This window comes from Stenella coeruleoalba, assembly GCF_951394435.1.
Source record: "Stenella coeruleoalba genome assembly, chromosome: 6".
In the NCBI taxonomy this organism is placed as follows: domain Eukaryota; kingdom Metazoa; phylum Chordata; class Mammalia; order Artiodactyla; family Delphinidae; genus Stenella; species Stenella coeruleoalba.
Window position 1 is genome coordinate 21,576,137 of NC_137151.1, and position 144,179 is coordinate 21,720,315.

Genomic DNA, 144,179 nt, shown 5'->3' on the forward strand with positions numbered 1-144,179 from the left:
AATGACAGCTATCGTCCAAAAATAGACTGAAGTAAGGCTGCCAAGAGGACTTGAAAGCGGGGCAGAATTGCAGGAAACCGATTTCAGGAGGTAGACTGGAATTGCATTGAAAGCATAGGAAAAGAGGCAGAACGTCCACAATGATGCACATGGCCAAAAAGGGCGTATGCGTTTTTTCCTGAATATATTCAGGAAAAAACGCATACGCCCTTTTTGGCCAACCAAGCAAGCTTGCAAAGGAAATCTGCACTACAATGAAGTCTCACTTCCCCCCGGTCAAAAGGGCCATCTGAAAAAAGTGTAAAATCCAGAAAGGCAGGACAGGCCATGGAGAACTGGGAGCCCTGTTATGCTGATGGGCGGGATGTAAATTGCCAACAACCACTCAGGAGAAGTGTATGGTGTTTCCTGAAACATCTAAAAAACAAAGCAACAGAACCTAGGGCACTTCCACTTATGGTCCTATAGCTTAGGGAAATTAAAATCAAAAAGACACAGCCACCCCAAAGTTTGGAACGGCTCTGTTTACAAGAACCTCGTTTACAGTACAAGTTCAACATCGCAGAAAGTGAAAAATGGATAAAGAACTTGTGGTACTTACGTACAATGTAGTATCACTCAGCAATGAAATCTATGTCATCAGGCACGTAGCAGCATAATGAGTAGATTCAGGTACGATGATTCTAACTGAAATAAGTCACACAGAAAAAGAAACATCATAAGATATCACTAATACATGGAATGTAAACTTGGCTACACAGGAACTGAATTCCAAAACAGAACAGGTTCTCAAATTTAGAAAACCAACTTATGCTTGCTTAAGGGGAAAGGTGAGTTGGGTTGCTGCATAAAACCAGAGATTGAAATGAGCACAGATAAAGTTCCTTAAGCCAAATATGGAATAGACAAGAGCCACTCCTTGCTCAACGAAATGGACTCAACACCGCATATTAAACGCCTAAGAATGTACCTGACTAGTAAGTATCTTAAAACCTATGGATTGCTATGTCTCCGAAAGAGAATCAAGCATGTGTACAGGGGCATAAACGCAGCAGTGATAGGATTGGAGAGGTTCGGTGAGCAAATGAAGACCCTTTGAAGTCATATTGCATGGTACCCATTCCACGGGTTTCAATTACCCAGGTTTTAGGTATTCTTCCTTCAGCTAAAACATGCATGTGGAACCCAGAGTATGATCAACCATGTGATCGGGAGACGTGTTCAAATATGTCTCAGTTTTCCTCCCCTGGTACTCGGGTGCAACATTCCAGACGCTTTACTAACACTCTCCCCACTTGGAGAGTCAGCGCCTTTAACCTCCTGTTTGGCCCAGTTTGCAATTTCTGCGGAAGATGAACAGGAATAGCGAGAACCAATGAGAGGGTAGCTGGAGGTGTCTGGACGGGCAAATTTAACTCTCATTTCCCAACAGGAAGAGGAAATAACCAAAGGCTCAGCGTGCCGTACCGGAACCAGATTAGGGCCTGAAGCCACCCTGCGGTGTTGCGGCCAGCTCAAAAGAAAGCGAGTTGAAGAAAGGAGCTCAGGGGCACTGTAATTCACAAACCTGCAGAGTTATAAATGACAGCTATCGTCCAAAAATAGACTGAAGTAAGGCTGCCAAGAGGACTTGAAAGCGGGGCAGAATTGCAGGAAACCGATTTCAGGAGGTAGAGTGAAATTGCATTGAAAGCATAGGAAAAGAGGCAGAACGTCCACAATGATGCACTTGGCCAAAAAGGGCATATGCGTTTTTTCCTGAATATATTCAGGAAAAAACGCATACGCCCTTTTTGGCCAACCAAGCAAGCTTGCAAAGGAAATCTGCACTACAATGAAGTCTCACTTCCCCCCGGTCAAAAGGGCCATCTGAAAAAAGTGTAAAATCCAGAAAGGCAGGACAGGCCATGGAGAACTGGGAGCCTTGTTATGCTGATGGGCGGGATGTAAATTGCCAACAACCACTCGGGAGAAGTGTATGGTGTTTCCTGAAACATCTAAAAAACAAAGCAACAGAGCCTAGGGCACTGCCACTTATGGTCCTATAGCTTAGGGAAATTAAAATCAAAAAGACACAGCCACCCCAAAGTTTGGGACGCCTCTGTTTACAAGAACCTCGTTTACAGTACAAGTTCAACATCGCAGAAAGTGAAAAATGGATAAAGAAGTTGTGGTATTTACTTACAAAGCAATATCACTCAGCAATGAAATCTATGTCATCAGGCCCTTAGCATCACAATGAGTGGATTCAGGTATGATGATTCTAACTGAAATAAGTCACACAGAAAAAGAAACATCATAAGATATCAGTAATACACGGAATGTAAACTTGGCTACACAGGAACTGAATTACAGAACAGAACAGGGTCTCAAATTTAGAAAACCAACTTATGCTTGCTTAAGGGGAAAGGTGAGTTGGGGTGCTGCATAAAACCAGAGATTGAAATGAGCACAGATAAAGTTCCTTAAGTCAAATATGGAATAGACAAGAGCTACTCCTTGCTCAACGAAATGGACTCAACACCGCATATTAAACGTCTAAGAATGTACCTGACTAGTAAGTATCTTAAAACCTATGGATTGCTATGTCTCCGAAAGAGAATCAAGCATGTGTACAGGGGCATAAACGCAGCAGTGATAGGATTGGAGAGGTTCGGTGAGCAAATGAAGACCCTTTGAAGTCATATTGCATGGTACCCATTACACGGGTCTCAACTCTCCAGGTTTAAGGTATTCTTCCTTCAGCTAAAACATGCATGTGGAACCCAAGTATGATCAACCATGTGAACGGGAGACGTGTTCAAATATGTCTCAGTTTTCCTCCCCTGGTACTCGGGTGCAACATTCCAGACGCTTTACTAACACTCTCCCCACTTGGAGAGTCAGCGCCTTTAACCTCCTGTTTGGCCCAGTTTGCAATTTCTGCGGAAGATGAACAGAAATAGCGAGAACCAATGAGAGACTAGCTGGAGGTGTCTGGACGGGCAAATTTAACTCTCATTTCCCACCAGGAAGAGGAAATAACCAAAGGCTCAGCGTGCCGTACCGGAACCAGATTAGGGCCTGATGCCATCCTGCGGTGTTGCGGCCAGGTCACAAGAAAGCGAGTTGAAGAAAGGAGCTCAGGGGCACTGTAATTCACAAACCTGCAGAGTTATAAATGACAGCTATCGTCCAAAAATAGACTGAAGTAAGGCTGCCAAGAGGACTTGAATGCGGGGCAGAATTGCAGGAAACCGATTTCAGGAGGTAGACTGGAATTGCATTGAAAGCATAGGAAAAGAGGCAGAACGTCCACAATGATGCACTTGGCCAAAAAGGGCGTATGCGTTTTTTCCTGAATATATTCAGGAAAAAACGCATACGCCCTTTTTGGCCAACCAAGCAAGCAAGCAAAGGAAATCTGCACTACAATGAAGTCTCACTTCCCCCTGGTCAAAAGGGCCATCTGAAAAAAGTGTAAAATCCAGAAAGGCAGGACAGGCCATTGAGAACTGGGAGCCTTGTTATGCTGATGGGCGGGATGTAAATTGCCAACAGACACTTGGGAGAAGTGTATGGTGTTTCCTGAAACATCTAAAAAACAAAGCAACAGAGCCTAGGGCACTTCCACTTATGGTCCTATAGCTTAGGGAAATTAAAATCAAAAAGACACAGCCACCCCAAAGTTTGGAACGGCTCTGTTTACAAGAACCTCGTTTACAGTACAAGTTCAACATCGCAGAAAGTGAAAAATGGATAAAGAACTTGTGGTACTTACGTACAATGTAGTATCACTCAGCAATGAAATCTATGTCATCAGGCACGTAGCAGCATAATGAGTAGATTCAGGTACGATGATTCTAACTGAAATAAGTCACACAGAAAAAGAAACATCATAAGATATCAGTAATACACGGAATGTAAACTTGGCTACACAGGAACTGAATTACAGAACAGAACAGGGTCTCAAATTTAGAAAACCAACTTATGCTTGCTTAAGGGTAAAGGTGAGTTGGGGTGCTGCATAAACCAGAGATTGAAATGAGCACAGATAAAGTTCCTTAAGTCAAATATGGAATAGACAAGAGCTACTCCTTGCTCAACGAAATGGACTCAACACCGCATATTAAACGCCTAAGAATGTACCTGACTAGTAAGTATCTTAAAACCTATGGATTGCTATGTCTCCGAAAGAGAATCAAGCATGTGTACAGGGGCATAAACGCAGCAGTGATAGGATTGGAGAGGTTCAGTGAGCAAATGAAGACCCTTTGAAGTCATATTGCATGGTACCCATTCCACGGGTCTCAACTCTCCAAGTTTAAGGTATTCTTCCTTCAGCTAAAACATGCATGTGGAACCCAAGTATGATCAACCATGTGAACGGGAGACGTGTTCAAATATGTCTCAGTTTTCCTCCCCTGGTACTCGGGTGCAACATTCCAGACGCTTTACTAACACTCTCCCCACTTGGAGAGTCAGCGCCTTTAACCTCCTGTTTGGCCCAGTATGCAATTTCTGCGGAAGATGAACAGGAATAGCGAGAACCAATGAGAGGCTAGCTGGAGGTGTCTGGACGGGCAAATTTAACTCTCATTTCCCACCAGGAAGAGGAAATAACCAAAGGCTCAGCGTGCCGTGCCGGAACCAGATTAGGGCCTGAAGCCATCCTGCGGTGTTGCGGCCAGGTCACAAGAAAGCGAGTTGAAGAAAGGAGCTCAGGGGCACTGTAATTCTCAAACCTGCAGAGTTATAAATGACAGCTATCGTCCAAAAATAGACTGAAGTAAGGCTGCCAAGAGGACTTGAAAGCGGGGCAGAATTGCAGGAAACCGATTTCAAGAGGTAGACTGGAATTGCATTGAAAGCATAGGAAAAGAGGCAGAACGTCCACAATGATGCACATGGCCAAAAAGGGCGTATGCGTTTTTTCCTGAATATATTCAGGAAAAAACGCATACGCACTTTTTGGCCAACCAAGCAAGCTTGCAAAGGAAATCTGCACTACAATGAAGTCTCACTTCCCCCCGGTCAAAAGGGCCATCTGAAAAAAGTGTAAAATCCAGAAAGGCAGGACAGGCCATGGAGAACTGGGAGCACTGTTATGCTGATGGGCGGGATGTAAATTGCCAACAACCACTCAGGAGAAGTGTATGGTGTTTCCTGAAACATCTAAAAAACAAAGCAACAGAACCTAGGGCACTTCCACTTATGGTCCTATAGCTTAGGGAAATTAAAATCAAAAAGACACAGCCACCCCATAGTTTGGAACGGCTCTGTTTACAAGAACCTCGTTTACAGTACAAGTTAAACATCGCAGAAAGTGAAAAATGGATAAAGAAGTTGTGGTATTCACTTACAAAGCAATATCACTCAGCAATGAAATCTATGTCATCAGGCCCTTAGCAGCACAATGAGTTGATTCAGGTATGATGATTCTAACTGAAATAAGTCACACAGAAAAAGAAACATCATAAGATATCAGTAACACACGGAATGTAAACTTGGCTACACAGGAACTGAATTACAGAACAGAACAGGGTCTCAAATTTAGAAAACCAACTTATGCTTGCTTAAGGGTAAAGGTGAGTTGGGGTGCTGCATAAACCAGAGATTGAAATGAGCACAGATAAAGTTCCTTAAGTCAAATATGGAATAGACAAGAGCTACTCCTTGCTCAACGAAATGGACTCAACACCGCATATTAAACGCCTAAGAATGTACCTGACTAGTAAGTATCTTAAAACCTATGGATTGCTATGTCTCCGAAAGAGAATAAAGCATGTGTACAGGGGCATAAACGCAGCAGTGATAGGATTGGAGAGGTTCGGTGAGCAAATGAAGACCCTTTGAAGTCATATTGCATGGTACCCATTCCACGGGTCTCAACTCTCCAGGTTTAAGGTATTTTTCATTCAGCTAAAACATGCATGTGCAACCCAAGTATGATCAACCATGTGAACGGGAGACGTGTTCAAATATGTCTCAGTTTTCGTACCCTGGGACTCGGGTGCAACATTCCAGACACTTTACTAACACTCTCCCCACTTGGAGAGTCAGCGCCTTTAACCTCCTGTTTGGCCCAGTTTGCAATTTCTGCGGAAGATGAACAGGAATAGCGAGAACCAATGAGAGACTAGCTGGAGGTGTCTGGACGGGCAAATTTAACTCTCATTTCCCACCAGGAAGAGGAAATAACCAAAGGCTCAGCGTGCCGGGCCGGAACCAGATTAGGGCCTGAAGCCATCCTGCGGTGTTGCGGCCAGGTCACAAGAAAGCGAGTTGAAGAAAGGAGCTCAGGGGCACTGTAATTCTCAAACCTGCAGAGTTATAAATGACAGCTATCGTCCAAAAATAGACTTAAGTAAGGCTGCCAAGAGGACTTGAAAGCGGGGCAGAATTGCAGGAAACCGATTTCAGGAGGTAGACTGGAATTGCATTGAAAGCATAGGAAAAGAGGCAGAACGTCCACAATGATGCACTTGGCCAAAAAGGGCGTATGCGTTTTTTCCTGAATATATTCAGGAAAAAACGCATACGCCCTTTTTGGCCAACCAAGCAAGCTTGCAAAGGAAATCTGCACTACAATGAAGTCTCACTTCCCCCCGGTCAAAAGGGCCATCTGAAAAAAGTGTAAAATCCAGAAAGGCAGGACAGGCCATGGAGAACTGGGAGCCTTGTTATGCTGATGGGCGGGATGTAAATTGCCAACAGACACTCGGGAGAAGTGTATGGTGTTTCCTGAAACATCTAAAAAACAAAGCAACAGAGCCTAGGGCACTGCCACTTATGGTCCTATAGCTTAGGGAAATTAAAATCAAAAAGACACAGCCACCCCAAAGTTTGGGACGCCTCTGTTTACAAGAACCTCGTTTACAGTACAAGTTCAACATCGCAGAAAGTGAAAAATGGATAAAGAAGTTGTGGTATTTACTTACAAAGCAATATCACTCAGCAATGAAATCTGTGTCATCAGGCCCTTAGCAGCACAATGAGTGGATTCAGGTATGATGATTCTAACTGAAGTAAGTCACACAGAAAAAGAAACATCATAAGATATCAGTAATACACGGAATGTAAACTTGGCTACACAGGAACTGAATTACAGAACAGAACAGGGTCTCAAATTTAGAAAACCAACTATGCTTGCTTAAGGGTAAAGGTGAGTTGGGGTGCTGCATAAAACCAGAGATTGAAATGAGCACAGATAAAGTTCCTTAAGTCAAATATGGAATAGACAAGAGCTACTCCTTGCTCAACGAAATGGACTCAACACCGCATATTAAACGCCTAAGAATGTGCCTGACTAGTAAGTATCTTAAAACCTATGGATTGCTTTGTCTCCGAAAGAGAATCAAGCATGTGTACAGGGGCATAAACGCAGCAGTGATAGGATTGGAGAGGTTCGGTGAGCAAATGAAGACCCTTTGAAGTCATATTGCATGGTACCCATTACACGGGTCTTAACTCTCCAGGTTTAAGGTATTCTTCTTTCAGCTAAAACATGCATGTGGAACCCAAGTATGATCAACCATGTGAACGGGAGACGTGTTCAAATATGTCTCAGTTTTCCTCCCCTGGTACTCGGGTGCAACATTCCAGACGCTTTACTAACACTCTCCCCACTTGGAGAGTCAGCGCCTTTAACCTCCTGTTTGGCCCAGTTTGCAATTTCTGCGGAAGATGAACAGGAATAGCGAGAACCAATGAGAGACTAGCTGGAGGTGTCTGGACGGGCAAATTTAACTCTCATTTCCCACCAGGAAGAGGAAATAACCAAAGGCTCAGCGTGCCGTGCCGGAACCAGATTAGGGCCTGAAGCCATCCTGCGGTGTTGCGGCCAGGTCACAAGAAAGCAAGTTGAAGAAAGGAGCTCAGGGGCACTGTAATTCTCAAACCTGCAGAGTTATAAATGACAGCTATCGTCCAAAAATAGACTGAAGTAAGGCTGCCAAGAGGACTTGAAAGCGGGGCACAATTGCAGGAAATCGATTTCAAGAGGTAGACTGGAATTGCATTGAAAGCATAGGAAAAGAGGCAGAACGTCCACAATGATGCACTTGGCCAAAAAGGGCATATGCGTTTTTTCCTGAATATATTCAGGAAAAAACGCATACGCCCTTTTTGGCCAACCAAGCAAGCTTGCAAAGGAAATCTGCACTACAATGAAGTCTCACTTCCCCCCGGTCAAAAGGGCCATCTGAAAAAAGTGTAAAATCCAGAAAGGCAGGACAGGCCATGGAGAACTGGGAGCCTTGTTATGCTGATGGGCGGGATGTAAATTGCCAACAACCACTCGGGAGAAGTGTATGGTGTTTCCTGAAACATCTAAAAAACAAAGCAACAGAACCTAGGGCACTTCCACTTATGGTCCTATAGCTTAGGGAAATTAAAATCAAAAAGACACAGCCACCCCAAAGTTTGGAACGGCTCTGTTTACAAGAACCTCGTTTACAGTACAAGTTCAACATCGCAGAAAGTGAAAAATGGATAAAGAAGTTGTGGTATTCACTTACAAAGCAATATCACTCAGCAATGAAATCTATGTCATCAGGCCCTTAGCAGCACAATGAGTGGATTCAGGTATGATGATTCTAACTGAAATAAGTCACACAGAAAAAGAAACATCATAAGATATCAGTAATACACGGAATGTAAACTTGGCTACACAGGAACTGAATTACAGAACAGAACAGGGTCTCAAATTTAGAAAACCAACTTATGCTTGCTTAAGGGTAAAGGTGAGTTGGGGTGCTGCATAAACCAGAGATTGAAATGAGCACAGATAAAGTTCCTTAAGTCAAATATGGAATAGACAAGAGCTACTCCTTGCTCAACGAAATGGACTCAACACCGCATATTAAACGCCTAAGAATGTACCTGATTAGTAAGTATCTTAAAACCTATGGATTGCTATGTCTCCGAAAGAGAATCAAGCATGTGTACAGGGGCATAAACGCAGCAGTGATAGGATTGGAGAGGTTCGGTGAGCAAATGAAGACCCTTTGAAGTCATATTGCATGGTACCCATTCCACGGGTCTCAACTCTCCAAGTTTAAGGTATTCTTCCTTCAGCTAAAACATGCATGTGGAACCCAAGTATGATCAACCATGTGAACGGGAGACGTGTTCAAATATGTCTCAGTTTTCCTCCCCTGGTACTCGGGTGCAACATTCCAGACGCTTTACTAACACTCTCCCCACTTGGAGAGTCAGCGCCTTTAACCTCCTGTTTGGCCCAGTATGCAATTTCTGCGGAAGATGAACAGGAATAGCGAGAACCAATGAGAGACTAGCTGCAGGTGTCTGGACGGGCAAATTTAACTCTCATTTCCCACCAGGAAGAGGAAATAACCAAAGGCTCAGCGTGCCGTGCCGGAACCAGATTAGGGCCTGAAGCCATCCTGCGGTGTTGCGGCCAGGTCACAAGAAAGCAAGTTGAAGAAAGGAGCTCAGGGGCACTGTAATTCTCAAACCTGCAGAGTTATAAATGACAGCTATCGTCCAAAAATAGACTGAAGTAAGGCTGCCAAGAGGACTTGAAAGCGGGGCAGAATTGCAGGAAACCGATTTCAGGAGGTAGACTGGAATTGCATTGAAAGCATAGGAAAAGAGGCAGAACGTCCACAATGATGCACATGGCCAAAAAGGGCGTATGCGTTTTTTCCTGAATATATTCAGGAAAAAACGCATACGCCCTTTTTGGCCAACCAAGCAAGCTTGCAAAGGAAATCTGCACTACACTGAAGTCTCACTTCCCCCCGGTCAAAAGGGCCATCTGAAAAAAGTGTAAAATCCAGAAAGGCAGGACAGGCCATGGAGAACTGGGAGCCCTGTTATGCTGATGGGCGGGATGTAAATTGCCAACAACCACTCAGGAGAAGTGTATGGTGTTTCCTGAAACATCTAAAAAACAAAGCAACAGAACCTAGGGCACTTCCACTTATGGTCCTATAGCTTAGGGAAATTAAAATCAAAAAGACACAGCCACCCCAAAGTTTGGAATGGCTCTGTTTACAAGAACCTCGTTTACAGTACAAGTTCAACATCGCAGAAAGTGAAAAATGGATAAAGAAGTTGTGGTATTCACTTACAAAGCAATATCACTCAGCAATGAAATCTATGTCATCAGGCCCTTAGCAGCACAATGAGTGGATTCAGGTATGATGATTCTAACTGAAATAAGTCACACAGAAAAAGAAACATCATAAGATATCAGTAACACACGGAATGTAAACTTGGCTACACAGGAACTGAATTACAGAACAGAACAGGGTCTCAAATTTAGAAAACCAACTTATGCTTGCTTAAGGGTAAAGGTGAGTTGGGGTGCTGCATAAACCAGAGATTGAAATGAGCACAGATAAAGTTCCTTAAGTCAAATATGGAATAGACAAGAGCTACTCCTTGCTCAACGAAATGGACTCAACACCGCATATTAAACGCCTAAGAATGTACCTGACTAGTAAGTATCTTAAAACCTATGGATTGCTATGTCTCCGAAAGAGAATCAAGCATGTATACAGGGGCATAAACGCAGCAGTGATAGGATTGGAGAGGTTCGGTGAGCAAATGAAGACCCTTTGAAGTCATATTGCATGGTACCCATTCCACGGGTCTCAACTCTCCAGGTTTAAGGTATTTTTCCTTCAGCTAAAAAATGCATGTGCAACCCAAGTATGATCAACCATGTGAACGGGAGACGTGTTCAAATATGTCTCAGTTTTCCTCCCCTGGTACTCGGGTGCAACATTCCAGACGCTTTACTAACACTCTCCCCACTTGGAGAGTCAGCGCCTTTAACCTCCTGTTTGGCCCAGTTTGCAATTTCTGCGGAAGATGAACAGGAATAGCGAGAACCAATGAGAGACTAGCTGGAGGTGTCTGGACGGGCAAATTTAACTCTCATTTCCCACCAGGAAGAGGAAATAACCAAAGGCTCAGCGTGCCGTGCCGGAACCAGATTAGGGCCTGAAGCCATCCTGCGGTGTTGCAGCCAGGTCACAAGAAAGCGAGTTGAAGAAAGGAGCTCAGGGGCACTGTAATTCACAAACCTGCAGAGTTATAAATGACAGCTATCATCCAAAAATAGACTGAAGTAAGGCTGCCAAGAGGACTTGAAAGCGGGGCAGAATTGCAGGAAACCGATTTCAGGAGGTAGACTGGAATTGCATTGAAAGCATAGGAAAAGAGGCAGAACGTCCACAATGATGCACTTGGCCAAAAAGGGCGTATGCGTTTTTTCCTGAATATATTCAGGAAAAAACGCATACGCCCTTTTTGGCCAACCAAGCAAGCTTGCAAAGGAAATCTGCACTACAATGAAGTCTCACTTACCACCGGTCAAAAGGGCCATCTGAAAAAAGTGTAAAATCCAGAAAGGCAGGACAGGCCATGGAGAACTGGGAGCCTTGTTATGCTGATGGGCGGGATGTAAATTGCCAACAACCACTTGGGAGAAGTGTATGGTGTTTCCTGAAACATCTAAAAAACAAAGCAACAGAACCTAGGGCACTTGCACTTATGGTCCTATAGCTTAGGGAAATTAAAATCAAAAAGACACAGCCACCCCAAAGTTTGGAACGGCTCTGTTTACAAGAACCTCGTTTACAGTACAAGTTCAACATCGCAGAAAGTGAAAAATGGATAAAGAAGTTGTGGTATTTACTTACAAAGCAATATCACTCAGCAATGAAATCTGTGTCATCAGGCCCTTAGCAGCACAATGAGTGGATTCAGGTATGATGATTCTAAATGAAATAAGTCACACAGAAAAAGAAACATCATAAGATATCAGTAATACACGGAATGTAAACTTGGCTACACAGGAACTGAATTACAGAACAGAACAGGGTCTCAAATTTAGAAAACCAACTTATTCTTGATTAAGGGTAAAGGTGAGTTAGGGTGCAGCATAAAACCAGAGACTGAAATGAGCACAGATAAAGTTCCTTAAGCCAAATATGGAATAGACAAGAGCTACTCCTTGCTCAACGAAATGGACTCAACACCGCATATTAAACGCCTAAGAATGTACCTGACTAGTAAGTATCTTAAAACCTATGGATTGCTATGTCTCCGAAAGAGAATCAAGCATGTGTACAGGGGCATAAACGCAGCAGTGATAGGATTGGAGAGGTTCGGTGAGCAAATGAAGACCCTTTGAAGTCATATTGCATGGTACCCATTCCACGGGTTTCAACTACCCAGGTTTAAGGTATTCTTCCTTCAGCTAAAACATGCATGTGGAACCTAGAGTATGATCAACCATGTGATCGGGAGACGTGTTCAAATATGTCTCAGTTTTCCTCCCCTGGTACTCGGGTGCAACATTCCAGACGCTTTACTAACACTCTCCCCACTTGGAGAGTCAGTCCCTTTAACCTCCTGTTTGGCCCAGTTTGCAATTTCTGCGGAAGATGAACAGGAATAGTGAGAACCAATGAGAGGCTAGCTGGAGGTGTCTGGACGGGCAAATTTAACTCTCATTTCCCACCAGGAAGAGGAAATAACCAAAGGCTCAGCATGCCGGGCCGGAACCAGATTAGGGCCTGAAGCCATCCTGCGGTGTTGCGGCCAGGTCACAAGAAAGCGAGTTGAAGAAAGGAGCTCAGGGGCACTGTAATTCACAAACCTGCAGAGTTATAAATGACAGCTATCGTCCAAAAATAGACTGAAGTAAGGCTGCCAAGAGGACTTGAAAGCGGGGCAGAATTGCAGGAAACCGATTTCAGGAGGTAGACTGGAATTGCATTGAAAGCATAGGAAAAGAGGCAGAACGTCCACAATGATGCACTTGGCCAAAAAGGGCGTATGCGTTTTTTCCTGAATATATTCAGGAAAAAAGGCATACGCCCTTTTTGGCCAACCAAGCAAGCTTGCAAAGGAAATCTGCACTACAATGAAGTCTCACTTCCCCCCGGTCAAAAGGGCCATCTGAAAAAAGTGTAAAATCCAGAAAGGCAGGACAGGCCATGGAGAACTGGGAGCCTTGTTATGCTGATGGGCGGGATGTAAATTGCCAACAACCACACGGGAGAAGTGTATGGTGTTTCCTGAAACATCTAAAAAACAAAGCAACAGAGCCTAGGGCACTGTCACTTATGGTCTTATAGCTTAGAGAAATTAAAATCAAAAAGACACAGCCACCCCAAAGTTTGGGACGCCTCTGTTTACAAGAACCTCGTTTACAGTACAAGTTCAACATCGCAGAAAGTGAAAAATGGATAAAGAAGTTGTGGTATTTACTTACAAAGCAATATCACTCAGCAATGAAATCTATGTCATCAGGCCCTTAGCATCACAATGAGTGGATTCAGGTATGATGATTCTAACTGAAATAAGTCACACAGAAAAAGAAACATCATAAGATATCAGTAATACACGGAATGTAAACTTGGCTACACAGGAACTGAATTACAGAACAGAACAGGGTCTCAAATTTAGAAAACCAACTTATGCTTGCTTAAGGGTAAAGGTGAGTTGGGGTGCTGTATAAAACCAGAGATTGCAATGAGCACAGATAAAGTTCCTTAAGTCAAATATGGAATAGACAAGAGCTACTCCTTGCTCAACGAAATGGACTCAACATCGCATATTAAACGCCTAAGAATGTACCTGACTAGTAAGTATCGTAAAACCGATGGATTGCTATGTCTCCAAAAGAGAATCAAGCATGTGTACAGGGGCATAAACGCAGCAGTGATAGGATTGGAGAGGTTCGGTGAGCAAATGAAGACCCTTTGAAGTCATATTGCATGGTACCCATTCCACGGGTCTCAACTCTCCAGGTTTAAGGTATTCTTCCTTCAACTAAAACATGCATGTGGAACCCAAGTATGATCAACCATGTGAACGGGAGACGTGTTCAAATATGTCTCAGTTTTCCTCCCCTGGTACTCGGGTGCAACATTCCAGACGCTTTACTAACACTCTCCCCACTTGGAGAGTCAGCGCCTTTAACCTCCTGTTTGGCCCAGTTTGCAATTTCTGCGGAAGATGAACAGGAATAGCGAGAACCAATGAGAGACTAGCTGGAGGTGTCTGGACGGGCAAATTTAACTCTCATTTCCCACCAGGAAGAGAAAATAACCGAAGGCTCAGCGTGCCGTGCCGGAACCAGATTAGGGCCTGAAGCCATCCTGCGGTGTTGCGGCCAGGTCACAAGAAAGCGAGTTGAAGAAAGGAGCTCAGGAGCAGTGTAATTCTCAAACCTGCAGAGTTATAAATGACAGCTATCGTCCAAAAATAGACTGAAGTAAGGCTGCCAAGAGGACTTGAAAGCGGGGCAGAATTGCAGGAAACCGATTTCAGGAGGTAGACTGGAATTGCATTGAAAGCATAGGAAAAGAGGCAGAACGTCCACAATGATGCACTTGGCCAAAAAGGGCGTATGCGTTTTTTCCTGAATATATTCAGGAAAAAACGCATACGCCCTTTTTGGCCAACCAAGCAAGCTTGCAAAGGAAATCTGCACTACAATGAAGTCTCACTTCCCCCCGGTCAAAAGGGCCATCTGAAAAAAGTGTAAAATCCAGAAAGGCAGGACAGGCCATGGAGAACTGGGAGCCTTGTTATGCTGATGGGCGGGATGTAATTTGCCAACAGACACTCGGGAGAAGTGTATGGTGTTTCCTGAAACATCTAAAAAACAAAGCAACAGAGCCTAGGGCACTGCCACTTATGGTCTTATAGCTTAGGGAAATTAAAATCAAAAAGACACAGCCACCCCAAAGTTTGGGACGCCTCTGTTTACAAGAACCTCGTTTACAGTACAAGTTCAACATTGCAGAAAGTGAAAAATGGATAAAGAAGTTGTGGTATTTACTTACAAAGCAATATCACTCAGCAATGAAATCTATGTCATCAGGCCCTTAGCATCACAATGAGTGGATTCAGGTATGATGATTCTAACTGAAATAAGTCACACAGAAAAAGAAACATCATAAGATATCAGTAATACACGGAATGTAAACTTGGCTACACAGGAACTGAATTACAGAACAGAACAGGGTCTCATATTTAGAAAACCAACTTATGCTTGCTTAAGGGGAAAGGTGAGTTGGGGTGCTGCATAAAACCAGAGATTGAAATGAGCACAGATAAAGTTCCTTAAGTAAAATATGGAATAGACAAGAGCCACTCCTTGCTCAACGAAATGGACTCAACACCGCATATTAAACGCCTAAGAATGTACCTGACTAGTAAGTATCGTAAAACCTATGGATTGCTATGTCTCCGAAAGAGAATCAAGCATGTGTACAGGGGCATAAACGCAGCAGTGATAGGATTGGAGAGGTTCGGTGAGCAAATGAAGACCCTTTGAAGTCATATTGCATGGTACCCATTCCACGGGTTTCAACTACCCAGGTTTAAGGTATTCTTCCTTCAGCTAAAACATGCATGTGGAACCCAAGTATGATCAACCATGTGAACGGGAGACGTGTTCAAATATGTCTCAGTTTTCCTCCTCTGGTACTCGGGTGCAACATTCCAGACGCTTTACTAACACTCTCCTCACTTGGAGAGTCAGCGCCTTTAACCTACTGTTTGGCCCAGTTTGCAATTTCTGCGGAAGATGAACAGGAATAAAAATCGCATACACCTTTTTTGGCCAACCAAGCAAGCTTGCAAAGGAAATCTGCACTACAATGAAGTCTCACTTCCCCCCGGTCAAAAGGGCCATCTGAAAAAAGTGTAAAATCCAGAAAGGCAGGACAGGCCATGGAGAACTGGGAGCCTTGTTATGCTGATGGGTGGGATGTAAATTGCCAATAGACACTCGGGAGAAGTGTATGGTGTTTCCTGAAACATCTAGAAAACAAAGCAACAGAACCTAGTGCACTTCCACTTATGGTCCTATAGCTTAGGGAAATTAAAATCAAAAAGACACAGCCACCCCAAAGTTTGGAACGGCTCTGTTTACAAGAACCTCGTTTACAGTACAAGTTCAACATCGCAGAAAGTGAAAAATGGATAAAGAAGTTGTGGTATTTACTTACAAAGCAATATCACTCAGCAATGAAATCTGTGTCATCAGGCCCTTAGCAGCACAATGAGTGGATTCAGGTATGATGATTCTAACTGAAGTAAGTCACACAGAAAAAGAAACATCATAAGATATCAGTAATACACGGAATGTAAACTTGGCTACACAGGAACTGAATTACAGAACAGAACAGGGTCTCAAATTTAGAAAACCAACTTATTCTCGCTTAAGGGTAAAGGTGAGTTAGGGTGCAGCATAAAACCAGAGACTGAAATGAGCACAGATAAAGTTCCTTAAGCCAAATATGGAATAGACAAGAGCTACTCCTTGCTCAACGAAATGGACTCAACACCGCATATTAAACGCCTAAGAATGTACCTGACTAGTAAGTATCTTAAAACCTATGGATTGCTATGTCTCCGAAAGTGAATCAAGCATGTGTACAGGGGCATAAACGCAGCAGTGATAGGATTGGAGAGGTTCGGTGAGCAAATGAAGACCCTTTGAAGTCATATTGCATGGTACCCATTCCACGGGTTTCAACTACCCAGGTTTAAGGTATTCTTCCTTCAGCTAAAACATGCATGTGGAACCTAGAGTATGATCAACCATGTGATCGGGAGACGTGTTCAAATATGTCTCAGTTTTCCTCCCCTGGTACTCGGGTGCAACATTCCAGACGCTTTACTAACACTCTCCCCACTTGGAGAGTCAGTCCCTTTAACCTCCTGTTTGGCCCAGTTTGCAATTTCTGCGGAAGATGAACAGGAATAGCGAGAACCAATGAGAGGCTAGCTGGAGGTGTCTGGACGGGCAAATTTAACTCTCATTTCCCACCAGGAAGAGGAATTAACCAAAGGCTCAGCATGCCGGGCCGGAACCAGATTAGGGCCTGAAGCCATCCTGCGGTGTTGCGGCCAGGTCACAAGAAAGCGAGTTGAAGAAAGGAGCTCATGGGCACTGTAATTCACAAACCTGCAGAGTTATAAATGACAGCTATCGTCCAAAAATAGACTGAAGTAAGGCTGCCAAGAGGACTTGAAAGCGGGGCAGAATTGCAGGAAACCGATTTCAGGAGGTAGACTGGAATTGCATTGAAAGCATAGGAAAAGAGGCAGAACGTCCACAATGATGCACTTGGCCAAAAAGGGCGTATGCGTTTTTTCCTGAATATATTCAGGAAAAAACGCATACGCCCTTTTTGGCCAACCAAGCAAGCTTGCAAAGGAAATCTGCACTACAATGAAGTCTCACTTCCCCCCGGTCAAAAGGGCCATCTGAAAAAAGTGTAAAATCCAGAAAGGCAGGACAGGCCATGGAGAACTGGGAGCCTTGTTATGCTGATGGGCGGGATGTAAATTGCCAACAACCACACGGGAGAAGTGTATGGTGTTTCCTGAAACATCTAAAAAACAAAGCAACAGAGCCTAGGGCACTGCCACTTACGGTCTTATAGCTTAGGGAAATTAAAATCAAAAAGACACAGCCACCCCAAAGTTTGGGACGCCTCTGTTTACAAGAACCTCGTTTACAGTACAAGTTCAACATCGCAGAAGTGAAAAATGGATAAAGAAGTTGTGGTATTTACTTACAAAGCAATATCACTCAGCAATGAAATCTATGTCATCAGGCCCTTAGCATCACAATGAGTGGATTCAGGTATGATGATTCTAACTGAAATAAGTCACACAGAAAAAGAAACATCATAAGTTATCAGTAATACACGGAATGTAAACTTGGCTACACAGGAACTGAATTACAGAACAGAACAGGGTCTCAAATTTAGAAAACCAACTTATGCTTGCTTAAGGGTAAAGGTGAGTTGGGGTGCTGCATAAAACCAGAGATTGAAATGAGCACAGATAAAGTTCCTTAAGTCAAATATGGAATAGACAAGAGCTACTCCTTGCTCAACGAAATGGACTCAACATCGCATATTAAACGCCTAAGAATGTACTGACTAGTAAGTATCGTAAAACCGATGGATTGCTATGTCTCCAAAAGAGAATCAAGCATGTGTACAGGGGCATAAACGCAGCAGTGATAGGATTGGAGAGGTTCGGTGAGCAAATGAAGACCCTTTGAAGTCATATTGCATGGTACCCATTCCACGGGTCTCAACTCTCCAGGTTTAAGGTATTCTTCCTTCAGCTAAAACATGCATGTGGAACCCAAGTATGATCAACCATGTGAACGGGAGACGTGTTCAAATATGTCTCAGTTTTCCTCCCCTGGTACTCGGGTGCAACATTCCAGACGCTTTACTAACACTCTCCCCACTTGGAGAGTCAGCGCCTTTAACCTCCTGTTTGGCCCAGTTTGCAATTTCTGCGGAAGATGAACAGGAATAGCGAGAACCAATGAGAGACTAGCTGGAGGTGTCTGGACGGGCAAATTTAACTCTCATTTCCCACCAGGAAGAGGAAATAACCGAAGGCTCAGCGTGCCGTGCCGGAACCAGATTAGGGCCTGAAGCCATCCTGCGGTGTTGCGGCCAGGTCACAAGAAAGCGAGTTGAAGAAAGGAGCTCAGGAGCAGTGTAATTCTCAAACCTGCAGAGTTATAAATGACAGCTATCGTCCAAAAATAGACTGAAGTAAGGCTGCCAAGAGGACTTGAAAGCGGGGCAGAATTGCAGGAAACCGATTTCAGGAGGTAGACTGGAATTGCATTGAAAGCATAGGAAAAGAGGCAGAACGTCCACAATGATGCACTTGGCCAAAAAGGGCGTATGCGTTTTATCCTGAATATATTCAGGAAAAAACGCATACGCCCTTTTTGGCCAACCAAGCAAGCTTGCAAAGGAAATCTGCACTACAATGAAGTCTCACTTCCCCCCGGTCAAAAGGGCCATCTGAAAAAAGTGTAAAATCCAGAAAGGCAGGACAGGCCATGGAGAACTGGGAGCCTTGTTATGCTGATGGGCGGGATGTAATTTGCCAACAGACACTCGGGAGAAGTGTATGGTGTTTCCTGAAACATCTAAAAAACAAAGCAACAGAGCCTAGGGCACTGCCACTTATGGTCTTATAGCTTAGGGAAATTAAAATCAAAAAGACACAGCCACCCCAAAGTTTGGGATGCCTCTGTTTACAAGAACCTCGTTTACAGTACAAGTTCAACATTGCAGAAAGTGAAAAATGGATAAAGAAGTTGTGGTATTTACTTACAAAGCAATATCACTCAGCAATGAAATCTATGTCATCAGGCCCTTAGCATCACAATGAGTGGATTCAGGTATGATGATTCTAACTGAAATAAGTCACACAGAAAAAGAAACATCATAAGATATCAGTAATACACGGAATGTAAACTTGGCTACACAGGAACTGAATTACAGAACAGAACAGGGTCTCATATTTAGAAAACCAACTTATGCTTGCTTAAGGGGAAAGGTGAGTTGGGGTGCTGCATAAAACCAGAGATTGAAATGAGCACAGATAAATTTCCTTAAGTAAAATATGGAATAGACAAGAGCCACTCCTTGCTCAACGAAATGGACTCAACACCGCATATTAAACGCCTAAGAATGTACCTGACTAGTAAGTATCGTAAAACCTATGGATTGCTCTGTCTCCGAAAGAGAATCAAGCATGTGTACAGGGGCATAAACGCAGCAGTGATAGGATTGGAGAGGTTCGGTGAGCAAATGAAGACCCTTTGAAGTCATATTGCATGGTACCCATTCCACGGGTCTCAACTCTCCAGGTTTAAGGTATTCTTCCTTCAGCTAAAACATGCATGTGGAACCCAAGTATGATCAACCATGTGAACGGGAGACGTGTTCAAATATGTCTCAGTTTTCCTCCCCTGGTACTCGGGTGCAACATTCCAGACGCTTTACTAACACTCTCCCGACTTGGAGAGTCAGTCCCTTTAACCTCCTGTTTGGCCCAGTTTGCAATTTCTGCGGAAGATGAAGAGGAATAAAAATCGCATACGCCTTTTTTGGCCAACCAAGCAAGCTTGCAAAGGAAATCTGCACTACAATGAAGTCTCACTTCCCCCCGGTCAAAAGGGCCATCTTAAAAAAGTGTAAAATCCAGAAAGGCAGGACAGGCCATGGGGAACTGGGAGCCTTGTTATGCTGATGGGTGGGATGTAAATTGCCAACAGACACTCGGGAGAAGTGTATGGTGTTTCCTGAAACATCTAGAAAACAAAGCAACAGAACCTAGTGCACTTCCACTTATGGTCCTATAGCTTAGGGAAATTAAAATCAAAAAGACACAGCCACCCCAAAGTTTGGAACGGCTCTGTTTACAAGAACCTCGTTTACAGTACAAGTTCAACATCGCAGAAAGTGAAAAATGGATAAAGAAGTTGTGGTATTTACTTACAAAGCAATATCACTCAGCAATGAAATCTGTGTCATCAGGCCCTTAGCAGCACAATGAGTGGATTCAGGTATGATGATTCTAACTGAAGTAAGTCACACAGAAAAAGAAACATCATAAGATATCAGTAATACACGGAATGTAAACTTGGCTACACAGGAACTGAATTACAGAACAGAACAGGGTCTCAAATTTAGAAAACCAACTATGCTTGCTTAAGGATAAAGGTGAGTTGGGGTGCTGCATAAAACCAGAGATTGAAATGAGCACAGATAAAGTTCCTTAAGTCAAATATGGAATAGACAAGAGGTACTCCTTGCTCAACGAAATGGACTCAACACCACATATTAAACGCCTAAGAATGTGCCTGACTAGTAAGTATCTTAAAACCTATGGATTGCTATGTCTCCGAAAGAGAATCAAGCATGTGTACAGGGGCATAAACGCAGCAGTGATAGGATTGGAGAGGTTCGGTGAGCAAATGAAGACCCTTTGAAGTCATATTGCATGGTACCCATTCCACGGGTCTCAACTCTCCAGGTTTAAGGTATTCTTCCTTCAGCTAAAACATGCATGTGGAACCCAAGTATGATCAACCATGTGAACGGGAGACGTGTTCAAATATGTCTCAGTTTTCCTCCCCTGGTACTCGGGTGCAACATTCCAGACGCTTTACTAACACTCTCCCCACTTGGAGAGTCAGCGCCTTTAACCTCCTGTTCGGCCCAGTTTGCAATTTCTGCGGAAGATGAACAGGAATAGCGAGAACCAATGAGAGACTAGCTGGAGGTGTCTGGACGGGCAAATTTAACTCTCATTTCCCACCAGGAAGAGGAAATAACCAAAGGCTCAGCGTGCCATACCGGAACCAGATTAGGGCCTGAAGCCATCCTGCGGTGTTGCGGCCAGGTCACAAGAAAGCAAGTTGAAGAAAGGAGCTCAGGGGCACTGTAATTCTCAAACCTGCAGAGTTATAAATAACAGCTATCATCCAAAAATAGACTGAAGTAAGGCTGCCAAGAGGACTTGAAAGCTGGGCAGAATTGCAGGAAATCGATTTCAGGAGGTAGACTGGAATTGCATTGAAAGCATAGGAAAAGAGGCAGAACGTCCACAATGATGCACTTGGACAAAAAGGGCGTATGCGTTTTTTCCTGAATATATTCAGGAAAAAACGCATACGCCCTTTTTGGCCAACCAAGCAAGCTTGCAAAGGAAATCTGCACTACAATGAAGTCTCACTTCCCCCCGGTCAAAAGAGCCATCTGAAAACAGTGTAAAATCCAGAAAGGCAGGACAGGCCATGGAGAACTGGGAGCCTTGTTATGCTGATGGGCGGGATGTAAATTGCCAACAACCACTCAGGAGAAGTGTATGGTGTTTCCTGAAACATCTAAAAAACAAAGCAACAGAACCTAGGGCACTTCCACTTATGGTCCTATAGCTTAGGGAAATTAAAATCAAAAAGACACAGCCACCCCAAAGTTTGGAACGGCTCTGTTTACAAGAACCTCGTTTACATTACAAGTTCAACATCGCAGAAAGTGAAAAATGGATAAAGAAGTTGTGGTATTCACTTACAAAGCAATATCACTCAGCAATGAAATCTATGTCATCAGGCCCTTAGCAGCACAATGAGTGGATTCAGGTATGATGATTCTAACTGAAATAAGTCACACAGAAAAAGAAACATCATAAGATATCAGTAATACACGGAATGTAAACTTGGCTACACAGGAACTGAATTACAGAACAGAACAGGGTCTCAAATTTAGAAAACCAACTTATGCTTGCTTAAGGGTAAAGGTGAGTTGGGGTGCTGCATAAACCAGAGATTGAAATGAGCACAGATAAAGTTCCTTAAGTCAAATATGGAATAGACAAGAGCTACTCCTTGCTCAACGAAATGGACTCAACACCGCATATTAAACGCCTAAGAATGTACCTGACTAGTAAGTATCTTAAAACCTATGGATTGCTATGTCTCCGAAAGAGAATCAAGCATGTGTACAGGGGCATAAATGCAGCAGTGATAGGATTGGAGAGGTTCGGTGAGCAAATGAAGACCCTTTGAAGTCATATTGCATGGTACCCATTCCACGGGTCTCCACTCTCCAGGTTTAAGGTATTCTTCCTTCAGCTAAAACATGCATGTGGAACCCAAGTATGATCAACCATGTGAACGGGAGACGTGTTCAAATATTTCTCAGTTTTCCTCCCCTGGTACTCGGGTGCAACATTCCAGACGCTTTACTAACACTCGCCCCACTTGGAGAGTCAGTGCCTTTAACCTCCTGTTTGGCCCAGTTTGCAATTTCTGCGGAAGATGAACAGGAATAGCGAGAACCAATGAGAGACTAGCTGGAGGTGTCTGGACGGGCAAATTTAACTCTCATTTCCCACCAGGAAGAGGAAATAACCAAAGGCTCAGCGTGCCGTGCCGGAACCAGATTAGGGCCTGAAGCCATCCTGCGGTGTTGCGGCCAGGTCACAAGAAAGCGAGTTGAAGAAAGGAGCTCAGGGGCACTGTAATTCACAAACCTGCAGAGTTATAAATGACAGCTATCATCCAAAAATAGACTGAAGTAAGGCTGCCAAGAGGACTTGAAAGCGGGGCAGAATTGCAGGAAACCGATTTCAGGAGGTAGACTGGAATTGCATTGAAAGCATAGGAAAAGAGGCAGAACGTCCACAATGATGCACTTGGCCAAAAAGGGCGTATGCGTTTTTTCCTGAAATATTCCGGAAAAAACGCATACGCCCTTTTTGGCCAACCAAGCAAGCTTGCAAAGGAAATCTGCACTACAATGAAGTCTCACTTCCCACCGGTCAAAAGGGCCATCTGAAAAAAGTGTAAAATCCAGAAAGGCAGGACAGGCCATGGAGAACTGGGAGCCTTGTTATGCTGATGGGCGGGATGTAAATTGCCAACAACCACTCGGGAGAAGTGTATGGTGTTTCCTGAAACATCTAAAAAACAAAGCAACAGAACCTAGGGCACTTCCACTTATGGTCCTATAGCTTAGGGAAATTAAAATCAAAAAGACACAGCCACCCCAAAGTTTGGAACGGCTCTGTTTACAAGAACCTCGTTTACAGTACAAGTTCAACATCGCAGAAAGTGAAAAATGGATAAAGAAGTTGTGGTATTTACTTACAAAGCAATATCACTCAGCAATGAAATCTGTGTCATCAGGCCCTTAGCAGCACAATGAGTGGATTCAGGTATGATGATTCTAACTGAAATAAGTCACACAGAAAAAGAAACATCATAAGATATCAGTAATACACGGAATGTAAACTTGGTTACACAGGAACTGAATTACAGAACAGAACAGGGTCTCAAATTTAGAAAACCAACTTATTCTTGCTTAAGGGTAAAGGTGAGTTAGGGTGCAGCATAAAACCAGAGACTGAAATGAGCACAGATAAAGTTCCTTAAGCCAAATATGGAATAGACAAGAGCTACTCCTTGCTCAACGAAATGGACTCAACACCGCATATTAAACGCCTAAGAATGTACCTGACTAGTAAGTATCGTAAAACCTATGGATTGCTATGTCTCCAAAAGAGAATCAAGCATGTGTACAGGGGCATAAACGCAGCAGTGATAGGATTGGAGAGGTTCGGTGAGCAAATGAAGACCCTTTGAAGTCATATTGCATGGTACCCATTACACGGGTCTCAACTCTCCAGGTTTAAGGTATTCTTCCTTCAGCTAAAACATGCATGTGGAACCCAAGTATGATCAACCATGTGAACGGGAGACGTGTTCAAATATGTCTCAGTTTTCCTCCCCTGGTACTCGGGTGCAACATTCCAGACGCTTTACTAACACTCTCCTCACTTGGAGAGTCAGCGCCTTTAACCTCCTGTTTGGTCCAGTTTGCAATTTCTGCGGAAGATGAACAGGAATAAAAAACGCATACGCCCTTTTTGGCCAACAAAGCAAGCTTGCAAAGGAAATCTGCACTACAATGAAGTCTCACTTCCCCCGGTCAAAAGGGCCATCTGAAAAAAGTGTAAAATCCAGAAAGGCAGGACAGGCCATGGAGAACTGGGAGCCTTGTTATGCTGATGGGCGGGATGTAAATTGCCAACAGACACTTGAGAGAAGTGTATGGTGTTTCCTGAAACATCTAAAAAACAAAGCAACAGAACCTAGGGCACTTCCACTTATGGTCCTATAGCTTAGGGAAATTAAAATCAAAAAGACACAGCCACCCCAAAGGTTGGAACGGCTCTGTTTACAAGAACCTCGTTTACAGTACAAGTTCAACATCGCAGAAAGTGAAAAATGGATAAAGAAGTTGTGGTATTTACTTACAAAGCAATATCACTCAGCAATGAAATCTGTGTCATCAGGCCCTTAGCAGCACAATGAGTGGATTCAGGTATGATGATTCTAACTGAAGTAAGTCACACAGAAAAAGAAACATCATAAGATATCAGTAATACACGGAACGTAAACTTGGCTACACAGGAACTGAATTACAGAACAGAACAGGGTCTCAAATTTAGAAAACCAACTATGCTTGCTTAAGGGTAAAGGTGAGTTGGGGTGCTGCATAAAACCAGAGATTGAAATGAGCACAGATAAAGTTCCTTAAGTCAAATATGGAATAGACAAGAGCTACTCCTTGCTCAACGAAATGGACTCAACACCGCATATTAAACGCCTAAGAATGTGCCTGACTAGTAAGTATCTTAAAACCTATGGATTGCTATGTCTCCGAAAGAGAATCAAGCATGTGTACAGGGGCATATACGCAGCAGTGATAGGATTGGAGAGGTTCGGTGAGCAAATGAAGACCCTTTGAAGTCATATTGCATGGTACCCTTTACACGGGTCTTAACTCTCCAGGTTTAAGGTATTCTTCCTTCAGCTAAAACATGCATGTGGAACCCAAGTATGATCAACCATGTGAACGGGAGACGTGTTCAAATATGTCTCAGTTTTCCTCCCCTGGTACTCGGATGCAACATTCCAGACGCTTTACTAACACTCTCCCCACTTGGAGAGTCAGCGCCTTTAACCTCCTGTTTGGCCCACTTTGCAATTTCTGCGGAAGATGAACAGGAATAGCGAGAACCAATGAGAGACTAGCTGGAGATGTCTGGACGGGCAAATTTAACTCTCATTTCCCACCAGGAAGAGGAAATAACCGAAGGCTCAGCGTGCCGTGCCGGAACCAGATTAGGGCCTGAAGCCATCCTGCGGTGTTGCGGCCAGGTCACAAGAAAGCGAGTTGAAGAAAGGAGCTCAGGAACACTGTAATTCTCAAACCTGCAGAGTTATAAATGACAGCTATCGTCCAAAAATAGACTGAAGTAAGGCTGCCAAGAGGACTTGAAAGCGGGGCAGAATTGCAGGAAACCGATTTCAGGAGGTAGACTGGAATTGCATTGAAAGCATAGGAAAAGAGGCAGAACGTCCACAATGATGCACTTGGCCAAAAAGGGCGTATGCGTTTTTTCCTGAATATATTCAGGAAAAAACGCATACGCCCTTTTTGGCCAACCAAGCAAGCTTGCAAAGGAAATCTGCACTACAATGAAGTCTCACATCCCCCCGGTCAAAAGGGCCATCTGAAAACAGTGTAAAATCCAGAAAGGCAGGACAGGCCATGGAGAACTGGGAGCCTTGTTATGCTGATGGGTGGGATGTAAATTGCCAACAACCACTCGGGAGAAGTGTATGGTGTTTCCTGAAACATCTAAAAAACAAAGCAACAGAACCTAGGGCACTTCCACTTATGGTCCTATAGCTTAGGGAAATTAAAATCAAAAAGACACAGCCACCCCAAAGTTTGGAACGGCTCTGTTTACAAGAACCTCGTTTACAGTACAAGTTCAACATCGCAGAAAGTGAAAAATGGATAAAGAAGTTGTGGTATTTACTTACAAAGCAATATCACTCAGCAATGAAATCTATGTCATCAGGCCCTTAGCATCACAATGAGTGGATTCAGGTATGATGATTCTAACTGAAATAAGTCACACAGAAAAAGAAACATCATAAGATATCAGTAATACACGGAATGTAAACTTGGCTACACAGGAACTGAATTACAGAACAGAACAGGGTCTCAAATTTAGAATACCAACTTATGCTTGCTTAAGGGTAAAGGTGAGTTGGGGTGCTGCATAAAACCAGAGATTGCAATGAGCACAGATAAAGTTCCTTAAGTCAAATATGGAATAGACAAGAGCTACTCCTTGCTCAACGAAATGGACTCAACACCGCATATTAAACGCCTAAGAATGTACCTGACTAGTAAGTATCGTAAAACCTATGGATTGCTATGTCTCCAAAAGAGAATCAAGCATGTGTACAGGGGCATAAACGCAGCAGTGATAGGATTGGAGAGGTTCGGTGAGCAAATGAAGACCCTTTGAAGTCATATTGCATGGTACCCATTCCACGGGTCTCAACTCTCCAGGTTTAAGGTATTTTTCCTTCAGCTAAAACATGCATGTGGAACCCAAGCATGATCAACCATGTGAACGGGAGACGTGTTCAAATATGTCTCAGTTTTCCTCCCCTGGTACTCGGGTGCAACATTCCAGACGCTTTACTAACACTCTCCCCACTTGGAGAGTCAGCGCCTTTAACCTCCTGTTTGGCCCACTTTGCAATTTCTGCGGAAGATGAACAGGAATAGCGAGAACCAATGAGAGGCTAGCTGGAGGTGTCTGGACGGGCAAATTTAACTCTCATTTCCCACCAGGAAGAGGAAATAACCAAAGGCTCAGCGTGCCGTACCGGAACCAGATTAGGGCCTGAAGCCATCCTGCGGTGTTGCGGCCAGCTCAAAAGAAAGCGAGTTGAAGAAAGGAGCTCAGGGGCACTGTAATTCACAAACCTGCAGAGTTATAAATGACAGCTATCGTCCAAAAATAGACTGAAGTAAGGCTGCCAAGAGGACTTGAAAGCGGGGCAGAATTGCAGGAAACCGATTTCAGGAGGTAGACTGGAATTGCATTGAAAGCATAGGAAAAGAGGCAGAACGTCCACAATGATGCACTTGGCCAAAAAGGGCGTATGCGTTTTTTCCTGAATATATTCAGGAAAAAACGCATACGCACTTTTTGGCCAACCAAGCAAGCTTGCAAAGGAAATCTGCACTACAATGAAGTCTCACTTCCCCCCGGTCAAAAGGGCCATCTGAAAAAAGTGTAAAATCCAGAAAGGCAGGACAGGCCATGGAGAACTGGGAGCCTTGTTATGCTGATGGGCGGGATGTAAATGGCCAACAGACACTCGGGAGAAGTGTATGGTGTTTCCTGAAACATCTAAAAAACAAAGCAACAGAGCCTAGGGCACTTCCACTTATGGTCCTATAGCTTAGGGAAATTAAAATCAAAAAGACACAGCCACCCCAAAGTTTGGGACGCCTCTGTTTACAAGAACCTCGTTTACAGTACAAGTTCAACATCGCAGAAAGTGAAAAATGGATAAAGAAGTTGTGGTATTCACTTACAAAGCAATATCACTCAGCAATGAAATCTATGTCATCAGGCCCTTAGCAGCACAATGAGTGGATTCAGGTATGATGATTCTAACTGAAATAAGTCACACAGAAAAAGAAACATCATAAGATATCAGTAATACACGGAATGGAAACTTGGCTACACAGGAACAGAATTACAGAACAGAACAGGGTCTCAAATTTAGAAAAACAACTTATGCTTGCTTAAGGGTAAAGGTGAGTTGGGGTGCTGCATAAAACCAGAGATTGAAATGAGCACAGATAAAGTTCCTTAAGCCAAATATGGAATAGACTAGAGCTACTCCTTGCTCAACGAAATGGACTCAACACCGCATATTAAACGCCTAAGAATGTACCTGACTTGTAAGTATCTTAAAACCTATGGATAGCTATGTCTCCAAAAGAGAATCAAGCATGTGTACAGGGGCATAAACGCAGCAGTGATAAGATTGGAGAGGTTCGGTGAGCAAATGAAGACCCTTTGAAGTCATATTGCATGGTACCCATTCCACGGGTTTCAACTACCCAGGTTTAAGGTATTCTTCCTTCAGCTAAAACATGCATGTGGAACCTAGAGTATGATCAACCATGTGATCGGGAGACGTGTTCAAATATGTCTCAGTTTTCCTCCCCTGGTACTCGGGTGCAACATTCCAGACGCTTTACTAACACTCTCCCCACTTGGAGAGTCAGTCCCTTTAACCTCCTGTTTGGCCCAGTTTGCAATTTCTGCGGAAGATGAACAGGAATAGCGAGAACCAATGAGAGACTAGCTGCAGGTGTCTGGACGGGCAAATTTAACTCTCATTTCCCACCAGGAAGAGGAATTAACCAAAGGCTCAGCATACCGGGCCGGAACCAGATTAGGGCCTGAAGCCATCCTGCGGTGTTGCGGCCAGGTCACAAGAAAGCGAGTTGAAGAAAGGAGCTCAGGGGCACTGTAATTCACAAACCTTCAGAGTTATAAATGACAGCTATCATCCAAAAATAGACTGAAGTAAGGCTGCCAAGAGGACTTGAAAGCGGGGCAGAATTGCAGGAAACCGATTTCAGGAGGTAGACTGGAATTGCATTGAAAGCATAGGAAAAGAGGCAGAACGTCCACAATGATACTCTTGGCCAAAAAGGGTGTATGCGTTTTTTCCTGAATATATTCAGGAAAAAACGCATACGCCCTTTTTGGCCAACCAAGCAAGCTTGCAAAGGAAATCTGCACTACAATGAAGTCTCACTTCCCCCCGGTCAAAAGGGCCATCTGAAAACAGTGTAAAATCCAGAAAGGCAGGACAGGCCATGGAGAACTGGGAGCCTTGTTATGCTGATGGGTGGGATGTAAATTGCCAACAACCACTCGGGAGAAGTGTATGGTGTTTCCTGAAACATCTAAAAAACAAAGCAACAGAACCTAGGGCACTTCCACTTATGGTCCTATAGCTTAGGGAAATTAAAATCAAAAAGACACAGCCACCCCAAAGTTTGGAACGGCTCTGTTTACAAGAACCTCGTTTACAGTACAAGTTCAACATCGCAGAAAGTGAAAAATGGATAAAGAAGTTGTGGTATTTACTTACAAAGCAATATCACTCAGCAATGAAATCTATGTCATCAGGCCCTTAGCAGCACAATGAGTGGATTCAGGTATGATGATTCTAACTGAAATAAGTCACACAGAAAAAGAAACATCATAAGATATCACTAATACACGGAATGTAAACTTGGCTACACAGGAACTGAATTACAGAACAGAACAGGGTCTCAAATTTAGAATACCAACTTATGCTTGCTTAAGGGTAAAGGTGAGTTGGGGTGCTGCATAAAACCAGAGATTGAAATGAGCACAGATAAAGTTCCTTAAGTCAAATATGGAATAGACAAGAGCTACTCCTTGCTCAACGAAATGGACTCAACACCCCATATTAAACGCCTAAGAATGTACCTGACTAGTAAGTATCTTAAAACCTATGGATTGCTATGTCTCCAAAAGAGAATCAAGCATGTGTACAGGGGCATAAACGCAGCAGTGATAGGATTGGAGAGGTTCGGTGAGCAAATGAAGACCCTTTGAAGTCATATTGCATGGTACCCATTCCACGGGTTTCAACTACCCAGGTTTAAGGTATTCTTCCTTCAGCTAAAACATGCATGTGGAACCCAAGTACGATCAACCATGTGAACGGGAGACGTGTTCAAATATGTCTCAGTTTTCCTCCCCTGGTACTCGGGTGCAACATTCCAGACGCTTTACTAACACTCTCCGCACTTGGAGAGTCAGTCCCTTTAACCTCCTGTTTGGCCCAGTTTGCAATTTCTGCGGAAGATGAACAGGAATAGCGAGAACCAATGAGAGGCTAGCTGGAGGTGTCTGGTCGGGCAAATTTAACTCTCATTTCCCACCAGGAAGAGGAATTAACCAAAGGCTCAACATGCCGGGCCGGAACCAGATTAGGGCCTGAAGCCATCCTGCGGTGTTGCGGCCAGGTCACAAGAAAGCGAGTTGAAGAAAGGAGCTCAGGGGCACTGTAATTCACAAACCTGCAGAGTTATAAATGACAGCTATCGTCCAAAAATAGACTGAAGTAAGGCTGCCAAGAGGACTTGAAAGCGGGGCAGAATTGCAGGAAACCGATTTCAGGAGGTAGACTGGAATTGCATTGAAAGCATAGGAAAAGAGGCAGAACGTCCACAATGATGCACTTGGCCAAAAAGGGCGTATGCGTTTTTTCCTGAATATATTCAGGAAAAAACGCATACGCCCTTTTTGGCCAACCAAGCAAGCTTGCAAAGGAAATCTGCACTACAATGAAGTCTCACTTCCACCCGGTCAAAAGGGCCATCTGAAAAAAGTGTAAAATCCAGAAAGGCAACAGGCCATTGAGAACTGGGAGCCTTGTTATGCTGATGGGCGGGATGTAAATTGCCAACAGACACTTGGGAGAAGTGTATGGTGTTTCCTGAAACATCTAAAAAACAAAGCAACAGAGCCTAGGGCACTTCCACTTATGGTCCTATAGCTTAGGGAAATTAAAATCAAAAAGACACAGCCACCCCAAAGTTTGGAACGGCTCTGTTTACAAGAACCTCGTTTACAGTACAAGTTCAACATCGCAGAAAGTGAAAAATGGATAAAGAAGTTGTGGTATTCACTTACAAAGCAATATCACTCAGCAATGAAATCTATGTCATCAGGCCCTTAGAAGCACAATGAGTGGATTCAGGTATGATGATTCTAACTGAAATAAGTCACACAGAAAAAGAAACATCATAAGATATCAGTAATACACGGAATGGAAACTTGGCTACACAGGAACTGAATTACAGAACAGAACAGGGTCTCAAATTTAGAAAACCAACTTATGCTTGCTTAAGGGGAAAGGTGAGTTGGGGTGCTGCATAAAACCAGAGATTGAAATGAGCACAGATAAAGTTCCTTAAGCCAAATATGGAATAGACAAGAGCTACTCCTTGCTCAACGAAATGGACTCAACACCGCATATTAAACGCCTAAGAATGTACCTGACTTGTAAGTATCTTAAAACCTATGGATTGCTATGTCTCCGAAAGAGAATCAAGCATGTGTACAGGGGCATAAACGCAGCAGTGATAGGATTGGAGAGGTTCGGTGAGCAAATGAAGACCCTTTGAAGTCATATTGCATGGTACCCATTCCACGGGTTTCAACTACCCAGGTTTAAGGTATTCTTCCTTCAGCTAAAACATGCATGTGGAACCTAGAGTATGATCAACCATGTGATCGGGAGACGTGTTCAAATATGTCTCAGTTTTCCTCCCCTGGTACTCGGGTGCAACATTCCAGACGCTTTACTAACACTCTCCCCACTTGGAGAGTCAGTCCCTTTAACCTCCTGTTTGGCCCACTTTGCAATTTCTGCGGAAGATGAACAGGAATAGTGAGAACCAATGAGAGGCTAGCTGGAGGTGTCTGGACGGGCAAATTTAACTCTCACTTCCCACCAGGAAGAGGAATTAACCAAAGGCTCAGCATGCCGGGCCGGAACCAGATTAGGGCCTGAAGCCATCCTGCGGTGTTGCGGCCAGGTCACAAGAAAGCGAGTTGAAGAAAGGAGCTCAGGGGCACTGTAATTCACAAACCTGCAGAGTTATAAATGACAGCTATCGTCCAAAAATAGACTGAAGTAAGGCTGCCAAGAGGACTTGAAATCGGGGCAGAATTGCAGGAAACCGATTTCAGGAGGTAGACTGGAATTGCATTGAAAGCATAGGAAAAGAGGCAGAACGTCCACAATGATGCACTTGGCCAAAAAGGGCGTATGCGTTTTTTCCTGAATATATTCAGGAAAACACGCATACGCACTTTTTGGCCAACCAAGCAAGCTTGCAAAGGAAATCTGCACTACAATGAAGTCTCACTTCCCCCCGGTCAAAAGGGCCATCTGAAAAAAGTGTAAAATCCAGAAAGGCAGGACAGGCCATGGAGAACAGGGAGCCTTGTTATGCTGATGGGCGGGATGTAAATTGCCAACAACCACTCAGGAGAAGTGTATGGTGTTTCCTGAAACATCTAAAAAACAAAGCAACAGAACCTAGGGCACTTCCACTTATGGTCCTATAGCTTAGGGAAATTAAAATCAAAAAGACACAGCCACCCCAAAGTTTGGAACGGCTCTGTTTACAAGAACCTCGTTTACAGTACAAGTTCAACATCGCAGAAAGTGAAAAATGGATAAAGAAGTTGTGGTATTTACTTACAAAGCAATATCACTCAGCAATGAAATCTGTGTCATCAGGCCCTTAGCAGCACTATGAGTGGATTCAGGTATGATGATTCTAACTGAAATAAGTCACACAGAAAAAGAAACATCATAAGATATCAGTAATACACGGAATGTAAACTTGGCTACACAGGAACTGAATTACAGAACAGAACAGTGTCTCAAATAAAGAAAACCAACTTATGCTTGCCTAAGGGTAAAGGTGAGTTGGGGTGCTGCATAAAACCAGAGATTGAAATGAGCACAGATAAAGTTCCTTAAGTCAAATATGGAATAGACAAGAGCTACTCCTTGCTCAACGAAATGGACTCAACACCGCATATTAAACGCCTAAGAACGTACCTGACTAGTAAGTATCTTAAAACCTATGGATTGCTATGTCTCCGAAAGAGAATCAAGCATGTGTACAGGGGCATAAACGCAGCAGTGATAGGATTGGAGAGGTTCGGTGAGCAAATGAAGACCCTTTGAAGTCATATTGCATGGTACCCATTCCACGGGTCTTAACTCTCCAGGTTTAAGGTATTCTTCCTTCAGCTAAAACATGCATGTGGAACCCAAGTATGATCAACCATGTGAACGGGAGACGTGTTCAAATATGTCTCAGTTTTCCTCCCCTGGTACTCGGGTGCAACATTCCAGACGCTTTACTAACACTCTCCCCACTTGGAGAGTCAGCGCCTTTAACCTCCTGTTTGGCCCAGTTTGCAATTTCTGCGGAAGATGAACAGGAATAGCGAGAACCAATGAGAGACTAGCTGGAGGTGTCTGGACGGGCAAATTTAACTCTCATTTCCCACCAGGAAGAGGAAATAACCAAAGGCTCAGCGTGCCGTGCCGGAACCAGATTAGGGCCTGAAGCCATCCTGCGGTGTTGCGGCCAGGTCACAAGAAAGCGAGTTGAAGAAAGGAGCTCAGGGGCACTGTAATTCACAAACCTGCAGAGTTATAAATGACAGCTATCGTCCAAAAATAGACTGAAGTAAGGCTGCCAAGAGGACTTGAAAGCGGGGCAGAATTGCAGGAAACCGATTTCAGGAGGTAGACTGGAATTGCATTGAAAGCATAGGAAAAGAGGCAGAACGTCCACAATGATGCACTTGGCCAAAAAGGGCGTATGCGTTTTTTCCTGAATATATTCAGGAAAACACGCATACGCCCTTTTTGGCCAACCAAGCAAGCTTGCAAAGGAAATCTGCACTACAATGAAGTCTCACTTCCCCCCGGTCAAAAGGGCCATCTGAAAAAAGTGTAAAATCCAGAAAGGCAGGACAGGCCATGGAGAACAGGGAGCCTTGTTATGCTGATGGGCGGGATGTAAATTGCCAACAACCACTCGGGAGAAGTGTATGGTGTTTCCTGAAACATCTAAAAAACAAAGCAACAGAACCTAGGGCACTTCCACTTATGGTCCTATAGCTTAGGGAAATTAAAATCAAAAAGACACAGCCACCCCAAAGTTTGGAACGGCTCTGTTTACAAGAACCTCGTTTACAGTACAAGTTCAACATCGCGGAAAGTGAAAAATGGATAAAGAAGTTGTGGTATTTACTTACAAAGCAATATCACTCAGCAATGAAATCTGTGTCATCAGGCCCTTAGCAGCACAATGAGTGGATTCAGGTATGATGATTCTAACTGAAGTAAGTCACACAGAAAAAGAAACATCATAAGATATCAGTAATACACGGAATGTAAACTTGGCTACACAGGAACTGAATTACAGAACAGAACAGGGTCTCAAATTTAGAAAACCAACTTATGCTTGCTTAAGGGTAAAGGTGAGTTGGGGTGCTGCATAAAACCAGAGATTGAAATCAGCACAGATAAAGTTCCTTAAGTCAAATATGGAATAGACAAGAGCTACTCCTTGCTCAACGAAATGGACTCAACACCGCATATTAAACGCCTAAGAACTTACCTGACTAGTAATTATCTTAAAACCTATGGATTGCTATGTCTCCGAAAGAGAATCAAGCATGTGTACAGGGGCATAAACGCAGCAGTGATAGGATTGGAGAGGTTCGGTGAGCAAATGAAGACCCTTTGAAGTCATATTGCATGGTACCCATTACACGGGTCTTAACTCTCCAAGTTTAAGGTATTCTTCCTTCAGCTAAAACATGCATGTGGAACCCAAGTATGATCAACCATGTGAACGGGAGACGTGTTCAAATATGTCTCAGTTTTCCTCCCCTGGTACTCGGGTGCAACATTCCAGACGCTTTACTAACACTCTCCCCACTTGGAGAGTCAGCGCCTTTAACCTCCTGTTTGGCCCACTTTGCAATTTCTGCGGAAGATGAACATGAATAGCGAGAACCAATGAGAGACTAGCTGAAGGTGTCTGGACGGGCAAATTTAACTCATATTTACCACCAGGAAGAGGAAATAACCAAAGGCTCAGCGTGCCGTGCCAGAACCAGATTAGGGCCTGAAGCCAGCCTGCGGTGTTGCGGCCAGGTCACAAGAAAGCGAGTTGAAGAAAGGAGCTCAGGGGCACTGTAATTCACAAACCTGCAGAGTTATAAATGACAGCTATCGTCCAAAAATAGACTGAAGTAAGGCTGCCAAGAGGACTTGAAAGCGGGGCAGAATTGCAGGAAACCGATTTCAGGAGGTAGACTGGAATTGCATTGAAAGCATAGGAAAAGAGGCAGAACGTCCACAATGATGCACTTGGCCAAAAAGGGCGTATGCGTTTTTTCCTGAATATATTCAGGAAAAAACGCATACGCCCTTTTTGGCCAACCAAGCAAGCTTGCAAAGGAAATCTGCACTACAATGAAGTCTCACTTCCCCCCGGTCAAAAGGGCCATCTGAAAAAAGTGTAAAATCCAGAAAGGCAGGACAGGCCATGCAGAACAGGGAGCCTTGTTATGCTGATGGGCGGGATGTAAATTGCCAACAACCACTCGGGAGAAGTGTATGGTGTTTCCTGAAACATCTAAAAAACAAAGCAACAGAACCTAGGGCACTTCCACTTATGGTCCTATAGCTTAGGGAAATTAAAATCAAAAAGATACAGCCACCCCAAAGTTTGGAACGGCTCTGTTTACAAGAACCTCGTTTACAGTACAAGTTCAACATCGCGGAAAGTGAAAAATGGATAAAGAAGTTGTGGTATTTACTTACAAAGCAATATCACTCAGCAATGAAATCTGTGTCATCAGGCCCTTAGCAGCACAATGAGTGGATTCAGGTATGATGATTCTAACTGAAGTAAGTCACACAGAAAAAGAAACATCATAAGATATCAGTAATACACGGAATGTAAACTTGACTACACAGGAACTGAATTACAGAACAGAACAGGGTCTCAAATTTAGAAAACCAACTTATGCTTGCTTAAGGGTAAAGGTGAGTTGGGGTGCTGCATAAAACCAGAGATTGCAATGAGCACAGATAAAGTTCCTTAAGTCAAATATGGAATAGACAAGAGCTACTCCTTGCTCAACGAAATGGACTCAACACCGCATATTAAACGCCTAAGAATGTACCTGACTAGTAAGTATCGTAAAACCTATGGATTGTTATGTCTCCAAAAGAGAATCAAGCATGTGTACAGGGGCATAAACGCAGCAGTGATAGGATTGGAGAGGTTCGGTGAGCAAATGAAGACCCTTTGAAGTCATATTGCATGGTACCCATTCCACGGGTCTCAACTCTCCAGGTTTAAGGTATTTTTCCTTCAGCTAAAACATGCATGTGGAACCCAAGCATGATCAACCATGTGAACGGGAGACGTGTTCAAATATGTCTCAGTTTTCCTCCCCTGGTACTCGGGTGCAACATTCCAGACGCTTTACTAACAGTCTCCCCACTTGGAGAGTCAGCGCCTTTAACCTCCTGTTTGGCCCACTTTGCAATTTCTGCGGAAGATGAACAGGAATAGCGAGAACCAATGAGAGGCTAGCTGGAGGTGTCTGGACGGGCAAATTTAACTCTCATTTCCCACCAGGAAGAGGAAATAACCAAAGGCTCAGCGTGCCGTACCGGAACCAGATTAGGGCCTGAAGCCATCCTGCGGTGTTGCGGCCAGGTCACAAGAAAGCGAGTTGAAGAAAGGAGCTCAGGGGCACTGTAATTCACAAACCTGCAGAGTTATAAATGACAGCTATCGTCCAAAAATAGACTGAAGTAAGGCTGCCAAGAGGACTTGAAAGCGGGGCAGAATTGCAGGAAACCATTTTCAGGAGGTAGACTGGAATTGCATTGAAAGCATAGGAAAAGAGGCAGAACGTCCACAATGATGCACTTGGCCAAAAAGGGCGTATGCGTTTTTTCCTGAATATATTCAGGAAAAAACGCATACGCACTTTTTGGCCAACCAAGCAAGCTTGCAAAGGAAATCTGCACTACAATGAAGTCTCACTTCCCCCCGGTCAAAAGGGCCATCTGAAAAAAGTGTAAAATACAGAAAGGCAGGACAGGCCATGGAGAACTGGGAGCCTTGTTATGCTGATGGGCGGGATGTAAATTGCCAACAGACACTCGGGAGAAGTGTATGGTGTTTCCTGAAACATCTAAAAAACAAAGCAACAGAGCCTAGGGCACTTCCACTTATGGTCCTATAGCTTAGGGAAATTAAAATCAAAAAGACACAGCCACCCCAAAGTTTGGGACGCCTCTGTTTACAAGAACCTGGTTTACAGTACAAGTTCAACATCGCAGAAAGTGAAAAATGGATAAAGAAGATGTGGTATTCACTTACAAAGCAATATCACTCAGCAATGAAATCTATGTCATCAGGCCCTTAGCAGCACAATGAGTGGATTCAGGTATGATGATTCTAACTGAAATAAGTCACACAGAAAAAGAAACATCATAAGATATCAGTAATACACGGAATGGAAACTTGGCTACACAGGAACAGAATTACAGAACAGAACAGGGTCTCAAATTTAGAAAAACAACTTATGCTTGCTTAAGGGTAAAGGTGAGTTGGGGTGCTGCATAAAACCAGAGATTGAAATGAGCACAGATAAAGTTCCTTAAGCCAAATATGGAATAGACTAGAGCTACTCCTTGCTCAACGAAATGGACTCAACACCGCATATTAAACGCCTAAGAATGTACCTGACTTGTAAGTATCTTAAAACCTATGGATAGCTATGTCTCCAAAAGAGAATCAAGCATGTGTACAGGGGCATAAACGCAGCAGTGATAAGATTGGAGAGGTTCGGTGAGCAAATGAAGACCCTTTGAAGTCATATTGCATGGTACCCATTCCACGGGTTTCAACTACCCAGGTTTAAGGTATTCTTCCTTCAGCTAAAACATGCATGTGGAACCTAGAGTATGATCAACCATGTGATCGGGAGACGTGTTCAAATATGTCTCAGTTTTCCTCCCCTGGTACTCGGGTGCAACATTCCAGACGCTTTACTAACACTCTCCCCACTTGGAGAGTCAGTCCCTTTAACCTCCTGTTTGGCCCAGTTTGCAATTTCTGCGGAAGATGAACAGGAATAGCGAGAACCAATGAGAGGCTAGCTGGAGGTGTCTGGACGGGCAAATTTAACTCTCATTTCCCACCAGGAAGAGGAATTAACCAAAGGCTCAGCATACCGGGCCGGAACCAGATTAGGGCCTGAAGCCATCCTGCAGTGTTGCGGCCAGGTCACAAGAAAGCGAGTTGAAGAAAGGAGCTCAGGGGCACTGTAATTCACAAACCTGCAGAGTTATAAATGACAGCTATCATCCAAAAATAGACTGAAGTAAGGCTGCCAAGAGGACTTGAAAGCGGGGCAGAATTGCAGGAAACCGATTTCAGGAGGTAGACTGGAATTGCATTGAAAGCATAGGAAAAGAGGCAGAACGTCCACAATGATACACTTGGCCAAAAAGGGTGTATGCGTTTTTTCCTGAATATATTCAGGAAAAAACGCATACGCCCTTTTTGGCCAACCAAGCAAGCTTGCAAAGGAAATCTGCACTACAATGAAGTCTCACTTCCCCCCGGTCAAAAGGGCCATCTGAAAACAGTGTAAAATCCAGAAAGGCAGGACAGGCCATGGAGAACTGGGAGCCTTGTTATGCTGATGGGTGGGATGTAAATTGCCAACAACCACTCGGGAGAAGTGTATGGTGTTTCCTGAAACATCTAAAAAACAAAGCAACAGAACCTAGGGCACTGCCACTTATGGTCCTATAGCTTAGGGAAATTAAAATCAAAAAGACACAGCCACCCCAAAGTTTGGAACGGCTCTGTTTACAAGAACCTCGTTTACAGTACAAGTTCAACATCGCAGAAAGTGAAAAATGGATAAAGAAGTTGTGGTATTTACTTACAAAGCAATATCACTCAGCAATGAAATCTATGTCATCAGGCCCTTAGCAGCACAATGAGTGGATTCAGGTATGATGATTCTAACTGAAATAAGTCACACAGAAAAAGAAACATCATAAGATATCAGTAATACACGGAATGTAAACTTGGCTACACAGGAACTGAATTACAGAACAGAACAGGGTCTCAAATTTAGAATACCAACTTATGCTTGCTTAAGGGTAAAGGTGAGTTGGGGTGCTGCATAAAACCAGAGATTGAAATGAGCACAGATAAAGTTCCTTAAGTCAAATATGGAATAGACAAGAGCTACTCCTTGCTCAACGAAATGGACTCAACACCGCATATTAAACGCCTAAGAATGTACCTGACTAGTAAGTATCGTAAAACCTATGGATTGCTATGTTTCCAAAAGAGAATCAAGCATGTGTACAGGGGCATAAACGCAGCAGTGATAGGATTGGAGAGGTTCGGTGAGCAAATGAAGACCCTTTGAAGTCATATTGCATGGTACCCATTACACGGGTTTCAACTCTCCAGGTTTAAGGTATTCTTCCTTCAGCTAAAACATGCATGTGGAACCCAAGTACGATCAACCATGTGAACGGGAGACGTGTTCAAATATGTCTCAGTTTTCCTCCCCTGGTACTCGGGTGCAACATTCCAGACGCTTTACTAACACTCTCCCCACTTGGAGAGTCAGCGCCTTTAACCTCCTGTTTGGCCCACTTTGCAATTTCTGCGGAAGATGAACAGGAATAGCGAGAACCAATGAGAGGCTAGCTGGAGGTGTCTGGACGGGCAAATTTAACTCTCATTTCCCACCAGGAAGAAGAAATAACCAAAGGCTCAGCGTGCCGTACCGGAACCAGATTAGGGCCTGAAGCCATCCTGCGGTGTTGCGGCCAGCTCAAAAGAAAGCGAGTTGAAGAAAGGAGCTCAGGGGCACTGTAATTCACAAACCTGCAGAGTTATAAATGACAGCTATCGTCCAAAAATAGACTGAAGTAAGGCTGCCAAGAGGACTTGAAAGCGGGGCAGAATTGCAGGAAACCGATTTCAGGAGGTAGACTGGAATTGCATTGAAAGCATAGGAAAAGAGGCAGAACGTCCACAATGATGCACTTGGCCAAAAAGGGCGTATGCGTTTTTTCCTGAATATATTCAGGAAAAAACGCATACGCCCTTTTTGGCCAACCAAGCAAGCTTGCAAAGGAAATCTGCACTACAATGAAGTCTCACTTCCCCCCGGTCAAAAGGGCCATCTGAAAAAAGTGTAAAATCCAGAAAGGCAGGACAGGCCATGGAGAACTGGGAGCCTTGTTATGCTGATGGGCGGGATGTAAATTGCCAACAACCACTCGGGAGAAGTGTATGGTGTTTCCTGAAACATCTAAAAAACAAAGCAACAGAACCTAGGGCACTTCCACTTATGGTCCTATAGCTTAGGGAAATTAAAATCAAAAAGACACAGCCACCCCAAAGTTTGGAACGGCTCTGTTTACAAGAACCTCGTTTACAGTACAAGTTCAACATCGCAGAAAGTGAAAAATGGATAAAGAAGTTGTGGTATTTACTTACAAAGCAATATCACTCAGCAATGAAATCTGTGTCATCAGGCCCTTAGCAGCACAATGAGTGGATTCAGGTATGATGATTCTAACTGAAATAAGTCACACAGAAAAAGAAACATCATAAGATATCAGTAATACACGGAATGGAAACTTGGCTACACAGGAACTGAATTACAGAACAGAACAGGGTCTCAAATTTAGAATACCAACTTATTCTTGCTTAAGGGTAAAGGTGAGTTGGGGTGCTGCATAAAACCAGAGATTGAAATGAGCACAGATAAAGTTCCTTAAGTCAAATATGGAATAGACAAGAGCTACTCCTTGCTCAACGAAATGGACTCAACACCGCATATTAAACGCCTAAGAATGTACCTGACTAGTAAGTATCGTAAAACCTATGGATTGCTATGTCTCCAAAAGAGAATCAAGCATGTGTACAGGGGCATAAACGCAGCAGTGATAGGATTGGAGAGGTTCGGTGAGCAAATGAAGACCCTTTGAAGTCATATTGCATGGTACCCATTCCACGGGTCTCAACTCTCCAGGTTTAAGGTATTCTTCCTTCAGCTAAAACATGCATGTGGAACCCAAGTACGATCAACCATGTGAACGGGAGACATGTTCAAATATGTCTCAGTTTTCCTCCCCTGGTACTCGGGTGCAACATTCCAGACGCTTTACTAACACTCTCCCCACTTGGAGAGTCAGTCCCTTTAACCTCCTGTTTGGCCCAGTTTGCAATTTCTTTCGAAGATGAACAGGAATAGCGAGAACCAATGACAGGCTAGCTGGAGGTGTCTGGACGGGCAAATTTAACTCTCATTTCCCACCAGGAAGAGGAAATAACCAAAGGCTCAGCGTGCCATACCGGAACCAGATTAGGGCCTGAAGCCATCCTGCGGTGTTGCGGCCAGCTCAAAAGAAAGCGAGTTGAAGAAAGGAGCTCAGGGGCACTGTAATTCACAAACCTGCAGAGTTATAAATGACAGCTATCGTCCAAAAATAGACTGAAGTAAGGCTGCCAAGAGGACTTGAAAGCGGGGCAGAATTGCAGGAAACCGATTTCAGGAGGTAGACTGGAATTGCATTGAAAGCATAGGAAAAGAGGCAGAACGTCCACAATGATGCACTTGGCCAAAAAGGGCGTACGCGTTTTTTCCTGAATATATTCCTTAAGCCAAATATGGAATAGACAAGAGCTACTCCTTGCTCAACGAAATGGACTCAACACCGCATATTAAACGCCTAAGAATGTACCTGACTTGTAAGTATCTTAAAACCTATGGATTGCTATGTCTCCGAAAGAGAATCAAGCATGTGTACAGGGGCATAAACGCAGCAGTGATAGGATTGGAGAGGTTCGGTGAGCAAATGAAGACCCTTTGAAGTCATATTGCATGGTACCCATTCCACGGGTTTCAACTACCCAGGTTTAAGGTATTCTTCCTTCAGCTAAAACATGCATGTGGAACCTAGAGTATGATCAACCATGTGATCGGGAGACGTGTTCAAATATGTCTCAGTTTTCCTCCCCTGGTACTCGGGTGCAACATTCCAGACGCTTTACTAACACTCTCCCCACTTGGAGAGTCAGTCCCTTTAACCTCCTGTTTGGCCCACTTTGCAATTTCTGCGGAAGATGAACAGGAATAGTGAGAACCAATGAGAGGCTAGCTGGAGGTGTCTGGACGGGCAAATTTAACTCTCATTTCCCACCAGGAAGAGGAATTAACCAAAGGCTCAGCATGCCGGGCCGGAACCAGATTAGGGCCTGAAGCCATCCTGCGGTGTTGCGGCCAGGTCACAAGAAAGCGAGTTGAAGAAAGGAGCTCAGGGGCACTGTAATTCACAAACCTGCAGAGTTATAAATGACAGCTATCGTCCAAAAATAGACTGAAGTAAGGCTGCCAAGAGGACTTGAAATCGGGGCAGAATTGCAGGAAACCGATTTCAGGAGGTAGACTGGAATTGCATTGAAAGCATAGGAAAAGAGGCAGAACGTCCACAATGATGCACTTGGCCAAAAAGGGCGTATGCGTTTTTTCCTGAATATATTCAGGAAAACACGCATACGCCCTTTTTGGCCAACCAAGCAAGCTTGCAAAGGAAATCTGCACTACAATGAAGTCTCACTTCCCCCCGGTCAAAAGGGCCATCTGAAAAAAGTGTAAAATCCAGAAAGGCAGGACAGGCCATGGAGAACAGGGAGCCTTGTTATGCTGATGGGCGGGATGTAAATTGCCAACAACCACTCAGGAGAAGTGTATGGTGTTTCCTGAAACATCTAAAAAACAAAGCAACAGAACCTAGGGCACTTCCACTTATGGTCCTATAGCTTAGGGAAATTAAAATCAAAAAGACACAGCCACCCCAAAGTTTGGAACGGCTCTGTTTACAAGAACCTCGTTTACAGTAGAAGTTCAACATCGCAGAAAGTGAAAAATGGATAAAGAAGTTGTGGTATTTACTTACAAAGCAATATCACTCAGCAATGAAATCTGTGTCATCAGGCCCTTAGCAGCACTATGAGTGGATTCAGGTATGATGATTCTAACTGAAATAAGTCACATAGAAAAAGAAACATCATAAGATATCAGTAATACACGGAATGTAAACTTGGCTACACAGGAACTGAATTACAGAACAGAACAGTGTCTCAAATAAAGAAAACCAACTTATGCTTGCCTAAGGGTAAAGGTGAGTTGGGGTGCTGCATAAAACCAGAGATTGAAATGAGCACAGATAAAGTTCCTTAAGTCAAATATGGAATAGACAAGAGCTACTCCTTGCTCAACGAAATGGACTCAACACCGCATATTAAACGCCTAAGAACGTACCTGACTAGTAAGTATCTTAAAACCTATGGATTGCTATGTCTCCGAAAGAGAATCAAGCATGTGTACAGGGGCATAAACGCAGCAGTGATAGGATTGGAGAGGTTCGGTGAGCAAATGAAGACCCTTTGCAGTCATATTGCATGGTACCCATTCCACGGGTCTTAACTCTCCAGGTTTAAGGTATTCTTCCTTCAGCTAAAACATGCATGTGGAACCCAAGTATGATCAACCATGTGAACGGGAGACGTGTTCAAATATGTCTCAGTTTTCCTCCCCTGGTACTCGGGTGCAACATTCCAGACGCTTTACTAACACTCTCCCCACTTGGAGAGTCAGCGCCTTTAACCTCCTGTTTGGCCCAGTTTGCAATTTCTGCGGAAGATGAACAGGAATAGCGAGAACCAATGAGAGACTAGCTGGAGGTGTCTGGACGGGCAAATTTAACTCTCATTTCCCACCAGGAAGAGGAAATAACCAAAGGCTCAGCGTGCCGTGCCGGAACCAGATTAGGGCCTGAAGCCATCCAGCGGTGTTGCGGCCAGCTCAAAAGAAAGCAAGTTGAAGAAAGGAGCTCAGGGGCACTGTAATTCACAAACCTGCAGAGTTATAAATGACAGCTATCGTCCAAAAATAGACTGAAGTAAGGCTGCCAAGAGGACTTGAAAGCGGGGCAGAATTGCAGGAAACCGATTTCAGGAGGTAGACTGGAATTGCATTGAAAGCATAGGAAAAGAGGCAGAACGTCCACAATGATGCACTTGGCCAAAAAGGGCGTATGCGTTTTTTCCTGAATATATTCAGGAAAAAACGCATACGCCCTTTTTGGCCAACCAAGCAAGCTTGCAAAGGAAATCTGCACTACAATGAAGTCTCACTTCCCCCCGGTCAAAAGGGCCATCTGAAAAAAGTGTAAAATCCAGAAAGGCAGGACAGGCCATGCAGAACAGGGAGCCTTGTTATGCTGATGGGCGGGATGTAAATTGCCAACAACCACTCGGGAGAAGTGTATGGTGTTTCCTGAAACATCTAAAAAACAAAGCAACAGAACCTAGGGCACTTCCACTTATGGTCCTATAGCTTAGGGAAATTAAAATTAAAAAGACACAGCCACCCCAAAGTTTGGAACGGCTCTGTTTACAAGAACCTCGTTTACAGTACAAGTTCAACATCGCAGAAAGTGAAAAATGGATAAAGAAGTTGTGGTATTTACTTACAAAGCAATATCACTCAGCAATGAAATCTGTGTCATCAGGCCCTTAGCAGCACAATGAGTGGATTCAGGTATGATGATTCTAACTGAAGTAAGTCACACAGAAAAAGAAACATCATAAGATATCAGTAATACACGGAATGGAAACTTGGCTACACAGGAACGGAATTACAGAACAGAACAGGGTCTCAAGTTTAGAAAACCAACTTATGCTTGCTTAAGGGTAAAGGTGAGTTGGGGTGCTGCATAAAACCAGAGATTGAAATGAGCACAGATAAAGTTCCTTAAGTCAAATATGGAATAGACAAGAGCTACTCCTTGCTCAACGAAATGGACTCAACACCGCATATTAAACGCCTAAGAATGTACCTGACTAGTAAGTATCTTAAAACCTATGGATTGCTATGTCTCCGAAAGACAATCAAGCATGTGTACAGGGGCATAAACGCAGCAGTGATAGGATTGGAGAGGTTCGGTGAGCAAATGAAGACCCTTTGAAGTCATATTGCATGGTTCCCATTACACGGGTCTTAACTCTCCAGGTTTAAGGTATTCTTCCTTCAGCTAAAACATGCATGTGGAACCCAAGTATGATCAACCATGTGAATGGGAGACGTGTTCAAATATGTCTCAGTTTTCCTCCCCTGGTACTCGGGTGCAACATTCCAGACACTTTACTAACACTCTCCCCACTTGGAGAGTCAGCACCTTTAACCTCCTGTTTGGCCCAGTTTGCAATTTCTGCGGAAGATGAACAGGAATAGCGAGAACCAATGAGAGACTAGCTGGAGGTGTCTGGACAGGCAAATTTAACTCTCATTTCCCACCAGGAAGAGGAAATAACCAAAGGCTCAGCGTGCCGTGCCGGAACCAGATTAGGGCCTGAAGCCATCCTGCGGTGTTGCGGCCAGGTCACAAGAAAGCGAGTTGAAGAAAGGAGCTCAGGGGCACTGTAATTCACAAACCTGCAGCGTTATAAATGACAGCTATCGTCCAAAAATAGACTGAAGTAAGGCTGCCAAGAGGACTTGAAAGCGGGGCAGAATTGCAGGAAACCGATTTCAGGAGGTAGACTGGAATTGCATTGAAAGCATAGGAAAAGAGGCAGAACGTCCACAATGATGCACTTGGCCAAAAAGGGCGTATGCGTTTTTTCCTGAATATATTCAGGAAAAAACGCATACGCCCTTTTTGGCCAAGCAAGCAAGCTTGCAAAGGAAATCTGCACTACAATGAAGTCTCACTTCCCCCAGGTCAAAAGGGACATCTGTAAAAAGTGTAAAATCCAGAAAGGCAGGACAGGCCATGGAGAACTGGGAGCCTTGTTATGCTGATGGGCGGGATGTAAATTGCCAACAACCACTCGGGAGAAGTGTATGGTGTTTCCTGAAACATCTAAAAAACAAAGCAACAGAACCTAGGGCACTTCCACTTATGGTCCTATAGCTTAGGGAAATTAAAATTAAAAAGACACAGCCACCCCAAAGTTTGGAACGGCTCTGTTTACAAGAACCTCGTTTACAGTACAAGTTCAACATCGCAGAAAGTGAAAAATGGATAAAGAAGTTGTGGTATTTACTTACAAAGCAATACCACTCAGCAATGAAATCTGTGTCATCAGGCCCTTAGCAGCACAATGAGTGGATTCAGGTATGATGATTCTAACTGAAGTAAGTCACACAGAAAAAGAAACATCATAAGATATCAGTAATACACGGAATGGAAACTTGGCTACACAGGAACGGAATTACAGAACAGAACAGGGTCTCAAGTTTAGAAAACCAACTTATGCTTGCTTAAGGGTAAAGGTGAGTTGGGGTGCTGCATAAAACCAGAGATTGAAATGAGCACAGATAAAGTTCCTTAAGTCAAATATGGAATAGACAAGAGCTACTCCTTGCTCAACGAAATGGACTCAACACCGCATATTAAACGCCTAAGAATGTACCTGACTAGTAAGTATCTTAAAACCTATGGATTGCTATGTCTCCGAAAGACAATCAAGCATGTGTACAGGGGCATAAACGCAGCAGTGATAGGATTGGAGAGGTTCGGTGAGCAAATGAAGACCCTTTGAAGTCATATTGCATGGTACCCATTACACGGGTCTCAACTCTCCAGGTTTAAGGTATTCTTCCTTCAGCTAAAACATGCATGTGGAACCCAAGTATGATCAACCATGTGAACGGGAGACGTGTTCAAATATGTCTCAGTTTTCCTCCCCTGGTACTCGGGTGCAACATTCCAGACGCTTTACTAACACTCTCCCCACTTGGAGAGTCAGTCCCTTTAACCTCCTGTTTGGCCCAGTTTGCAATTTCTGCGGAAGATGAACAGGAATAGCGAGAACCAATGAGAGGCTAGCTGGAGGTGTCTGGACGGGCAAATTTAACTCTCATTTCCCACCAGGAAGAGGAATTAACCAAAGGCTCAGCATGCCGGGCCGGAACCAGATTAGGGCCTGAAGCCATCCTGTGGTGTTGCGGCCAGGTCACAAGAAAGCGAGTTGAAGAAAGGAGCTCAGGGGCACTGTAATTCACAAACCTGCAGAGTTATAAATGACAGCTATTGTCCAAAAATAGACTGAAGTAAGGCTGCCAAGAGGACTTGAAAGCGGGGCAGAATTGCAGGAAACCGATTTCAGGAGGTAGACTGGAATTGCATTGAAAGCATAGGAAAAGAGGCAGAACGTCCACAATGATGCACTTGGCCAAAAAGGGCGTATGCGTTTTTTCCTGAATATATTCAGGAAAAAACGCATACGCCGTTTTTGGCCAACCAAGCAAGCAAGCAAAGGCAATCTGCACTACAATGAAGTCTCACTTCCCCCCGGTCAAAAGGGCCATCTGAAAAAAGTGTAAAATCCAGAAAGGCAGGACAGGCCATGGAGAACGGGGAGCCTTGTTATGCTGATGGGCGGGATGTAAATTGCCAACAACCACTTGGGAGAAGTGTATGGTGTTTCCTGAAACATCTAAAAAACAAACAACAGAGCCTAGGGCACTTCCACTTATGGTCCTATAGCTTAGGGAAATTAAAATGAAAAAGACACAGCCACCCCAAAGTTTGGGACGCCTCCGTTTACAAGAACCTCGTTTACCGTACAAGTTCAATATCACAGAAAGTGAAAAATGGATAAAGAACTTGTGGTACTTACGTACAATGCAGTATCACTCAGCAATGAAATCTATGTCATCAGGCCCGTAGCAGCATAATGAGTGGATTCAGGTACGATGATTCTAACTGAAATAAGTCACACAGAAAAAGAAACATCATAAGATATCACTAATACACGGAATATAAACTTGGCTACACAGGAACTGCATTCCAAAACAGAACAGGGTCTCAAATTTAGAAAACCAACTTATGCTTGCTTAAGGGTAAAGGTGAGTTGGGGTGCTGCATAAAACCAGAGATTGAAATGAGCACAGATAAAGTTCCTTAAGCCAAATATGGAATAGACAAGAGCTACTCCTTGCTCAACGAAATGGACTCAACACCGCATATTAAACGCCTAAGAATGTACCTGACTAGTAAGTATCTTAAAACCTATGGATTGCTATGTCTCCGAAAGAGAATCAAGCATGTGTACAGGGGCATAAACGCAGCAGTGATAGGATTGGAGAGGTTCGGTGAGCAAATGAAGACCCTTTGAAGTCATATTGCATGGTACCCATTACACGGGTCTTAACTCTCCAGGTTTAAGGTATTCTTCCTTCAGCTAAAACATGCATGTGGAACCGAAGTATGATCAACCATGTGAACGGGAGACGTGTTCAAATATGTCTCAGTTTTCCTCCCCTGTTACTCGGGTGCAACATTCCAGACGCTTTACTAACACTCTCCCCACTTGGAGAGTCAGCGCCTTTAAACTCCTGTTTGGCCCAGTTTGCAATTTCTGCGGAAGATGAACAGGAATAGCGAGAACCAATGAGAGACTAGCTGGAGGTGTCTGGACGGCCAAATTTAACTCTCATTTCCCACCAGGAAGAGGAAATAACCAAAGGCTCAGCGTGCCGGGCCGGAACCAGATTAGGGCCTGAAGCCATCCTGCGGTGTTGCGGCCAGGTCACAAGAAAGCGAGTTGAAGAAAGGAGCTCAGGGGCACTGTAATTCACAAACCTGCAGAGTTATAAATGACAGCTATCGTCCAAAAATAGACTGAAGTAAGGCTGCCAAGAGGACTTGAAAGTGGGGCCGAATTGCAGGAAACCGATTTCAGGAGGTAGACTGGAATTGCATTGAAAGCATAGGAAAAGAGGCAGAACGTCCACAATGATGCACTTGGCCAAAAAGGGCGTATGCGTTTTTTCCTGAATATATTCAGGAAAAAACGCATACGCCCTTTTTGGCCAACCAAGCAAGCTTGCAAAGGAAATCTGCACTACAATGAAGTCTCACTTCCCCCCGGTCAAAAGGGCCATCTGAAAAAAGTGTAAAATCCAGAAAGGCAGGACAGGCCATGGAGAACTGGGAGCCTTGTTATGCTGATGGGCGGGATGTAAATTGCCAACAACCACTCGGGAGAAGTGTATGGTGTTTCCTGAAACATCTAAAAAACAAAGCAACAGAGCCTAGGGCACTTCCACTTATGGTCCTATAGCTTAGGGAAATTAAAATCAAAAAGACACAGCCACCCCAAAGTTTGGAACAGCTCTGTTTACAAGAACCTCGTTTACAGTACAAGTTCAACATCGCTGAAAGTGAAAAATGGATAAAGAAGTTGTGGTATTTACTTACAAAGCAATATCACTCAGCAATGAAATCTGTGTCATCAGGCCCTTAGCAGCACAATGAGTGGATTCAGGTATGATGATTCTAACTGAAGTAAGTCACACAGAAAAAGAAACATCATAAGATATCAGTAATACACGGAATGTAAACTTGGCTACACAGGAACTGAATTACAGAACAGAACAGGGTCTCAAATTTAGAAAACCAACTTATGCTTGCTTAAGGGGAAAGGGGAGTTGGGTTGCTGCATAAAACCAGAGATTGAAATGAGCACAGATAAAGTTCCTTAAGTCAAATATGGAATAGACAAGAGCTACTCCTTGCTCAACGAAATGGACTCAACACCGCATATTAAACGCCTAAGAATGTACCTGACTAGTAAGTATCTTAAAACCTATGGATTGCTATGTCTCCAAAAGAGAATCAAGCGTGCGTACAGGGGCGTAAACGCAGCAGTGATAGGATTGGAGAGGTTCGGTGAGCAAATGAAGACCCTTTGAAGTCATATTGCATGGTACCCATTACACGGGTCTTAACTCTCCAGGTTTAAGGTATTCTTCCTTCAGCTAAAACATGCATGTGGAACCCAAGTATGATCAACCATGTGAACGGGAGACGTGTTCAAATATGTCTCAGTTTTCCTCCCCTGGTACTCGGGTGCAACATTCCAGACACTTTACTAACACTCTCCCCACTTGGAGAGTCAGCGCCTTTAACCTCCTGTTTGGCCCAGTTTGCAATTTCTGCGGAAGATGAACAGGAATAGCGAGAACCAATGAGAGACTAGCTGGAGGTGTCTGGACAGGCAAATTTATCTCTCATTTCCCACCAGGAAGAGGAAATAACCAAAGGCTCAGCGTGCCGTGCCGGAACCAGATTAGGGCCTGAAGCCATCCTGCGGTGTTGCGGCCAGGTCACAAGAAAGCGAGTTGAAGAAAGGAGCTCAGGGGCACTGTAATTCACAAACCTGCAGCGTTATAAATGACAGCTATCGTCCAAAAATAGACTGAAGTAAGGCTGCAAAGAGGACTTGAAAGCGGGGCAGAATTGCAGGAAACCAATTTCAGGAGGTAGACTGGAATTGCATTGAAAGCATAGGAAAAGAGGCAGAACGTCCACAATGATGCACTTGGCCAAAAAGGGCGTATGCGATTTTTCCTGAATATATTCAGGAAAAAACGCATACGCCGTTTTTGGCCAACCAAGCAAGCTTGCAAAGGAAATCTGCACTACAATGAAGTCTCACTTCCCCCAGGTCAAAAGGGCCATCTGTAAAAAGTGTAAAATCCAGAAAGGCAGGACAGGCCATGGAGAACTGGGAGCCTTGTTATGCTGATGGGCGGGATGTAAATTGCCAACAGACACTGGGGAGAAGTGTATGGTGTTTCCTGAAACATCTAAAAAACAAAGCAACAGAGCCTAGGGCACTGCCACTTATGGTCCTATAGCTTAGGGAAATTAAAATCAAAAAGACACAGCCACCCCAAAATTTGGGACGCCTCTGTTTACAAGAACCTCGTTTGCAGTACAAGTTCAACATCGCAGAAAGTGAAAAATGGATAAAGAAGTTGTGGTATTTACTTACAAAGCAATATCACTCAGCAATGAAATCTATGTCATCAGGCCCTTAGCATCACAATGAGTGGATTCAGGTATGGTGATTCTAACTGAAAAAAGTCACACAGAAAAAGAAACATCATAAGATATCAGTAATACACGGAATGTAAACTTGGCTACACAGGAACTGAATTACAGAACAGAACAGGGTCTCAAATTTAGAAAACCAACTTATGCTTGCTTAAGGGGAAAGGTGAGTTGGGTTGCTGCATAAAACCAGAGATTGAAATGAGCACAGATAAAGTTCCTTAAGTCAAATATGGAATAGACAAGAGCTACTCCTTGCTCAACGAAATGGACTCAACAGCGCATATTAAACGCCTAAGAATGTACCTGACTAGTAAGTATCTTAAAACCTATGGATTGCTATGTCTCCGAAAGAGAATCAAGCATGCGTACAGGGGCATAAACGCAGCAGTGATAGGATTGGAGAGGTTCGGTGAGCAAATGAAGACCCTTTGAAGTCATATTGCATGGTACCAATTACACGGGTCTTAACTCTCCAGGTTTAAGGTATTCTTCCTTCAGCTAAAACATGCATGTGGAACCCAAGTATGATCAACCATGTGAACGGGAGACGTGTTCAAATATGTCTCAGTTTTCCTCCCCTGGTACTCGGGTGCAACATTCCAGACGCTTTACTAACACTCTCCCCACTTGGAGAGTCAGCGCCTTTAACCTCCTGTTTGGCCCAGTTTGCAATTTCTGCGGAAGATGAACAGGAATAGCGAGAACCAATGAGAGACTAGCTGGAGGTGTCTGGACGGGCAAATTTAACTCTCATTTCCCACCAGGAAGAGGAAATAACCAAAGGCTCAGCGTGCCGGGCCGGAACCAGATTAGGGCCTGAAGCCATCCTGTGGTGTTGCGGCCAGGTCACAAGAAAGCGAGTTGAAGAAAGGAGCTCAGGGGCACTGTAATTCACAAACCTGCAGAGTTATAAATGACAGCTATCGTCAAAAATAGACTGAAGTAAGGCTGCCAAGAGGACTTGAAAGCGGGGCAGAATTGCAGGAAACCGATTTCAGGAGGTAGACTGGAATTGCATTGAAAGCATAGGAAAAGAGGCAGAACGTCCACAATGATGCACTTGGCCAAAAAGGGCGTATGCGTTTTTTCCTGAATATATTCAGGAAAAAACGCATACGCCCTTTTTGGCCAACCAAGCAAGCTTGCAAAGGAAATCTGCACTACAATGAAGTCTCACTTCCCCTCGGTCAAAAGGGCCATCTGAAAAAAGTGTAAAATCCAGAAAGGCAGGACAGGCCATGGAGAACTGGGAGCCTTGTTATGCTGATGGGCGGGATGTAAATTGCCAACAACCACTCAGGAGAAGTGTATGGTGTTTCCTGAAACATCTAAAAAACAAAGCAACAGAGCCTAGGGCACTTCCACTTATGGTCCTATAGCTTAGGGAAATTAAAATCAAAAAGACACAGCCACCCCAAAGTTTGGGACGCCTCCGTTTACAAGAACCTCGTTTACCGTACAAGTTCAATATCACAGAAAGTGAAAAATGGATAAAGAACTTGTGGTACTTACGTACAATGCAGTATCTCTCAGCAATGAAATCTATGTCATCAGGCCCGTAGCAGCATAATGAGTGGATTCAGGTACGATGATTCTAACTGAAATAAGTCACACAGAAAAAGAAACATCATAAGATATCAGTAATACACGGAATGTAAACTTGGCTACACAGGAACTGAATTACAGAACAGAACAGGGTCTCAAATTTAGAAAACCAACTTATGCTTGCTTAAGGGTAAAGGAGAGTTGGGGTGCTGCATAAAACCAGAGATTGAAATGAGCACAGATAAAGTTCCTTAAGTCAAATATGGAATAGACAAGAGCTACTCCTTGCTCAACGAAATGGACTCAACACCGCATATTAAACGCCTAAGAATGTACCTGACTAGTAAGTATCTTAAAACCTATGGATTGCTATGTCTCCAAAAGAGAATCAAGCATGTGTACAGGGGTATAAACGCAGCAGTGATAGGATTGGAGAGGTTCGGTGAGCAAATGAAGACCCTTTGAAGTCATATTGCATGGTAACCTTTACACGGGTCTTAACTCTCCAGGTTTAAGGTATTCTTCCTTCAGCTAAAACATGCATGTGGAACCCAAGTATGATCAACCATGTGAACGGGAGACGTGTTCAAATATGTCTCAGTTTTCCTCCCCTGGTACTCGGGTGCAACATTCCAGACGCTTTACTAACACTCTCCCCACTTGGAGAGTCAGCGCCTTTAACCTCCTGTTTGGCCCAGTTTGCAATTTCTGCGGAAGATGAACAGGAATAGCGAGAACCAATGAGAGACTAGCTGGAGGTGTCTGGACGGGCAAATTTAACTCTCATTTCCCACCAGGAAGAGGAAATAACCAAAGGCTCAGCGTGCCGGGCCGGAACCAGATTAGGGCCTGAAGCCATCCTGTGGTGTTGCGGCCAGGTCACAAGAAAGCGAGTTGAAGAAAGGAGCTCAGGGGCACTGTAATTCACAAACCTGCAGAGTTATAAATGACAGCTATCGTCAAAAATAGACTGAAGTAAGGCTGCCAAGAGGACTTGAAAGCGGGGCAGAATTGCAGGAAACCGATTTCAGGAGGTAGACTGGAATTGCATTGAAAGCATAGGAAAAGAGGCAGAACGTCCACAATGATGCACTTGGCCAAAAAGGGCGTATGCGTTTTTTCCTGAATATATTCAGGAAAAAACGCATACGCCCTTTTTGGCCAACCAAGCAAGCTTGCAAAGGAAATCTGCACTACAATGAAGTCTCACTTCCCCTCGGTCAAAAGGGCCATCTGAAAAAAGTGTAAAATCCAGAAAGGCAGGACAGGCCATGGAGAACTGGGAGCCTTGTTATGCTGATGGGCGGGATGTAAATTGCCAACAACCACTCAGGAGAAGTGTATGGTGTTTCCTGAAACATCTAAAAAACAAAGCAACAGAGCCTAGGGCACTTCCACTTATGGTCCTATAGCTTAGGGAAATTAAAATCAAAAAGACACAGCCACCCCAAAGTTTGGGACGCCTCCGTTTACAAGAACCTCGTTTACCGTACAAGTTCAATATCACAGAAAGTGAAAAATGGATAAAGAACTTGTGGTACTTACGTACAATGCAGTATCTCTCAGCAATGAAATCTATGTCATCAGGCCCGTAGCAGCATAATGAGTGGATTCAGGTACGATGATTCTAACTGAAATAAGTCACACAGAAAAAGAAACATCATAAGATATCACTAATACACGGAATGTAAACTTGGCTACACAGGAACTGCATTCCAAAACAGAACAGGGTCTCAAATTTAGAAAACCAACTTATGCTTGCTTAAGGGGAAAGGTGAGTTGGGGTGCTGCATAAAACCAGAGATTGAAATGAGCACAGATAAAGTTCCTTAAGCCAAATATGGAAGAGACAAGAGCTACTCCTTGCTCAACGAAATGGACTCAACACCGCATATTAAACGCCTAAGAATGTACCTGACTAATAAGTATCTTAAAACCTATGGATTGCTATGTCTCCAAAAGAGAATCAAGCATGTGTACAGGGGTATAAACGCAGCACTGATAGGATTGGAGAGGTTCGGTGAGCAAATGAAGACCCTTTGAAGTCATATTGAATGGTACCAATTACACGGGTCTTAACTCTCCAGGTTTAAGGTATTCTTCCTTCAGCTAAAACTTGCATGTGGAACCCAAGTATGATCAACCATGTGAACGGGAGACGTGTTCAAATATGTCTCAGTTTTCCTCCCCTGGTACTCGGGTGCAACATTCCAGACGCTTTACTAACACTCTCCCCACTTGGAGAGTCAGCGCCTTTAACCTCCTGTTTGGCCCAGTTTGCAATTTCTGCGGAAGATGAACAGGAATAGCGAGAACCAATGAGAGACTAGCTGGAGGTGTCTGGACGGGCAAATTTAACTCTCATTTCCCACCAGGAAGAGGAAATAACCAAAGGCTCAGCGTGCCGTGCCGGAACCAGATTAGGGCCTGAAGCCATCCTGCGGTGTTGCGGCCAGGTCACAAGAAAGCGAGTTGAAGAAAGGAGCTCAGGGGCACTGTAATTCACAAACCTGCAGAGTTATAAATGACAGCTATCGTCAAAAATAGACTGAAGTAAGGCTGCCAAGAGAACTTGAAAGCGGGGCAGAATTGCAGGAAACCGATTTCAGGAGGTAGACTGGAATTGCATTGAAAGCATAGGAAAAGAGGCAGAATGTCCACAATGATGCACTTGGCCAAAAAGGGCGTATGCTTATTTTCCTGAATATATTCAGGAAAAAACGCATACGCCCTTTTTGGCCAACCAAGCAAGCTTGCAAAGGAAATCTGCACTACAATGAAGTCTCACTTCCCTCCGGTCAAAAGGGCCATCTGAAAAAAGTGTAAAATCCAGAAAGGCAGGACAGGCCATGGAGAACTGGGAGCCTTGTTATGCTGATGGGCGGGATTTAAATTGCCAACAACCACTCAGGAGAAGTGTATGGTGTTTCCTGAAACATCTAAAAAACAAAGCAACAGAGCCTAGGGCACTTCCACTTATGGTCCTATAGCTTAGGGAAATTAAAATCAAAAAGACACAGCCACCCCAAAGTTTGGGACGCCTCCGTTTACAAGAACCTCGTTTACCGTACAAGTTCAATATCACAGAAAGTGAAAAATGGATAAAGAACTTGTGGTACTTACGTACAATGCAGTATCACTCAGCAATGAAATCTATGTCATCAGGCCCGTAGCAGCATAATGAGTGGATTCAGGTACGATGATTCTAACTGCAATAAGTCACACAGAAAAAGAAACATCATAAGATATCACTAATACACGGAATGTAAACTTGGCTAAACAGGAACTGCATTCCAAAACAGAACAGGGTCTCAAATTTAGAAAACCAACTTATGCTTGCTTAAGGGGAAAGGTGAGTTGGGGTGCTGCATAAAACCAGAGATTGAAATGAGCACAGGTAAAGTTCCTTAAGTCAAATATGCAATAGACAAGAGCTACTCCTTGCTCAACGAAATGGACTCAACACCGCATATTAAACGCCTAAGAATGTACCTGACTAGTAAGTATCGTAAAACCTATGGATTGCTATGTCTCCAAAAGAGAATCAAGCATGTGTACAGGGGCATAAACGCAGCAGTGATAGGATTGGAGAGGTTCGGTGAGCAAATGAAGACCCTTTGAAGTCATATTGCATGGTACCCATTCCACGGGTTTCAACTCTCCAGGTTTAAGGTATTCTTCCTTCAGCTAAAACATGCATGTGGAACCTAGAGTATGATCAACCATGTGATCGGGAGACGTGTTCAAATATGTCTCAGTTTTCCTCCCCTGGTACTCGGGTGCAACATTCCAGACGCTTTACTAACACTCTCCCCACTTGGAGAGTCAGTCCCTTTAACCTCCTGTTTGGCCCAGTTTGCAATTTCTGCGGAAGATGAACAGGAATAGCGAGAACCAATGAGAGGCTAGCTGGAGGTGTCTGGACGGGCAAATTTAACTCTCATTTCCCACCAGGAAGAGGAATTAACCAAAGGCTCAGCATGCCGGGCCGGAACCAGATTAGGGCCTGATGTCATCCTGCGGTGTTGCGGCCAGGTCACAAGAAAGCGAGTTGAAGAAAGGAGCTCAGGGGCACTGTAATTCACAAACCTGCAGAGTTATAAATGACAGCTATCGTCCAAAAATAGACTGAAGTAAGGCTGCCAAGAGGACTTGAAAGCGGGGCAGAATTGCAGGAAACCGATTTCAGGAGGTAGACTGGAATTGCATTGAAAGCATAGGAAAAGAGGCAGAACGTCCACAATGATGCACTTGGCCAAAAAGGGCGTATGCGTTTTTTCCTGAATATATTCAGGAAAAAACGCATACGCCCTTTTTGGCCAACCAAGCAAGCTTGCAAAGGAAATCTGCACTACAATGAAGTCTCACTTCCCCCCGGTCAAAAGGGCCATCTGAAAAAAGTATAAAATCCAGAAAGGCAGGACAGGCCATGGAGAACTGGGAGCCTTGTTATGCTGATGGGCGGGATGTAAATTGCCAACAGACACTCGGGAGAAGTGTATGGTGTTTCCTGAAACATCTAAAAAACAAAGCAACAGAGCCTAGGGCACTGCCACTTATGGTCCTATAGCTTAGGGAAATTAAAATCAAAAAGACACAGCCACCCCAAAGTTTGGGACGCCTCTGTTTACAAGAACCTCGTTTACAGTACAAGTTCAACATCGCAGAAAGTGAAAAATGGATAAAGAAGTTGTGGTATTTACTTACAAAGCAATATCACTCAGCAATGAAATCTATGTCATCAGGCCCTTAGCATCACAATGAGTGGATTCAGGTATGATGATTCTAACTGAAATAAGTCACATAGAAAAAGAAACATCATAAGATATCAGTAATACACGGAATGGAAACTTGGCTACACAGGAACTGAATTACAGAACAGAACAGGGTCTCAAATTTAGAAAACCAACTTATGCTTGCTTAAGGGTAAAGGTGAGTTGGGGTGCTGCATAAAACCAGAGATTGAAATGAGCACAGATAAAGTTCCTTAAGTCAAATATGGAATAGACAAGAGCTACTCCTTGCTCAACGAAATGGACTCAACACCGCATATTAAACGCCTAAGAATGTACCTGACTAGTAAGTATCGTAAAACCTATGGATTGCTATGTCTCCAAAAGAGAATCAAGCATGTGTACAGGGGCATAAACGCAGCAGTGATAGGATTGGAGAGGTTCGGTGAGCAAATGAAGACCCTTTGAAGTCATATTGCATGGTACCCATTACACGGGTCTCAACTCTCCAGGTTTAAGGTATTCTTCCTTCAGCTAAAACATGCATGTGGAACCCAAGTATGATCAACCATGTGAACGGGAGACGTGTTCAAATATGTCTCAGTTTTCCTCCCCTGGTACTCGGGTGCAACATTCCAGACGCTTTACTAACACTCTCCCCACTTGGAGAGTCAGCGTCTTTAACCTCCTGTTTGGCCCAGTTTGCAATTTCTGCGGTAGATGAACAGGAATAGCGAGAACCAATGAGAGGCTAGCTGGAGGTGTCTGGACGGGCAAATTTAACTCTCATTTCCCACCAGGAAGAGGAAATAACCAAAGGCTCAGCGTGCCGTACCGGAACCAGATTAGGGCCTGAAGCCATCCTGCGGTGTTGCGGCCAGGTCACAAGAAAGCAAGTTGAAGAAAGGAGCTCAGGGGCACTGTAATTCACAAACCTGCAGCGTTATAAATGACAGCTATCGTCCAAAAATAGACTGAAGTAAGGCTGCCAAGAGGACTTGAAAGCGGGGCAGAATTGCAGGAAACCGATTTCAGGAGGTAGACTGGAATTGCATTGAAAGCATAGGAAAAGAGGCAGAACGTCCACAATGATGCACTTGGCCAAAAAGGGCGTATGCGTTTTTTCCTGAATATATTCAGGAAAAAACGCATACGCCCTTTTTGGCCAACCAAGCAAGCTTGCAAAGGAAATCTGCACTACAATGAAGTCTCACTTCCCCCCGGTCAAAAGGGCCATCTGAAAAAAGTGTAAAATCCAGAAAGGCAGGACAGGCCATGGAGAACTGGGAGCCTTGTTATGCTGATGGGCGGGATGTAAATTGCCAACAGACACTCGGGAGAAGTGTATGGTGTTTCCTGAAACATCTAAAAAACAAAGCAACAGAGCCTAGGGCACTTCCACTTATGGTCCTATAGCTTAGGGAAATTAAAATCAAAAAGACACAGCCACCCCAAAGTTTGGAACGGCTCTGTTTACAAGAACCTCGTTTACAGTACAAGTTCAACATCGCAGAAAGTGAAAAATGGATAAAGAAGTTGTGGTATTTACTTACAAAGCAATATCACTCAGCAATGAAATCTGTGTCATCAGGCCCTTAGCATCACAATGAGTGGATTCAGGTATGATGATTCTAACTGAAGTAAGTCACACAGAAAAAGAAACATCATAAGATATCAGTAATACACGGAATGGAAATTTGGCTACACAGGAACGGAATTACAGAACAGAACAGGGTCTCAAGTTTAGAAAACCAACTTATGCTTGCTTAAGGGTAAAGGTGAGTTGGGGTGCTGCATAAAACCAGAGATTGAAATGAGCACAGATAAAGTTCCTTAAGTCAAATATGGAATAGACAAGAGCTACTCCTTGCTCAACGAAATGGACTCAACACCGCATATTAAACGCCTAAGAATGTACCTGACTAGTAAGTATCTTAAAACCTATGGATTGCTATGTCTCCGAAAGACAATCAAGCATGTGTACAGGGGCATAAACGCAGCAGTGATAGGATTGGAGAGGTTCGGTGAGCAAATGAAGACCCTTTGAAGTCATATTGCATGGTACCCATTACACGGGTCTCAACTCTCCAGGTTTAAGGTATTCTTCCTTCAGCTAAAACATGCATGTGGAACCCAAGTATGATCAACCATGTGAACGGGAGACGTGTTCAAATATGTCTCAGTTTTCCTCCCCTGGTACTCGGGTGCAACATTCCAGACGCTTTACTAACACTCTCCCCACTTGGAGAGTCAGTCCCTTTAACCTCCTGTTTGGCCCAGTTTGCAATTTCTGCGGAAGATGAACAGGAATAGCGAGAACCAATGAGAGGCTAGCTGGAGGTGTCTGGACGGGCAAATTTAACTCTCATTTCCCACCAGGAAGAGGAATTAACCAAAGGCTCAGCATGCCGGGCCGGAACCAGATTAGGGCCTGAAGCCATCCTGCGGTGTTGCGGCCAGGTCACAAGAAAGCGAGTTGAAGAAAGGAGCTCAGGGGCACTGTAATTCACAAACCTGCAGAGTTATAAATGACAGCTATTGTCCAAAAATAGACTGAAGTAAGGCTGCCAAGAGGACTTGAAAGCGGGGCAGAATTGCAGGAAACCGATTTCAGGAGGTAGACTGGAATTGCATTGAAAGCATAGGAAAAGAGGCAGAACGTCCACAATGATGCACTTGGCCAAAAAGGGCGTATGCGTTTTTTCCTGAATATATTCAGGAAAAAACGCATACGCCGTTTTTGGCCAACCAAGCAAGCAAGCAAAGGAAATCTGCACTACAATGAAGTCTCACTTCCCCCCGGTCAAAAGGGCCATCTGAAAAAAGTGTAAAATCCAGAAAGGCAGGACAGGCCATGGAGAACTGGGAGCCTTGTTATGCTGATGGGCGGGATGTAAATTGCCAACAACCACTCGGGAGAAGTGTATGGTGTTTCCTGAAACATCTAAAAAACAAACAACAGAGCCTAGGGCACTTCCACTTATGGTCCTATAGCTTAGGGAAATTAAAATGAAAAAGACACAGCCACCCCAAAGTTTGGGACGCCTCCGTTTACAAGAACCTCGTTTACCGTACAAGTTCAATATCACAGAAAGTGAAAAATGGATAAAGAACTTGTGGTACTTACGTACAATGCAGTATCACTCAGCAATGAAATCTATGTCATCAGGCCCGTAGCAGCATAATGAGTGGATTCAGGTACGATGATTCTAACTGCAATACGTCACACAGAAAAAGAAACATCATAAGATATCACTAATACACGGAATGTAAACTTGGCTACACAGGAACTGCATTCCAAAACAGAACAGGGTCTCAAATTTAGAAAACCAACTTATGCTTGCTTAAGGGGAAAGGTGAGTTGGGGTGCTGCATAAAACCAGAGATTGAAATGAGCACAGATAAAGTTCCTTAAGCCAAATATGGAATAGACAAGAGCTACTCCTTGCTCAACGAAATGGACTCAACACCGCATATTAAACGCCTAAGAATGTACCTGACTAGTAAGTATCTTAAAACCTATGGATTGCTATGTCTCCGAAAGAGAATCAAGCATGTGTACAGGGGCATAAACGCAGCAGTGATAGGATTGGAGAGGTTCGGTGAGCAAATGAAGACCCTTTGAAGTCATATTGCATGGTAACCTTTACACGGGTCTTAACTCTCCAGGTTTAAGGTATTCTTCCTTCAGCTAAAACATGCATGTGGAACCCAAGTATGATCAACCATGTGAACGGGAGACGTGTTCAAATATGTCTCAGTTTTCCTCCCCTGTTACTCGGGTGCAACATTCCAGACGCTTTACTAACACTCTCCCCACTTGGAGAGTCAGCGCCTTTAACCTCCTGTTTGGCCCAGTTTGCAATTTCTGCGGAAGATGAACAGGAATAGCGAGAACCAATGAGAGACTAGCTGGAGGTGTCTGGACGGCCAAATTTAACTCTCATTTCCCACCAGGAAGAGGAAATAACCAAAGGCTCAGCGTGCCGGGCCGGAACCAGATTAGGGCCTGAAGCCATCCTGCGGTGTTGCGGCCAGGTCACAAGAAAGCGAGTTGAAGAAAGGAGCTCAGGGGCACTGTAATTCACAAACCTGCAGAGTTATAAATGACAGCTATCGTCCAAAAATAGACTGAAGTAAGGCTGCCAAGAGGACTTGAAAGTGGGGCAGAATTGCAGGAAACCGATTTCAGGAGGTAGACTGGAATTGCATTGAAAGCATAGGAAAAGAGGCAGAACGTCCACAATGATGCACTTGGCCAAAAAGGGCGTATGCGTTTTTTCCTGAATATATTCAGGAAAAAACGCATACGCCCTTTTTGGCCAACCAAGCAAGCTTGCAAAGGAAATCTGCACTACAATGAAGTCTCACTTCCCCCCAGTCAAAAGGGCCATCTGAAAAAAGTGTAAAATCCAGAAAGGCAGGACAGGCCATGGAGAACTGGGAGCCTTGTTATGCTGATGGGCGGGATGTAAATTGCCAACAACCACTCGGGAGAAGTGTATGGTGTTTCCTGAAACATCTAAAAAACAAAGCAACAGAGCCTAGGGCACTTCCACTTATGGTCCTATAGCTTAGGGAAATTAAAATCAAAAAGACACAGCCACCCCAAAGTTTGGAACGGCTCTGTTTACAAGAACCTCGTTTACAGTACAAGTTCAACATCGCTGAAAGTGAAAAATGGATAAAGAAGTTGTGGTATTTACTTACAAAGCAATATCACTCAGCAATGAAATCTGTGTCATCAGGCCCTTAGCAGCACAATGAGTGGATTCAGGTATGATGATTCTAACTGAAGTAAGTCACACAGAAAAAGAAACATCATAAGATATCAGTAATACACGGAATGTAAACTTGGCTACACAGGAACTGAATTACAGAACAGAACAGGGTCTCAAATTTAGAAAACCAACTTATGCTTGCTTAAGGGTAAAGGTGAGTTGGGGTGCTGCATAAAACCAGAGATTGAAATTAGCACAGATAAAGTTCCTTAAGTCAAATATGGAATAGACAAGAGCTACTCCTTGCTCAACGAAATGGACTCAACACCGCATATTAAACGCCTAAGAATGTACCTGACTAGTAAGTATCTTAAAACCTATGGATTGCTATGTCTCCGAAAGACAATCAAGCATGTGTACAGGGGCATAAACGCAACAGTGATAGGATTGGAGAGGTTTGGTGAGCAAATGAAGACCCTTTGAAGTCATATTGCAAGGTACCCATTACACGGGTCTCAACTCTCCAGGTTTAAGGTATTCTTCCTTCAGCTAAAACATGCATGTGGAAGCCAAGTATGATCAACCATGTGAACGGGAGACGTGTTCAAATATGTCTCAGTTTTCCTCCCCTGGTACTCGGGTGCAACATTCCAGATGCTTTACTAACACTCTCCCCACTTGGAGAGTCAGCGCCTTTAACCTCCTGTTTGGCCCAGTTTGCAATTTCTGCGGAAGATGAACAGGAATAGCGAGAACCAAAGAGAGGCTAGCTGGAGGTGTCTGGACGGGCAAATTTAACTCTCATTTCCCACCAGGAAGAGGAAATAACCAAAGGCTCAGCGTGCCGTACCGGAACCAGATTAGGGCCTGAAGCCATCCTGCGGTGTTGCGGCCAGGTCACAAGAAAGCGAGTTGAAGAAAGGAGCTCAGGGGCACTGTAATTCACAAACCTGCAGAGTTATAAATGACAGCTATCGTCCAAAAATAGACTGAAGTAAGCCTGCCAAGAGGACTTGAAAGCGGGGCAGAATTGCAGGAAACCGATTTCAGGAGGTAGACTGGAATTGCATTGAAAGCATAGGAAAAGAGGCAGAACGGCCACAATGATGCACTTGGCCAAAAAGGGCGTATGCGTTTTTTCCTGAATATATTCAGGAAAAAACGCATACGCCCTTTTTGGCCAACCAAGCAAGCTTGCAAAGGAAATCTGCACTACAATGAAGTCTCACTTCCCCCCAGTCAAAAGGGGCATCTGAAAAAAGTGTAAAATCCAGAAAGGCAGGACAGGCCGTGGAGAACTGGGAGCCTTGTTATGCTGATGGGCGGGATGTAAATTGCCAACAGACACTAGGGAGAAGTGTATGGTGTTTCCTGAAACATCGAAAAAGAAAAGCAACAGAGCCTAGGGCACTGCCACTTATGGTCCTATAGCTTAGGGAAATTAAAATCAAAAAGACACAGTAACCCCAATGTTTGGGACGCCTCTGTTTACAAGAACCTCGTTTACAGTACAAGTTCAACATCGCAGAAAGTGAAAAATGGATAAAGAACTTGTGGTACTTACGTACAATGCAGTATCACTCAGCAATGAAATCTATGTCATCAGGCCCGTAGCAGCATAATGAGTGGATTCAGGTATGATGATTCTAACTGAAATAAGTCACACAGAAAAAGAAACATCATAAGATATCAGTAATACACGGAATGTAAACTTGGCTACACAGGAACTGAATTACAGAACAGAACAGGGTCTCAAATTTAGAAAACCAACTTATGCTTGCTTAAGGGTAAAGGTGAGTTGGGGTGCTGCATAAAACCAGAGATTGAAATGAGCACAGATAAAGTTCCTTAAGTCAAATATGGAATAGACAAGAGCTACTCCTTGCTCAACGAAATGGACTCAACACCGCATATTAAACGCCTAAGAATGTACCTGACTAGTAAGTATCTTAAAACCTATGGATTGCTATGTCTCCGAAAGAGAATCAAGCATGTGTACAGGGGCATAAACGCAACAGTGATAGGATTGGAGAGGTTTGGTGAGCAAATGAAGACCCTTTGAAGTCATATTGCATGGTACCCATTCCACGGGTCTCAACTCTCCAGGTTTAAGGTATTCTTCCTTCAGCTAAAACATGCATGTGGAACCCAAGTATGATCAACCATGTGAACGGGAGACGTGTTCAAATATGTCTCAGTTTTCCTCCCCTGGTACTCGGGTGCAACATTCCAGATGCTTTACTAACACTCTCCCCACTTGGAGAGTCAGCGCCTTTAACCTCCTGTTTGGCCCAGTTTGCAATTTCTGCGGAAGATGAACAGGAATAGCGAGAACCAAAGAGAGGCTAGCTGGAGGTGTCTGGACGGGCAAATTTAACTCTCATTTCCCACCAGGAAGAGGAAATAACCAAAGGCTCAGCGTGCCGTACCGGAACCAGATTAGGGCCTGAAGCCATCCTGCGGTGTTGCGGCCAGCTCAAAAGAAAGCGAGTTGAAGAAAGGAGCTCAGGGGCACTGTAATTCACAAACCTGCAGAGTTATAAATGACAGCTATCGTCCAAAAATAGACTGAAGTAAGGCTGCCAAGAGGACTTGAAAGCGGGGCAGAATTGCAGGAAACCGATTTCAGGAGGTAGACTGGAATTGCATTGAAAGCATAGGAAAAGAGGCAGAACGTCCACAATGATGCACTTGGCCAAAAAGGGCGTATGCGTTTTTTCCTGAATATATTCAGGAGAAAACGCATACGCCCTTTTTGGCCAACCAAGCAAGCTTGCAAAGGAAATCTGCACTACAATGAAGTCTCACTTCCCCCCGGTCAAAAGGGCCATCTGAAAAAAGTGTAAAATCCAGAAAGGCAGGACAGGCCATGGAGAACTGGGAGCCTTGTTATGCTGATGGGCGGGATGTAAATTGCCAACAACCACTCGGGAGAAGTGTATGGTGTTTCCTGAAACATCTAAAAAACAAAGCAACAGAACCTAGGGCACTTCCACTTATGGTCCTATAGCTTAGAGAAATTAAAATCAAAAAGACACAGTCACCCCAAAGTTTGGAACGGCTCTGTTTACAAGAACCTCGTTTACAGTACAAGTTCAACATCGCAGAAAGTGAAAAATGGATAAAGAAGTTGTGGTATTTACTTACAAAGCAATATCACTCAGCAATGAAATCTGTGTCATCAGGCCCTTAGCAGCACAATGAGTGGATTCAGGTATGATGATTCTAACTGAAGTAAGTCACACAGAAAAAGAAACATCATAAGATATCAGTAATACACGGAATTTAAACTTGGCTACACAGGAACTGAATTACAGAACAGAACAGGGTCTCAAATTTAGAAAACCAACTTATGCTTGCTTAAGCGTAAAGGTGAGTTGGGGTGCTGCATAAAACCAGAGATTGAAATGAGCACAGATAAAGTTCCTTAAGTCAAATATGGAATAGACAAGAGCTACTCCTTGCTCAACGAAATGGACTCAACACCGCATATTAAACGCCTAAGAATGTACCTGACTAGTAAGTATCTTAAAACCTATGGATTGCTATGTCTCCGAAAGAGAATCAAGCATGTGTACAGGGGCATAAACGCAGCAGTGATAGGATTGGAGAGGTTCGGTGAGCAAATGAAGACCCTTTGAAGTCATATTGCATGGTACCCATTCCACGGGTCTCAACTCTCCAGGTTTAAGGTATTCTTCCTTCAGCTAAAACATGCATGTGGAACCCAAGTATGATCAACCATGTGAACGGGAGACGTGTTCAAATATGTCTCAGTTTTCCTCCCCTGGTACTCGGGTGCAACATTCCAGACGCTTTACTAACACTCTCCCCACTTGGAGAGTCAGCGCCTTTAACCTCCTGTTTGGCCCAGTTTGCAATTTCTGCGGAAGATGAACAGGAATAGCGAGAACCAATGAGAGGCTAGCTGGAGGTGTCTGGACGGGCAAATTTAACTCTCATTTCCCACCAGGAAGAGGAAATAACCAAAGGCTCAGCGTGCCGTACCGGAACCAGATTAGGGCCTGAAGCCATCCTGCGGTGTTGCGGCCAGGTCACAAGAAAGCGAGTTGAAGAAAGGAGCTCAGGGGCACTGTAATTCACAAACCTGCAGAGTTATAAATGACAGCTATCGTCCAAAAATAGACTGAAGTAAGGCTGCCAAGAGGACTTGAATGCGGGGCAGAATTGCAGGAAACCGATTTCAGGAGGTAGACTGGAATTGCATTGAAAGCATAGGAAAAGAGGCAGAACGTCCACAATGATGCACTTGGCCAAAAAGGGCGTATGCATTTTTTCCTGAATATATTCAGGAAAAAACGCATACGCCCTTTTTGGCCAACCAAGCAAGCTTGCAAAGGAAATCTGCACTACAATGAAGTCTCACTTCCCCCCGGTCAAAAGGGCCATCTGAAAAAAGTGTAAAATCCAGAAAGGCAGGACAGGCCATGGAGAACTGGGAGCCTTGTTATGCTGATGGGCGGGATGTAAATTGCCAACAGCCACTCGGGAGAAGTGTATGGTGTTTCCTGAAACATCTAAAAAACAAAGCAACAGAACCTAGGGCACTTCCACTTATGGTCCTATAGCTTAGGGAAATTAAAATCAAAAAGACACAGCCACCCCAAAGTTTGGAACGGCTCTGTTTACAAGAACCTCGTTTACAGTACAAGTTCAACATCGCAGAAAGTGAAAAATGGATAAAGAAGTTGTGGTATTCACTTACAAAGCAATATCACTCAGCAATGAAATCTGTGTCATCAGGCCCTTAGCAGCACAATGAGTGGATTCAGGTATGATGATTCTAACTGAAGTAAGTCACACAGAAAAAGAAACATCATAAGATATCAGTAATACACGGAATGGAAACTTGGCTACACAGGAACTGAATTACAGAACAGAACAGGGTCTCAAATTTAGAAAACCAACTTATGCTTGCTTAAGGGGAAAGGTGAGTTGGGGTGCTGCATAAAACCAGAGATTGAAATGAGCACAGATAAAGTTCCTTAAGTCAAATATGGAATAGACAAGAGCTACTCCTTGCTCAACGAAATGGACTCAACACCGCATATTAAACGCCTAAGAATGTACCTGACTAGTAAGTATCTTAAAACCTATGGATTGCTATGTCTCCGAAAGAGAATCAAGCATGTGTACAGGGGCATAAACGCAGCAGTGATAGGATTGGAGAGGTTCGGTGAGCAAATGAAGACCCTTTGAAGTCATATTGCATGGTACCCATTCCACGGGTCTCAACTCTCCAGGTTTAAGGTATTCTTCCTTCAGCTAAAACATGCATGTGGAACCCAAGTATGATCAACCATGTGAACGGGAGACGTGTTCAAATATGTCTCAGTTTTCCTCCCCTGGTACTCGGGTGCAACATTCCAGACGCTTTACTAACACTCTCCCCACTTGGAGAGTCAGCGCCTTTAACCTCCTGTTTGGCCCAGTTTGCAATTTCTGCGGAAGATGAACAGGAATAGCGAGAACCAATGAGAGACTAGCTGGAGGTGTCTGGACGGCCAAATTTAACTCTCATTTCCCACCAGGAAGAGGAAATAACCAAAGGCTCAGCGTGCCGTGCCGGAACCAGATTAGGGCCTGAAGCCATCCTGCGGTGTTGCGGCCAGGTCACAAGAAAGCGAGTTGAAGAAAGGAGCTCAGGGGCACTGTAATTCACAAACCTGCAGAGTTATAAATGACAGCTATCGTCCAAAAATAGACTGAAGTAAGGCTGCCAAGAGGACTTGAAAGCGGGGCAGAATTGCAGGAAACCGATTTCAGGAGGTAGACTGGAATTGCATTGAAAGCATAGGAAAAGAGGCAGAACGTCCACAATGATGCACTTGGCCAAAAAGGGCGTATGCGTTTTTTCCTGAATATATTCAGGAAAAAACGCATACGCCCTTTTTGGCCAACCAAGCAAGCTTGCAAAGGAAATCTGCACTACAATGAAGTCTCACTTCCCCCCGGTCAAAAGGGCCATCTGAAAAAAGTGTAAAATCCAGAAAGGCAGGACAGGCCATGGAGAACTGGGAGCCTTGTTATGCTGATGGGCGGGATGTAAATTGCCAACAGACACTTGGGAGAAGTGTATGGTGTTTCCTGAAACATCTAAAAAACAATGCAACAGAGCCTAGGGCACTGCCACTTATGGTCCTATAGCTTAGGGAAATTAAAATCAAAAAGACACAGCCACCTCAAAGTTTGGGACGCCTCTGTTTACAAGAACCTCGTTTACAGTACAAGTTCAACATCGCAGAAAGTGAAAAATGGATAAAGAAGTTGTGGTATTTACTTACAAAGCAATATCACTCAGCAATGAAATCTATGTCATCAGGCCCTTAGCATCACAATGAGTGGATTCAGGTATGATGATTCTAACTGAAATAAGTCAAACAGAAAAAGAAACATCATAAGATATCAGTAATACACGGAATGTAAACTTGGCTATACAGGAACTGAATTACAGAACAGAACAGGGTCTCAAATTTAGAAAACCAACTTATGCTTGCTTAAGGGTAAAGGTGAGTTGGGGTGCTGCATAAAACCAGAGATTGAAATGAGCACAGATAAAGTTCCTTAAGTCAAATATGGAATAGACAAGAGCTACTCCTTGCTCAACGAAATGGACTCAACACCGCATATTAAACGCCTAAGAATGTACCTGACTAGTAAGTATCGTAAAACCTATGGATTGCTATTTCTCCAAAAGAGAATCAAGCATGTGTACAGGGGCATAAACGCAGCAGTGATAGGATTGGAGAGGTTCGGTGAGCAAATGAAGACCCTTTGAAGTCATATTGCATGGTACCCATTCCACGGGTCTCAACTCTCCAGGTTTAAGGTATTCTTCCTTCAGCTAAAACATGCATGTGGAACCCAAGTATGATCAACCATGTGAACGGGAGACGTGTTCAAATATGTCTCAGTTTTCCTCCCCTGGTACTCGGGTGCAACATTCCAGACGCTTTACTAACACTCTCCCCACTTGGAGAGTCAGCGCCTTTAACCTCCTGTTTGGCCCAGTTTGCAATTTCTGCGGAAGATGAACAGGAATAACGAGAACCAATGAGAGGCTAGCTGGAGGTGTCTGGACGGGCAAATTTAACTCTCATTTCCCACCAGGAAGAGGAAATAACCAAAGGCTCAGCGTGCCATACCGGAACCAGATTAGGGCCTGAAGCCATCCTGCGGTGTTGCGGCCAGCTCAAAAGAAAGCGAGTTGAAGAAAGGAGCTCAGGGGCACTGTAATTCACAAACCTGCAGAGTTATAAATGACAGCTATCGTCCAAAAATAGACTGAAGTAAGGCTGCCAAGAGGACTTGAAAGCGGGGCAGAATTGCAGGAAACCGATTTCAGGAGGTAGACTGGAATTGCATTGAAAGCATAGGAAAAGAGGCAGAACGTCCACAATGATGCACTTGGCCAAAAAGGGCGTATGCGTTTTTTCCTGAATATATTCAGGAAAAAACGCATACGCCCTTTTTGGCCAACCAAGCAAGCTTGCAAAGGAAATCTGCACTACAATGAAGTCTCATTTCCCCCCGGTCAAAAGGGCCATCTGAAAAAAGTGTAAAATCCAGAAAGGCAGGACAGGCCATGGAGAACTGGGAGCCTTGTTATGCTGATGGGCGGGATGTAAATTGCCAACAGACACTCGGGAGAAGTGTATGGTGTTTCCTGAAACATCTAAAAAACAAAGCAACAGAGCCTAGGGCACTGCCACTTATGGTCCTATAGCTTAGGGAAATTAAAATCAAAAAGACACAGCCACCCCAAAGTTTGGGACGCCTCTGTTTACAAGAACCTCGTTTACAGTACAAGTTCAACATCGCAGAAAGTGAAAAATGGATAAAGAAGTTGTGGTATTCACTTACAAAGCAATATCACTCAGCAATGAAATCTGTGTCATCAGGCCCTTAGCAGCACAATGAGTGGATTCAGGTATGATGATTCTAACTGAAGTAAGTCACACAGAAAAAGAAACATCATAAGATATCAGTAATACACGGAATGTAAACTTGGCTACACAGGAACTGAATTACAGAACAGAACAGGGTCTCAAATTTAGAAAACCAACTTATGCTTGCTTAAGGGTAAAGGTGAGTTGGGGTGCTGCATAAAACCAGAGATTGAAATGAGCACAGATAAAGTTCCTTAAGTCAAATATGGAATAGACAAGAGCTACTCCTTGCTCAACGAAATGGACTCAACACCGCATATTAAACGCCTAAGAATGTACCTGACTAGTAAGTATCTTAAAACCTATGGATTGCTATGTCTCCGAAAGAGAATCAAGCATGTGTACAGGGGCATAAACGCAGCAGTGATAGGATTGGAGAGGTTCGGTGAGCAAATGAAGACCCTTTGAAGTCATATTGCATGGTACCCATTCCACGGGTCTCAACTCTCCAGGTTTAAGGTATTCTTCCTTCAGCTAAAACATGCATGTGGAACCCAAGTATGATCAACCATGTGAACGGGAGACGTGTTCAAATATGTCTCAGTTTTCCTCCCCTGGTACTCGGGTGCAACATTCCAGACGCTTTACTAACACTCTCCCCACTTGGAGAGTCAGCGCCTTTAACCTCCTGTTTGGCCCAGTTTGCAATTTCTGCGGAAGATGAACAGGAATAGCGAGAACCAATGAGAGACTAGCTGGAGGTGTCTGGACGGCCAAATTTAACTCTCATTTCCCACCAGGAAGAGGAAATAACCAAAGGCTCAGCGTGCCGTGCCGGAACCAGATTAGGGCCTGAAGCCATCCTGCGGTGTTGCGGCCAGGTTACAAGAAAGCGAGTTGAAGAAAGGAGCTCAGGGGCACTGTAATTCACAAACCTGCAGAGTTATAAATGACAGCTATCGTCCAAAAATAGACTGAAGTAAGGCTGCCAAGAGGACTTGAAAGCGGGGCAGAATTGCAGGAAACCGATTTCAGGAGGTAGACTGGAATTGCATTGAAAGCATAGGAAAAGAGGCAGAACGTCCACAATGATGCACTTGGCCAAAAAGGGCGTATGCGTTTTTTCCTGAATATATTCAGGAAAAAACGCATACGCCCTTTTTGGCCAACCAAGCAAGCTTGCAAAGGAAATCTGCACTACAATGAAGTCTCACTTCCCCCCGGTCAAAAGGGCCATCTGAAAAAAGTGTAAAATCCAGAAAGGCAGGACAGGCCATGGAGAACTGGGAGCCTTCTTATGCTGATGGGCGGGATGTAAATTGCCAACAGACACTTGGGAGAAGTGTATGGTGTTTCCTGAAACATCTAAAAAACAATGCAACAGAGCCTAGGGCACTGCCACTTATGGTCCTATAGCTTAGGGAAATTAAAATCAAAAAGACACAGCCACCTCAAAGTTTGGGACGTCTCTGTTTACAAGAACCTCGTTTACAGTACAAGTTCAACATCGCAGAAAGTGAAAAATGGATAAAGAAGTTGTGGTATTTACTTACAAAGCAATATCACTCAGCAATGAAATCTATGTCATCAGGCCCTTAGCATCACAATGAGTGGATTCAGGTATGATGATTCTAACTGAAATAAGTCACACAGAAAAAGAAACATCATAAGATATCAGTAATACACGGAATGTAAACTTGGCTACACAGGAACTGAATTACAGAACAGAACAGGGTCTCAAATTTAGAAAACCAACTTATGCTTGCTTAAGGGGAAAGGTGAGTTGGGGTGCTGCATAAAACCAGAGATTGAAATGAGCACAGATAAAGTTCCTTAAGTCAAATATGGAATAGACAAGAGCTACTCCTTGCTCAACGAAATGGACTCAACACCGCATATTAAACGCCTAAGAATGTACCTGACTAGTAAGTATCGTAAAACCTATGGATTCCTATGTCTCCAAAAGAGAATCAAGCATGTGTACAGGGGCATAAACGCAGCAGTGATAGGATTGGAGAGGTTCGGTGAGCAAATGAAGACCCTTTGAAGTCATATTGCATGGTACCCATTACACGGGTCTCAACTCTCCAGGTTTAAGGTATTCTTCCTTCAGCTAAAACATGCATGTGGAACCCAAATATGATCAACCATGTGAATGGGAGACGTGTTCAAATATGTCTCAGTTTTCGTACCCTGGTACTCGGGTGCAACATTCCAGACGCTTTACTAACACTCTCCCCACTTGGAGAGTCAGTCCCCTTAACCTCCTGTTTGGCCCAGTTTGCAATTTCTGCGGAAGATGAACAGGAATAGCGAGAACCGATGAGAGGCTTGCTGGAGGTGTCTGGACGGGCAAATTTAACTCTCATTTCCCACCAGGAAGAGGAATTAACCAAAGGCTCAGCATGCCGGGCCGGAACCAGATTAGGGCCTGAAGCCATCCTGCGGTGTTGCGGCCAGGTCACAAGAAAGCGAGTTGAAGAAAGGAGCTCAGGGGCACTGTAATTCACAAACCTGCAGAGTTGTAAATTACAGCTATCGTCCAAAAAGAGACTGAAGTAAGGCTGCCAAGAGGACTTGAAAGCGGGGCAGAATAGCAGGAAACCGATTTCAGGAGGTAGACTGGAATTGCATTGAAAGCATAGGAAAAGAGGCAGAACGTCCACAATGATGCACTTGGCCAAAAAGGGCGTATGCGTTTTTTCCTGAATATATTCAGGAAAAACCGCATACGCCCTTTTTGGCCAACCAAGCAAGCTTGCAAAGGAAATCTGCACTACAATGAAGTCTCACTTCCCCCCGGTCAAAAGGGCCATCTGAAAAAAGTGTAAAATCCAGAAAGGCAGGACAGGCCATGGAGAACTGGGAGCCTTCTTATGCTGATGGGCGGGATGTAAATTGCCAACAGACACTTGGGAGAAGTGTATGGTGTTTCCTGAAACATCTAAAAAACAATGCAACAGAGCCTAGGGCACTTCCACTTATGGTCCTATAGCTTAGGGAAATTAAAATCAAAAAGACACAGCCACCCCAAAGTTTGGAACGGCTCTGTTTACAAGAACCTCGTTTACAGTACAAGTTCAACATCGCAGAAAGTGAAAAATGGATAAAGAAGTTGTGGTATTTACTTACAAAGCAATATCACTCAGCAATGAAATCTATGTCATCAGGCCCTTAGCATCACAATGAGTGGATTCAGGTATGATGATTCTAACTGAAATAAGTCACACAGAAAAAGAAACATCATAAGATATCAGTAATACACGGAATGTAAACTTGGCTACACAGGAACTGAATTACAGAACAGAACAGGGTCTCAAATTTAGAAAACCAACTATGCTTGCTTAAGGGTAAAGGTGAGTTGGGGTGCTGCATAAAACCAGAGATTGAAATGAGCACAGATAAAGTTCCTTAAGTCAAATATGGAATAGACAAGAGCTACTCCTTGCTCAATGAAATGGACTCAACACCGCATATTAAACGCCTAAGAATGTACCTGACTAGTAAGTATCGTAAAACCTATGGATTGCTATTTCTCCAAAAGAGAATCAAGCATGTGTACAGGGGCATAAACGCAGCAGTGATAGGATTGGAGAGGTTCGGTGAGCAAATGAAGACCCTTTGAAGTCATATTGCATGGTACCCATTCCACGGGTCTCAACTCTCCAGGTTTAAGGTATTCTTCCTTCAGCTAAAACATGCATGTGGAACCCAAGTATGATCAACCATGTGAACGGGAGACGTGTTCAAATATGTCTCAGTTTTCATCCCCTGGTACTCGGGTGCAACATTCCAGACGCTTTACTAACACTCTCCCCACTTGGAGAGTCAGCGCCTTTAACCTCCTGTTTGGCCCAGTTTGCAATTTCTGCGGAAGATGAACAGGAATAGCGAGAACCAATGAGAGGCTAGCTGGAGGTGTCTGGACGGGCAAATTTAACTCTCATTTCCCACCAGGAAGAGGAAATAACCAAAGGCTCAGCGTGCCATACCGGAACCAGATTAGGGCCTGAAGCCATCCTGCGGTGTTGCGGCCAGCTCAAAAGAAAGCGAGTTGAAGAAAGGAGCTCAGGGGCACTGTAATTCACAAACCTGCAGAGTTATAAATGACAGCTATCGTCCAAAAATAGACTGAAGTAAGGCTGCCAAGAGGACTTGAAAGCGGGGCAGAATTGCAGGAAACCGATTTCAGGAGGTAGACTGGAATTGCATTGAAAGCATAGGAAAAGAGGCAGAACGTCCACAATGATGCACTTGGCCAAAAAGGGCGTATGCGTTTTTTCCTGAATATATTCAGGAAAAAACGCATACGCCCTTTTTGGCCAACCAAGCAAGCTTGCAAAGGAAATCTGCACTACAATGAAGTCTCATTTCCCCCCGGTCAAAAGGGCCATCTAAAAAAAGTGTAAAATCCAGAAAGGCAGGACAGGCCATGGAGAACTGGGAGCCTTGTTATGCTGATGGGCGGGATGTAAATTGCCAACAGACACTCGGGAGAAGTGTATGGTGTTTCCTGAAACATCTAAAAAACAAAGCAACAGAGCCTAGGGCACTGCCACTTATGGTCCTATAGCTTAGGGAAATTAAAATCAAAAAGACACAGCCACCCCAAAGTTTGGGACGCCTCTGTTTACAAGAACCTCGTTTACAGTACAAGTTCAACATCGCAGAAAGTGAAAAATGGATAAAGAAGTTGTGGTATTCACTTACAAAGCAATATCACTCAGCAATGAAATCTGTGTCATCAGGCCCTTAGCAGCACAATGAGTGGATTCAGGTATGATGATTCTAACTGAAGTAAGTCACACAGAAAAAGAAACATCATAAGATATCAGTAATACACGGAATGTAAACTTGGCTACACAGGAACTGAATTACAGAACAGAACAGGGTCTCAAATTTAGAAAACCAACTTATGCTTGCTTAAGGGTAAAGGTGAGTTGGGGTGCTGCATAAAACCAGAGATTGAAATGAGCACAGATAAAGTTCCTTAAGTCAAATATGGAATAGACAAGAGCTACTCCTTGCTCAACGAAATGGACTCAACACCGCATATTAAACGCCTAAGAATGTACCTGACTAGTAAGTATCTTAAAACCTATGGATTGCTATGTCTCCGAAAGAGAATCAAGCATGTGTACAGGGGCATAAACGCAGCAGTGATAGGATTGGAGAGGTTCGGTGAGCAAATGAAGACCCTTTGAAGTCATATTGCATGGTACCCATTCCACGGGTCTCAACTCTCCAGGTTTAAGGTATTCTTCCTTCAGCTAAAACATGCATGTGGAACCCAAGTATGATCAACCATGTGAACGGGAGACGTGTTCAAATATGTCTCAGTTTTCCTCCCCTGGTACTCGGGTGCAACATTCCAGACGCTTTACTAACACTCTCCCCACTTGGAGAGTCAGCGCCTTTAACCTCCTGTTTGGCCCAGTTTGCAATTTCTGCGGAAGATGAACAGGAATAGCGAGAACCGATGAGAGACTAGCTGGAGGTGTCTGGACGGCCAAATTTAACTCTCATTTCCCACCAGGAAGAGGAAATAACCAAAGGCTCAGCGTGCCGTGCCGGAACCAGATTAGGGCCTGAAGCCATCCTGCGGTGTTGCGGCCAGGTCACAAGAAAGCGAGTTGAAGAAAGGAGCTCAGGGGCACTGTAATTCACAAACCTGCAGAGTTATAAATGACAGCTATCGTCCAAAAATATACTGAAGTAAGGCTGCCAAGAGGACTTGAAAGCGGGGCAGAATTGCAGGAAACCGATTTCAGGAGGTAGACTGGAATTGCATTGAAAGCATAGGAAAAGAGGCAGAACGTCCACAATGATGCACTTGGCCAAAAAGGGCGTATGCGTTTTTTCCTGAATATATTCCGGAAAAAACGCATACGCCCTTTTTGGCCAACCAAGCAAGCTTGCAAAGGAAATCTGCACTACAATGAAGTCTCACTTCCCCCTGGTCAAAAGGGCCATCTGAAAAAAGTGTAAAATCCAGAAAGGCAGGACAGGCCATGGAGAACTGGGAGCCTTGTTATGCTGATGGGTGGGATGTAAATTGCCAACAACCACTCGGGAGAAGTGTATGGTGTTTCCTGAAACATCTAAAAAACAAAGCAACAGAGCCTAGGGCACTTCCACTTATGGTCCTATAGCTTAGGGAAATTAAAATCAAAAAGACACAGCCACCCCAAAGTTTGGAACGGCTCTGCTTACAAGAACCTCGTTTACAGTACAAGTTCAACGTCGCAGAAAGTGAAAAATGGATAAAGAAGTTGTGGTATTTACTTACAAAGCAATATCACTCAGCAATGAAATCTGTGTCATCAGGCCCTTAACAGCACAATGAGTGGATTCAGGTATGATGATTCTAACTGAAATAAGTCACACAGAAAAAGAAACATCATAAGATATCACTAATACACGGAATGTAAACTTGGCTACACAGGAACTGAATTACAGAACAGAACAGGGTCTCAAATTTAGAAAACCAACTTATGCTTGCTTAAGGGTAAAGGTGAGTTGGGGTGCTGCATAAAACCAGAGATTGAAATGAGCACAGATAAAGTTCCTTAAGTCAATTATGGAATAGACAAGAGCTACTCCTTGCTCAACGAAATGGACTCAACACCGCATATTAAACGCCTAAGAATGTGCCTGACTAGTAAGTATCTTAAAACCTATGGATTGCTATGTCTCCGAAAGCGAATCAAGCATGTGTACAGGGGCATAAATGCAGCAGTGATAGGATTGGAGAGGTTCGGTGAGCAAATGAAGACCCTTTGAAGTCATATTGCATGGTACCCATTACACGGGTCTCAACTACCCAGGTTTAAGGTATTCTTCCTTCAGCTAAAACATGCATGTGGAACCCAAGTATGATCAACCATGTGAACGGGAGATGTGTTCAAATATGTCTCAGTTTTCCTCCCCTGGTACTCGGGTGCAACATTCCAGACGCTTTACTAACACTCTCCCCACTTGGAGAGTCAGCGCCTTTAACCTCCTGTTTGGCCCAGTTTGCAATTTCTGCGGAAGATGAACAGGAATAGCGAGAACCAATGAGAGGCTAGCTGGAGGTGTCTGGACGGGCAAATTTAACTCTCATTTCCCACAAGGAAGAGGAAATAACCAAAGGCTCAGCGTGCCGTACCGGAACCAGATTAGGGCCTGAAGCCATCCTGCAGTGTTGCGGCCAGCTCAAAAGAAAGCGAGTTGAAGAAAGGAGCTCAGGGGCACTGTAATTCACAAACCTGCAGAGTTATAAATGACAGCTATCGTCCAAAAATAGACTGAAGTAAGGCTGCCAAGAGGACTTGAAAGCGGCGCAGAATTGCAGGAAACCGATTTCAGGAGGTAGAGTGGAATTGCATTGAAAGCATAGGAAAAGAGGCAGAACGTCCACAATGATGCACTTGGCCAAAAAGGGCGTATGCGTTTTTTCCTGAATATATTCAGGAAAAAACGCATACGCCCTTTTTGGCCAACCAAGCAAGCTTGCAAAGGAAATCTGCACTACAATGAAGTCTCACTTCCCCCCGGTCAAAAGGGCCATCTGAAAAAAGTGTAAAATCCAGAAAGGCAGGACAGGCCATGGAGAACTGGGAGCCTTCTTATGCTGATGAGGGATGTAAATTGCCAACAGACACTGGGGAGAAGTGTATGGTGTTTCCTGAAACATCTAAAAAACAAAGCAACAGAACCTAGGGCACTGCCACTTATGGTCCTATAGCTTAGGGAAATTAAAATCAAAAAGACACAGCCACCCCAAAGTTTGGGACACCTCTGTTTACAAGAACCTCGCTTACAGTACAAGTTCAACATCGCAGAAAGTGAAAAATGGATAAAGAAGTTGTGGTATTTACTTACAAAGCAATATCACTCAGCAATGAAATCTATGTCATCAGGCCCTTAGCATCACAATGAGTGGATTCAGGTATGATGATTCTAACTGAAGTAAGTCACACAGAAAAAGAAACATCATAAGATATCAGTAATACACGGAATGTAAACTTGGTTACACAGGAACTGAATTACAGAACAGAACAGGGTCTCAAATTTAGAAAACCAACTTATGCTTGCTTAAGGGGAAAGGTGAGTTGGGGTGCTGCATAAAACCAGAGATTGAAATGAGCACAGATAAAGTTCCTTAAGTCAAATATGGAATAGACAAGAGCTACTCCTTGCTCAACGAAATGGACTCAACACCGCATATTAAACGTCTAAGAATGTACCTGACTAGTAAGTATCTTAAAACCTATGGATTGCTATGTCTCCGAAAGAGAATCAAGCATGTGTACAGGGGCATAAACGCAGCAGTGATAGGATTGGAGAGGTTCGGTGAGCAAATGAAGACCCTTTGAAGTCATATTGCATGGTACCCATTCCACGGGTTTCAACTACCCAGGTTTAAGGTATTCTTCCTTCAGCTAAAACATGCATGTGGAACCTAGAGTATGATCAACCATGTGATCGGGAGACGTGTTCAAATATGTCTCAGTTTTCCTCCCCTGGTACTCGGGTGCAACATTCCAGACGCTTTACTAACACTCTCCCCACTTGGAGAGTCAGTCCCTTTAACCTCCTGTTTGGCCCAGTTTGCAATTTCTGCGGAAGATGAACAGGAATAGCGAGAACCAATGAGAGGCTAGCTGGAGGTGTCTGGACGGGCAAATTTAACTCTCATTTCCCACCAGGAAGAGGAATTAACCAAAGGCTCAGCATGCCGGGCCGGAACCAGATTAGGGCCTGAGGCCATCCTGCGGTGTTGCGGCCAGGTCACAAGAAAGCGAGTTGAAGAAAGGAGCTCAGGGGCACTGTAATTCACAAACCTGCAGAGTTATAAATGACAGCTATCGTCCAAAAATAGACTGAAGTAAGGCTGCCAAGAGGACTTGAAAGCGGGGCAGAATTGCAGGAAACCAATTTCAGGAGGTAGACTGGAATTGCATTGAAAGCATAGGAAAAGAGGCAGAACGTCCACAATGATGCACTTGGCCAAAAAGGGCGTATGTGTTTTTTCCTGAATATATTCAGGAAAAAACGCATACGCCCTTTTTGGCCAACCAAGCAATCTTGCAAAGGAAATCTGCACTACAATGAAGTCTCACTTCCCCCCGGTCAAAAGGGCCATCTGAAAAAAGTGTAAAATCCAGAAAGGCAGGACAGGCCATGGAGAACTGGGAGCCTTGTTATGCTGATGGGCGGGATGTAAATTGCCAACAGACACTCGGGAGAAGTGTATGGTGTTTCCTGAAACATCTAAAAAACAAAGCAACAGAGCCTAGGGCACTGCCACTTATGGTCCTATAGCTTAGGGAAATTAAAATCAAAAAGACACAGCCACCCCAAAGTTTGGGACGCCTCTGTTTACAAGAACCTCGTTTACAGTACAAGTTCAACATCGCAGAAAGTGAAAAATGGATAAAGAAGTTGTGGTATTTACTTACAAAGCAATATCACTCAGCAATGAAATCTATGTCATCAGGCCCTTAGCATCACAATGAGTGGATTCAGGTATGATGATTCTAACTGAAATAAGTCACACAGAAAAAGAAACATCATAAGATATCAGTAATACACGGAATGTAAACTTGGCTACACAGGAACTGAATTACAGAACAGAACAGGGTCTCAAATTTAGAAAACCAACTTATGCTTGCTTAAGGGTAAAGGTGAGTTGGGGTGCTGCATAAAACCAGAGATTGAAATGAGCACAGATAAAGTTCCTTAAGTCAAATATGGAATAGACAAGAGCTACTCCTTGCTCAACGAAATGGACTCAACACCGCATATTAAACGCCTAAGAATGTACCTGACTAGTAAGTATCTTAAAACCTATGGATTGCTATGTCTCCGAAAGAGAATCAAGCATGTGTACAGGGGCATAAACGCAGCAGTGATAGGATTGGAGACGTTCGGTGAGCAAATGAAGACCCTTTGAAGTCATATTGCATGGTACCCATTACACGGGTCTTAACTCTCCAGGTTTAAGGTATTCTTCCTTCAGCTAAAACATGCATGTGGAACCCAAGTATGATCAACCATGTGAACGGGAGACGTGTTCAAATATGTCTCAGTTTTCCTCCCCTGGTACTCGGGTGCAACATTCCAGACGCTTTACTAACACTCTCTCGACTTGGAGAGTCAGTCCCTTTAAACTCCTGTTTGGCCCAGTTTGCAATTTCTGCGGAAGATGAACAGGAATAGCGAGAACCAATGAGAGACTAGCTGGAGGTGTCTGGACGGGCAAATTTAACTCTCATTTCCCACCAGGAAGAGGAATTAACCAAAGGCTCAGCGTGCCGTGCTGGAACCAGATTAGGGCCTGAAGCCATCCTGCGGTGTTGCGGCCAGCTCAAAAGAAACCGAGTTGAAGAAAGGAGCTCAGGGGCACTGTAATTCACAAACCTGCAGAGTTATAAATGACAGCTATCGTCCAAAAATAGACTGAAGTAAGGCTGCCAAGAGGACTTGAAAGCGGGGCAGAATTGCAGGAAACCGATTTCAGGAGGTAGACTGGAATTGCATTGAAAGCATAGGAAAAGAGGCAGAACGTCCACAATAATGCACTTGGCCAAAAAGGGCGTATGCGTTTTTTCCTGAATATATTCAGGAAAAAACGCATACGCCCTTTTTGGCCAACCAAGCAAGCTTGCAAAGGAAATCTGCACTACAATGATGTCTCACTTCCCCCTGGTCAAAAGGGCCATCTGAAAAAAGTGTAAAATCCAGAAAGGCAACAGGCCATAGAGAACTGGGAGCCTTGTTATGCTGATGGGCGGGATGTAAATTGCCAACAGACACTTGGGAGAAGTGTATAGTGTTTCCTGAAACATCTAAAAAACAAAGCAACAGAGCCTAGGGCACTTCCACTTATGGTCCTATAGCTTAGGGAAATTAAAATCAAAAAGACACAGCCACCCCAAAGTTTGGAACGGCTCTGTTTACAAGAACCTCTTTTACCGTACAAGTTCAACATCGCAGAAAGTGAAAAATGGATAAAGAACTTGTTGTACTTACGTACAATGCAGTATCACTCAGCAATGAAATCTATGTCATCAGGCACGTAGCAGCATAATGAGTAGATTCAGATACGATGATTCTAACTGAAATAAGTCACACAGAAAAAGAAATATCATAAGATATCTCTAATACACGGAATGTAAACTTGGCTACACAGGAACTGAATTCCAAAACAGAACAGGTTCTCAAATTTAGAAAACCAACTTATGCTTGCTTAAGGGGAAAGGTGAGTTGGGTTGCTGCATAAAACCAGAGATTGAAATGAGCACAGATAAATTTCCTTAAGCCAAATATGGAATACACAAGAGCCACTCCTTGCTCAACGAAATGGACTCAACACCGCATATTAAACGCCTAGGAATGTACCTGACTAGTAAGTATCTTAAAACCTATGGATTGCTATGTCTCCGAAAGAGAATCAAGCATGTGTACAGGGGCATAAACGCAGCAGTGATAGGATTGGAGAGGTTCGGTGAGCAAATGAAGACCCTTTGAAGTCATATTGCATGGTACCCATTCCACGGGTTTCAATTACCCAGGTTTTAGGTATTCTTCCTTCAGCTAAAACATGCATGTGGAACCCAGAGTATGATCAACCATGTGATCAGGAGACGTGTTCAAATATGTCTCAGTTTTCCTCCCTTGGTACTCGGGTGCAACATTCCAGACGCTTTACTAACACTCTCCCCACTTGGAGAGTCAGCGCCTTTAACCTCCTGTTTGGCCCAGTTTGCAATTTCTGTGGAAGATGAACAGGAATAGCGAGAACCAATGAGAGGCTAGCTGGAGGTGTCTGGACGGGCAAATTTAACTCTCATTTCCCACCAGGAAGAGGAATTAACCAAAGGCTCAGCGTGCCGTGCCGGAACCAGATTAGGGCCTGAAGCCATCCTGCGGTGTTGCGGCCAGGTCACAAGAAAGCAAGTTGAAGAAAGGAGCTCAGGGGCACTGTAATTCACAAACCTGCAGAGTTATAAATGACAGCTATCGTCCAAAAATAGACTGAAGTAAGGCTGCCAAGAGGACTTGAAAGCGGGGCAGAATTGCAGGAAACCGATTTCAGGAGGTAGACTGGAATTGCATTGAAAGCATAGGAAAAGAGGCAGAACGTCCACAATGATGCACTTGGCCAAAAAGGGCGTATGCGTTTTTTCCTGAATATATTCAGGAAAAAACGCATACGCCCTTTTTGGCCAACCAAGCAAGCTTGCAAAGGAAATCTGCACTACAATGAAGTCTCACTTCCCCCCGGTCAAAAGGGCCATCTGAAAAAAGTGTAAAATCCAGAAAGGCAGGACAGGCCATGGAGAACTGGGAGCCTTGTTATGTTGATGGGCGGGATGTAAATTGCCAACAGACACTCAGGAGAAGTGTATGGTGTTTCCTGAAACTTCTAAAAAACAAAGCAACAGAGCCTAGGGCACTTCCACTTATGGACCTATAGATTAGGGAAATTAAAATCAAAAAGACACAGCCACCCCAAAGTTTGGGACGGCTCTGTTTACAAGAACCTCGTTTACAGTACAAGTTCAACATCGCAGAAAGTGAAAAATGGATAAAGAAGTTGTGGTATTCACTTACAAAGCAATATCACTCAGCAATGAAATCTATGTCATCAGGCCCTTAGCAGCACAATGAGTGGATTCAGGTATGATGATTCTAACTGAAATAAGTCACACAGAAAAAGAAACATCATAAGATATCAGTAATACACGGAATGGAAACTTGGCTACACAGGAACTGAATTACAGAACAGAACTGGGTCACAAATTTAGAAAAACAACTTATGCTTGCTTAAGGGTAAAGGTGAGTTGGGGTGCTGCATAAAACCAGAGATTGAAATGAGCACAGATAAAGTTCCTTAAGCCAAATATGGAATAGACAAGAGCTACTCCTTGCTCAACGAAATGGACTCAACACCGCATATTAAACGCCTAAGAATGTACCTGACTTGTAAGTATCTTAAAACCTATGGATTGCTATGTCTCCGAAAGAGAATCAAGCATGTGTACAGGGGCATAAACGCAGCAGTGATAGGATTGGAGAGGTTCGGTGAGCAAATGAAGACCCTTTGAAGTCATATTGCATGGTACCCATTCCACGGGTTTCAACTACCCAGGTTTAAGGTATTCTTCCTTCAGCTAAAACATGCATGTGGAACCTAGAGTATGATCAACCATGTGATCGGGAGACGTGTTCAAATATGTCTCAGTTTTCCTCCCCTGGTACTCGGGTGCAACATTCCAGACGCTTTACTAACACTCTCCCCACTTGGAGAGTCAGTCCCTTTAACCTCCTGTTTGGCCCAGTTTGCAATTTCTGCGGAAGATGAACAGGAATAGCGAGAACCAATGAGAGGCTAGCTGGAGGTGTCTGGACGGGCAAATTTAACTCTCATTTCCCACCAGGAAGAGGAAATAACCAAAGGCTCAGCGTGCCGTGCCGGAACCAGATTAGGGCCTGAAGCCATCCTGCGGTGTTGCGGACAGGTCACAAGAAAGCGAGTTGAAGAAAGGAGCTCAGGGGCACTGTAATTCACAAACCTGCAGAGTTATAAATGACAGCTATCGTCCAAAAATAGACTGAAGTAAGGCTGCCAAGAGGACTTGAAAGCGGGGCAGAATTGCAGGAAACCGATTTCAGGAGGTAGACTGGAATTGCATTGAAAGCATAGGAAAAGAGGCAGAACGTCCACAATGATGCACTTGGCCAAAAAGGGCGTATGCGTTTTTTCCTGAATATATTCAGGAAAAAACGCATACGCCCTTTTTGGCCAACCAAGCAAGCTTGCAAAGGAAATCTGCACTACAATGAAGTCTCACTTCCCCCCGGTCAAAAGGGCCATCTGAAAAAATTGTAAAATCCAGAAAGGCAGGACAGGCCATGGAGAACTGGGAGCCTTGTTATGCTGATGGGCGGGATGTAAATTGCCAACAACCACTCGGGAGAAGTGTATGGTGTTTCCTGAAACATCTAAAAAACAAAGCAACAGAACCTAGGGCACTTCCACTTATGGTCCTATAGCTTAGGGAAATTAAAATCAAAAAGACACAGCCACCCCAAAGTTTGGAACGGCTCTGTTTACAAGAACCTCGTTTACAGTACAAGTTCAACATCGCAGAAAGTGAAAAATGGATAAAGAAGTTGTGGTATTCACTTACAAAGCAATATCACTCAGCAATGAAATCTATGTCATCAGGCCCTTAGCAGCACAATGAGTGGATTCAGGTATGATGATTCTAACTGAAATAAGTCACACAGAAAAAGAAACATCATAAGATATCAGTAATACACGGAATGGAAACTTGGCTACACAGGAACTGAATTACAGAACAGAACTGGGTCACAAATTTAGAAAACCAACTTATGCTTGCTTAAGGGTAAAGGTGAGTTGGGGTGCTGCATAAAACCAGAGATTGAAATGAGCACAGATAAAGTTCCTTAAGCCAAATATGGAATAAACAAGAGCTACTCCTTGCTCAACGAAATGGACTCAACACCGCATATTAAACGCCTAAGAATGTACCTGACTTGTAAGTATCTTAAAACCTATGGATTGCTATGTCTCCGAAAGAGAATCAAGCATGTGTACAGGGGCATAAACGCAGCAGTGATAGGATTGGAGAGGTTCGGTGAGCAAATGAAGACCCTTTGAAGTCATATTGCATGGTACCCATTCCACGGGTTTCAACTACCCAGGTTTAAGGTATTCTTCCTTCAGCTAAAACATGCATGTGGAACCTAGAGTATGATCAACCATGTGATCGGGAGACGTGTTCAAATATGTCTCAGTTTTCCTCCCCTGGTACTCGGGTGCAACATTCCAAATGCTTTACTAACACTCTCCCCACTTGGAGAGTCAGTCCCTTTAACCTCCTGTTTGGCCCAGTTTGCAATTTCTGCGGAAGATGAACAGGAATAGCGAGAACCAATGAGAGGCTAGCTGGAGGTGTCTGGACGGGCAAATTTAACTGTCATTTCCCACCAGGAAGAGGAATTAACCAAAGGCTCAGCATGCCGGGCCGGAACCAGATTAGGGCCTGAAGCCATCCTGCGGTGTTGCGGCCAGGTCACAAGAAAGCGAGTTGAAGAAAGGAGCTCAGGGGCACTGTAATTCACAAACCTGCAGAGTTATAAATGACAGCTATCGTCCAAAAATAGACTGAAGTAAGGCTGCCAAGAGGACTTGAAAGCGGGGCAGAATTGCAGGAAACCGATTTCAGGAGGTAGACTGGAATTGCATTGAAAGCATAGGAAAAGAGGCAGAACGTCCACAATGATGCACTTGGCCAAAAAGGGCGTATGCGTTTTTTCCTGAATATATTCAGGAAAAAACGCATACGCCCTTTTTGGCCAACCAAGCAAGCTTGCAAAGGAAATCTGCACTACAATGAAGTCTCACTTCCCCCCGGTCAAAAGGGCCATCTGAAAAAAGTGTAAAATCCAAAAAGGCAGGACAGGCCATGGAGAACTGGGAGCCTTGTTATGCTGATGGGCGGGATGTAAATTGCCAACAGACACTCGGGAGAAGTGTATGGTGTTTCCTGAAACATCTAAAAAACAAAGCAACAGAGCCTAGGGCACTGCCACTTATGGTCCTATAGCTTAGGGAAATTAAAATCAAAAAGACACAGCCACCCCAAAGTTTGGGACGCCTCTGTTTACAAGAACCTCGTTTACAGTACAAGTTCAACATCGCAGAAAGTGAAAAATGGATAAAGAAGTTGTGGTATTCACTTACAAAGCAATATCACTCAGCAATGAAATCTATGTCATCAGGCCCTTAGCATCACAATGAGTGGATTCAGGTATGATGATTCTAACTGAAATAAGTCACACAGAAAAAGAAACATCATAAGATATCAGTAATACACGGAATGTAAACTTGGCTACACAGGAACTGAATTACAGAACAGAACAGGGTCTCAAATTTAGAAAACCAACTTATGCTTGCTTAAGGGGAAAGGTGAGTTGGGGTGCAGCATAAAACCAGAGATTGAAATGAGCACAGATAAAGTTCCTTAAGTCAAATATGGAATAGACAAGAGCTACTCCTTGCTCAACGAAATGGACTCAACACCGCATATTAAATGCCTAAGAATGTACCTGACTAGTAAGTATCTTAAAACCTATGGATTGCTATGTCTCCGAAAGAGAATCAAGCATGTGTACAGGGGCATAAACGCAGCAGTGATAGGATTGGAGACGTTCGGTGAGCAAATGAAGACCCTTTGAAGTCATATTGCATGGTACCCATTACACGGGTCTTAACTCTCCAGGTTTAAGGTATTCTTCCTTCAGCTAAAACATGTATGTGGAACCCAAGTATGATCAACCATGTGAACGGGAGACGTGTTCAAATATGTCTCAGTTTTCCTCCCCTGGTACTCGGGTGCAACATTCCAGACGCTTTACTAACACTCTCCGGACTTGGAGAGTCAGTCCCTTTAAACTCCTGTTTGGCCCAGTTTGCAATTTCTGCGGAAGATGAACAGGAATAGCGAGAACCAATGAGAGACTAGCTGGAGGTGTCTGGACGGGCAAATTTAACTCTCATTTCCCACCAGGAAGAGGAATTAACCAAAGGCTCAGCATGCCGGGCCGGAACCAGATTAGGGCCTGAAGCCATCCTGCGGTGTTGCGGCCAGGTCACAAGAAAGCGAGTTGAAGAAAGGAGCTCAGGGGCACTGTAATTCACAAACCTGCAGAGTTATAAATGACAGCTATCGTCCAAAAATAGACTGAAGTAAGGCTGCCAAGAGGACTTGAAAGCGGGGCAGAATTGCAGGAAACCGATTTCAGGAGGTAGACTGGAATTGCATTGAAAGCATAGGAAAAGAGGCAGAACGTCCACAATAATGCACTTGGCCAAAAAGGGCGTATGCGTTTTTTCCTGAATATATTCAGGAAAAAACGCATACGCCCTTTTTGGCCAACCAAGCAAGCTTGCAAAGGAAATCTGCACTACAATGAAGTCTCACTTCCCCCTGGTCAAAAGGGCCATCTGAAAAAAGTGTAAAATCCAGAAAGGCAGTACAGGCCATGGAGAACTGGGAGCCTTGTTATGCTGATGGGCGGGATGTAAATTGCCAACAGACACTTGGGAGAAGTGTATGGTGTTTCCTGAAACATCTAAAAAACAAAGCAACAGAGCCTAGGGCACGTCCACTTATGGTCCTATAGCTTAGGGAAATTAAAATCAAAAAGACACAGCCACCCCAAAGTTTGGAACGGCTCTGTTTACAAGAACCTCTTTTACCGTACAAGTTCAACATCGCAGAAAGTGAAAAATGGATAAAGAACTTGTGGTACTTACGTACAATGCAGTATCACTCAGCAATGAAATCTATGTCATCAGGCACGTAGCAGCATAATGAGTAGATTCAGATACGATGATTCTAACTGAAATAAGTCACACAGAAAAAGAAACATCATAAGATATCACTAATACACGGAATGTAAACTTGGCTACACAGGAACTGAATTCCAAAACAGAACAGGTTCTCAAATTTAGAAAACCAACTTATGCTTGCTTAAGGGGAAAGGTGAGTTCGGTTGCTGCATAAAACCAGAGATTGAAATGAGCACAGATAAAGTTCCTTAAGCCAAATATGGAATAGACAAGAGCCACTCCTTGCTCAACGAAATGGACTCAACACCGCATATTAAACGCCTAAGAATGTACCTGACTAGTAAGTATCTTAAAACCTATGGATTGCTATGTCTCCGAAAGAGAATCAAGCATGTGTACAGGGGCATAAACGCAGCAGTGATAGGATTGGAGAGGTTCGGTGAGCAAATGAAGACCCTTTGAAGTCATATTGCATGGTACCCATTCCACGGGTTTCAACTACCCAGGTTTAAGGTATTCTTCCTTCAGCTAAAACATGCATGTGGAACCTAGAGTATGATCAACCATGTGATCGGGAGACGTGTTCAAATATGTCTCAGTTTTCCTCCCCTGGTACTCGGGTGCAACATTCCAGACGCTTTACTAACACTCTCCCCACTTGGAGAGTCAGTCCCTTTAAACTCCTGTTTGGCCCAGTTTGCAATTTCTGCGGAAGATGAACAGGAATAGCGAGAACCAATGAGAGGCTAGCTGGAGGTGTCTGGACGGGCAAATTTAACTCTCATTTCCCACCAGGAAGAGGAATTAACCAAAGGCTCAGCGTGCCGTACCGGAACCAGATTAGGGCCTGAAGCCATCCTGCGGTGTTGCGGCCAGGTCACAAGAAAGCGAGTTGAAGAAAGGAGCTCAGGGGCACTGTAATTCACAAACCTGCAGAGTTATAAATGACAGCTATCGTCCAAAAATAGACTGAAGTAAGGCTGCCAAGAGGACTTGAAAGCGGGGCAGAATTGCAGGAAACCGATTTCAGGAGGTAGACTGGAATTGCATTGAAAGCATAGGAAAAGAGGCAGAACGTCCACAATGATGCACTTGGCCAAAAAGGGCGTATGCGTTTTTTCCTGAATATATTCAGGAAAAAACGCATACGCCCTTTTTGGCCAACCAAGCAAGCTTGCAAAGGAAATCTGCACTACAATGAAGTCTCACTTCCCCCCGGTCAAAAGGGCCATCTGAAAAAAGTGTAAAATCCAGAAAGGCAGGACAGGCCATGGAGAACTGGGAGCCTTGTTATGCTGATGGGCGGGATGTAAATTGCCAACAACCACTCGGGAGAAGTGTATGGTGTTTCCTGAAACATCTAAAAAACAAAACAACAGAACCTAGGGCACTTCCACTTATGGTCCTATAGCTTAGGGAAATTAAAATCAAAAAGACACAGCCACCCCAAAGTTTGGAACGGCTCTGTTTACAAGAACCTCGTTTACAGTACAAGTTCAACATCGCAGAAAGTGAAAAATGGATAAAGAAGTTGTGGTATTCACTTACAAGGCAATATCACTCAGCAATGAAATCTATGTCATCAGGCCCTTAGCAGCACAATGAGTGGATTCAGGTATGATGATTCTAACTGAAATAAGTCACACAGAAAAAGAAACATCATAAGATATCAGTAATACACGGAATGGAAACTTGGCTACACAGGAACTGAATTACAGAACAGAACTGGGTCACAAATTTAGAAAAACAACTTATGCTTGCTTAAGGGTAAAGGTGAGTTGGGGTGCTGCATAAAACCAGAGATTGAAATGAGCACAGATAAAGTTCCTTAAGCCAAATATGGAATAGACAAGAGCTACTCCTTGCTCAACGAAATGGACTCAACACCGCATATTAAACGCCTAAGAATGTACCTGACTTGTAAGTATCTTAAAACCTATGGATTGCTATGTCTCCGAAAGAGAATCAAGCATGTGTACAGGGGCATAAACGCAGCAGTGATAGGATTGGAGAGGTTCAGTGAGCAAATGAAGACCCTTTGAAGTCATATTGCATGGTACCCATTCCACGGGTTTCAACTACCCAGGTTTAAGGTATTCTTCCTTCAGCTAAAACATGCATGTGGAACCTAGAGTATGATCAACCATGTGATCGGGAGACGTGTTCAAATATGTCTCAGTTTTCCTCCCCTGGTACTCGGGTGCAACATTCCAGACGCTTTACTAACACTCTCCCCACTTGGAGAGTCAGTCCCTTTAACCTCCTGTTTGGCCCAGTTTGCAATTTCTGCGGAAGATGAACAGGAATAGCGAGAACCAATGAGAGGCTAGCTGGAGGTGTCTGGACGGGCAAATTTAACTCTCATTTCCCACGAGGAAGAGGAAATAACCAAAGGCTCAGCGTGCCGTACCGGAACCAGATTAGGGCCTGAAGCCATCCTGCGGTGTTGCGGCCAGGTCACAAGAAAGCGAGTTGAAGAAAGGAGCTCAGGGGCACTGTAATTCACAAACCTGCAGAGTTATAAATGACAGCTATCGTCCAAAAATAGACTGAAGTAAGGCTGCCAAGAGGACTTGAAAGCGGGGCAGAATTGCAGGAAACCGATTTCAGGAGGTAGACTAGAATTGCATTGAAAGCATAGGAAAAGAGGCAGAACGTCCACAATGATGCACTTGGCCAAAAAGGGCGTATGCGTTTTTTCCTGAATATATTCAGGAAAAAACGCATACGCCCTTTTTGGCCAACCAAGCAAGCTTGCAAAGGAAATCTGAACTACAATGAAGTCTCACTTCCCCCTGGTCAAAAGGGCCATCTGAAAAAAGTGTAAAATCCAGAAAGGCAGGACAGGCCATGGAGAACTGGGAGCCTTGTTATGCTGATGGGCGGGATGTAAATTGCCAACAGACACTTGGGAGAAGTGTATGGTGTTTCCTGAAACATCTAAAAAACAAAGCAACAGAGCCTAGGGCACTGCCACTTATGGTCCTATAGCTTAGGGAAATTAAAATCAAAAAGACACAGCCACCCCAAAGTTTGGGACACCTCTGTTTACAAGAACCTCGTTTACAGTACAAGTTCAACATCGCAGAAAGTGAAAAATGGATAAAGAAGTTGTGGTATTCACTTACAAGGCAATATCACTCAGCAATGAAATCTATGTCATCAGGCCCTTAGCAGCACAATGAGTGGATTCAGGTATGATGATTCTAACTGAAGTAAGTCACACAGAAAAAGAAACATCATAAGATATCAGTAATACACGGAATGTAAACTTGGCTACACAGGAACTGAATTACAGAACAGAACAGGGTCTCAAATTTAGAAAACCAACTTATGCTTGCTTAAGGGGAAAGGTGAGTTGGGGTGCTGCATAAAACCAGAGATTGAAATGAGCACAGATAAAGTTCCTTAAGTCAAATATGGAATAGACAAGAGCTACTCCTTGCTCAATGAAATGGACTCAACACCGCATATTAAACGCCTAAGAATGTACCTGACTTGTAAGTATCTTAAAACCTATGGATTGCTATGTCTCCGAAAGAGAATCAAGCATGTGTACAGGGGCATAAACGCAGCAGTGATAGGATTGGAGAGGTTCGGTGAGCAAATGAAGACCCTTTGAAGTCATATTGCATGGTACCCATTACACGGGTCTTAACTCTCCAGGTTTAAGGTATTCTTCCTTCAGCTAAAACATGCATGTGGAACCCAAGTATGATCAACCATGTGAACGGGAGACGTGTTCAAATATGTCTCAGTTTTCCTCCCCTGGTACTCGGGTGCAACATTCCAGACGCTTTACTAACACTCTCCCCACTTAGAGAGTCAGCGCCTTTAACCTCCGGTTTGGCCCAGTTTGCAATTTCTGCGGAAGATGAACAGGAATAGCGAGAACCAATGAGAGACTAGCTGGAGGTGTTTGGACGGGCAAATTTAACTCTCATTTCCCACCAGGAAGAGGAAATAACCAAAGGCTCAGCGTGCCGTGCCGGAACCAGATTAGGGCCTGAAGCCATCCTGCGGTGTTGCGGCCAGGTCACAAGAAAGCGAGTTGAAGAAAGGAGCTCAGGGGCACTGTAATTCACAAACCTGCAGAGTTATAAATGACAGCTATCTTCCAAAAATAGACTGAAGTAAGGCTGCCAAGAGGACTTGAAAGCGGGGCAGAATTGCAGGAAACCGATTTCAGGAGGTAGACTGGAATTGCATTGAAAGCATAGGAAAAGAGGCAGAACGTCCACAATGATGCACTTGGCCAAAAAGGGCGTATGCGTTTTTTCCTGAATATATTCAGGAAAAAACGCATACGCCCTTTTTGGCCAACCAAGCAAGCTTGCAAAGGAAATCTGCACTACAATGAACTCTCACTTCCCCCCGGTCAAAAGGGCCATCTGAAAAAAGTGTAAAATCCAGAAAGGCAGGACAGGCCATGGAGAACTGGGAGCCTTGTTATGCTGATGGGCGGGATGTAAATTGCCAACAACCACTCGGGAGAAGTGTATGGTGTATCCTGAAACATCTAAAAAACAAAGCAACAGAACCTAGGGCACTTCCACTTATGGTCCTATAGCTTAGGGAAATTAAAATCAAAAAGACACAGCCACCCCAAAGTTTGGAACGGCTCTGTTTACAAGAACCTCGTTTACAGTACAAGTTCAACATCGCAGAAAGTGAAAAATGGATAAAGAAGTTGTGGTATTTACTTACAAAGCAATATCACTCAGCAATGAAATCTATGTCATCAGGCCCTTAGCATCACAATGAGTGGATTCAGGTATGATGATTCTAACTGAAATAAGTCACACAGAAAAAGAAACATCATAAGATATCAGTAATACACGGAATGTAAACTTGGCTACACAGGAACTGAATTACAGAACAGAACAGGGTCTCAAATTTAGAAAACCAACTTATGCTTGCTTAAGGGGAAAGGTGAGTTGGGGTGCTGCATAAAACCAGAGATTGAAATGAGCACAGATAAAGTTCCTTAAGCCAAATATGGAATAGACAAGAGCTACTCCTTGCTCAACGAAATGGATTCAACACCGCATATTAAACGCCTAAGAATGTACCTGACTAGTAAGTATCTTAAAACCTATGGATTGCTATGTCTCCGAAAGAGAATCAAGCATGTGTACAGGGGCATAAACGCAGCAGTGATAGGATTGGAGAGGTTCGGTGAGCAAATGAAGACCCTTTGAAGTCATATTGCATGGTACCCATTCCACGGGTTTCAACTACACAGGTTTAAGGTATTCTTCCTTCAGCTAAAACATGCATGTGGAACCTAGAGTATGATCAACCATGTGATCGGGAGACGTGTTCAAATATGTCTCAGTTTTCCTCCCCTGGTACTCGGGTGCAACATTCCAGATGCTTTACTAAAACTCTCCCCACTTGGAGAGTCAGTCCCTTTAACCTCCTGTTTGGCCCAGTTTGCAATTTCTGCGGAAGATGAACAGGAATAGTGAGAACCAATGAGAGGCTAGCTGGAGGTGTCTGGACGGGCAAATTTAACTCTCATTTCCCACCAGGAAGAGGAAATAACCAAAGGCTCAGCGTGCCGTAACGGAACCAGATTAGGGCCTGAAGTCATCCTGCGGTGTTGCGGCCAGCTCAAAAGAAAGCGAGTTGAAGAAAGGAGCTCAGGGGCACTGTAATTCACAAACCTGCAGAGTTATAAATGACAGGTATCGTCCAAAAATAGACTGAAGTAAGGCTGCCAAGAGGACTTGAAAGCGGGGCAGAATTGCAGGAAACCGATTTCAGGAGGTAGACTGGAATTGCATTGAAAGCATAGGAAAAGAGGCAGAACGTCCACAATGATGCACTTGGCCAAAAAGGGAGTATGCGTTTTTTCCTGAATATATTCAGGAAAAAACGCATACGCACTTTTTGGCCAACCAAGCAAGCTTGCAAAGGAAATCTGCACTACAATGAAGTCTCACTTCCCCCCGGTCAAAAGGGCCATCTGAAAAAAGTGTAAAATCCAGAAAGGCAGGACAGGCCATGGAGAACAGGGAGCCTTGTTATGCTGATGGGCGGGATGTAAATTGCCAACAACCACTCGGGAGAAGTGTATGGTGTTTCCTGAAACATCTAAAAAACAAAGCAACAGAGCCTAGGGCACTTCCACTTATGGTCCTATAGCTTAGGGAAATTAAAATCAAAAAGACACAGCCACCCCAAAGTTTGGAACGGCTCTGTTTACAAGAACCTCCTTTACAGTACAAGTTCAACATTGCAGAAAGTGAAAAATGGATAAAGAAGTTGTGGTATTCACTTACAAAGCAATATCACTCAGCAATGAAATCTATGTCATCAGGCCCTTAGCAGCACAATGAGTGGATTCAGGTATGATGATTCTAACTGAAATAAGTCACACAGAAAAAGAAACATCATAAGATATCAGTAATACACGGAATGGAAACATGGCTACAGAGGAACTGAATTACAGAACAGAACAGGGTCTCAAATTTAGAAAACCAACTTATGCTTGCTTAAGGGGAAAGGTGAGTTCGGTTGCTGCATAAAACCAGAGATTGAAATGAGCACAGATAAAGTTCCTTAAGCCAAATATGGAATAGACAAGAGCCACTCCTTGCTCAACGAAATGGACTCAACACCGCATATTAAACGCCTAAGAATGTACCTGACTAGTAAGTATCTTAAAACCTATGGATTGCTATGTCTCCGAAAGAGAATCAAGCATGTGTACAGGGGCATAAACGCAGCAGTGATAGGATTGGAGAGGTTCGGTGAGCAAATGAAGACCCTTTGAAGTCATATTGCATGGTACCCATTCCACGGGTTTCAATTACCCAGGTTTTAGGTATTCTTCCTTCAGCTAAAACAGTCATGTGGAACCCAGAGTATGATCAACCACGTGATCGGGAGACGTGTTCAAATATGTCTCAGTTTTCCTCCCCTGGTACTCGGGTGCAACATTCCAGACGCTTTACTAACACTCTCCCCACTTGGAGAGTCAGCGCCTTTAACCTCCTGTTTGGCCCAGTTTGCAATTTCTGCGGAAGGTGAACAGGAATAGCGAGAACCAATGAGAGACTAGCTGGAGGTGTCTGGACGGCCAAATTTAACTCTCATTTCCCACCAGGAAGAGGAAATAACCAAAGGCTCAGCGTGCCGTGCCGGAACCAGATTAGGGCCTGAAGCCATCCTGCGGTGTTGCGGCCAGGTCACAAGAAAGCGAGTTGAAGAAAGGAGCTCAGGGGCACTGTAATTCAGAAACCTGCAGAGTTATAAATGACAGCTATCGTCCAAAAATAGACTGAAGTAAGGCTGCCAAGAGGACTTGAAAGCGGGGCAGAATTGCAGGAAACCGATTTCAGGAGGTAGACTGGAATTGCATTGAAAGCATAGGAAAAGAGGCAGAACGTCCACAATGATGCACTTGGCCAAAAAGGGCGTATGCGTTTTTTCCTGAATATATTCAGGAAAAAACGCATACGCCCTTTTTGGCCAACCAAGCAAGCTTGCAAAGGAAATCTGCACTACAATGAAGTCTCACTTCCCCCCGGTCAAAAGGGCCATCTGAAAAAAGTGTAAAATCCAGAAAGGCAGGACAGGCCATGGAGAACTGGGAGCCTTGTTATGCTGATGGGCGGGATGTAAATTGCCAACAGACACTTGGGAGAAGTGTATGGTGTTTCCTGAAACATCTAAAAAACAAAGCAACAGAGCCTAGGGCACTGCCACTTATGGTCCTATAGCTTAGGGAAATTAAAATCAAAAAGACACAGCCACCCCAAAGTTTGGGACGCCTCTGTTTACAAGAACCTCGTTTACAGTACAAGTTCAACATCGCAGAAAGTGAAAAATGGATAAAGAAGTTGTGGTATTCACTTACAAAGCAATATCACTCAGCAATGAAATCTATGTCATCAGGCCCTTAGCATCACAATGAGTGGATTCAGGTATGATGATTCTAACTGAAATAAGTCACACAGAAAAAGAAACATCATAAGATATCAGTAATACACGGAATGTAAACTTGGCTACACAGGAACTGAATTACAGAACAGAACAGGGTCTCAAATTTAGAAAACCAACTTATGCTTGCTTAAGGGGAAAGGTGAGTTGGGGTGCTGCATAAAACCAGAGATTGAAATGAGCACAGATAAAGTTCCTTAAGTCAAATATGGAATAGACAAGAGCTACTCCTTGCTCAACGAAATGGACTCAACACCGCATATTAAATGCCTAAGAATGTACCTGACTAGTAAGTATCTTAAAACCTATGGATTGCTATGTCTCTGAAAGAGAATCAAGCATGTGTACAGGGGCATAAACGCAGCAGTGATAGGATTGGAGACGTTCGGTGAGCAAATGAAGACCCTTTGAAGTCATATTGCATGGTACCCATTACACGGGTCTTAACTCTCCAGGTTTAAGGTATTCTTCCTTCAGCTAAAACATGCATGTGGAACCCAAGTATGATCAACCATGTGAACGGGAGACGTGTTCAAATATGTCTCAGTTTTCCTCCCCTGGTACTCGGGTGCAACATTCCAGACGCTTTACTAACACTCTCCCGACTTGGAGAGTCAGTCCCTTTAAACTCCTGTTTGGCCCAGTTTGCAATTTCTGCGGAAGATGAACAGGAATAGCGAGAACCAATGAGAGACTAGCTGGAGGTGTCTGGACGGGCAAATTTAACTCTCATTTCCCACCAGGAAGAGGAATTAACCAAAGGCTCAGCGTGCCGTACCGGAACCAGATTAGGGCCTGAAGCCATCCTGCGGTGTTGCGGCCAGCTCAAAAGAAACCGAGTTGAAGAAAGGAGCTCAGGGGCACTGTAATTCACAAACCTGCAGAGTTATAAATGACAGCTATCGTCCAAAAATAGACTGAAGTAAGGCTGCCAAGAGGACTTGAATGCGGGGCAGAATTGCAGGAAACTGATTTCAGGAGGTAGACTGGAATTGCATTGAAAGCATAGGAAAAGAGGCAGAACGTCCACAATAATGCACTTGGCCAAAAAGGGCGTATGCATTTTTTCCTGAATATATTCAGGAAAAAACGCATACGCCATTTTTGGCCAACCAAGCAAGCTTGCAAAGGAAATCTGCACTACAATGAAGTCTCACTTCCCCCTGGTCAAAAGGGCCATCTGAAAAAAGTGTAAAATCCAGAAAGGCAGTACAGGCCATGGAGAACTGGGAGCCTTGTTATGCTGATGGGCGGGATGTAAATTGCCAACAGACACTTGGGAGAAGTGTATGGTGTTTCCTGAAACATCTAAAAAACAAAGCAACAGAGCCTAGGGCACGTCCACTTATGGTCCTATAGCTTAGGGAAATTAAAATCAAAAAGACACAGCCACCCCAAAGTTTGGAACGGCTCTGTTTACAAGAACCTCTTTTACCGTACAAGTTCAACATCGCAGAAAGTGAAAAATGGATAAAGAACTTGTGGTACTTACGTACAATGCAGTATCACTCAGCAATGAAATCTATGTCATCAGGCACGTAGCAGCATAATGAGTAGATTCAGATACGATGATTCTAACTGAAATAAGTCACACAGAAAAAGAAACATCATAAGATATCACTAATACACGGAATGTAAACTTGGCTACACAGGAACTGAATTCCAAAACAGAACAGGTTCTCAAATTTAGAAAACCAACTTATGCTTGCTTAAGGGGAAAGGTGAGTTCGGTTGCTGCATAAAACCAGAGATTGAAATGAGCACAGATAAAGTTCCTTAAGCCAAATATGGAATAGACAAGAGCCACTCCTTGCTCAACGAAATGGACTCAACACCGCATATTAAACGCCTAAGAATGTACCTGACTAGTAAGTATCTTAAAACCTATGGATTGCTATGTCTCCGAAAGAGAATCAAGCATGTGTACAGGGGCATAAACGCAGCAGTGATAGGATTGGAGAGGTTCGGTGAGCAAATGAAGACCCTTTGAAGTCATATTGCATGGTACCCATTCCACGGGTTTCAACTACCCAGGTTTAAGGTATTCTTCCTTCAGCTAAAACATGCATGTGGAACCTAGAGTATGATCAACCATGTGAACGGGAGACGTGTTCAAATATGTCTCAGTTTTCCTCCCCTGGTACTCGGGTGCAACATTCCAGACGCTTTACTAACACTCTCCCCACTTGGAGAGTCAGTCCCTTTAACCTCCTGTTTGGCCCAGTTTGCAATTTCTGCGGAAGATGAACAGGAATAGCGAGAACCAATGAGAGACTAGCTGGAGGTGTCTGGACGGGCAAATTTAACTCTCATTTCCCACCAGGAAGAGGAATTAACCAAAGGCTCAGCATGCCGGGCCGGAACCAGATTAGGGCCTGAAGCCATCCTGCGGTGTTGCGGCCAGGTCACAAGAAAGCGAGTTGAAGAAAGGAGCTCAGGGGCACTGTAATTCACAAACCTGCAGAGTTATAAATGACAGCTATCGTCCAAAAATAGACTGAAGTAAGGCTGCCAAGAGGACTTGAAAGCGGGGCAGAATTGCAGGAAACCGATTTCAGGAGGTAGACTGGAATTGCATTGAAAGCATAGGAAAAGAGGCAGAACGTCCACAATGATGCACTTGGCCAAAAAGGGCGTATGCGTTTTTTCCTGAATATATTCAGGAAAAAACGCATACGCCCTTTTTGGCCAACCAAGCAAGCTTGCAAAGGAAATCTGCACTACAATGAAGTCTCACTTCCCCCCGGTCAAAAGGGCCATCTGAAAAAAGTGTAAAATCCAGAGAGGCAGGACAGGCCATGGAGAACTGGGAGCCTTGTTATGCTGATGGGCGGGATGTAAATTGCCAACAACCACTCGGGAGAAGTGTATGGTGTTTCCTGAAACATCTAAAAAACAAAGCAACAGAACCTAGGGCACTTCCACTTATGGTCCTATAGCTTAGGGAAATTAAAATCAAAAAGACACAGCCACCCCAAAGTTTGGAACGGCTCTGTTTACAAGAACCTCGTTTACAGTACAAGTTCAACATCGCAGAAAGTGAAAAATGGATAAAGAAGTTGTGGTATTCACTTACAAAGCAATATCACTCAGCAATGAAATCTATGTCATCAGGCCCTTAGCAGCACAATGAGTGGATTCAGGTATGATGATTCTAACTGAAATAAGTCACACAGAAAAAGAAACATCATAAGATATCAGTAATACACGGAATGGAAACTTGGCTACACAGGAACTGAATTACAGAACAGAACTGGGTCACAAATTTAGAAAAACAACTTATGCTTGCTTAAGGGTAAAGGTGAGTTGGGGTGCTGCATAAAACCAGAGATTGAAATGAGCACAGATAAAGTTCCTTAAGTCAAATATGGAATAGACAAGAGCTACTCCTTGCTCAACGAAATGGACTCAACACCGCATATTAAACGCCTAAGAATGTACCTGACTTGTAAGTATCTTAAAACCTATGGATTGCTATGTCTCCGAAAGAGAATCAAGCATGTGTACAGGGGCATAAACGCAGCAGTGATAGGATTGGAGAGGTTCGGTGAGCAAATGAAGACCCTTTGAAGTCATATTGCATGGTACCCATTCCACGGGTTTCAACTACCCAGGTTTAAGGTATTCTTCCTTCAGCTAAAACATGCATGTGGAACCTAGAGTATGATCAACCATGTGATCGGGAGACGTGTTCAAATATGTCTCAGTTTTCCTCCCCTGGTACTCGGGTGCAACATTCCAGACGCTTTACTAACACTCTCCCCACTTGGAGAGTCAGTCCCTTTAACCTCCTGTTTGGCCCAGATTGCAATTTCTGTGGAAGATGAACAGGAATAGCGAGAACCAATGAGAGGCTAGCTGGAGGTGTCTGGACGGGCAAATTTAACTCTCATTTCCCACCAGGAAGAGGAATTAACCAAAGGCTCAGCGTGCCGTACCGGAACCAGATTAGGGCCTGAAGCCATCCTGCGGTGTTGCGGCCAGGTCACAAGAAAGCGAGTTGAAGAAAGGAGCTCAGGGGCACTGTAATTCACAAACCTGCAGAGTTATAAATGACAGCTATCGTCCAAAAATAGACTGAAGTAAGGCTGCCAAGAGGACTTGAAAGCGGGGCAGAATTGCAGGAAACCGATTTCAGGAGGTAGACTGGAATTGCATTGAAAGCATAGGAAAAGAGGCAGAACGTCCACAATGATGCACTTGGCCAAAAAGGGCATATGCGTTTTTTCCTGAATATATTCAGGAAAAAACGCATACGCCCTTTTTGGCCAACCAAGCAAGCTTGCAAAGGAAATCTGCACTACAATGAAGTCTCACTTCCCCCCGGTCAAAAGGGCCATCTGAAAAAAGTGTAAAATCCAGAAAGGCAGGACAGGCCATGGAGAACTGGGAGCCTTGTTATGCTGATGGGCGGGATGTAAATTGCCAACACCCACTTGGGAGAAGTGTATGGTGTTTCCTGAAACATCTAAAAAACAAAGCAACAGAGCCTAAGGCACTTCCACTTATGGTCCTATAGCTTAGGGAAATTAAAATCAAAAAGACACAGCCACCCCAAAGTTTGGAACGGCTCTGTTTACAAGAACCTCGTTTACAGTACAAGTTCAACATCGCAGAAAGTGAAAAATGGATAAAGAAGTTGTGGTATTCACTTACAAAGCAATATCACTCAGCAATGAAATCTATGTCATCAGGCCCTTAGCAGCACAATGAGTGGATTCAGGTATGATGATTCTAACTGAAATAAGTCACACAGAAAAAGAAACATCATAAGATATCAGTAATACACGGAATGTAAACTTGGCTACACAGGAACTGAATTACAGAACAGAACTGGGTCACATATTTAGAAAAACAACTTATGCTTGCTTAAGGGTAAAGGTGAGTTGGGGTGCTGCATAAAACCAGAGATTGAAATGAGCACAGATAAAGTTCCTTAAGCCAAATATGGAATAGACAAGAGCTACTCCTTGCTCAACGAAATGGACTCAACACCGCATATTAAACGCCTAAGAATGTACCTGACTTGTAAGTATCTTAAAACCTATGGATTGCTATGTCTCCGAAAGAGAATCAAGCATGTGTACAGGGGCATAAACGCAGCAGTGATAGGATTGGAGAGGTTCGGTGAGCAAATGAAGACCCTTTGAAGTCATATTGCATGGTACCCATTCCACGGGTTTCAACTACCCAGGTTTAAGGTATTCTTCCTTCAGCTAAAACATGCATGTGGAACCTAGAGTATGATCAACCATGTGATCGGGAGACGTGTTCAAATATGTCTCAGTTTTCCTCCCCTGGTACTCGGGTGCAACATTCCAGACGCTTTACTAACACTCTCCCCACTTGGAGAGTCAGTCCCTTTAACCTCCTGTTTGGCCCAGTTTGCAATTTCTGCGGAAGATGAACAGGAATAGCGAGAACCAATGAGAGGCTAGCTGGAGGTGTCTGGACGGGCAAATTTAACTCTCATTTCCCACCAGGAAGAGGAATTAACCAAAGGCTCAGCATGCCGGGCCGGAACCAGATTAGGGCCTGAAGCCATCCTGCGGTGTTGCGGCCAGGTCACAAGAAAGCGAGTTGAAGAAAGGAGCTCAGGGGCACTGTAATTCACAAACCTGCAGAGTTATAAATGACAGCTATCGTCCAAAAATAGACTGAAGTAAGGCTGCCAAGAGGACTTGAAAGCGGGGCAGAATTGCAGGAAACCGATTTCAGGAGGTAGACTGGAATTGCATTGAAAGCATAGGAAAAGAGGCAGAACGTCCACAATGATGCACTTGGCCAAAAAGGGCGTATGCGTTTTTTCCTGAATATATTCAGGAAAAAACGCATACGCCCTTTTTGGCCAACCAAGCAAGCTTGCAAAGGAAATCTGCACTACAATGAAGTCTCACTTCCCCCCGGTCAAAAGGGCCATCTGAAAAAAGTGTAAAATCCAGAAAGGCAGGACAGGCCATGGAGAACTGGGAGCCTTGTTATGCTGATGGGCGGGATGTAAATTGCCAACAACCACTCGGGAGAAGTGTATGGTGTTTCCTGAAACATCTAAAAAACAAAACAACAGAACCTAGGGCACTTCCACTTATGGTCCTATAGCTTAGGGAAATTAAAATCAAAAAGACACAGCCACCCCAAAGTTTGGAACGGCTCTGTTTACAAGAACCTCGTTTACAGTACAAGTTCAACATCGCAGAAAGTGAAAAATGGATAAAGAAGTTGTGGTATTCACTTACAAGGCAATATCACTCAGCAATGAAATCTATGTCATCAGGCCCTTAGCAGCACAATGAGTGGATTCAGGTATGATGATTCTAACTGAAATAAGTCACACAGAAAAAGAAACATCATAAGATATCAGTAATACACGGAATGGAAACTTGGCTACACAGGAACTGAATTACAGAACAGAACTGGGTCACAAATTTAGAAAAACAACTTATGCTTGCTTAAGGGTAAAGGTGAGTTGGGGTGCTACATAAAACCAGAGATTGAAATGAGCACAGATAAAGTTCCTTAAGCCAAATATGGAATAGACAAGAGCTACTCCTTGCTCAACGAAATGGACTCAACACCGCATATTAAACGCCTAAGAATGTACCTGACTTGTAAGTATCTTAAAACCTATGGATTGCTATGTCTCCGAAAGAGAATCAAGCATGTGTACAGGGGCATAAATGCAGCAGTGATAGGATTGGAGAGGTTCGGTGAGCAAATGAAGACCCTTTGAAGTCATATTGCATGGTACCCATTCCACGGGTTTCAACTACCCAGGTTTAAGGTATTCTTCCTTCAGCTAAAACATGCATGTGGAACCTAGAGTATGATCAACCATGTGATCGGGAGACGTGTTCAAATATGTCTCAGTTTTCCTCCCCTGGTACTCGGGTGCAACATTCCAGACGCTTTACTAACACTCTCCCCACTTGGAGAGTCAGTCCCTTTAACCTCCTGTTTGGCCCAGTTTGCAATTTCTGCGGAAGATGAACAGGAATAGCGAGAACCAATGAGAGGCTAGCTGGAGGTGTCTGGACGGGCAAATTTAACTCTCATTTCCCACCAGGAAGAGGAAATAACCAAAGGCTCAGCGTGCCGTACCGGAACCAGATTAGGGCCTGAAGCCATCCTGCGGTGTTGCGGCCAGGTCACAAGAAAGCGAGTTGAAGAAAGGAGCTCAGGGGCACTGTAATTCACAAACCTGCAGAGTTATAAATGACAGCTATCGTCCAAAAATAGACTGAAGTAAGGCTGCCAAGAGGACTTGAAAGCGGGGCAGAATTGCAGGAAACCGATTTCAGGAGGTAGACTGGAATTGCATTGAAAGCATAGGAAAAGAGGCAGAACGTCCACAATGATGCACTTGGCCAAAAAGGGAGTATGCGTTTTTTCCTGAATATATTCAGGAAAAAACGCATACGCACTTTTTGGCCAACCAAGCAAGCTTGCAAAGGAAATCTGCACTACAATGAAGTCTCACTTCCCCCCGGTCAAAAGGGCCATCTGAAAAAAGTGTAAAATCCAGAAAGGCAGGACAGGCCATGGAGAACAGGGAGCCTTGTTATGCTGATGGGCGGGATGTAAATTGCCAACAACCACTCGGGAGAAGTGTATGGTGTTTCCTGAAACATCTAAAAAACAAAGCAACAGAGCCTAGGGCACTTCCACTTATGGTCCTATAGCTTAGGGAAATTAAAATCAAAAAGACACAGCCACCCCAAAGTTTGGAACGGCTCTGTTTACAAGAACCTCCTTTACAGTACAAGTTCAACATTGCAGAAAGTGAAAAATGGATAAAGAAGTTGTGGTATTCACTTACAAAGCAATATCACTCAGCAATGAAATCTATGTCATCAGGCCCTTAGCAGCACAATGAGTGGATTCAGGTATGATGATTCTAACTGAAATAAGTCACACAGAAAAAGAAACATCATAAGATATCAGTAATACACGGAATGGAAACATGGCTACAGAGGAACTGAATTACAGAACAGAACAGGGTCTCAAATTTAGAAAACCAACTTATGCTTGCTTAAGGGGAAAGGTGAGTTGGGGTGCTGCATAAAACCAGAGATTGAAATGAGCACAGATAAAGTTCCTTAAGCCAAATATGGAATAGACAAGAGCCACTCCTTGCTCAACGAAATGGACTCAACACCGCATATTAAACGCCTAAGAATGTACCTGACTAGTAAGTATCTTAAAACCTATGGATTGCTATGTCTCCGAAAGAGAATCAAGCATGTGTACAGGGGCATAAACGCAGCAGTGATAGGATTGGAGAGGTTCGGTGAGCAAATGAAGACCCTTTGAAGTCATATTGCATGGTACCCATTCCACGGGTTTCAATTACCCAGGTTTTAGGTATTCTTCCTTCAGCTAAAACAGTCATGTGGAACCCAGAGTATGATCAACCACGTGATCGGGAGACGTGTTCAAATATGTCTCAGTTTTCCTCCCCTGGTACTCGGGTGCAACATTCCAGACGCTTTACTAACACTCTCCCCACTTGGAGAGTCAGCGCCTTTAACCTCCTGTTTGGCCCAGTTTGCAATTTCTGCGGAAGGTGAACAGGAATAGCGAGAACCAATGAGAGACTAGCTGGAGGTGTCTGGACGGCCAAATTTAACTCTCATTTCCCACCAGGAAGAGGAAATAACCAAAGGCTCAGCGTGCCGTGCCGGAACCAGATTAGGGCCTGAAGCCATCCTGCGGTGTTGCGGCCAGGTCACAAGAAAGCGAGTTGAAGAAAGGAGCTCAGGGGCACTGTAATTCAGAAACCTGCAGAGTTATAAATGACAGCTATCGTCCAAAAATAGACTGAAGTAAGGCTGCCAAGAGGACTTGAAAGCGGGGCAGAATTGCAGGAAACCGATTTCAGGAGGTAGACTGGAATTGCATTGAAAGCATAGGAAAAGAGGCAGAACGTCCACAATGATGCACTTGGCCAAAAAGGGCGTATGCGTTTTTTCCTGAATATATTCAGGAAAAAACGCATACGCCCTTTTTGGCCAACCAAGCAAGCTTGCAAAGGAAATCTGCACTACAATGAAGTCTCACTTCCCCCCGGTCAAAAGGGCCATCTGAAAAAAGTGTAAAATCCAGAAAGGCAGGACAGGCCATGGAGAACTGGGAGCCTTGTTATGCTGATGGGCGGGATGTAAATTGCCAACAGACACTTGGGAGAAGTGTATGGTGTTTCCTGAAACATCTAAAAAACAAAGCAACAGAGCCTAGGGCACTGCCACTTATGGTCCTATAGCTTAGGGAAATTAAAATCAAAAAGACACAGCCACCCCAAAGTTTGGGACGCCTCTGTTTACAAGAACCTCGTTTACAGTACAAGTTCAACATCGCAGAAAGTGAAAAATGGATAAAGAAGTTGTGGTATTCACTTACAAAGCAATATCACTCAGCAATGAAATCTATGTCATCAGGCCCTTAGCATCACAATGAGTGGATTCAGGTATGATGATTCTAACTGAAATAAGTCACACAGAAAAAGAAACATCATAAGATATCAGTAATACACGGAATGGAAACTTGGCTACACAGGAACTGAATTACAGAACAGAACTGGGTCACAAATTTAGAAAAACAACTTATGCTTGCTTAAGGGGAAAGGTGAGTTGGGGTGCTGCATAAAACCAGAGATTGAAATGAGCACAGATAAAGTTCCTTAAGCCAAATATGGAATAGACAAGAGCTACTCCTTGCTCAACGAAATGGACTCAACACCGCATATTAAACGCCTAAGAATGTACCTGACTTGTAAGTATCTTAAAACCTATGGATTGCTATGTCTCCGAAAGAGAATCAAGCATGTGTACAGGGGCATAAACGCAGCAGTGATAGGATTGGAGAGGTTCGGTGAGCAAATGAAGACCCTTTGAAGTCATATTGCATGGTACCCATTCCACGGGTTTCAACTACCCAGGTTTAAGGTATTCTTCCTTCAGCTAAAACATGCATGTGGAACCTAGAGTATGATCAACCATGTGATTGGGAGACGTGTTCAAATATGTCTCAGTTTTCCTCCCCTGGTACTCGGGTGCAACATTCCAGACGCTTTACTAACACTCTCCCCACTTGGAGAGTCAGTCCCTTTAACCTCCTGTTTGGCCCAGTTTGCAATTTCTGCGGAAGATGAACAGGAATAGCGAGAACCAATGAGAGGCTAGCTGGAGGTGTCTGGACGGGCAAATTTAACTCTCATTTCCCACCAGGAAGAGGAATTAACCAAAGGCTCAGCGTGCCGTACCGGAACCAGATTAGGGCCTGAAGCCATCCTGCGGTGTTGCGGCCAGGTCACAAGAAAGCGAGTTGAAGAAAGGAGCTCAGGGGCACTGTAATTCACAAACCTGCAGAGTTATAAATGACAGCTATCGTCCAAAAATAGACTGAAGTAAGGCTGCCAAGAGGACTTGAAAGCGGGGCAGAATTGCAGGAAACCGATTTCAGGAGGTAGACTGGAATTGCATTGAAAGCATAGGAAAAGAGGCAGAACGTCCACAATGATGCACTTGGCCAAAAAGGGCGTATGCGTTTTTTCCTGAATATATTCAGGAAAAAACGCATACGCCCTTTTTGGCCAACCAAGCAAGCTTGCAAAGGAAATCTGCACTACAATGAAGTCTCACTTCCCCCCGGTCAAAAGGGCCATCTGAAAAAAGTGTAAAATCCAGAAAGGCAGGACAGGCCATGGAGAACTGGGAGCCTTGTTATGCTGATGGGCGGGATGTAAATTGCCAACAGACACTTGGGAGAAGTGTATGGTGTTTCCTGAAACATCTAAAAAACAAAGCAACAGAGCCTAGGGCACTGCCACTTATGGTCCTATAGCTTAGGGAAATTAAAATCAAAAAGACACAGCCACCCCAAAGTTTGGGACGCCTCTGTTTACAAGAACCTCGTTTACAGTACAAGTTCAACATCGCAGAAAGTGAAAAATGGATAAAGAAGTTGTGGTATTCACTTACAAAGCAATATCACTCAGCAATGAAATCTATGTCATCAGGCCCTTAGCATCACAATGAGTGGATTCAGGTATGATGATTCTAACTGAAATAAGTCACACAGAAAAAGAAACATCATAAGATATCAGTAATACACGGAATGTAAACTTGGCTACACAGGAACTGAATTACAGAACAGAACAGGGTCTCAAATTTAGAAAACCAACTTATGCTTGCTTAAGGGGAAAGGTGAGTTGGGGTGCTGCATAAAACCAGAGATTGAAATGAGCACAGATAAAGTTCCTTAAGTCAAATATGGAATAGACAAGAGCTACTCCTTGCTCAACGAAATGGACTCAACACCGCATATTAAATGCCTAAGAATGTACCTGACTAGTAAGTATCTTAAAACCTATGGATTGCTATGTCTCTGAAAGAGAATCAAGCATGTGTACAGGGGCATAAACGCAGCAGTGATAGGATTGGAGACGTTCGGTGAGCAAATGAAGACCCTTTGAAGTCATATTGCATGGTACCCATTACACGGGTCTTAACTCTCCAGGTTTAAGGTATTCTTCCTTCAGCTAAAACATGCATGTGGAACCCAAGTATGATCAACCATGTGAACGGGAGACGTGTTCAAATATGTCTCAGTTTTCCTCCCCTGGTACTCGGGTGCAACATTCCAGACGCTTTACTAACACTCTCCCGACTTGGAGAGTCAGTCCCTTTAAACTCCTGTTTGGCCCAGTTTGCAATTTCTGCGGAAGATGAACAGGAATAGCGAGAACCAATGAGAGACTAGCTGGAGGTGTCTGGACGGGCAAATTTAACTCTCATTTCCCACCAGGAAGAGGAATTAACCAAAGGCTCAGCGTGCCGTACCGGAACCAGATTAGGGCCTGAAGCCATCCTGCGGTGTTGCGGCCAGCTCAAAAGAAACCGAGTTGAAGAAAGGAGCTCAGGGGCACTGTAATTCACAAACCTGCAGAGTTATAAATGACAGCTATCGTCCAAAAATAGACTGAAGTAAGGCTGCCAAGAGGACTTGAATGCGGGGCAGAATTGCAGGAAACTGATTTCAGGAGGTAGACTGGAATTGCATTGAAAGCATAGGAAAAGAGGCAGAACGTCCACAATAATGCACTTGGCCAAAAAGGGCGTATGCATTTTTTCCTGAATATATTCAGGAAAAAACGCATACGCCATTTTTGGCCAACCAAGCAAGCTTGCAAAGGAAATCTGCACTACAATGAAGTCTCACTTCCCCCTGGTCAAAAGGGCCATCTGAAAAAAGTGTAAAATCCAGAAAGGCAGTACAGGCCATGGAGAACTGGGAGCCTTGTTATGCTGATGGGCGGGATGTAAATTGCCAACAGACACTTGGGAGAAGTGTATGGTGTTTCCTGAAACATCTAAAAAACAAAGCAACAGAGCCTAGGGCACGTCCACTTATGGTCCTATAGCTTAGGGAAATTAAAATCAAAAAGACACAGCCACCCCAAAGTTTGGAACGGCTCTGTTTACAAGAACCTCTTTTACCGTACAAGTTCAACATCGCAGAAAGTGAAAAATGGATAAAGAACTTGTGGTACTTACGTACAATGCAGTATCACTCAGCAATGAAATCTATGTCATCAGGCACGTAGCAGCATAATGAGTAGATTCAGATACGATGATTCTAACTGAAATAAGTCACACAGAAAAAGAAACATCATAAGATATCACTAATACACGGAATGTAAACTTGGCTACACAGGAACTGAATTCCAAAACAGAACAGGTTCTCAAATTTAGAAAACCAACTTATGCTTGCTTAAGGGGAAAGGTGAGTTCGGTTGCTGCATAAAACCAGAGATTGAAATGAGCACAGATAAAGTTCCTTAAGCCAAATATGGAATAGACAAGAGCCACTCCTTGCTCAACGAAATGGACTCAACACCGCATATTAAACGCCTAAGAATGTACCTGACTAGTAAGTATCTTAAAACCTATGGATTGCTATGTCTCCGAAAGAGAATCAAGCATGTGTACAGGGGCATAAACGCAGCAGTGATAGGATTGGAGAGGTTCGGTGAGCAAATGAAGACCCTTTGAAGTCATATTGCATGGTACCCATTCCACGGGTTTCAACTACCCAGGTTTAAGGTATTCTTCCTTCAGCTAAAACATGCATGTGGAACCTAGAGTATGATCAACCATGTGATCGGGAGACGTGTTCAAATATGTCTCAGTTTTCCTCCCCTGGTACTCGGGTGCAACATTCCAGACGCTTTACTAACACTCTCCCCACTTGGAGAGTCAGTCCCTTTAACCTCCTGTTTGGCCCAGTTTGCAATTTCTGCGGAAGATGAACAGGAATAGCGAGAACCAATGAGAGACTAGCTGGAGGTGTCTGGACGGGCAAATTTAACTCTCATTTCCCACCAGGAAGAGGAATTAACCAAAGGCTCAGCATGCCGGGCCGGAACCAGATTAGGGCCTGAAGCCATCCTGCGGTGTTGCGGCCAGGTCACAAGAAAGCGAGTTGAAGAAAGGAGCTCAGGGGCACTGTAATTCACAAACCTGCAGAGTTATAAATGACAGCTATCGTCCAAAAATAGACTGAAGTAAGGCTGCCAAGAGGACTTGAAAGCGGGGCAGAATTGCAGGAAACCGATTTCAGGAGGTAGACTGGAATTGCATTGAAAGCATAGGAAAAGAGGCAGAACGTCCACAATGATGCACTTGGCCAAAAAGGGCGTATGCGTTTTTTCCTGAATATATTCAGGAAAAAACGCATACGCCCTTTTTGGCCAACCAAGCAAGCTTGCAAAGGAAATCTGCACTACAATGAAGTCTCACTTCCCCCCGGTCAAAAGGGCCATCTGAAAAAAGTGTAAAATCCAGAGAGGCAGGACAGGCCATGGAGAACTGGGAGCCTTGTTATGCTGATGGGCGGGATGTAAATTGCCAACAACCACTTGGGAGAAGTGTATGGTGTTTCCTGAAACATCTAAAAAACAAAGCAACAGAGCCTAAGGCACTTCCACTTATGGTCCTATAGCTTAGGGAAATTAAAATCAAAAAGACACAGCCACCCCAAAGTTTGGAACGGCTCTGTTTACAAGAACCTCGTTTACAGTACAAGTTCAACATCGCAGAAAGTGAAAAATGGATAAAGAAGTTGTGGTATTCACTTACAAAGCAATATCACTCAGCAATGAAATCTATGTCATCAGGCCCTTAGCAGCACAATGAGTGGATTCAGGTATGATGATTCTAACTGAAATAAGTCACACAGAAAAAGAAACATCATAAGATATCAGTAATACACGGAATGTAAACTTGGCTACACAGGAACTGAATTACAGAACAGAACTGGGTCACATATTTAGAAAAACAACTTATGCTTGCTTAAGGGTAAAGGTGAGTTGGGGTGCTGCATAAAACCAGAGATTGAAATGAGCACAGATAAAGTTCCTTAAACCAAATATGGAATAGACAAGAGCTACTCCTTGCTCAACGAAATGGACTCAACACCGCATATTAAACGCCTAAGAATGTACCTGACTTGTAAGTATCTTAAAACCTATGGATTGCTATGTCTCCGAAAGAGAATCAAGCATGTGTACAGGGGCATAAACGCAGCAGTGATAGGATTGGAGAGTTTCGGTGAGCAAATGAAGACCCTTTGAAGTCATATTGCATGGTACCCATTCCACGGGTTTCAACTACCCAGGTTTAAGGTATTCTTCCTTCAGCTAAAACATGCATGTGGAACCTAGAGTATGATCAACCATGTGATCGGGAGACGTGTTCAAATATGTCTCAGTTTTCCTCCCCTGGTACTCGGGTGCAACATTCCAGACGCTTTACTAACACTCTCCCCACTTGGAGAGTCAGTCCCTTTAACCTCCTGTTTGGCCCAGTTTGCAATTTCTGCGGAAGATGAACAGGAATAGCGAGAACCAATGAGAGGCTAGCTGGAGGTGTCTGGACGGGCAAATTTAACTCTCATTTCCCACCAGGAAGAGGAATTAACCAAAGGCTCAGCATGCCGGGCCGGAACCAGATTAGGGCCTGAAGCCATCCTGCGGTGTTGCGGCCAGGTCACAAGAAAGCGAGTTGAAGAAAGGAGCTCAGGGGCACTGTAATTCACAAACCTGCAGAGTTATAAATGACAGCTATCGTCCAAAAATAGACTGAAGTAAGGCTGCCAAGAGGACTTGAAAGCGGGGCAGAATTGCAGGAAACCGATTTCAGGAGGTAGACTGGAATTGCATTGAAAGCATAGGAAAAGAGGCAGAACGTCCACAATGATGCACTTGGCCAAAAAGGGCGTATGCGTTTTTTCCTGAATATATTCAGGAAAAAACGCATACGCCCTTTTTGGCCAACCAAGCAAGCTTGCAAAGGAAATCTGCACTACAATGAAGTCTCACTTCCCCCCGGTCAAAAGGGCCATCTGAAAAAAGTGTAAAATCCAGAAAGGCAGGACAGGCCATGGAGAACTGGGAGCCTTGTTATGCTGATGGGCGGGATGTAAATTGCCAACAGACACTTGGGAGAAGTGTATGGTGTTTCCTGAAACATCTAAAAAACAAAGCAACAGAGCCTAGGGCACGTCCACTTATGGTCCTATAGCTTAGGGAAATTAAAATCAAAAAGACACAGCCACCCCAAAGTTTGGAACGGCTCTGTTTACAAGAACCTCTTTTACCGTACAAGTTCAACATCGCAGAAAGTGAAAAATGGATAAAGAACTTGTGGTACTTACGTACAATGCAGTATCACTCAGCAATGAAATCTATGTCATCAGGCACGTAGCAGCATAATGAGTAGATTCAGATACGATGATTCTAACTGAAATAAGTCACACAGAAAAAGAAACATCATAAGATATCACTAATACACGGAATGTAAACTTGGCTACACAGGAACTGAATTCCAAAACAGAACAGGTTCTCAAATTTAGAAAACCAACTTATGCTTGCTTAAGGGGAAAGGTGAGTTCGGTTGCTGCATAAAACCAGAGATTGAAATGAGCACAGATAAAGTTCCTTAAGCCAAATATGGAATAGACAAGAGCCACTCCTTGCTCAACGAAATGGACTCAACACCGCATATTAAACGCCTAAGAATGTACCTGACTAGTAAGTATCTTAAAACCTATGGATTGCTATGTCTCCGAAAGAGAATCAAGCATGTGTACAGGGGCATAAACGCAGCAGTGATAGGATTGGAGAGGTTCGGTGAGCAAATGAAGACCCTTTGAAGTCATATTGCATGGTACCCATTCCACGGGTTTCAACTACCCAGGTTTAAGGTATTCTTCCTTCAGCTAAAACATGCATGTGGAACCTAGAGTATGATCAACCATGTGATCGGGAGACGTGTTCAAATATGTCTCAGTTTTCCTCCCCTGGTACTCGGGTGCAACATTCCAGACGCTTTACTAACACTCTCCCCACTTGGAGAGTCAGTCCCTTTAACCTCCTGTTTGGCCCAGTTTGCAATTTCTGCGGAAGATGAACAGGAATAGCGAGAACCAATGAGAGACTAGCTGGAGGTGTCTGGACGGGCAAATTTAACTCTCATTTCCCACCAGGAAGAGGAATTAACCAAAGGCTCAGCATGCCGGGCCGGAACCAGATTAGGGCCTGAAGCCATCCTGCGGTGTTGCGGCCAGGTCACAAGAAAGCGAGTTGAAGAAAGGAGCTCAGGGGCACTGTAATTCACAAACCTGCAGAGTTATAAATGACAGCTATCGTCCAAAAATAGACTGAAGTAAGGCTGCCAAGAGGACTTGAAAGCGGGGCAGAATTGCAGGAAACCGATTTCAGGAGGTAGACTGGAATTGCATTGAAAGCATAGGAAAAGAGGCAGAACGTCCACAATGATGCACTTGGCCAAAAAGGGCGTATGCGTTTTTTCCTGAATATATTCAGGAAAAAACGCATACGCCCTTTTTGGCCAACCAAGCAAGCTTGCAAAGGAAATCTGCACTACAATGAAGTCTCACTTCCCCCCGGTCAAAAGGGCCATCTGAAAAAAGTGTAAAATCCAGAGAGGCAGGACAGGCCATGGAGAACTGGGAGCCTTGTTATGCTGATGGGCGGGATGTAAATTGCCAACAACCACTCGGGAGAAGTGTATGGTGTTTCCTGAAACATCTAAAAAACAAAGCAACAGAACCTAGGGCACTTCCACTTATGGTCCTATAGCTTAGGGAAATTAAAATCAAAAAGACACAGCCACCCCAAAGTTTGGAACGGCTCTGTTTACAAGAACCTCGTTTACAGTACAAGTTCAACATCGCAGAAAGTGAAAAATGGATAAAGAAGTTGTGGTATTCACTTACAAAGCAATATCACTCAGCAATGAAATCTATGTCATCAGGCCCTTAGCAGCACAATGAGTGGATTCAGGTATGATGATTCTAACTGAAATAAGTCACACAGAAAAAGAAACATCATAAGATATCAGTAATACACGGAATGGAAACTTGGCTACACAGGAACTGAATTACAGAACAGAACTGGGTCACAAATTTAGAAAAACAACTTATGCTTGCTTAAGGGGAAAGGTGAGTTGGGGTGCTGCATAAAACCAGAGATTGAAATGAGCACAGATAAAGTTCCTTAAGCCAAATATGGAATAGACAAGAGCTACTCCTTGCTCAACGAAATGGACTCAACACCGCATATTAAAGGCCTAAGAATGTACCTGACTTGTAAGTATCTTAAAACCTATGGATTGCTATGTCTCCGAAAGAGAATCAAGCATGTGTACAGGGGCATAAACGCAGCAGTGATAGGATTGGAGAGGTTCGGTGAGCAAATGAAGACCCTTTGAAGTCATATTGCATGGTACCCATTCCACGGGTTTCAACTACCCAGGTTTAAGGTATTCTTCCTTCAGCTAAAACATGCATGTGGAACCTAGAGTATGATCAACCATGTGATTGGGAGACGTGTTCAAATATGTCTCAGTTTTCCTCCCCTGGTACTCGGGTGCAACATTCCAGACGCTTTACTAACACTCTCCCCACTTGGAGAGTCAGTCCCTTTAACCTCCTGTTTGGCCCAGTTTGCAATTTCTGTGGAAGATGAACAGGAATAGCGAGAACCAATGAGAGGCTAGCTGGAGGTGTCTGGACGGGCAAATTTAACTCTCATTTCCCACCAGGAAGAGGAATTAACCAAAGGCTCAGCGTGCCGTACCGGAACCAGATTAGGGCCTGAAGCCATCCTGCGGTGTTGCGGCCAGGTCACAAGAAAGCGAGTTGAAGAAAGGAGCTCAGGGGCACTGTAATTCACAAACCTGCAGAGTTATAAATGACAGCTATCGTCCAAAAATAGACTGAAGTAAGGCTGCCAAGAGGACTTGAAAGCGGGGCAGAATTGCAGGAAACCGATTTCAGGAGGTAGACTGGAATTGCATTGAAAGCATAGGAAAAGAGGCAGAACGTCCACAATGATGCACTTGGCCAAAAAGGGCGTATGCGTTTTTTCCTGAATATATTCAGGAAAAAACGCATACGCCCTTTTTGGCCAACCAAGCAAGCTTGCAAAGGAAATCTGCACTACAATGAAGTCTCACTTCCCCCCGGTCAAAAGGGCCATCTGAAAAAAGTGTAAAATCCAGAAAGGCAGGACAGGCCATGGAGAACTGGGAGCCTTGTTATGCTGATGGGCGGGATGTAAATTGCCAACAACCACTTGGGAGAAGTGTATGGTGTTTCCTGAAACATCTAAAAAACAAAGCAACAGAGCCTAAGGCACTTCCACTTATGGTCCTATAGCTTAGGGAAATTAAAATCAAAAAGACACAGCCACCCCAAAGTTTGGAACGGCTCTGTTTACAAGAACCTCGTTTACAGTACAAGTTCAACATCGCAGAAAGTGAAAAATGGATAAAGAAGTTGTGGTATTCACTTACAAAGCAATATCACTCAGCAATGAAATCTATGTCATCAGGCCCTTAGCAGCACAATGAGTGGATTCAGGTATGATGATTCTAACTGAAATAAGTCACACAGAAAAAGAAACATCATAAGATATCAGTAATACACGGAATGTAAACTTGGCTACACAGGAACTGAATTACAGAACAGAACTGGGTCACATATTTAGAAAAACAACTTATGCTTGCTTAAGGGTAAAGGTGAGTTGGGGTGCTGCATAAAACCAGAGATTGAAATGAGCACAGATAAAGTTCCTTAAACCAAATATGGAATAGACAAGAGCTACTCCTTGCTCAACGAAATGGACTCAACACCGCATATTAAACGCCTAAGAATGTACCTGACTTGTAAGTATCTTAAAACCTATGGATTGCTATGTCTCCGAAAGAGAATCAAGCATGTGTACAGGGGCATAAACGCAGCAGTGATAGGATTGGAGAGTTTCGGTGAGCAAATGAAGACCCTTTGAAGTCATATTGCATGGTACCCATTCCACGGGTTTCAACTACCCAGGTTTAAGGTATTCTTCCTTCAGCTAAAACATGCATGTGGAACCTAGAGTATGATCAACCATGTGATCGGGAGACGTGTTCAAATATGTCTCAGTTTTCCTCCCCTGGTACTCGGGTGCAACATTCCAGACGCTTTACTAACACTCTCCCCACTTGGAGAGTCAGTCCCTTTAACCTCCTGTTTGGCCCAGTTTGCAATTTCTGCGGAAGATGAACAGGAATAGCGAGAACCAATGAGAGGCTAGCTGGAGGTGTCTGGACGGGCAAATTTAACTCTCATTTCCCACCAGGAAGAGGAATTAACCAAAGGCTCAGCATGCCGGGCCGGAACCAGATTAGGGCCTGAAGCCATCCTGCGGTGTTGCGGCCAGGTCACAAGAAAGCGAGTTGAAGAAAGGAGCTCAGGGGCACTGTAATTCACAAACCTGCAGAGTTATAAATGACAGCTATCGTCCAAAAATAGACTGAAGTAAGGCTGCCAAGAGGACTTGAAAGCGGGGCAGAATTGCAGGAAACCGATTTCAGGAGGTAGACTGGAATTGCATTGAAAGCATAGGAAAAGAGGCAGAACGTCCACAATGATGCACTTGGCCAAAAAGGGCGTATGCGTTTTTTCCTGAATATATTCAGGAAAAAACGCATACGCCCTTTTTGGCCAACCAAGCAAGCTTGCAAAGGAAATCTGCACTACAATGAAGTCTCACTTCCCCCCGGTCAAAAGGGCCATCTGAAAAAAGTGTAAAATCCAGAAAGGCAGGACAGGCCATGGAGAACTGGGAGCCTTGTTATGCTGATGGGCGGGATGTAAATTGCCAACAACCACTCGGGAGAAGTGTATGGTGTTTCCTGAAACATCTAAAAAACAAAACAACAGAACCTAGGGCACTTCCACTTATGGTCCTATAGCTTAGGGAAATTAAAATCAAAAAGACACAGCCACCCCAAAGTTTGGAACGGCTCTGTTTACAAGAACCTCGTTTACAGTACAAGTTCAACATCGCAGAAAGTGAAAAATGGATAAAGAAGTTGTGGTATTCACTTACAAGGCAATATCACTCAGCAATGAAATCTATGTCATCAGGCCCTTAGCAGCACAATGAGTGGATTCAGGTATGATGATTCTAACTGAAATAAGTCACACAGAAAAAGAAACATCATAAGATATCAGTAATACACGGAATGGAAACTTGGCTACACAGGAACTGAATTACAGAACAGAACTGGGTCACAAATTTAGAAAAACAACTTATGCTTGCTTAAGGATAAAGGTGAGTTGGGGTGCTGCATAAAACCAGAGATTGAAATGAGCACAGATAAAGTTCCTTAAGCCAAATATGGAATAGACAAGAGCTACTCCTTGCTCAACGAAATGGACTCAACACCGCATATTAAACGCCTAAGAATGTACCTGACTTGTAAGTATCTTAAAACCTATGGATTGCTATGTCTCCGAAAGAGAATCAAGCATGTGTACAGGGGCATAAACGCAGCAGTGATAGGATTGGAGAGGTTCGGTGAGCAAATGAAGACCCTTTGAAGTCATATTGCATGGTACCCATTCCACGGGTTTCAACTACCCAGGTTTAAGGTATTCTTCCTTCAGCTAAAACATGCATGTGGAACCTAGAGTATGATCAACCATGTGATCGGGAGACGTGTTCAAATATGTCTCAGTTTTCCTCCCCTGGTACTCGGGTGCAACATTCCAGACGCTTTACTAACACTCTCCCCACTTGGAGAGTCAGTCCCTTTAACCTCCTGTTTGGCCCAGGTTGCAATTTCTGCGGAAGATGAACAGGAATAGCGAGAACCAATGAGAGGCTAGCTGGAGGTGTCTGGACGGGCAAATTTAACTCTCATTTCCCACCAGGAAGAGGAAATAACCAAAGGCTCAGCGTGCCGTGCCGGAACCAGATTAGGGCCTGAAGCCATCCTGCGGTGTTGCGGCCAGGTCACAAGAAAGCAAGTTGAAGAAAGGAGCTCAGGGGCACTGTAATTCACAAACCTGCAGAGTTATAAATGACAGCTATCGTCCAAAAATAGACTGAAGTAAGGCTGCCAAGAGGACTTGAAAGCGGGGCAGAATTGCAGGAAACCGATTTCAGGAGGTAGACTAGAATTGCATTGAAAGCATAGGAAAAGAGGCAGAACGTCCACAATGATGCACTTGGCCAAAAAGGGCGTATGCGTTTTTTCCTGAATATATTCAGGAAAAAACGCATACGCCCTTTTTGGCCAACCAAGCAAGCTTGCAAAGGAAATCTGCACTACAATGAAGTCTCACTTCCCCCTGGTCAAAAGGGCCATCTGAAAAAAGTGTAAAATCCAGAAAGGCAGGACAGGCTATGGAGAACTGGGAGCCTTGTTATGCTGATGGGCGGGATGTAAATTGCCAACAGACACTTGGGAGAAGTGTATGGTGTTTCCTGAAACATCTAAAAAACAAAGCAACAGAGCCTAGGGCACTGCCACTTATGGTCCTATAGCTTAGGGAAATTAAAATCAAAAAGACACAGCCACCCCAAAGTTTGGGACGCCTCTGTTTACAAGAACCTCGTTTACAGTACAAGTTCAACATCGCAGAAAGTGAAAAATGGATAAAGAAGTTGTTGTATTTACTTACAAAGCAATATCACTCAGCAATGAAATCTATGTCATCAGGCCCTTAGCATCACAATGAGTGGATTCAGGTATGATGATTCTAACTGAAATAAGTCACACAGAAAAAGAAACATCATAAGATATCAGTAATACACGGAATGTAAACTTGGCTACACAGGAACTGAATTACAGAACAGAACAGGGTCTCAAATTTAGAAAACCAACTTATGCTTGCTTAAGGGGAAAGGTGAGTTGGGGTGCTGCATAAAACCAGAGATTGAAATGAGCACAGATAAAGTTCCTTAAGTCAAATATGGAATAGACAAGAGCTACTCCTTGCTCAATGAAATGGACTCAACACCGCATATTAAACGCCTAAGAATGTACCTGACTTGTAAGTATCTTAAAACCTATGGATTGCTATGTCTCCGAAAGAGAATCAAGCATGTGTACAGGGGCATAAACGCAGCAGTGATAGGATTGGAGAGGTTCGGTGAGCAAATGAAGACCCTTTGAAGTCATATTGCATGGTACCCATTCCACGGGTTTCAACTACACAGGTTTAAGGTATTCTTCCTTCAGCTAAAACATGCATGTGGAACCTAGAGTATGATCAACCATGTGATCGGGAGACGTGTTCAAATATGTCTCAGTTTTCCTCCGCTGGTACTCGGGTGCAACATTCCAGACGCTTTACTAACACTCTCCCCACTTGGAGAGTCAGTCCCTTTAACCTCCTGTTTGGCCCAGTTTGCAATTTCTGCGGAAGATGAACAGGAATAGCGAGAACCAATGAGAGGCTAGCTGGAGGTGTCTGGACGGGCAAATTTAACTCTCATTTCCCACCAGGAAGAGGAAATAACCAAAGGCTCAGCGTGCCGTACCGGAACCAGATTAGGGCCTGAAGCCATCCTGCGGTGTTGCGGCCAGGTCACAAGAAAGCGAGTTGAAGAAAGGAGCTCAGGGGCACTGTAATTCACAAACCTGCAGAGTTATAAATGACAGCTATCGTCCAAAAATAGACTGAAGTAAGGCTGCCAAGAGGACTTGAAAGCGGGGCAGAATTGCAGGAAACCGATTTCAGGAGGTAGACTAGAATTGCATTGAAAGCATAGGAAAAGAGGCAGAACGTCCACAATGATGCACTTGGCCAAAAAGGGCGTATGCGTTTTTTCCTGAATATATTCAGGAAAAAACGCATACGCCCTTTTTGGCCAACCAAGCAAGCTTGCAAAGGAAATCTGCACTACAATGAAGTCTCACTTCCCCCTGGTCAAAAGGGCCATCTGAAAAAAGTGTAAAATCCAGAAAGGCAGGACAGGCTATGGAGAACTGGGAGCCTTGTTATGCTGATGGGCGGGATGTAAATTGCCAACAGACACTTGGGAGAAGTGTATGGTGTTTCCTGAAACATCTAAAAAACAAAGCAACAGAGCCTAGGGCACTGCCACTTATGGTCCTATAGCTTAGGGAAATTAAAATCAAAAAGACACAGCCACCCCAAAGTTTGGGACGCCTCTGTTTACAAGAACCTCGTTTACAGTACAAGTTCAACATCGCAGAAAGTGAAAAATGGATAAAGAAGTTGTTGTATTTACTTACAAAGCAATATCACTCAGCAATGAAATCTATGTCATCAGGCCCTTAGCATCACAATGAGTGGATTCAGGTATGATGATTCTAACTGAAATAAGTCACACAGAAAAAGAAACATCATAAGATATCAGTAATACACGGAATGTAAACTTGGCTACACAGGAACTGAATTACAGAACAGAACAGGGTCTCAAATTTAGAAAACCAACTTATGCTTGCTTAAGGGGAAAGGTGAGTTGGGGTGCTGCATAAAACCAGAGATTGAAATGAGCACAGATAAAGTTCCTTAAGTCAAATATGGAATAGACAAGAGCTACTCCTTGCTCAATGAAATGGACTCAACACCGCATATTAAACGCCTAAGAATGTACCTGACTTGTAAGTATCTTAAAACCTATGGATTGCTATGTCTCCGAAAGAGAATCAAGCATGTGTACAGGGGCATAAACGCAGCAGTGATAGGATTGGAGAGGTTCGGTGAGCAAATGAAGACCCTTTGAAGTCATATTGCATGGTACCCATTCCACGGGTTTCAACTACACAGGTTTAAGGTATTCTTCCTTCAGCTAAAACATGCATGTGGAACCTAGAGTATGATCAACCATGTGATCGGGAGACGTGTTCAAATATGTCTCAGTTTTCCTCCCCTGGTACTCGGGTGCAACATTCCAGACGCTTTACTAACACTCTCCCCACTTGGAGAGTCAGTCCCTTTAACCTCCTGTTTGGCCCAGTTTGCAATTTCTGCGGAAGATGAACAGGAATAGCGAGAACCAATGAGAGGCTAGCTGGAGGTGTCTGGACGGGCAAATTTAACTCTCATTTCCCACCAGGAAGAGGAATTAACCAAAGGCTCAGCATGCCGGGCCGGAACCAGATTAGGGCCTGAAGCCATCCTGCGGTGTTGCGGCCAGGTCACAAGAAAGCGAGTTGAAGAAAGGAGCTCAGGGGCACTGTAATTCACAAACCTGCAGAGTTACACATGACAGCTATCGTCCAAAAATAGACTGAAGTAAGGCTGCCAAGAGGACTTGAAAGCGGGACAGAATTGCAGGAAACCGATTTCAGGAGGTAGACTGGAATTGCATTGAAAGCATAGGAAAAGAGGCAGAACGTCCACAATGATGCACTTGGCCAAAAAGGGCATATGCGTTTTTTCCTGAATATATTCAGGAAAAAACGCATACGCCCTTTTTGGCCAACCAAGCAAGCTTGCAAAGGAAATCTGCACTACAATGAAGTCTCACTTCCCCCCGGTCAAAAGGGCCATCTGAAAAAAGTGTAAAATCCAGAAAGGCAGGACAGGCCATGGAGAACTGGGAGCCTTGTTATGCTGATGGGCGGGATGTAAATTGCCAACAGACACTCGGGAGAAGTGTATGGTGTTTCCTGAAACATCTAAAAAACAAAGCAACAGAGCCTAGGGCACTGCCACTTATGGTCCTATAGCTTAGGGAAATTAAAATCAAAAAGACACAGCCACACCAAAGTTTGGGACGCCTCTGTTTACAAGAACCTCGTTTACAGTAAAAGTTCAACATCGCAGAAAGTGAAAAATGGATAAAGAAGTTGTTGTATTTACTTACAAAGCAATATCACTCAGCAATGAAATCTATGTCATCAGGCCCTTAGCATCACAATGAGTGGATTCAGGTATGATGATTCTAACTGAAATAAGTCACACAGAAAAAGAAACATCATAAGATATCACTAATACACGGAATGTAAACTTGGCTACACAGGAACTGAATTACAGAACAGAACAGGGTCTCAAATTTAGAAAACCAACTTATGCTTGCTTAAGGGGAAAGGTGAGTTGGGTTGCTGCATAAAACCAGAGATTGAAATGAGCACAGATAAAGTTCCTTAAGCCAAATATGGAATAGACAAGAGCCACTCCTTGCTCAACGAAATGGACTCAACACCGCATATTAAACGCCTAAGAATGTACCTGACTAGTAAGTATTTTAAACCTATGGATTGCTATGTCTCCGAAAGAGAATCAAGCATGTGTACAGGGGCATAAACGCAGCAGTGATAGGATTGGAGAGGTTCGGTGAGCAAATGAAGACCCTTTGAAGTCATATTGCATGGTACCCATTACACGGGTCTTAACTCTCCAGGTTTAAGGTATTCTTCCTTCAGCTAAAACATGCATGTGGAACCCAAGTATGATCAACCATGTGAACGGGAGACGTGTTCAAATATGTCTCAGTTTTCCTCCCCTGGTACTCGGGTGCAACATTCCAGACGCTTTACTAACACTCTCCCCACTTAGAGAGTCAGCGCCTTTAACCTCCGGTTTGGCCCAGTTTGCAATTTCTGCGGAAGATGAACAGGAATAGCGAGAACCAATGAGAGACTAGCTGGAGGTGTTTGGACGGGCAAATTTAACTCTCATTTCCCACCAGGAAGAGGAAATAACCAAAGGCTCAGCGTGCCGTGCCGGAACCAGATTAGGGCCTGAAGCCATCCTGCGGTGTTGCGGCCAGGTCACAAGAAAGCGAGTTGAAGAAAGGAGCTCAGGGGCACTGTAATTCACAAACCTGCAGAGTTATAAATGACAGCTATCTTCCAAAAATAGACTGAAGTAAGGCTGCCAAGAGGACTTGAAAGCGGGGCAGAATTGCAGGAAACCGATTTCAGGAGGTAGACTGGAATTGCATTGAAAGCATAGGAAAAGAGGCAGAACGTCCACAATGATGCACTTGGCCAAAAAGGGCGTATGCGTTTTTTCCTGAATATATTCAGGAAAAAACGCATACGCCCTTTTTGGCCAACCAAGCAAGCTTGCAAAGGAAATCTGCACTACAATGAACTCTCACTTCCCCCTGGTCAAAAGGGCCATCTGAAAAAAGTGTAAAATCCAGAAAGGCAGGACAGGCCATGGAGAACTGGGAGCCTTGTTATGCTGATGGGCGGGATGTAAATTGCCAACAACCACTCGGGAGAAGTGTATGGTGTATCCTGAAACATCTAAAAAACAAAGCAACAGAACCTAGGGCACTTCCACTTATGGTCCTATAGCTTAGGGAAATTAAAATCAAAAAGACACAGCCACCCCAAAGTTTGGAACGGCTCTGTTTACAAGAACCTCGTTTACAGTACAAGTTCAACATCGCAGAAAGTGAAAAATGGATAAAGAAGTTGTGGTATTTACTTACAAAGCAATATCACTCAGCAATGAAATCTATGTCATCAGGCCCTTAGCATCACAATGAGTGGATTCAGGTATGATGATTCTAACTGAAATAAGTCACACAGAAAAAGAAACATCATAAGATATCAGTAATACACGGAATGTAAACTTGGCTACACAGGAACTGAATTACAGAACAGAACAGGGTCTCAAATTTAGAAAACCAACTTATGCTTGCTTAAGGGGAAAGGTGAGTTGGGGTGCTGCATAAAACCAGAGATTGAAATGAGCACAGATAAAGTTCCTTAAGCCAAATATGGAATAGACAAGAGCTACTCCTTGCTCAACGAAATGGATTCAACACCGCATATTAAACGCCTAAGAATGTACCTGACTAGTAAGTATCTTAAAACCTATGGATTGCTATGTCTCCGAAAGAGAATCAAGCATGTGTACAGGGGCATAAACGCAGCAGTGATAGGATTGGAGAGGTTCGGTGAGCAAATGAAGACCCTTTGAAGTCATATTGCATGGTACCCATTCCACGGGTTTCAACTACACAGGTTTAAGGTATTCTTCCTTCAGCTAAAACATGCATGTGGAACCTAGAGTATGATCAACCATGTGATCGGGAGACGTGTTCAAATATGTCTCAGTTTTCCTCCCCTGGTACTCGGGTGCAACATTCCAGATGCTTTACTAAAACTCTCCCCACTTGGAGAGTCAGTCCCTTTAAACTCCTGTTTGGCCCAGTTTGCAATTTCTGCGGAAGATGAACAGGAATAGTGAGAACCAAAGAGAGGCTAGCTGGAGGTGTCTGGACGGGCAAATTTAACTCTCATTTCCCACCAGGAAGAGGAAATAACCAAAGGCTCAGCGTGCCGTAACGGAACAAGATTAGGGCCTGAAGTCATCCTGCGGTGTTGCGGCCAGCTCAAAAGAAAGCGAGTTGAAGAAAGGAGCTCAGGGGCACTGTAATTCACAAACCTGCAGAGTTATAAATGACAGGTATCGTCCAAAAATAGACTGAAGTAAGGCTGCCAAGAGGACTTGAAAGCGGGGCAGAATTGCAGGAAACCGATTTCAGGAGGTAGACTGGAATTGCATTGAAAGCATAGGAAAAGAGGCAGAACGTCCACAATGATGCACTTGGCCAAAAAGGGAGTATGCGTTTTTTCCTGAATATATTCAGGAAAAAACGCATACGCACTTTTTGGCCAACCAAGCAAGCTTGCAAAGGAAATCTGCACTACAATGAAGTCTCACTTCCCCCCGGTCAAAAGGGCCATCTGAAAAAAGTGTAAAATCCAGAAAGGCAGGACAGGCCATGGAGAACAGGGAGCCTTGTTATGCTGATGGGCGGGATGTAAATTGCCAACAACCACTCGGGAGAAGTGTATGGTGTTTCCTGAAACATCTAAAAAACAAAGCAACAGAGCCTAGGGCACTTCCACTTATGGTCCTATAGCTTAGGGAAATTAAAATCAAAAAGACACAGCCACCCCAAAGTTTGGAACGGCTCTGTTTACAAGAACCTCCTTTACAGTACAAGTTCAACATTGCAGAAAGTGAAAAATGGATAAAGAAGTTGTGGTATTCACTTACAAAGCAATATCACTCAGCAATGAAATCTATGTCATCAGGCCCTTAGCAGCACAATGAGTGGATTCAGGTATGATGATTCTAACTGAAATAAGTCACACAGAAAAAGAAACATCATAAGATATCAGTAATACACGGAATGTAAACTTGGCTACACAGGAACTGAATTACAGAACAGAACAGGGTCTCAAATTTAGAAAACCAACTTATGCTTGCTTAAGGGGAAAGGTGAGTTGGGGTGCTGCATAAAACCAGAGATTGAAATGAGCACAGATAAAGTTCCTTAAGCCAAATATGGAATAGACAAGAGCTACTCCTTGCTCAACGAAATGGATTCAACACCGCATATTAAACGCCTAAGAATGTACCTGACTAGTAAGTATCTTAAAACCTATGGATTGCTATGTCTCCGAAAGAGAATCAAGCATGTGTACAGGGGCATAAACGCAGCAGTGATAGGATTGGAGAGGTTCGGTGAGCAAATGAAGACCCTTTGAAGTCATATTGCATGGTACCCATTCCACGGGTTTCAACTACACAGGTTTAAGGTATTCTTCCTTCAGCTAAAACATGCATGTGGAACCTAGAGTATGATCAACCATGTGATCGGGAGACGTGTTCAAATATGTCTCAGTTTTCCTCCCCTGGTACTCGGGTGCAACATTCCAGATGCTTTACTAAAACTCTCCCCACTTGGAGAGTCAGTCCCTTTAACCTCCTGTTTGGCCCAGTTTGCAATTTCTGCGGAAGATGAACAGGAATAGTGAGAACCAATGAGAGGCTAGCTGGAGGTGTCTGGACGGGCAAATTTAACTCTCATTTCCCACCAGGAAGAGGAAATAACCAAAGGCTCAGCGTGCCGTAACGGAACCAGATTAGGGCCTGAAGTCATCCTGCGGTGTTGCGGCCAGCTCAAAAGAAAGCGAGTTGAAGAAAGGAGCTCAGGGGCACTGTAATTCACAAACCTGCAGAGTTATAAATGACAGGTATCGTCCAAAAATAGACTGAAGTAAGGCTGCCAAGAGGACTTGAAAGCGGGGCAGAATTGCAGGAAACCGATTTCAGGAGGTAGACTGGAATTGCATTGAAAGCATAGGAAAAGAGGCAGAACGTCCACAATGATGCACTTGGCCAAAAAGGGAGTATGCGTTTTTTCCTGAATATATTCAGGAAAAAACGCATACGCACTTTTTGGCCAACCAAGCAAGCTTGCAAAGGAAATCTGCACTACAATGAAGTCTCACTTCCCCCCGGTCAAAAGGGCCATCTGAAAAAAGTGTAAAATCCAGAAAGGCAGGACAGGCCATGGAGAACAGGGAGCCTTGTTATGCTGATGGGCGGGATGTAAATTGCCAACAACCACTCGGGAGAAGTGTATGGTGTTTCCTGAAACATCTAAAAAACAAAGCAACAGAGCCTAGGGCACTTCCACTTATGGTCCTATAGCTTAGGGAAATTAAAATCAAAAAGACACAGCCACCCCAAAGTTTGGAACGGCTCTGTTTACAAGAACCTCCTTTACAGTACAAGTTCAACATTGCAGAAAGTGAAAAATGGATAAAGAAGTTGTGGTATTCACTTACAAAGCAATATCACTCAGCAATGAAATCTATGTCATCAGGCCCTTAGCAGCACAATGAGTGGATTCAGGTATGATGATTCTAACTGAAATAAGTCACACAGAAAAAGAAACATCATAAGATATCAGTAATACACGGAATGGAAACATGGCTACAGAGGAACTGAATTACAGAACAGAACAGGGTCTCAAATTTAGAAAACCAACTTATGCTTGCTTAAGGGGAAAGGTGAGTTGGGGTGCTGCATAAAACCAGAGATTGAAATGAGCACAGATAAAGTTCCTTAAGCCAAATATGGAATAGACAAGAGCCACTCCTTGCTCAACGAAATGGACTCAACACCGCATATTAAACGCCTAAGAATGTACCTGACTAGTAAGTATCTTAAAACCTATGGATTGCTATGTCTCCGAAAGAGAATCAAGCATGTGTACAGGGGCATAAACGCAGCAGTGATAGGATTGGAGAGGTTCGGTGAGCAAATGAAGACCCTTTGAAGTCATATTGCATGGTACCCATTCCACGGGTTTCAATTACCCAGGTTTTAGGTATTCTTCCTTCAGCTAAAACAGTCATGTGGAACCCAGAGTATGATCAACCACGTGATCGGGAGACGTGTTCAAATATGTCTCAGTTTTCCTCCCCTGGTACTCGGGTGCAACATTCCAGACGCTTTACTAACACTCTCCCCACTTGGAGAGTCAGCGCCTTTAACCTCCTGTTTGGCCCAGTTTGCAATTTCTGCGGAAGGTGAACAGGAATAGCGAGAACCAATGAGAGACTAGCTGCAGGTGTCTGGACGGCCAAATTTAACTCTCATTTCCCACCAGGAAGAGGAAATAACCAAAGGCTCAGCGTGCCGTGCCGGAACCAGATTAGGGCCTGAAGCCATCCTGCGGTGTTGCGGCCAGGTCACAAGAAAGCGAGTTGAAGAAAGGAGCTCAGGGGCACTGTAATTCAGAAACCTGCAGAGTTATAAATGACAGCTATCGTCCAAAAATAGACTGAAGTAAGGCTGCCAAGAGGACTTGAAAGCGGGGCAGAATTGCAGGAAACCGATTTCAGGAGGTAGACTGGAATTGCATTGAAAGCATAGGAAAAGAGGCAGAACGTCCACAATGATGCACTTGGCCAAAAAGGGCGTATGCGTTTTTTCCTGAATATATTCAGGAAAAAACGCATACGCCCTTTTTGGCCAACCAAGCAAGCTTGCAAAGGAAATCTGCACTACAATGAAGTCTCACTTCCCCCCGGTCAAAAGGGCCATCTGAAAAAAGTGTAAAATCCAGAAAGGCAGGACAGGCCATGGAGAACTGGGAGCCTTGTTATGCTGATGGGCGGGATGTAAATTGCCAACAACCACTCGGGAGAAGTGTATGGTGTTTCCTGAAACATCTAAAAAACAAAGCAACAGAACCTAGGGCACTTCCACTTATGGTCCTATAGCTTAGGGAAATTAAAATCAAAAAGACACAGCCACCCCAAAGTTTGGAACGGCTCTGTTTACAAGAACCTCGTTTACAGTACAAGTTCAACATTGCAGAAAGTGAAAAATGGATAAAGAAGTTGTGGTATTTAGTTACAAAGCAATATCACTCAGCAATGAAATCTGTGTCATCAGGCCCTTAGCAGCACAATGAGTGGATTCAGGTATGATGATTCTAACTGAAGTAAGTCACACAGAAAAAGAAACATCATAAGATATCCGTAATACACGGAATGTAAACTTGGCTACACAGGAACTGAATTACAGAACAGAACAGGGTCTCAAATTTAGAAAACCAACTTATGCTTGCTTAAGGGTAAAGGTGAGTTGGGGTGCTGCATAAAACCAGAGATTGAAATGAGCACAGATAAAGTTCCTTAAGTCAAATATGGAATAGACAAGAGCTACTCCTTGCTCAACGAAATGGACTCAACACCGCATATTAAACGCCTAAGAATGTACCTGACTTGTAAGTATCTTAAAACCTATGGATTGCTATGTCTCCGAAAGAGAATCAAGCATGTGTACAGGGGCATAAACGCAGCAGTGATAGGATTGGAGAGGTTCGGTGAGCAAATGAAGACCCTTTGAAGTCATATTGCATGGTACCCATTCCACGGGTTTCAACTACCCAGGTTTAAGGTATTCTTCCTTCAGCTAAAACATGCATGTGGAACCTAGAGTATGATCAACCATGTGATCGGGAGACGTGTTCAAATATGTCTCAGTTTTCCTCCCCTGGTACTCGGGTGCAACATTCCAGACGCTTTACTAACACTCTCCCCACTTGGAGAGTCAGTCCCTTTAACCTCCTGTTTGGCCCAGTTTGCAATTTCTGCGGAAGATGAACAGGAATAGCGAGAACCAATGAGAGGCTAGCTGGAGGTGTCTGGACGGGCAAATTTAACTCTCATTTCCCACCAGGAAGAGGAATTAACCAAAGGCTCAGCATGCCGGGCCGGATCCAGATTAGGGCCTGAAGCCATCCTGCGGTGTTGCGGCCAGGTCACAAGAAAGCGAGTTGAAGAAAGGAGCTCAGGGGCACTGTAATTCACAAACCTGCAGAGTTACAAATGACAGCTATCGTCCAAAAATAGACTGAAGTAAGGCTGCCAAGAGGACTTGAAAGCGGGGCAGAATTGCAGGAAACCGATTTCAGGAGGTAGACTGGAATTGCATTGAAAGCATAGGAAAAGAGGCAGAACGTCCACAATGATGCACTTGGCCAAAAAGGGCGTATGCGTTTTTTCCTGAATATATTCAGGAAAAAACGCATACGCCCTTTTTGGCCAACCAAGCAAGCTTGCAAAGGAAATCTGCACTACAATGAAGTCTCACTTCCCCCCGGTCAAAAGGGCCATCTGAAAAAAGTGTAAAATCCAGAAAGGCAGGACAGGCCATGGAGAACTGGGAGCCTTGTTATGCTGATGGGTGGGATGTAAATTGCCAACAGACACTCGGGAGAAGTGTATGGTGTTTCCTGAAACATCTAAAAAACAAAGCAACAGAGCCTAGGGCACTGCCACTTATGGTCCTATAGCTTAGGGAAATTAAAATCAAAAAGACACAGCCACCCCAAAGTTTGGGACGCCTCTCTTTACAAGAACCTCGTTTACAGTACAAGTTCAACATCGCAGAAAGTGAAAAATGGATAAAGAAGTTGTGGTATTTACTTACAAAGCAATATCACTCAGCAATGAAATCTATGTCATCAGGCCCTTAGCATCACAATGAGTGGATTCAGGTATGATGATTCTAACTGAAATAAGTCACACAGAAAAAGAAACATCATAAGATATCAGTAATACATGGAATGTAAACTTGGCTACACAGGAACTGAATTACAGAACAGAACAGGGTCTCAAATTTAGAAAACCAACTTATGCTTGCTTAAGGGTAAAGGTGAGTTGGGGTGCTGCATAAAACCAGAGATTGAAATGAGCACAGATAAAGTTCCTTAAGTCAAATATGGAATAGACAAGAGCTACTCCTTGCTCAACGAAATGGACTCAACACCGCATATTAAACGCCTAAGAATGTACCTGACTAGTAAGTATCTTAAAACTTATGGATTGCTATGTCTCCGAAAGAGAATCAAGCATGTGTACAGGGGCATAAACGCAGCAGTGATAGGATTGGAGAGGTTCGGTGAGCAAATGAAGACCCTTTGAATTCATATTACATGGTACCCATTACACGGGTCTTAACTCTCCAGGTTTAAGGTATTCTTCCTTCAGCTAAAACATGCATGTGGAACCCAAGTATGATCAACCATGTGAACGGGAGACGTGTTCAAATATGTCTCAGTTTTCCTCCCCTGGTACTCGGGTGCAACATTCCAGACGCTTTACTAACACTCTCCCGACTTGGAGAGTCAGTCCCTTTAAACTCCTGTTTGGCCCAGTTTGCAATTTCTGCGGAAGATGAACAGGAATAGCGAGAACCAATGAGAGACTAGCTGGAGGTGTCTGGACGGGCAAATTTAACTCTCATTTCCCACCAGGAAGAGGAATTAACCAAAGGCTCAGCGTGCCGTGCCAGAACCAGATTAGGGCCTGAAGCCATCATGCGGTGTTGCGGCCAGCACAAAAGAAAGCGAGTTGAAGAAAGGAGCTCAGGGGCACTGTAATTCACAAACCTGCAGAGTTATAAATGACAGCTATCGTCCAAAAATAGACTGAAGTAAGGCTGCCAAGAGGACTTGAAAGTGGGGCAGAATTGCAGGAAACCGATTTCAGGAGGTAGACTGGAATTGCATTGAAAGCATAGGAAAAGAGGCAGAACGTCCACAATGATGCACTTGGCCAAAAAGGGCGTATGCGTTTTTTCCTGAATATATTCAGGAAAAAACGCATACGCCCTTTTTGGCCAACCAAGCAAGCTTGCAAAGGAAATCTGCACTACAATGAAGTCTCACTTCCCCCTGGTCTAAAGGGCCATCTGAAAAAAGTGTAAAATCAAGAAAGGCAGGACAGGCCATGGAGAACTGGGAGCCTTGTTATGCTGATGGGCGGGATGTAAATTGCCAACAGACACTTGGGAGAAGTGGATGGTGTTTCCTGAAACATCTAAAAAACAAAGCAACAGAGCCTAGGGCACTTCCACTTATGGTCCTATAGCTTAGGGAAATTAAAATCAAAAAGACACAGCCACCCCAAAGTTTGGAACGGCTCTGTTTACAAGAACCTCGTTTACAGTACAAGTTCAACATCACAGAAAGTGAAAAATGGATAAAGAACTTGTGGTACTTACGTACAATGCAGTATCACTCAGCAATGAAATCTATGTCATCAGGCACGTAGCAGCATAATGAGTAGATTCAGGTACGATGATTCTAACTGAAATAAGTCACACAGAAAAAGAAACATCATAAGATATCACTAATACACGGAATGTAAACTTGGCTACACAGGAACTGAATTCCAAAACAGAACAGGTTCTCAAATTTAGAAAACCAACTTATGCTTGCTTAAGGGGAAAGGTGAGTTGGGTTGCTGCATAAAACCAGAGATTGAAATGAGCACAGATAAAGTTCCTTAAGCCAAATATGGAATAGACAAGAGCCACTCCTTGCTCAACGAAATGGACTCAACACCGCATATTAAACGCCTAAGAATGTACCTGACTAGTAAGTATCTTAAAACCTATGGATTGCTATGTCTCCGAAAGAGAATCAAGCATGTGTACAGGGGCATAAACGCAGCAGTGATAGGATTGGAGAGGTTCGGTGAGCAAATGAAGACCCTTTGAAGTCATATTGCATGGTACCCATTCCACGGGTTTCAATTACCCAGGCTTTAGGTATTCTTCCTTCAGCTAAAACAGGCATGTGGAACCCAGAGTATGATCAACCATGTGATCGGGAGACGTGTTCAAATATGTCTCAGTTTTCCTCCCCTGGTACTCGGGTGCAACATTCCAGACGCTTTACTAACACTCTCCCCACTTGGAGAGTCAGCGCCTTTAACCTCCTGTTTGGCCCACTTTGCAATTTCTGCGGAAGATGAACAGGAATAGCGAGAACCAATGAGAGGCTAGCTGGAGGTGTCTGGACGGGCAAATTTAACTCTCATTTCCCAACAGGAAGAGGAAATAACCAAAGGCTCAGCGTGCCGTACCGGAACCAGATTAGGGCCTGAAGCCATCCTGCGGTGTTGCGGCCAGCTCAAAAGAAAGGGAGTTGAAGAAAGGAGCTCAGGGGCACTGTAATTCACAAACCTGCAGAGTTATAAATGACAGCTATCGTCCAAAAATAGACTGAAGTAAGGCTGCCAAGAGGACTTGAAAGCGGGGCAGAATTGCAGGAAACCGATTTCAGGAGGTAGACTGAAATTGCATTGAAAGCATAGGAAAAGAGGCAGAACGTCCACAATGATGCACTTGGCCAAAAAGGGCGTATGCGTTTTTTCCTGAATATATTCAGGAAAAAACGCATACGCCCTTTTTGGCCAACCAAGCAAGCTTGCAAAGGAAATCTGCACTACAATGAAGTCTCACTTCCCCCCGGTCAAAAGGGCCATCTGAAAAAAGTGTAAAATCCAGAAAGGCAGGACAGGCCATGGAGAACTGGGAGCCTTGTTATGCTGATGGGCGGGATGTAAATTGCCAACAACCACTCGGGAGAAGTGTATGGTGTTTCCTGAAACATCTAAAAAACAAAGCAACAGAGCCTAGGGCACTGCCACTTATGGTCCTATAGCTTAGGGAAATTAAAATCAAAAAGACACAGCCACCCCAAAGTTTGGGACGCCTCTGTTTACAAGAACCTCGTTTCCAGTACAAGTTCAACATCGCAGAAAGTGAAAAATGGATAAAGAAGTTGTGGTATTTACTTACAAAGCAATATCACTCAGCAATGAAATCTATGTCATCAGGCCCTTAGCATCACAATGAGTGGATTCAGGTATGATGATTCTAACTGAAATAAGTCACGCAGAAAAAGAAACATCATAAGATATCAGTAATACACGGAATGTAAACTTGGCTACACAGGAACTGAATTACAGAACAGAACAGGGACTCAAATTTAGAAAACCAACTTATGCTTGCTTAAGGGGAAAGGTGAGTTGGGGTGCTGCATAAAACCAGAGATTGAAATGAGCACAGATAAAGTTCCTTAAGCCAAATATGGAATAGACAAGAGCTACTCCTTGCTCAACGAAATGGACTCAACACCGCATATTAAACGCCTAAGAATGTACCTGACTAGTAAGTATCTTAAAACCTATGGATTGCTATGTCTCCGAAAGAGAATCAAGCATGTGTACAGGGGCATAAACGCAGCAGTGATAGGATTGGAGAGGTTCGGTGAGCAAATGAAGACCCTTTGAAGTCATATTGCATGGTACCCATTACACGGGTCTTAACTCTCCAGGTTTAAGGTATTCTTCCTTCAGCTAAAACATGCATGTGGAACCCAAGTATGATCAACCATGTGATCGGGAGACGTGTTCAAATATGTCTCAGTTTTCCTCCCCTGGTACTCGGGTGCAACATTCCAGACGCTTTACTAACACTCTCCCCACTTGGAGAGTCAGCGCCTTTAACCTCCTGTTTGGCCCAGTTTTGCAATTTCTGCGGAAGATTAACAGGAATAGCGAGAACCAATGAGAGACTAGCTGGAGGTGTTTGGACGGGCAAATTTAACTCTCATTTCCCACCAGGAAGAGGAAATAACCAAAGGCTCAGCTTGCCGTGCCGGAACCAGATTAGGGCCTGAAGCCATCCTGCGGTGTTGCGGCCAGGTCACAAGAAAGCGAGTTGAAGAAAGGAGCTCAGGGGCACTGTAATTCACAAACCTGCAGAGTTATAAATGACAGCTATCGTCTAAAAATAGACTGAAGTAAGGCTGCCAAGAGGACTTGAAAGCGGGGCAGAATTGCAGGAAACCGATTTCAGGAGGTAGACTGGAATTGCATTGAAAGCATAGGAAAAGAGGCAGAACGTCCACAATGATGCACTTGGCCAAAAAGGGCGTATGCGTTTTTTCCTGAATATATTCAGGAGAAAACGCATACGCCCTTTTTGGCCAACCAAGCAAGCTTGCAAAGGAAATCTGCACTACAATGAAGTCTCACTTCCCCCCGGTCAAAAGGGCCATCTGAAAAAAGTGTAAAATCCAGAAAGGCAGGACAGGCCATGGAGAACTGGGAGCCTTGTTATGCTGATGGGCGGGATGTAAATTGCCAACAACCACTCGGGAGAAGTGTATGGTGTTTCCTGAAACATCTAAAAAACAAAGCAACAGAGCCTAGGGCACTGCCACTTATGGTCCTATAGCTTAGGGAAATTAAAATCAAAAAGACACAGCCACCCCAAAGTTTGGGACGCCTCTCTTTACAAGAACCTCGTTTACAGTACAAGTTCAACATCGCAGAAAGTGAAAAATGGATAAAGAAGTTGTGGTATTTACTTACAAAGCAATATCACTCAGCAATGAAATCTATGTCATCAGGCCCTTAGCATCACAATGAGTGGATTCAGGTATGATGATTCTAACTGAAATAAGTCACACAGAAAAAGAAACATCATAAGATATCAGTAATACATGGAATGTAAACTTGGCTACACAGGAACTGAATTACAGAACAGAACAGGGTCTCAAATTTAGAAAACCAACTTATGCTTGCTTAAGGGTAAAGGTGAGTTGGGGTGCTGCATAAAACCAGAGATTGAAATGAGCACAGATAAAGTTCCTTAAGTCAAATATGGAATAAACAAGAGCTACTCCTTGCTCAACGAAATGGACTCAACACCGCATATTAAACGCCTAAGAATGTACCTGACTAGTAAGTATCTTAAAACTTATGGATTGCTATGTCTCCGAAAGAGAATCAAGCATGTGTACAGGGGCATAAACGCAGCAGTGATAGGATTGGAGAGGTTCGGTGAGCAAATGAAGACCCTTTGAATTCATATTACATGGTACCCATTACACGGGTCTTAACTCTCCAGGTTTAAGGTATTCTTCCTTCAGCTAAAACATGCATGTGGAACCCAAGTATGATCAACCATGTGAACGGGAGACGTGTTCAAATATGTCTCAGTTTTCCTCCCCTGGTACTCGGGTGCAACATTCCAGACGCTTTACTAACACTCTCCCGACTTGGAGAGTCAGTCCCTTTAAACTCCTGTTTGGCCCAGTTTGCAATTTCTGCGGAAGATGAACAGGAATAGCGAGAACCAATGAGAGACTAGCTGGAGGTGTCTGGACGGGCAAATTTAACTCTCATTTCCCACCAGGAAGAGGAATTAACCAAAGGCTCAGCGTGCCGTGCCGGAACCAGATTAGGGCCTGAAGCCATCATGCGGTGTTGCGGCCAGCACAAAAGAAAACGAGTTGAAGAAAGGAGCTCAGGGGCACTGTAATTCACAAACCTGCAGAGTTATAAATGACAGCTATCGTCCAAAAATAGACTGAAGTAAGGCTGCCAAGAGGACTTGAAAGCGGGGCAGAATTGCAGGAAACCGATTTCAGGAGGTAGACTGGAATTGCATTGAAAGCATAGGAAAAGAGGCAGAACGTCCACAATGATGCACTTGGCCAAAAAGGGCGTATGCGTTTTTTCCTGAATATATTCAGGAAAAAACGCATACGCCCTTTTTGGCCAACCAAGCAAGCTTGCAAAGGAAATCTGCACTACAATGAAGTCTCACTTCCCCCTGGTCAAAAGGGCCATCTGAAAAAAGTGTAAAATCAAGAAAGGCAGGACAGGCCATGGAGAACTGGGAGCCTTGTTATGCTGATGGGCGGGATGTAAATTGCCAACAGACACTTGGGAGAAGTGGATGGTGTTTCCTGAAACATCTAAAAAACAAAGCAACAGAGCCTAGGGCACTTCCACTTATGGTCCTATAGCTTAGGGAAATTAAAATCAAAAAGACACAGCCACCCCAAAGTTTGGAATGGCTCTGTTTACAAGAACCTCGTTTACAGTACAAGTTCAACATCACAGAAAGTGAAAAATGGATAAAGAACTTGTGGTACTTACGTACAATGCAGTATCACTCAGCAATGAAATCTATGTCATCAGGCACGTAGCAGCATAATGAGTAGATTCAGGTACGATGATTCTAACTGAAATAAGTCACACAGAAAAAGAAACATCATAAGATATCACTAATACACGGAATGTAAACTTGGCTACACAGGAACTGAATTCCAAAACAGAACAGGTTCTCAAATTTAGAAAACCAACTTATGCTTGCTTAAGGGGAAAGGTGAGTTGGGTTGCTGCATAAAACCAGAGATTGAAATGAGCACAGATAAAGTTCCTTAAGCCAAATATGGAATAGACAAGAGCCACTCCTTGCTCAACGAAATGGACTCAACACCGCATATTAAACGCCTAAGAATGTACCTGACTAGTAAGTATCTTAAAACCTATGGATTGCTATGTCTCCGAAAGAGAATCAAGCATGTGTACAGGGGCATAAACGCAGCAGTGATAGGATTGGAGAGGTTCGGTGAGCAAATGAAGACCCTTTGAAGTCATATTGCATGGTACCCATTCCACGGGTTTCAATTACCCAGGCTTTAGGTATTCTTCCTTCAGCTAAAACAGGCATGTGGAACCCAGAGTATGATCAACCATGTGATCGGGAGACGTGTTCAAATATGTCTCAGTTTTCCTCCCCTGGTACTCGGGTGCAACATTCCAGACGCTTTACTAACACTCTCCCCACTTGGAGAGTCAGCGCCTTTAACCTCCTGTTTGGCACAGTTTGCAATTTCTGCGGAAGATGAACAGGAATAGCGAGAACCAATGAGAGGCTAGCTGGAGGTGTCTGGACGGGCAAATTTAACTCTCATTTCCCAACAGGAAGAGGAAATAACCAAAGGCTCAGCGTGCCGTACCGGAACCAGATTAGGGCCTGAAGCCATCCTGCGGTGTTGCGGCCAGCTCAAAAGAAAGCGAGTTGAAGAAAGGAGCTCAGGGGCACTGTAATTCACAAACCTGCAGAGTTATAAATGACAGCTATCGTCCAAAAATAGACTGAAGTAAGGCTGCCAAGAGGACTTGAAAGCGGGGCAGAATTGCAGGAAACCGATTTCAGGAGGTAGACTGAAATTGCATTGAAAGCATAGGAAAAGAGGCAGAACGTCCACAATGATGCACTTGGCCAAAAAGGGCGTATGCGTTTTTTCCTGAATATATTCAGGAAAAAACGCATACGCCCTTTTTGGCCAACCAAGCAAGCTTGCAAAGGAAATCTGCACTACAATGAAGTCTCACTTCCCCCCGGTCAAAAGGGCCATCTGAAAAAAGTGTAAAATCCAGAAAGGCAGGACAGGCCATGGAGAACTGGGAGCCTTGTTATGCTGATGGGCGGGATGTAAATTGCCAACAACCACTCGGGAGAAGTGTATGGTGTTTCCTGAAACATCTAAAAAACAAAGCAACAGAGCCTAGGGCACTGCCACTTATGGTCCTATAGCTTAGGGAAATTAAAATCAAAAAGACACAGCCACCCCAAAGTTTGGGACGCCTCTCTTTACAAGAACCTCGTTTACAGTACAAGTTCAACATCGCAGAAAGTGAAAAATGGATAAAGAAGTTGTGGTATTTACTTACAAAGCAATATCACTCAGCAATGAAATCTATGTCATCAGGCCCTTAGCATCACAATGAGTGGATTCAGGTATGATGATTCTAACTGAAATAAGTCACACAGAAAAAGAAACATCATAAGATATCAGTAATACATGGAATGTAAACTTGGCTACACAGGAACTGAATTACAGAACAGAACAGGGTCTCAAATTTAGAAAACCAACTTATGCTTGCTTAAGGGTAAAGGTGAGTTGGGGTGCTGCATAAAACCAGAGATTGAAATGAGCACAGATAAAGTTCCTTAAGTCAAATATGGAATAGACAAGAGCTACTCCTTGCTCAACGAAATGGACTCAACACCGCATATTAAACGCCTAAGAATGTACCTGACTAGTAAGTATCTTAAAACTTATGGATTGCTATGTCTCCGAAAGAGAATCAAGCATGTGTACAGGGGCATAAACGCAGCAGTGATAGGATTGGAGAGGTTCGGTGAGCAAATGAAGACCCTTTGAATTCATATTACATGGTACCCATTACACGGGTCTTAACTCTCCAGGTTTAAGGTATTCTTCCTTCAGCTAAAACATGCATGTGGAACCCAAGTATGATCAACCATGTGAACGGGAGACGTGTTCAAATATGTCTCAGTTTTCCTCCCCTGGTACTCGGGTGCAACATTCCAGACGCTTTACTAACACTCTCCCGACTTGGAGAGTCAGTCCCTTTAAACTCCTGTTTGGCCCAGTTTGCAATTTCTGCGGAAGATGAACAGGAATAGCGAGAACCAATGAGAGACTAGCTGGAGGTGTCTGGACGGGCAAATTTAACTCTCATTTCCCACCAGGAAGAGGAATTAACCAAAGGCTCAGCGTGCCGTGCCGGAACCAGATTAGGGCCTGAAGCCATCATGCGGTGTTGCGGCCAGCACAAAAGAAAACGAGTTGAAGAAAGGAGCTCAGGGGCACTGTAATTCACAAACCTGCAGAGTTATAAATGACAGCTATCGTCCAAAAATAGACTGAAGTAAGGCTGCCAAGAGGACTTGAAAGCGGGGCAGAATTGCAGGAAACCGATTTCAGGAGGTAGACTGGAATTGCATTGAAAGCATAGGAAAAGAGGCAGAACGTCCACAATGATGCACTTGGCCAAAAAGGGCGTATGCGTTTTTTCCTGAATATATTCAGGAAAAAACGCATACGCCCTTTTTGGCCAACCAAGCAAGCTTGCAAAGGAAATCTGCACTACAATGAAGTCTCACTTCCCCCTGGTCAAAAGGGCCATCTGAAAAAAGTGTAAAATCAAGAAAGGCAGGACAGGCCATGGAGAACTGGGAGCCTTGTTATGCTGATGGGCGGGATGTAAATTGCCAACAGACACTTGGGAGAAGTGGATGGTGTTTCCTGAAACATCTAAAAAACAAAGCAACAGAGCCTAGGGCACTTCCACTTATGGTCCTATAGCTTAGGGAAATTAAAATCAAAAAGACACAGCCACCCCAAAGTTTGGAATGGCTCTGTTTACAAGAACCTCGTTTACAGTACAAGTTCAACATCACAGAAAGTGAAAAATGGATAAAGAACTTGTGGTACTTACGTACAATGCAGTATCACTCAGCAATGAAATCTATGTCATCAGGCACGTAGCAGCATAATGAGTAGATTCAGGTACGATGATTCTAACTGAAATAAGTCACACAGAAAAAGAAACATCATAAGATATCACTAATACACGGAATGTAAACTTGGCTACACAGGAACTGAATTCCAAAACAGAACAGGTTCTCAAATTTAGAAAACCAACTTATGCTTGCTTAAGGGGAAAGGTGAGTTGGGTTGCTGCATAAAACCAGAGATTGAAATGAGCACAGATAAAGTTCCTTAAGCCAAATATGGAATAGACAAGAGCCACTCCTTGCTCAACGAAATGGACTCAACACCGCATATTAAACGCCTAAGAATGTACCTGACTAGTAAGTATCTTAAAACCTATGGATTGCTATGTCTCCGAAAGAGAATCAAGCATGTGTACAGGGGCATAAACGCAGCAGTGATAGGATTGGAGAGGTTCGGTGAGCAAATGAAGACCCTTTGAAGTCATATTGCATGGTACCCATTCCACGGGTTTCAATTACCCAGGCTTTAGGTATTCTTCCTTCAGCTAAAACAGGCATGTGGAACCCAGAGTATGATCAACCATGTGATCGGGAGACGTGTTCAAATATGTCTCAGTTTTCCTCCCCTGGTACTCGGGTGCAACATTCCAGACGCTTTACTAACACTCTCCCCACTTGGAGAGTCAGCGCCTTTAACCTCCTGTTTGGCACAGTTTGCAATTTCTGCGGAAGATGAACAGGAATAGCGAGAACCAATGAGAGGCTAGCTGGAGGTGTCTGGACGGGCAAATTTAACTCTCATTTCCCAACAGGAAGAGGAAATAACCAAAGGCTCAGCGTGCCGTACCGGAACCAGATTAGGGCCTGAAGCCATCCTGCGGTGTTGCGGCCAGCTCAAAAGAAAGCGAGTTGAAGAAAGGAGCTCAGGGGCACTGTAATTCACAAACCTGCAGAGTTATAAATGACAGCTATCGTCCAAAAATAGACTGAAGTAAGGCTGCCAAGAGGACTTGAAAGCGGGGCAGAATTGCAGGAAACCGATTTCAGGAGGTACACTGAAATTGCATTGAAAGCATAGGAAAAGAGGCAGAACGTCCACAATGATGCACTTGGCCAAAAAGGGCGTATGCGTTTTTTCCTGAATATATTCAGGAAAAAACGCATACGCCCTTTTTGGCCAACCAAGCAAGCTTGCAAAGGAAATCTGCACTACAATGAAGTCTCACTTCCCCCCGGTCAAAAGGGCCATCTGAAAAAAGTGTAAAATCCAGAAAGGCAGGACAGGCCATGGAGAACTGGGAGCCTTGTTATGCTGATGGGCGGGATGTAAATTGCCAACAACCACTCGGGAGAAGTGTATGGTGTTTCCTGAAACATCTAAAAAACAAAGCAACAGAGCCTAGGGCACTGCCACTTATGGTCCTATAGCTTAGGGAAATTAAAATCAAAAAGACACAGCCACCCCAAAGTTTGGGACGCCTCTGTTTACAAGAACCTCGTTTCCAGTACAAGTTCAACATCGCAGAAAGTGAAAAATGGATAAAGAAGTTGTGGTATTTACTTACAAAGCAATATCACTCAGCAATGAAATCTATGTCATCAGGCCCTTAGCATCACAATGAGTGGATTCAGGTATGATGATTCTAACTGAAATAAGTCACGCAGAAAAAGAAACATCATAAGATATCAGTAATACACGGAATGTAAACTTGGCTACACAGGAACTGAATTACAGAACAGAACAGGGACTCAAATTTAGAAAACCAACTTATGCTTGCTTAAGGGGAAAGGTGAGTTGGGGTGCTGCATAAAACCAGAGATTGAAATGAGCACAGATAAAGTTCCTTAAGCCAAATATGGAATAGACAAGAGCTACTCCTTGCTCAACGAAATGGACTCAACACCGCATATTAAACGCCTAAGAATGTACCTGACTAGTAAGTATCTTAAAACCTATGGATTGCTATGTCTCCGAAAGAGAATCAAGCATGTGTACAGGGGCATAAACGCAGCAGTGATAGGATTGGAGAGGTTCGGTGAGCAAATGAAGACCCTTTGAAGTCATATTGCATGGTACCCATTACACAGGTCTTAACTCTCCAGGTTTAAGGTATTCTTCCTTCAGCTAAAACATGCATGTGGAACCCAAGTATGATCAACCATGTGATCGGGAGACGTGTTCAAATATGTCTCAGTTTTCCTCCCCTGGTACTCGGGTGCAACATTCCAGACGCTTTACTAACACTCTCCCCACTTGGAGAGTCAGCGCCTTTAACCTCCTGTTTGGCCCAGTTTTGCAATTTCTGCGGAAGATTAACAGGAATAGCGAGAACCAATGAGAGACTAGCTGGAGGTGTTTGGACGGGCAAATTTAACTCTCATTTCCCACCAGGAAGAGGAAATAACCAAAGGCTCAGCTTGCCTTGCCGGAACCAGATTAGGGCCTGAAGCCATCCTGCGGTGTTGCGGCCAGGTCACAAGAAAGCAAGTTGAAGAAAGGAGCTCAGGGGCACTGTAATTCACAAACCTGCAGAGTTATAAATGACAGCTATCGTCCAAAAATAGACTGAAGTAAGGCTGCCAAGAAGACTTGAAAGCGGGGCAGAATTGCAGGAAACCGATTTCAGGAGGTAGACTGGAATTGCATTGAAAGCATAGGAAAAGAGGCAGAACGTCCACAATGATGCACTTGGCCAAAAAGGGCGTATGCGTTTTTTCCTGAATATATTCAGGAAAAAACGCATACGCCCTTTTTGGCCAACCAAGCACGCTTGCAAAGGAAATCTGCACTACAATGAAGTCTCACTTCCCCCCGGTCAAAAGGGCCATCTGAAAAAAGTGTAAAATCCAGAAAGGCAGGACAGGCCATGGAGAACTGGGAGCCTTGTTATGCTGATGGGCGGGATGTAAATTGCCAACAACCACTCGGGAGAAGTGTATGGTGTTTCCTGAAACATCTAAAAAACAAAGCAACAGAACCTAGGGCACTTCCACTTATGGGCCTATAGCTTAGGGAAATTAAAATCAAAAAGACACAGCCACCGCAATGTTTGGAACGGCTCTGTTTACAAGAACCTCGTTTACAGTACAAGTTCAACATCGCAGAAAGTGAAAAATGGAAAGAAGTTGTGGTATTTACTTACAAAGCAATATCACTCAGCAATGAAATCTGTGTCATCAGGCCATTAGCAGCACAATGAGTGGATTCAGGTATGATGATTCTAACTGAAGTAAGTCACACAGAAAAAGAAACATCATAAGATATCAGTAATACACGGAATGTAAACTTGGCTACACAGGAACTGAATTACAGAACAGAACAGGGTCTCAAATTTAGAAAACCAACTTATGCTTCCTTAAGGGTAAAGGTGAGTTGGGGTGCTGCATAAACCAGAGATTGAAATGAGCACAGATAAAGTTCCTTAAGTCAAATATGGAATAGACAAGAGCTACTCCTTGCTCAACGAAATGGACTCAACACCGCATATTAAACGCCTAAGAATGTACCTGACTAGTAAGTAGCTTAAAACCTATGGATTGCTATGTCTCCGAAAGAGAATCAAGCATGTGTACAGGGGCATAAACGCAGCAGTGATAGGATTGGAGAGGTTCGGTGAGCAAATGAAGACCCTTTGAAGTCATATTGCATGGTAACCATTACACGGGTCTTAACTCTCCAGGTTTAAGGTATTCTTCCTTCAGCTAAAACATGCATGTGGAACCCAAGTATGATCAACCATGTGAACGGGAGACGTGTTCAAATATGTCTCAGTTTTCCTCCCCTGGTACTCGGGTGCAACATTCCAGACGCTTTACTAACACTCTCCTGACTTGGAGAGTCAGGCCCTTTAAACTCCTGTTTGGCACAGTTTGCAATTTCTGCGGAAGATGAACAGAAATAGCGAGAACCAATGAGAGACTAGCTGGAGGTGTCTGGACGGGCAAATTTAACTCTCATTTCCCACCAGGAAGAGGAAATAACCAAAGGCTCAGCGTGCCGTGCCGGAACCAGATTAGGGCCTGAAGCCATCCTGTGGTGTTGCGGCCAGGTCACAAGAAAGCGAGTTGAAGAAAGGAGCTCAGGGGCACTGTAATTCACAAACCTGCAGAGTTATAAATGACAGCTATCGTCCAAAAATAGACTGAAGTAAGGCTGCCAAGAGGACTTGAAAATGGGGCAGAATTGCAGGAAACCGATTTCAGGAGGTAGACTGGAATTGCATTGAAAGCATAGGAAAAGAGGCAGAACGTCCACAATGATGCACTTGGCCAAAAAGGGCGTATGCGTTTTTTCCTGAATATATTCAGGAAAAAACGCATACGCCCTTTTTGGCCAACCAAGCAAGCTTGCAAAGGAAATCTGCACTACAATGAAGTCTCACTTCCCCCCGGTCAAAAGGGCCATCTGAAAAAAGTGTAAAATCCAGAAAGGCAGGACAGGCCATGGAGAACTAGGAGCCTTGTTATGCTGATGGGCGGGATGTAAATTGCCAACAACCACTCCGGAGAAGTGTATGGTGTTTCCTGAAACATCTAAAAAACAAAGCAACAGAACCTAGGGCACTTCCACTTATGGTCCTATAGCTTAGGGAAATTAAAATCAAAAAGACACAGCCACCCCAAAGTTTGGAACGGCTCTGTTTACAAGAACCTCGTTTACAGTACAAGTTCAACATCACAGAAAGTGAAAAATGGATAAAGAAGTTGTGGTATTTACTTACAAAGCAATATCACACAGCAATGAAATCTGTGTCATCAGGCCCTTAGCATCACAATGAGTGGATTCAGGTATGATGATTCTAACTGAAGTAAGTCACACAGAAAAAGAAACATCATAAGATATCAGTAATACACGGAATGTAAACTTGGCTACACAGGAACTGAATTACAGAACAGAACAGGGTCTCAAATTTAGAAAACCAACTATGCTTGCTTAAGGGTAAAGGTGAGTTGGGGTGCTGCATAAAACCAGAGATTGAAATGAGCACAGATAAAGTTCCTTAAGTCAAATATGGAATAGACAAGAGCTACTCCTTGCTCAACGAAATGGACTCAACACCGCATATTAAACGCCTAAGAATGTGCCTGACTAGTAAGTATCTTAAAACCTATGGATTGCTATGTCTCCGAAAGAGAATCAAGCATGTGTACAGGGGCATAAACGCAGCAGTGATAGGATTGGAGAGGTTCGGTGAGCAAATGAAGACCCTTTGAAGTCATATTGCATGGTACCCATTACACGGGTCTTAACTCTCCAGGTTTAAGGTATTCTTCCTTCAGCTAAAACATGCATGTGGAACCCAAGTATGATCAACCATGTGAACGGGAGACGTGTTCAAATATGTCTCAGTTTTCCTCCCCTGGTACTCGGGTGCAACATTCCAGACGCTTTACTAACACTCTCCCGACTTGGAGAGTCAGTCCCTTTAAACTCCTGTTTGGCCCAGTTTGCAATTTCTGCGGAAGATGAACAGGAATAGCGAGAACCAATGAGAGACTAGCTGGAGGTGTCTGGACGGGCAAATTTAACTCTCATTTCCCACCAGGAAGAGGAATTAACCAAAGGCTCAGCGTGCCGTACCGGAACCAGATTAGGGCCTGAAGCCATCCTGCGGTGTTGCGGCCAGCTCACAAGAAAGCGAGTTGAAGAAAGGAGCTCAGGGGCACTGTAATTCACAAACCTGCAGAGTTATAAATGACAGCTATCGTCCAAAAATAGACTGAAGTAAGGCTGCCAAGAGGACTTGAATGCGGGGCAGAATTGCAGGAAACCGATTTCAGGAGGTAGACTGGAATTGCATTGAAAGCATAGGAAAAGAGGCAGAACGTCCACAATGATGCACTTGGCCAAAAAGGGCGTATGCGTTTTTTCCTGAATATATTCAGGAAAAAACGCATACGCCCTTTTTGGCCAACCAAGCAAGCTTGCAAAGGAAATCTGCACTACAATGAAGTCTCACCTCCCCCCGGTCAAAAGGGCCATCTGAAAAAAGTGTAAAATCCAGAAAGGCAGGACAGGCCATGGAGAACTGGGAACCTTCTTATGCTGATGGGCGGGATGTAAATTGCCAACAGCCACTCTGGAGAAGTGTATGGTGTTTCCTGAAACATCTAAAAAACAAAGCAACAGAGCCCAGGGCACTTCCACTTATGGTCCTATAGCTTAGGGAAATTAAAATCAAAAAGACACAGCCACCTCAAAGTTTGGGACGCCTCTGTTTACAAGAACCTCGTTTACCGTACAAATTCAATATCACAGAAAGTGAAAAATGGATAAAGAACTTGTGGTACTTACGTACAATGCAGTATCACTCAGCAATGAAATCTGTGTCATCAGGCCCGTAGCAGCACAATGAGTGGATTCAAGTACGATGATTCTAACTGAAATAAGTCACACAGAAAAAGAAACATCATAAGATATCACTAATACACGGAATGTAAACTTGGCTACACAGGAACTGAATTCCAAAACAGAACAGGGTCTCAAATTTAGAAAACCAACTTATGCTTGCTTAA